At 45.9% G+C, this 140,001-nt stretch overlaps 10 protein-coding genes across 23 annotated transcripts in view; 4 read left to right on the top strand and 6 right to left on the bottom strand.

Annotated features, from left to right (window-relative positions):
* Positions 1-11,549, bottom strand: part of dab2ipa (DAB2 interacting protein a) — a 42,633-nt gene extending 31,084 nt beyond the window's left edge. For both annotated transcript variants that reach the window (XM_063489079.1, XM_063489087.1), the window contains exons 1-3: positions 11,427-11,549; positions 811-894; positions 390-508 (exon numbers count right to left, since the gene is read on the bottom strand). In XM_063489079.1, the coding sequence (XP_063345149.1) occupies positions 390-508; positions 811-871 (180 nt within the window). In that variant the 5' untranslated portion in view covers positions 872-894; positions 11,427-11,549. The remainder of the gene's footprint in view (positions 1-389; positions 509-810; positions 895-11,426) is intronic.
* A 298-nt stretch (positions 11,550-11,847) lies between these two features.
* phf19 (PHD finger protein 19) lies at positions 11,848-17,544 on the bottom strand. Its single transcript, XM_063483746.1, has 14 exons — positions 17,355-17,544; positions 16,754-16,934; positions 16,586-16,667; positions 16,388-16,492; positions 14,981-15,075; positions 14,592-14,740; positions 14,419-14,514; positions 14,151-14,340; positions 14,004-14,071; positions 13,769-13,909; positions 13,630-13,690; positions 13,469-13,554; positions 13,282-13,362; positions 11,848-13,211 (listed from the first exon to the last, which is right to left on the bottom strand). Exons 1-14 carry the CDS (start codon positions 17,405-17,407, stop codon positions 12,866-12,868), a joined length of 1,734 nt encoding a protein of 577 aa, XP_063339816.1. The 5' UTR covers positions 17,408-17,544; the 3' UTR covers positions 11,848-12,865.
* A 13,638-nt stretch (positions 17,545-31,182) lies between these two features.
* On the bottom strand, positions 31,183-40,170 carry LOC134638440 (fibrinogen C domain-containing protein 1-like). The gene is made up of 9 exons (XM_063489067.1): positions 39,990-40,170; positions 39,002-39,080; positions 37,621-37,736; positions 35,846-36,206; positions 34,491-34,623; positions 33,212-33,348; positions 32,888-32,984; positions 31,694-31,873; positions 31,183-31,620 (listed from the first exon to the last, which is right to left on the bottom strand). Exons 2-9 carry the CDS (start codon positions 39,077-39,079, stop codon positions 31,364-31,366), a joined length of 1,359 nt encoding a protein of 452 aa, XP_063345137.1. The 5' UTR covers position 39,080; positions 39,990-40,170; the 3' UTR covers positions 31,183-31,363.
* A 1,417-nt stretch (positions 40,171-41,587) lies between these two features.
* Positions 41,588-71,979, top strand: LOC134638417 (regulator of G-protein signaling 3-like). 3 transcript variants are annotated; one of them, XM_063489036.1, is made up of 27 exons: positions 41,588-41,739; positions 44,771-44,923; positions 45,049-45,205; positions 45,682-45,772; positions 45,844-45,894; positions 46,296-46,354; positions 46,437-46,531; positions 48,240-48,308; positions 49,141-49,201; positions 49,290-49,410; positions 51,511-51,770; positions 57,414-57,495; positions 57,579-57,684; positions 57,772-57,868; positions 58,537-58,794; positions 59,494-59,533; positions 59,616-59,866; positions 61,378-61,461; positions 64,049-64,160; positions 65,015-65,181; positions 65,319-65,826; positions 65,979-66,202; positions 66,566-66,606; positions 66,683-66,781; positions 70,406-70,467; positions 70,958-71,124; positions 71,365-71,979. In XM_063489036.1, exons 1-27 carry the CDS (start codon positions 41,708-41,710, stop codon positions 71,575-71,577), a joined length of 3,660 nt encoding a protein of 1,219 aa, XP_063345106.1. In that variant the 5' UTR covers positions 41,588-41,707; the 3' UTR covers positions 71,578-71,979. The 3 variants fall into 3 exon arrangements, with proteins under 3 accessions (XP_063345106.1, XP_063345097.1, XP_063345087.1); XM_063489027.1 differs by having other exon boundaries at positions 44,998-45,205; positions 51,514-51,770; XM_063489017.1 differs by having other exon boundaries at positions 44,998-45,205.
* Positions 71,980-73,552: 1,573 nt separating this feature from the next.
* LOC134634488 (myosin light chain 1, cardiac muscle-like) lies at positions 73,553-74,146 on the bottom strand. 2 transcript variants are annotated; one of them, XM_063483734.1, is made up of 2 exons: positions 74,132-74,146; positions 73,553-74,089 (listed from the first exon to the last, which is right to left on the bottom strand). In XM_063483734.1, exons 1-2 carry the CDS (start codon positions 74,144-74,146, stop codon positions 73,553-73,555), a joined length of 552 nt encoding a protein of 183 aa, XP_063339804.1. The 2 variants fall into 2 exon arrangements, with proteins under 2 accessions (XP_063339804.1, XP_063339794.1); XM_063483724.1 differs by having other exon boundaries at positions 73,553-74,146.
* A 13,147-nt stretch (positions 74,147-87,293) lies between these two features.
* On the top strand, positions 87,294-92,912 carry gpsm1a (G protein signaling modulator 1a). The gene is made up of 4 exons (XM_063489004.1): positions 87,294-87,458; positions 88,849-89,231; positions 89,825-90,022; positions 91,523-92,912. Exons 2-4 carry the CDS (start codon positions 88,905-88,907, stop codon positions 91,739-91,741), a joined length of 744 nt encoding a protein of 247 aa, XP_063345074.1. The 5' UTR covers positions 87,294-87,458; positions 88,849-88,904; the 3' UTR covers positions 91,742-92,912.
* Positions 92,913-97,155: 4,243 nt separating this feature from the next.
* LOC134638393 (transcription termination factor 1-like) lies at positions 97,156-104,010 on the top strand. Its single transcript, XM_063488956.1, has 11 exons — positions 97,156-97,292; positions 98,760-99,806; positions 100,011-100,135; positions 100,214-100,399; positions 101,906-101,984; positions 102,072-102,196; positions 102,483-102,672; positions 102,764-102,856; positions 102,958-103,023; positions 103,111-103,196; positions 103,703-104,010. Exons 2-11 carry the CDS (start codon positions 98,821-98,823, stop codon positions 103,867-103,869), a joined length of 2,103 nt encoding a protein of 700 aa, XP_063345026.1. The 5' UTR covers positions 97,156-97,292; positions 98,760-98,820; the 3' UTR covers positions 103,870-104,010.
* Positions 104,011-104,123: 113 nt separating this feature from the next.
* endog (endonuclease G) lies at positions 104,124-108,166 on the bottom strand. 3 transcript variants are annotated; one of them, XM_063488967.1, is made up of 6 exons: positions 107,974-108,166; positions 105,263-105,456; positions 104,821-104,962; positions 104,581-104,690; positions 104,424-104,505; positions 104,124-104,344 (listed from the first exon to the last, which is right to left on the bottom strand). In XM_063488967.1, exons 1-6 carry the CDS (start codon positions 108,142-108,144, stop codon positions 104,144-104,146), a joined length of 900 nt encoding a protein of 299 aa, XP_063345037.1. In that variant the 5' UTR covers positions 108,145-108,166; the 3' UTR covers positions 104,124-104,143. The 3 variants fall into 3 exon arrangements, with proteins under 3 accessions (XP_063345037.1, XP_063345049.1, XP_065325671.1); XM_063488979.1 differs by having other exon boundaries at positions 104,124-104,329; XM_065469599.1 differs by lacking the exon at positions 107,974-108,166 and adding an exon at positions 105,577-106,027.
* Positions 108,167-108,385: 219 nt separating this feature from the next.
* On the bottom strand, positions 108,386-127,136 carry ntng2a (netrin g2a). Of its 8 annotated transcripts, none has more exons than XM_063488914.1 (15): positions 126,811-127,015; positions 126,386-126,455; positions 125,107-125,468; positions 120,273-120,531; positions 119,850-119,995; positions 119,510-119,748; positions 118,563-118,735; positions 118,455-118,478; positions 114,833-117,085; positions 114,201-114,287; positions 113,935-114,009; positions 113,405-113,572; positions 111,855-111,998; positions 111,688-111,777; positions 108,386-111,603 (listed from the first exon to the last, which is right to left on the bottom strand). In XM_063488914.1, exons 3-15 carry the CDS (start codon positions 125,317-125,319, stop codon positions 111,473-111,475), a joined length of 4,002 nt encoding a protein of 1,333 aa, XP_063344984.1. In that variant the 5' UTR covers positions 125,320-125,468; positions 126,386-126,455; positions 126,811-127,015; the 3' UTR covers positions 108,386-111,472. The 8 variants fall into 8 exon arrangements, 6 of the variants coding, with proteins under 6 accessions (XP_063344984.1, XP_063344956.1, XP_063344974.1 ...); XM_063488886.1 differs by having other exon boundaries at positions 114,833-117,088; positions 126,811-127,014; XM_063488904.1 differs by having other exon boundaries at positions 114,201-114,284; positions 114,833-117,088; positions 126,811-127,008.
* Positions 127,137-128,738: 1,602 nt separating this feature from the next.
* Positions 128,739-133,622, top strand: med27 (mediator complex subunit 27). Its single transcript, XM_063483712.1, has 8 exons — positions 128,739-128,954; positions 129,896-130,040; positions 132,517-132,647; positions 132,766-132,859; positions 132,949-133,056; positions 133,135-133,176; positions 133,252-133,329; positions 133,414-133,622. The coding sequence occupies exons 1-8, from the start codon at positions 128,752-128,754 to the stop codon at positions 133,546-133,548; spliced, it is 936 nt and encodes a 311-aa protein (XP_063339782.1). The 5' UTR covers positions 128,739-128,751; the 3' UTR covers positions 133,549-133,622.
* The last annotated feature ends 6,379 nt before the right edge of the window (positions 133,623-140,001 follow it).

The following is a 140,001-nucleotide window of genomic DNA, read 5'->3' as shown; positions in this document are numbered from 1 at the left end:
TCTGTGTGTGTCTCTGTGTCTGTGTGTGTCTCTGTGTGTGTGTCTGTGTGTCTCTGTGTGTGTGTGTCTCTGTGTGTGTGTGCGTGTGTGTCTGTGTGTGTGTCTGCGTGTGTGTCTGTGTGTGTGTGTCTGCGTGTGTGTGTCTGTGTGTGTCTGTGTGTCTCTGTCTGTGTGTGTCTCTGTGTCTGTGTGTGTGTCTGTGTGTGTGTCTGTGTGTCTCTGTGTGTGTGTGTCTCTGTGTGTGTGTGCGTGTGTCTGTCTGTGTATGTGTCTGCGTGTGTGTCTGCGTGTGTGTCAGTGTGTGTCTGTGTGTGTGTGTCTGCGTCTGTGTCTGCGTGTGTCTGTGTGTGTGTGTCTGTGTGTGTGTCTGTGTGTTTCTGTGTGTGTACCTCCAGGTCGTCCAGCATTAGTAAGCGTGATTCTGATAGGATACAGAACATTTTACTCCAGATGTCAGGCTCCGCCCTCCGGCCACAGGACAGCCAATGAATGGAGGCGCTCTTCAGTTCTGTGAAATCATCACAGCAGCATTAAGATATGTTTATGCACTTCCTGCTTTCTTCAGACTGGACAGATGTCTAAGGAAGCGTGTTATTGGCCCTCGTTAACACTGTGGGACACAGACCACGCTCACACCTTCCACACAGGTGACCCTTTAGGGTGAACCTGATGGTAAATACATCACATGACCTGGTGGCTGTTCAGAGGTTAAATATTCACTCGGTCACTCTCTGACCTCACAGACAGACGGGCACCTAGGTAACGTGCATGTGACCTCAGCTGCGTGAAACTCTCCCTGTTTCTACTCACCAATCACGTTCATCCACCCCAGGTGCTGACACCTGGACAGGTGTTTCACCAGCTGCTCCATAGCAGGGAGACAGGGAGACACACCTGAGACAGACAGGTAGGAACAGAAGAGTCAGTTTGTACCTGACAGCTGTGGACAGGAGTCATGAAGTATCAATGGTACACAGCTTCCTGCAAAGCTTTGGCTCCGTCCTCAAACTGTTCGTTGGTCAACGCTGAGCGTTCAGGGAAGAAGCCATGCACACGTACATGCATGTGTCACGGTAACCGTGGTGATCTGACTGTAAATAATGTTTGAGTCCATCTCAACCTGAGCTCACACTGGAATACGGAGCCGCTAAATCTCTCTGCTGGTTTTCACTGAACTGAACCTGCTGCTGTATGCCAATAACAGCACATCCTCCTGTGACTGTGATGTCACAATCAGCGTCACTCTGAGACAGGATATTTCTAACTTTAGAGATGTTGCACAAATGGAAGAAAGCAGTCTTACATATTTGTTTAATATGTGCGTTGAAGGACATGTCCTGGTCAAAAATGACTCCAAGGTTCCTCACAGTGTTACTGGAGGCCAAGGTAATGAACAGAAGTGGTCCTAGCACTGAACCCTGTGGAACTCCATAATAACCTTAGTGTGAGACGAGGACTCTCCAGTTACAAGAACAGACATTCACAAATATCCCACAGCTCCGGTGGAAATTAAATACAGGAGCAAAACACATAGACTGATGTGATACGGATTCGGGGTGTGTGCGTCAGTGGTGTGCATGCTGGTGTGCTGACACCATGTGGCGTGCACAGTGTCAGCTGGTGGTCGGCCGGTCATTCCGAAAGCATCTTTGCGCTCACCAAGTCCTGTTTGAGCACATTGGCACATCCCAAGACCAAAAACAGAGGTGAGGCGGTTCTGGAGGCTGGCTGCTACTGGCAGGTCGTCCCGAACTTTGCAGAGCTGACCAGCCCCTTAACTTAACTCACCCAAAAGCTTTTGTCCCAGCAGGTAGGGGGGAACCTGCTACTGCACAAGGAAAACAAAGTGCTGGGCAATCCAGAGGGCGGTGGGTCACTGTTAGGATCACGGTGCAGTGACCTGACTGATACTATACGGCTGTGCTGTTGGGATAGTAATGTGTTCTTTGCTGTTCATTTTAAGGCAAAATTCGTTCGTTGCTTGCTTGGGCCTTGTTTTCCTTCTCTTTTCTTTGTTTTGTTTCTCTTCTTCATCCCCTTTAAATGTGGGCCCTGCTTTAAGTTTAGGGGTTAACGTTAACGGTGCAGGTACGAAGCTGGTGGTACGAGGAGTACTTAGCTAGTACGGGACGAGAGCAGGGGGCTTAGGGGTGCTGTTCAACCTGCTGGGGTGGTATTGGTGGTTGGTATTGTGTTAGTTTTCTTTACATCGTGGCATGTTATTGTATTTTATTCCTTGGGTGGGGTTGGTTTTTATGTTTTGTTGTTGTTGTTGTTTTTGTCCCCTTCCTTCCACTTTCCCTCAAACCACCTATTTGTTCCTTCAATGACAGATAGTGTTTTTCATGTCTGGCACAGAAAGGGTCTAAAATCTTTTGCAGATGATTTTAGGCCCTTGCAAATTGTCCTTCTTATATGTAGAACGACAATTTGCAAGTTTTTCTCAATTATCCACCAAATTTGTCATTGCTGCTGCTCCGTTTCTTCATTGTTTACATGTCAGACACTATGTGCAGACTATGTCAGCACAATTCCCCCAAAAACCTCCAGACAATCCAGTAGATCACATGTGTCAAAGTCAAGGCCCGCGGGCCACATCTGGCCCGGCGTACGTTTATATCTGGCCCGCGAGATCATTTTATATAGATGTACTATTATTGTTATGCATGGCCCGGCGATGTGAGGCGCTAATAACACACAAACTACAGATCCCATAATGCAGCGCTGCAGCCTCCTTGCTGAACGCGAGGCTAACTGGGAACATTCCCGCATCAATCAAGTCAAACTTCTGTTATTGCGAAGCTAGCCGCTCACAATGGTGGAGAGAAAAGTTGATTCTGAAAGCAGAGCCTTTCAGCGCCAGTGGGTGACTGAACATATGTTTACAGACATTGCTGGTAAACCCGTGTGTCTTATTAGTGGAGCTAATGTGGCTGTAATTAAGGAATTTAATTCAAGACGGCACTACGAGACAAAACGTCAGGATAAGCTGAAAAACCTAAATGCAGAGCAGAAACTACAGAAAGTAGAAGTCTAAAGAAGAATCTGACATTTCAGCAGACGTGTTTCACCAGAGCAAAAATCACAAAGTGAAGCTGTCGAAAGCAAATTTTATTGTAGCAGAGGAGCCAAATCAGCCCGGTACCACTCTGAAGAGCTGCATGATGAAGCTGTGCGACTCTTGTGTCCAGACAAAACGCAGATTTTGGCAAATGTGAGCCTGAGGAGAAATACGATTGCTGATCGGGTTTGTGAGATGGCCACTGATTTAAGAACACAGTTGTGTGAAAGAAGCAAAAACTTTATTGCATACTCTCTTGCTGTGGATGAAAGTACAGACATGATGGATATTGCACAGCTGGCCATCTTCATCCGTGGAGAGGAAATATTGAATATTAAATCGATGCACAGGACAACGACAGGAAAAGACATTTTTGAAAACGTATGTCAAAGTGTAACCGACATGAAACTGCCCTGGGACAAACTTGTTGGACTTACAACAGATGGAGCGCCGGTGTTGTGCGGTGAAAAAAGCAGACTAGTCAGCAGGATGCGAGTAAAGATGCAGGAGAACTGTACCGGTGAGTTATCAGCATATCACTGCATCATACACCAGGAAAGGCTGTGTGGTAAAGTCCTAAAAATGGAGCATGTAATGATCACCATGACGCAAACCGTAAATTTGATCTGAATTAAAGGTTTGAATCACCGTCAATTTCAGTCTTTTATGTGGGAAATAGATTCAGAGTTTGCCGACATTCCACATCATACAGAGGTCCGTTGGCTGAGTTGGGGAAAAATTCTCAATAGAGTTTTTGAGCTCAGCAAGGAAACCTGTCAGTTCATGGACATGACATGTATGATGCGGTGAAGGCATTTCAAGTGAAGCTGTCACAAATGCACCAGTGCAACCTGCCTCACTTTCCCTGTTGCCAAGTAATGTTGGACCAAGTCAGCGCAACAATGTTCCCAAATGCGCACTTTGCTGATAAACTGAGCGCACTGAGTTTGGCGCTTTGGTGACTTTGAAGCACAAAATGAGAATTTCGAGCTGCTTCACAACCCAACGTGGAAACTGCACCTGTGCAGATTCAGATGGAGCTGCAGTGTAATGATACACTCAAGGGAAAGTACGACACTGAATGGCCCGCACAGTTTATTAGTCCATTTCCTGAAGCAATGCCCAGCTTTTCTCCGCCCCCTTTTGTGAGTGTGGACGCTTCCTCTCTTTGCTCTTCAAATGCTTTGCTTCTTTTATTGATTTTTATGCTGATTTTTCCCCTTTTTTCTATGAGCTTACCTGCGAGAGCTTCTGGACACTTATAGATCATTAGGACTAAAGTGTTCTTAACAGAAATTTTTAGTTACCTTATCCTCAGCGCTCCGTGTGTCTGTGGCCTAGACACAGCTGAAGCCTGATTACAGTGTCTGGACACCGAACAGCCTCAATAGCCTGGAAAGGTGCTAACTGCTAGGCTAACTAGCAACAAGATGCCTCCCCTCTCCACAGATGACTACCACAAACTCCTGCAGAAGACTGCAGTACTGGAGACAAAAATTCATCGCTTAGAAGTAAATGTGGAGGTAAATGGACTGTGTGGAAATGAAACAACCTTGCCTTTGATTCAAAGCAATGGCGATGAGCAAGCTAGTACACAGCTAAGGAGCACAGATAACATGACCAAGAAAGTAGACTCTGTGCATCATTATTATAAATCATCAAGCGATAATCCCCCCTTGGACTGTCCTGGTGCAAAACCAAGACATAAATCATGTCTCCTGGAAGGGGGAGGACGTATCACAGGCAGAGCACAGCGAGCTGAAATCTCTGAAACCGACTGGCCTTCACTTCCTACGAGACAGAGAAGCTCTTCTACCCCTGTGTACGGGAGGAAACAGGACTGGACAACCGTGAAAAGGAAGGTTAACAACAAACCTCCAAAACAACTGAATGTGAAACTGCAGAACAGATTTGCTCCACTATCAAAGGACCCTGGATCTATATCGGACAACCATCCATCTAAAAGTAGCGAAGTAAGGTCTGAAAATCTGTTGAAAAGTAAAAGGCCACAGGGAAAGCTACAGGCTAGGCCTGAAACTCTGATTGTGGGTGACTCTGCCGTAAAGGATGTACAAAGGATGTGCGGTAAGAACACTAAAGTCCTCTGCTTTCCTAAGGATATGGTCAACAACCTGAAGGAGAGAATTCTTCAGATTGCAGATGAATATCCAACTGTGACAAATATTGTTCTGCATACAGGGTCAAACGATGTGTCCAAACAACAATCGGAGGTTCTGAAACGGGACTTTACTGGATTATTAAATACTGTAAACTCTCTGAATGCAGCTGTATTCATCAGGGGGCCTGTACCGCCCGTCAGAGGAGGAGACGAGAGATTCAGCAGGTTGTTTGCACTGAATAAATGGCTCATATCAGCATGTACTGACCACTCAGTGCATTTTATCAACAACTTTAATATTTTCTGGGAACGCAGGCATCTGTTTAAAGCAAATGGATTTAATTTTAACAAGTCAGGGGTGAAACTGTTCACCTCCAACTTGTTTTATTCCATACGTCATCCATCTGTGCTTGGTGCCAAGGCTGAGATAAACGAGGAGTTATCTCATAAAGAGGAACAAACAATACTCCAAGAACAGACAAAGCCCAGCAGAAACCTTGAGGAGGAGCTCCATCTGCCCCCACCCGGGAAGAGCCTCAGAAAGGAGAGACATCTGAGGCAAGAAGAGGGGTCCCTATTTGCCTCCAACTCTCTCAACAACACCAACGACCAGGACCAGGGACCACGACCTTCCCCAGTCCCCCAAACCCCTGACAGGCCATCACCCTCCTCCCCCTCCCTTTCTCCCTCCTCTCCACACCTGAAATTCACTGAGGAGATGATGGAGCGGGTCAATGCTGGGCTCAGATCTACCCCCCGGCCCAATCCCTTTTTGTCAATCCCAATCCCCCCCACCAGAGCGGCCAAAGGTTCGCCATCGAGCCCCACCCTCAACAGAGCAATCAAAGTTACACTGCGCAGCCTCGCCCCCCTTAGTTCCTCCTTACCACCTTCATGCTCTGTCTCCGCAGTCTGATGTGTGATGTGTGGAGGGTCCGGGCTGCGAGGATTATGGCAGTGGTGACTTTTCCCAGGAGAAGCTGGGACCCTGTTTATTAGAAGGTTTTAAAATTTCTGTACTTTTAGGTGACAGAAGGAGACGTGTGGCCTGGTCAAAACACAGAGAGCTGCACTCTATAAGATCTTTAAATATAGTAAACATAGCTTGTGTGCCACAGACTGCTCCCAAACACGAGGGGGCAAATAATACCTCTAAAACACTTAAGTTGGCTTTATTAAACGTTAGATCTTTAGCTGGGAAAACATTTTTAATTAATGATTTAATCACTGAGCACAGCCTTGATTTTATGTTTTTAACCGAAACTTGGTTGGACCAAAGTAACAGTGGAGCTGTTCTCATCGAGACGACCCCTCCTAACTACAGTTTTATCAGTGAGGCCAGGGTGAGCAGGAGAGGACGAGGGGTTGCTGTCTTATTTAATGAATCATTTCAATGTAAGCAGCTATCTCCTGGAAGTTTTCAGTCTTTTGAATGTGTGGCTTTACAGCTGAAGGCCCCATCCAAAGTTGTGTTTCTTAATGTTTACAGGCCTCCCAAATACTGCACAGACTTTTTTAACGACCTCAGTGAACTGCTGTCTGTGATCTGTGTTGATTTCGACTGTGTAATTATTGTTGGGGATTTTAACATCCATGTGGACAACCCTCAGGACAAAGGGACTAAAGACCTGAGTAACACTCTGGGCAACTTTGGGCTGACTCAGCATGTAACAGAGGCCACACATAATAGAGGACACACTCTTGACCTACTGATCTCCAAGGGCCTGAGCATTTCAAAGGTTACTGTGTCTGATGTGGGCCTGTCTGATCATTACTGTGTTTTCTTTGAAAGTAAAATCTCAGCCCACACAAATATATCAACAGCAGTGATCACAAAACGGTGTATAACTGAACACAGTAGTGAGATCTTTAACCAGGTCTTCCCATTAACACCTGACCTGTCCAGAGGTTCAGTCAATGAGCTCGTCACTAGCTTCAATGCTAAAATGTTAAATGTAATGGACACTATTGCTCCCATTAAGGTGAAGGTTATCTCTGGAAGGAAAAAGTCTCCATGGAGAAACTCCGCACTGGTGAAAAATGAAAAAAGAGAGTGTAGGAAAGCTGAGCGCAGATGGAGAAAAACAAACCTCCAGGTTCATTATGACATCTATAAAGAGAAACTTCACAATTATAATTTACAACTGAGGAGTGCAAGGAGGTCCTACTTCTCTGACATCATCACCAAAAACAGTCATAACGCTCGGGTCTTATTTTCTACAGTTGACAGGCTAACAAACCCTCCTGTGTCAGTGGCAGCTGAACTTCATTCGACCATGGCCTGCAATCACTTTGCCAAATTCTTCACAGAAAAAATCCAAAAGATTAGACAAGCAATTGGTACATCAACAGCAGATCCAGGACATGTACTGTGTCCACCCAAAAACTGTTTAAACACCATCAAACAGTTTCACCCTATTAACAGCAAAGACCTGGAGGACATCTTAGGCCAACTGAACTCCTCCTCCTGCTGTTTAGATGTCCTGCCAACAAGTTTTTTCAAAAAGGTCTCAAAGACTTTGGAGTCAGACCTGTTACAGATCATAAACTTTTCTTTAATGTCAGGTGTGTTTCCAGAATCACTAAAAACTGCTGTAATTAAACCTATACTGAAAAAGGACAATCTTGACAAGACACAAATGAATAACTACAGGCCGATCTCAAACCTCCCATTTTTAAGTAAGATCATTGAAAAAGCAGTTTCTCAACAGCTCAATTACTTCTTAACACAGAATAACTGCTATGATGCCTTCCAGTCAGGTTTTAGACAGAACCACAGCACTGAAACCGCTCTGACCAAAGTGTTTAATGACATATGTCTGAATACAGACAGTGGAAAAATGTCAGTCTTAGTTTTACTGGATCTCAGTGCAGCATTTGATACAGTTGACCACAACATATTACTCAAACGACTGGAGAACTGGGCAGGTCTTTCAGGAACTGTACTAAACTGGTTCAAAACATACTTAGAAAACAGGAAATACTTTGTATCAATAGGTAACTTCACATCTGAGCAGACAAGTATCACATGTGGAGTTCCCCAAGGTTCCATCTTGGGACCCCTTCTGTTTAACATTTACATGCTCCCACTGGCACAGATTATAAAGAACAACAAAATAAACTATCATAGCTATGCAGATGACACACAAATATATATCACAATGTCACCAGGAGACCGAGGCCCTGTACAGGCTCTTGGTAAATGCATTGAGGAAATTAATGACTGGTTGTGCCACAATTTTCTCCAGCTAAACAAAAACAAAACTGAAGTAATAGTCTTTGGAGCCAAAGAAAAACGATTACAGGTCACCAGAGAACTTCAATCTATACACCTAAAAACCACCAACCAGGCGAGAAATTTGGGTGTAGTGATGGATGCAGACCTAAACTTAGAAAAAACACATTAAGACAATAACAAAGTCAGCTTACTATCACCTCAAGAATATTTCAAGGATAAAAGATCTGATGTCTCAACAGGACCTGGAAAAACTAGTCCATGCATTCATCTTTAGCAGGCTTGATTACTGTAACAGCATCTTTACAGGTCTACCTAAAAAATCAGTCAGACAACTACAGCTCATTCAGAACTCTGCTGCTCGAGTCCTCACTAAGACCAAAAAAGTGGACCACATCAGTCCAGCTCTGAGATCTTTACACTGGCTGCCTGTCCGTCAGAGGACAGACTTTAAAGTTCTGATGCTGGTCTATAAAGCTCTGAATGGTTTAGGACCAAAATACATCAGTGACCTCCTGACCCAGTATGAACCTTCCAGATCCCTCAGGTCATCTGGATCCGGTTTTTTATCAGTTCCCAGAGTCAGAACCAGACACGGAGAAGCTGCATTCAGCTTTTATGCTCCATATATCTGGAACAAACTCCCAGAAAGCCTCAGATCAGCTGAAACACTCAGTTTATTTAAATCCAGGTTGAAGACTCACCTGTTCTCAGCTGCATTTGAATAAAACACCAAATCCACACTTTTAAGCTTAAATTTCAAAACTTACATTTTAACTACTGACTTTATCTACTGTTCTGATTTTATCTACTGTTCTGATTTTATCTACTGTTTTTTTGTTTTAATCAATTTTAAATCATGCTTTTTATTTGTTTTTGTTTGTAATGTCTCTGTAAAGCACTTTGAATCACCTTGTTGTTGAATTGTGCTATATAAATAAACTTGCCTTGCCTTGCCTTGCCAGCTCCGTCTACATGCAGCTCCAACCTTGTGTATGTTTTCATTTATATTTTCTGGGGTTTTTGGCAGCATGTTCATATTTCTAACTTGCATAATTTTGACAGGATATAATTTTATGGAGAGCAAAATATTTAAAGTTAAAGTTTTTTTTTTTTTAAGTTTATTTATTCTGGAATAATATTCCTGTCTGTTTTTATTCATATTTATGTTTACAAAACACTGATTTAGTGCAGGGGTGTCAAACTCAATTGCACAGGGGGCCAAAACTCAAGGCACACTTTAGGTCGCGGGCCAAACAAGATAAACATTTATTGAACACACTAAAACAATGCAATGTCCATCATGTCTACACTTTCATCCACAGCAAGAGAGTATGCAATAAAGTTTTTGCTTCTTTCACACAACTGTGTTCTTAAATCAGTGGCCATCTCACAAACCCGATCAGCAATCGTATTTCTCCTCAGGCTCACATTTGCCAAAATCTGCGTTTTGTCTGGACACAAGAGTCGCACAGCTTCATCATGCAGCTCTTCAGAGTGGTACCGGGCTGATTTGGCTATCTCCTCTGCTACAATAAAATTTGCTTTCGACAGCTTCACTTTGTGATTTTTGCTCTGGTGAAAAAGGTCTGCTGAAATGTCAGATTCTTCTTTAGACTTCTACTTTCTGTAGTTTCTGCTCTGCATTTAGGTTTTTCAGCTTATCCTGACGTTTTGTCTCGTAGTGCCGTCTTAAATTAAGTTCCTTAATTACAGCCACATTAGCTCCACTAATAAGACACACGGGTTTACCAGCAATGTCTGTAAACATATATTCAGTCACCCACTGGCGCTGAAAGGCTCTGCTTTCAGAATCAACTTTTCTCTCCACCATTGTGAGCGGCTAGCTTCGCAATAACAGAAGTTTGACTTGATTGATGCGGGAATGTTCCCAGTTAGCCTAGCGTTCAGCAAGGAGGCTGCAGCGCTGCATTATGGGATCTGTAGTTTGTATATTATTAGCGCCTCACATCGCCGGGCCATGCATAACAATAATAATACATCTATATAAAATGATCTCGCGGGCCAGATATAAACGTACGCCGGGCCAGATGTGGCCCGCGGGCCTTGACTTTGACACATGTGATCTACTGGATTGTCTGGAGGTTTGTGGGGGAATTGTGCTGACATGTTTTAATGGTCAGTCCAACCTCCAGGAGCATAATATCGTCCTTGTACAATCTAATCTCCCACTTAATGTTTTTCAGTAGCTGCCATCGAATCTAAATTTGAACAAGACATAACTTTCATATCACAGATGACCTGTGGGACTCTGTCCTCAGCCAAGTTCACAATATATCGATGTGTGCTCGACACACTCATTTAAGATCATCGGGGGCATTGGTCCAGGGTTAGGCTGCAGCGTATACACCCTGAGGTGGACCCAGCCTGTAGGGGGTGCTCCTGGTACATTACTTCATATGTACTGGTCCTATCCTTCATTGGCCAACGTTTGGAACTCTGTTTACCAAACGATGTCTGAAGTCCTCAAATTAAACCAGAGCCACTCTGTGCTACGTTTGATGCGCCCAGGACCTGAAGCTGCCTGACTCAGAGTGTTAAACTTTTCATTACTGCTGACCAGGCGAGCTACCTGACTCCCCTCCCGCATGTGCAATGAGTAAAAGATACAATGTCCTGCTTTGTTTATTGTTTTCATGAATGGTCAGATGGGCCGCTGCTATGAATTATGGGACGGAATTTTCTTCTCTCCGTTCATAAAGGATGCTCTGCTAAGGGAAGCATTGAAGTTCCTTTGCGTAGTGTTTGGAGAACTGGAACAGCTCTGGTTATGGCCACCATGCAGATACATCTCTCAGTGAGGAACCTTCCTGAGCAAAAAGGGTCGTTTGGAACGCACCCCGGATCTCCCTTAGACTGTGCTGCTTTAAATCAGGTCACTGATTTAGGAGAAAACATGAGCTGGACCTCATGTCTGACCTCAGGCAGGCGTAAAGAAACACAGAGAGCAGGTACACAAACACAAAGTATGGACAGGTGAAGAAGCTTACAGGTAGATGCAGGTGGTCTCCTCTGCTGTGAATCTGTCACATCGCCACGTTACCCGTCTGTCTGAATACCTGTGTGAGTGCTGGGACCCTCAGGACAACGACACAGATGCACCTGAACACTCATGCAGGTTTCTCTGCCTTTTAACACCTTAACTGGATTATCAGATTACCTGCGCTAGTCACACACACACACACCTGTATGCCTGCCTTTGTGAGGACTCTCAGTAACATGAAAGCTTCCCAGGACCCTGTAAATCTGGACCCATAAAGTTAGACCTAGAGCCAGGTGTGGACTGACTGTAACACTCACAGGTTTTCACAAACCCAGGTTTCCACGCATCTCTGCTTCTCAGACACACACAGAAACACAGAAAGGTCAAAGGTCAGAAAACATTTGTTTTTAATCCAGAGAAAGCTGGCAGCTGATTGGTCAGCTGGAGAGGAAAACAGCAAACAAACAGTCACATGATCAAAACAAGCATTTAACAGGCCAATAGGAGCAGAGCATATCTTAAAGTGACAGTGCCAGTTTAACGTCTCAGAGACTGTTAGCACTATTAGCATCCCTCATTCACAAATATGGGCTGCGTTAGCTTCAAGCTAGGAGAAACACTGATCGGTGGCTCAGATTGATCACCAGCAGGCGCACTTTGGTGTTTGCATAGACGTCAAATGGGATGCTCCGCAGGTGAGATCATGTGATAGAGTGAGAACACTGCACAGGTGAGGAAGGGGCAGGTAAACATGTGACTAAGTGCTTCTGTTCAGGTACACAACATGAAAACTACAGGGGAGGGAGGGGGCAAGAGAGGCAGGGTGCTGTTTGACAGCCAGGGGGCGCTGCATGGGGGACTCTGAGTGTTTTACAAATCAGAGCAAAAGAAGAACTCCACCAGTGTGACATCATTACAACCAGGAAAACAACTAATCAGTGTGTGAGGCTGCAAACATGGTGGAGGTGGGAGGAGTCAGACGGGAGCTCTGTGTGTCTCTTTGGCTGCATTTAAACACTTTTTAAACTAAAAACTATTTTTTCCAGGATCGAGTTCAGCTTTGATTCCTGATTCCTCAAAACTCACCGGCCAGCTGGGGATATACAGCCCAAATGTTTAACGGGGACATGGGGAGCCCAGGTGGTTTAATGAGGACACAGAGAGCCTGGTGGTTTAATGGGGATCCAAATGTTTAACAGGGACACGGAGAGCCCTCATGTTTAACGGGGACACGGAGAGACCAGGTGGTTTAATGAGGACATGGAGAGACCAGGTGGTTTAACGAGGACATGGAGAGACCAGGTGGTTTAACGGGGACACAGAGAGACCAGGTGGTTGCGGGGCCACAGTGTCAGTTCAGGTTTCAACCAATAAGCAGCTCACCAGCAGCAAGTGCAGAGGAAAAGGAATCAAAGCTTCTAACACCACCTGGACCTTGATAACGTCCTAATAAGGGGTCGTCCCCTCCCACTCCAGCAAGTACTGGACCGTCCCCTGAGGGGTGATGCGGCGAGCCAACACCTGGTAGCGTTCGCCATTGGTTAGCCTACCCGCTACTCCAAAGTAAGAGGAGATGGAGGAGTGGAGGTGGGAGTTGTCAGACGGCAGCGGTGAGTGGTCTGACAAGAAGTGGGAGGAGTCTGTGGTCAGGTGGGTGTGGTTTGTAGCGTCCTGGGCCCCAATGATGCCAGAAGGCTCTTCCCCTCCAAGCTCCTCCCCTGCCTCACTGCGATTGGCCCACTGGCTGTAGCTGTTCCGGGGTAACTTCCTCTTTCTGCTGCCCATCCTTCTCCTGAAGACAGAGGTCAAAGGTCAGATATCAAAAGCCTAGGGTTGGTGAGTCAGGTGTTCACTCAGCTCACCTGAAGTGGTAGGAGGAGGCGGAGCCAGAGGTGGAGGCATCGGTGGAGTCCTGATCGATGCTGACGGCTCTGCTGGAGCTGCTGAGGAAGAACAGCAACGTCACAGGTGCGCCACCGTATGACGTGAACGGGAAAGCACAGGTAAGCAAAGCATCAATCAGAGCGCCGAGTCCAGCGCTGATCTCACCTCTTCAGGCTCTGCAGCTCATCCAGCGTGAAGTCAAAAATGTTGGCCATGTGGTGGTTGGCGGTCCAGCTGCAGGTCAGCTCGTTCTACGGGCAGAAGGTCACAGTCAGCGTGATGCGTTAACAGCTTTAGAAACCACAGAAGAAGAAAATGAGCCTCACATTAGGAATGGCATCCTCGAGAAGCCACTTGGACTTCCTCTTTCTCCTCTCAGCTGAGCCGCTGAAGAAACAGAAATAAACACCATGGTTACGCTTCGTCCAATCACAGGCGGCGACGGCTGGCAGCAAGAGATCATACCTGCTCGCCGTCTTCTTCCTTGCCCCGCCCCCATCATTCTGAGCACGCTCAGGAAAGAGCTTGGAGGGGGGGTTAGGAGGGACCCTGGTCCTCAGACGAAAGATGCACTTCCTCTTTTTGATTTCCTTCCCGCACAGAAACCTGAACACACACACACACACACGTTAAGCACACACATCCTGTGCTCATGTTACACACGTGTCATTGTGACGGCCTCGCTCTGATTGGTCCTTACTTGCTCTTGTACTTGTTGAGTGCGTCGAGCAGGTGCTGCCCCCTCTCTGCTGGGGGGGTGTTGGACAGCTGAACAAACACACAGAGGGTTAAATGAACACAGGAACACCACCTGATCTCAGCGTACCTGGCTCAGGTGTGCTATTACCTTCCCAAGCTGCAAGTGGTCCCAGTGGGTGGAGACGAAGGTGAGGATCTCGTCCAGTTCAAAATACTTCTTCTTGCTGCAGATGGACAGGTTGTAGAGCACCAGGTGGACCAGGTCCACCCACCTGAGGGACAGGCGCCGCACGCACTCTGAGCCCTTATTACACACCGCGCACACAAACAAGTAGAACCTGCGGGAGGACAGGAAGTCAGAGCCATACCGGGGAAAGGTAGCAGGGGGAGGGGCGGAGCAGGGGGTGGAGCCTCACCTGTCTCCAAACATCATTGCTTCCTGCAGGCACTGAGTGCACGCCTCATGGAACCACTGTTGACACCTGAAGCACTGCAGCATCTTCAGGTACCACCTGCACACAAAGGTAATGCACACAGGTGAATCAAGTAACGGCCAACCACACCTGCAGCTCTCATCAGGCCAACTTACTCTCCAGGGCCGCCGCAGTAACAGTAACACTGCTGCTGATTGGTCCGGTGCTGCGAGTCCCAGTCCAGGGCCTCCAGCTCGTACGGAAGCACCTGTTTCATCACACTCAGGGCTTTGGCTATCACACCTTTCCTCAGAGCCCCGCCCTTCTGTGGGACACACAGGTGCAGAGACACGAGTCAGAGGCAGGCAACACACACACACAAATGAGAGTGAGAGAGACAGAGACACACACACACACACACACACACACAGGTGAGAGAGAGAGACACACGCACACACACAGGTGAGAGAGAGAGAGAGACACACACACACACACACACAGGTGAGAGAGAGAGAGAGACACACACACACACACACACACACACACACACAGGTGAGAAGCGTACCCGGACCGCCAGAGCAAAGACGCAGCGTCTGCAGAACCACGGAGTCAGGGCGCCGCTGCCCTCTACTGGAGGAATGTGACACTGCTGGTGGAAACCTGACAGACAGGTGATGGTCAGAGCCCAGGATTCACCATGGCAACAGATAAGCAAAGAGCACTCAGTCATCATCACGGGCGTTCGATTCATTTAGGTCTTCATTCAGATCACGTGAAGGTGAATCCTGATGTGACCTTTGACCTTAAATCTGATCATCAGAAAGCATTTCTACTGCAAACGGAGTCTGCTCTAATGTTTCTACTATTAGCTTCACTCTGAGCTTCTGTTAAAGGTCAGAGGTCATTCATCCGTGAGCTAACACATTAGAAGTATCAGCAGTTATGGAGGAGCTCCACCTCCTGAGAAAACGCTGATGTCACAGCAAGCCCGTCCAATAAACCCCACCCCCAAACACCATGCAGTAGGGCTGGGCGATATATCGAGTTTTTAAATATATCGATATATTTTTTTATACGAGATATGAGATGTGACAATATGTTACTACGTTACGTTACAATTATACTTTTGGAGCCGCAAGTTTCCCTCTCTTTCTTCCACTGTTGTCTCTACGCAACGTTACTCTGCCTTGCCTCTCCTTCACTGAACACAACTCCCCCATCGCTTCACCTGCAGGCAACGACAAGATGCACACAGCAGCTATCAAAGAGGAGCTGATCGGTAAAAAGAAAACATTTGGAGATTACTATTTTAGTGCTGTCAGCGTTAATCTCGTTAAAATGACGTTAACGGCATAAATGCGGCAAATATCCGTTAACAAGTTACCGCGGATCGCCCCGTGCGTGGGGTTGGACGGCATCAACGTGAAGCGTTAACGACCTTACCGCGCTAACGCGTTGACGCCGTGCAGTTCACACAACTCCAGGCTGTCAGTCACGCAGTAGAACGTGGGATTAGAGCAGCTGTGAAATCTGTCTTTGTTATTATGCTCAGAGTCTTAGTTTACATTTTGACTGCACAATTGTGAGCTTTTCGTTATGCACAAAAACAACGTTGTTTTATTTATGGAGCATTATTATTTAATAAATGTTGATAATTTATTTCTAAGTAATTCTTTCATGTACATCTGTGCTACATGTTAATAAAAGTGCCTGTGTGAGACCTGGGACACAGTGTGACTAAGAACTCTCTTTTTGTTCTTACTTTATAACTTTAAAAAAATATCGAGATATATATCGTATATCGCCATCTAGCTAAAGAATATCGAGATATGAATTTTGGGCCATATCGCCCAGTCCTACCATGCAGTCAGTTTTAGCTTCGCAGGTGTGACCCTCAGTCTGACCTGCAGAAAGCCCACAGGCAGGTGTTCCTAATAAACTGCTCCTGTGTGTGTGTGTGTGTTAGACTCACCGATCCCACACTTCCCACAGATCAGGATCTGGTTTGATTGGGTGTTGGAGTTTGGGTCCACCTCCTGGCACATAGAGCAGCGAGGCTCCTCCCCCGGTACTCCAGCTGCATTAGGATTGGACAAAAGAAGCAGATCACAGACATGAAGCACCTGTCTTGCCCTCTCTAGCTTTCTCTCACACCACCCGTCTGTCTCACCGTGCTGGATGTCCTTCCAGAGGACCCAGAACTTGGAGTTGTCCTCAAAAGTGACAAAGCAGCTCTGCCTAGGGGGACTCACCTATCCACCAATCAGAACACAGAAACTCAGCCAATCACGATGAGCATGATGATGCTGCAGTGGGTGTCAGGTGAGCACACGCTTACCCGTTGGATCTTTCCCAGGTAGTACAGTCCATCTGACCAACGACAGAGCACGAACTGACCCACGCTCAGACTGGACTCCACCATGTCAGGTTCGGGGACACGCCCCCCTTCACACCCTCCGCCCCCTGGAGACACCTGATGCTCCAGACCGCAGAAGTCTTCGATCAGGTCCTCATACATCCTGCAGAGAGACAGACAGACGGTCTGTGATTCATTCCTGAACTACGCGGTGGATTGGAGGAGGGCTGACATGCGCAGTGCGTCCTCCCATCACATACCGTTAACAGAGCTCTAACCATCCAGTAACTACCCACCACACCCTAACGGGTTAACTAACGGAAAAGAGCTGATGAAGCGCGATAACCGACCGGAATAATGAGTAAACCGGGCCATGAAATCCTGAACGATAACCCGGTAACAGCCCGTAATAATTCACGTTAAGAGGGCCAGCTCACAGTTAAACACTTGCACACAGTGATGAACTGACACGGGTTAAATTCAAGGGTTCCAACAGCTCAGTGCCCCGGGCCGAACTAACGGGCCACACTAAATCTCAGGGCTAAATCAGAGCGGGTCAGCGCAGAGAGGCAAGCCGTGATACCTGCACTGATCCGGGCTGTGCCTCCTTTCTGCCGGTCCTCCCGCTGCTGGCATCCCAGGACAGAAGGTCGTTGAGTCGATGCTTCTTCAGGCTGTCTGTCTCTGTCCGTCCCCCTCACGTCTGCCTGTCCGCCTCCCTTACGTCTGTCTGTCTGTCTGCTGCTGCTGCTCTCCGCGGCGCTAAACTTCAAACTTACTCCGGCGCCATTTTTCACTTTTCCCGCGAATCACAGCACGGCTTTTTTCCTTATCGTTCCGTCATCACGCCGCAGCGCCTACCCTAACTGTGATTGGCTGTTGCATTGAAGCCTGCGGGACCCTGCGCTGTGATTGGCTGTGAGAGGAAAAAAATAGTTTTACCGCGAGATTTTTTCTGAGCGAGATTTCTTGTGTAGCGGCCCCGCAGCTGTTCTTCCTACACGCTGCTGATCTACACCCTATGACTCCACCTCTCTGCGAGCTGAACTCCACCTGTGACCGCCTTCCTCCACTCTCACACACCACCCTCGGCTCCTCTCTCCCGCAAGTACACAGTACAAGGGCGTAGATCTGGTTTTGGCGTTGGTGGGGACGGATGATTCAACCACCGAACCCTGCCCGCTTTCTTTCTTTTTTCCTTTTTGTCTTTGCTTCTTGATAAAAGGAGAAATATACTTGCCTACATATGCTATTCTACATGCTTTTAAACCATTTAAAATTACAATTCATAGTTTTATATGTGAATTATATAATGTTAAATTACTATTAAACAAATGACGAAGTATTTTAGACTTTAGTTTACTTCAGCCATATTCCATATAAATCAGGTATCATACAAAAATAAAAATAGCTTCAAATACAGTCATGACAATAAAAGAATATGACTTTAAGAACTTAACAACATTACTCCAGTTATAGTACACCAACATCTCTGATACATTAGCACTAAGGGAACACTGAATGACCTGGTTGTTTTTTGTCCATAAAACTACTCATCTAAGATTACCACAAAGTAAAAGATCTCTCAGCAAAATGATGCAACATTTTAGGCACTGTTGCCCCGATCAAATCAGTGAGCTGGGATTTTTTATTCTAAACATGAACTACTGTTACAGCAACAGACATACACTACTGGTCAATGTCCACTATGTGAAGGAGCCAAACACATACCTTCTCCTCTCGTTAATCTATAGCACCAAATCATCAGTCAGTCACCTGTGACCTCGCCTCTTCACCTCTGTCCGAGCTACAACATGGCAGAGCTGCCTCTGTCACCTGATAAATAACAGTGAGACAATCCAAATACATACAGTCACACATGTGCTTCAAATACAGTCATGAACCATCAAGTCATTATCCAATTTCACCTGTGATCTTGTGTCACCATCACTCTCTGAGCTTTGTGTTGGTTCTTCTGTCACCTGACAAATAGGACATACATGACAATAAGAATAAAATGTGGAGCTGCTTCAGTGTTTCTGTCACTTTGTGCAGATCTTGACTCATCAGTAATGTTTGTAGGGTGAGTGCATTTTTAAAACAATTTGTGCAAACTGCACTACAAGGTGGAATATTTGCAAAATCATGACTACCTCATGATATATTGTCTCAAATATGAATATGTCAGTGCCATTAAGATGAAATTATTGTGTCACCAACATTTTAATGTTAGACATATAATTTTAACAGCCTCTGTAAACTAATATCCTGGCTTGCTCGAGGCTCTGTTTTCTCTGACAGTTTCAATCAAAATTAGAAATGCTGCTCTGAGACTGAGAGAACTAACAGTGCTGCCTGTTGTGCAGTTAGTTTCCAAAACACGTTATTCATGGTTACATACAATTTTAGACTGATGTGTGCCAAAGCCTAGCATAGCCTGTAACGTTATTATGACGGGCACATTTTATGAGTGAACTTGACTTTAAGTGACTTACAGGTTTCTTTGAAAAATACTTTCTTATATCCAGGTTCTTTCTTTTTGCTGCCATCCTCCTCTCCTCCTTGCAGGTCCTCGCAGCGCAGGCTTGCCGCTGCTAAAACTAAACAGAGCTCCCTGAAAGGCACAGCCAATCACATTGGCCATATTTGTCACATGAGGTAGGACTAGGGATGGGTACCGGTATCCAGCACCGGTTCTGACATAAACGGTAGTAACCAGACCGAAAAGCAGCGCACATTTCGGTGCTTTATTTCGGTGCTTTATTTCGGTTCTTTTTTTCTTGAGATGTCATACACTTCAGATTCTAGCCAATCATTTTACCTTTCCAAGGATAGTAGGCGGGCCCAGGTACGTACGCTCTTTTAGAGCAGAGCTACAGATTAAAAATGCCCAAGGCGAAGCGGTCAAAGTCTGGCTGTACTTCACAGCAAAAGATGCAAACTCAGCAGCCTGCAACAAGTGCTTCAAGGTGATACTGTGCAAAGGAGGTAACACCTCGAATCTGATGAAACACCTGGCGACGCATAGCGTTTTTTTAAAAGCCGAGAAATGCACCGTATTTGATAGCTTGCTGCGAGACCTCACACCGTGCACATCTACTGCGGGTGTGGTGCCTGTTATTTGACCCGGAGTTAGCAACATCCCCCAAAAACTCGAAGAGTAGAGTCCTGGCCCCTAGCCCTGCCAGTGTAGCAGAAATGATGACGGATGATGATGGCAGCAGCAGCCGTTCTTCTCTGCGTGAGTAGCTTAATGTTGTTCGTGTGTAATTTACGTTGAGTAGGCTAACCACGTTATTAAATTAATGCATGTAAGGTGAACTAGCAAACACCGTCGTAGTTACATGCGGCTGTCTTCTTGTTTGACGGCAGATACTCCCTTCACCCTGGCCAAAAAGGCTAAAATCACCAAAGAAAAAGTGGAAAACAGTTAAACATGAGAGGTTTTTGGACAAAGTTTGTGTTTTTTCCATTGTTTAAGCACTGCTTCCAGCCAAGAGTGATACCATATATGCCCTATAGCTGCAGAAGGCTAACATTGTTATCTTTTTACAAAAAAAAAAGGCTAAACATGAGAGGTTTCAGGACAATGTTTGCCTTTTTTTATTCTTTAAGCACCGGTTCGAGCACCGTTTAAGCACCGGCACCATTTCAAAAGTACCGGTTTGACACCGGTATCGGATAAAACCTAAACGATACCCATCCCTAGGTAGGACTCCAGTAGAGAGCGTAATTTAACTCTTTCTGCACCGCTGGGTGAATGAGTCGTTGACAGATCGTTTTTTTCTTTCTATCGGGTTTGTTTTTTTTTACTCAAAGAGATCAAATTATTGGTGGGGACATGTCCCTTCTGTCCATGCCAAATCTACGCCCCTGACACAGTACTACGAATAACTCGATGTTTCTGAGTGTGCAGTTCTGACTTTTATTCTCTGACAAACGTTTCAGGTTCTACTAAATTAATAAAGCTAATATATAAATAAAAATAATTTTGTTACACACAGATTAAATGCAACTAAATCACATGATGTTTAATCCTATTGAACTAAAGAGATTTCTACTACAAGAGTTAGCATAAAGCAATCATTAACAGCACTTCCTGTAATGCAGTTAAAATCAGCCAAACTTTTATTTTCAAACATCAAAACAGTGAATCAGCCAACATCCTTGTTTTGTTATTTAATTAGATTTTTAAAATATGATCATATTTAAATTGTATATTTATTTGTTGGATAATTTAAACCTTTAATAATCTTAATAAAGTCTCAGATTTAAACCTTCTGAAACCAACTTCCTGTCACTGTCATGGTCCCAGGACTTCTGACCTGATGTTTTGAGCTGTGACATTCTGCATTAAGTTCTTTTGTATTCTTAAGATTCCTCGGTTCCTTCGGTTCCTCTTTGGGGGGATACTCCCACTGGGTTTAAATCTGGGACTCTCGGCCATTTGACCTTAGAACTGAAGAAGCTTCTCGGATGAGAGGTGAAACGTCTTCAAGCAACTTTAAGAAGTCCAGACGCTTTTCTTTGCAAACTCCTTTGACTACGATGACCTGGATGACTGAGAACCTTCACAGACATATTCCTCGGTTGTGTTTTCCTCTGTGTGACTGTGTATATAGTGATTTGAGTTATTGTGCTTTGCTTCCACTCCTTGTGTCCCGTGTTTTCCTCTTCCCGTCGTGTTCTCTCTGTCTGCCTGTCTCAGCTCTCTCTGTGTACCTTCTGTGTGATGTTTAAGGTCCGCGTCTTGGCATCAGCACTTTCAGTTTCGTGTCCTCCCCGCTCTGTCGTGTGTAATTGTCCTCAGCTGTGTTTCCCGTGTGCTTCCACTTCCCTCGTTACCTTCTGTGTATTTATGTCAGCGTCCCCTCTGTTCCATGTCGCGTCGTCCCTTAGCTTTTAGGTTCTCCCAGTATAGTGTTGTATCGCTCCATGTGTTCCTGTTAATAAAGCCGTGCCTTTTGAGTTTATCCCCGTGTGCCTCGAGTTGTGCGTTTGGGTCCTCTCCTGCTTACACACAACCGAAACCTGACAGTCTCTTTGTATCGCAGTTCCATTTATAATCAATATGAATGTATCTATAGTTCAGCCACAGGTGCAGTCTCTCACTCAAGCAACATGTTTCTTTTGCATTCAGACACAGAAGCTGGTGTGTTGCAGTATTTTATCGATGGTTTGTTTCCATGACTGCCTGAAGAAAGTCTTTAACGTCCCTTCAGTACAGTGGCAGTGGATGTGGGTTGGAAATGCAATGAGGCTGAACCTGCAGGTGACCATCTTCACTGACCACCTGTGACAAAGGACTCGTCTCTCCTGGTGAAGAGAAGAAACTATAAAGCCAAACTACACTTCAACCATTTCACAGGCCAGCAGATGAGATTTTGTCTCATCTGCTTTATGGACTTTCACAACAAAACTTGTGTCTAATCACATTTTTAACAATACACATACTACTGTTATTACTATTATTTAAATGTAATTAAACAGAAATGTTGGTTTAATGTAAAACCAGTTGTTGCTAAAGATTTGAGATTAACAGATGTTTGACTGTGTGGACTGATCTGTGCGAGGGAGGAGGAACACATGACATCGTTGTCACCGAGGTCCAGGAAGCATCATCGTGGGAATGATCCCAAACCTGGGTTGAATAAACTGCCCTCGGGGGGATTTTACACTTTGTCCTTCCTGCTACACTCGCGCTGCAGTTTCTTTTCCTTTACTGATTTTATGGACTGCTTCCTGTGAGGTGCAGGACCAGTCTGCAGAGCAGGATAAAGCATGTTTCCTCGTCCTGTCAAAGGGCACAAAGTGATTTATGTATTCCATATGACTGCATCATTTCCATCTGCCTATTGCCTTCATATTAAATCATATTTTGAATAATAATTAAAAAAACAAATATTTCTTCACATCATTATGCGGCTGAAGTAGAGGTGACATGGGTCGTTAGATTGAGACACAGACATCAGAGCCTCTTCATGCGTTTTGTTTGGGTTTCCACTAGAGATGGACCGATCCGATATTACGTATCGGTCCGATACTGACGTAAATTACTGGATCGGATGTCGGTGAGAAATAAAAAATGTAATCCGATCCATTAAATATCAAAAAAGCACCTCACAAAACTTGCGACATGGCGTAACTCGACTCATAACCGTAGCACGTCGGAGCAGTGTGGTCACGTGATCGAGCGGCTGTGAGTATTTGTAGCCTCGCTACCAAACCAGCATTTCATCTCCGAGGAAGTTATCCCAGAGAGAAGTAAAGCAAGTGTGTAAGTTCATCTCTGAATGTTTGTAAAGCGTTCCCATGTTAAGCTTAACAACCCATATATGGAGCGACTGCCTCTCTCTCTCTCTCTCCCTCTCCTGCTGCTACTTCAATCGTGAAACTGATCAATGATCAGCTGATTGGCTTTTCTGTCGCGAGTCCGTTTCTCTTCTTTGTTTTTGGCCCACTTTGCACCAGAAAGAGGAAACCAGCGGCTGAACAACAGCAGCACGTTTAAGCCTGATAAGCTGTTGTTAGAATTTATTTAATATTACTTTCTACACCAGGATCCTTTGCTAACTGTGCAGGGGCGGATCTAGCAAAGTTTAGCCAGGGGGGCCGATAGGGCATTAACAGGGAAAAGGGGGCACAAAGACATACTTTTCTTTCTTATTCTCATTTAAAATGTCTAGCTTTTAATAAATAATTATCTGAATCTTACACCCAAAGTTTTAATCTGATGTAAAAAGTATAGAAGTCCATTACTGTATATAGTAACTGTTAAATGTCTAATATACCCTAGTAAGCTATACTACTTTTCCTTTGGGAAGATACCATCTGTGCAGTCTGCAATTCTGTTGAAGAAAGATGTTGAATCTATTTAATTATTCTTGAAAAATAATTTATTTCTGTGCATTTTTTTCACACTGCATCAAATAAAAGTTGATTACGTCGATTAAGCATCATGAGGTGGAGGGTGGGGGGTGGTTCCCTATTTTCTTTTGCTGGGAGTTTGCAACCCTATTAGGTTGCTTAATATTTCTGCTAAGTACTCTTTAAAATACCAGAATAGGGAGGATGGAGTAGGTTTAAGTTTATTAGATTGATCAGTTTTGCTGAACTATGAAATATTTTGGGTGCAGTGTATTTTTTACATACAGGTATAACAGAATAGCTTTAGTGTTGTTGTTTATTTAAACTTGAGTATGAACTTATACAAAATGCAGCAAGATATTAAAAAACAGTTTTATTGATTAAAAAACACACTATATCGGATTCATATCGGTATCGGCAGATATCCAAATTTATGATATCGGTATCGGTATCGGACATAAAAAAGTGGTATCGTGCCATCTCTAGTTTCCACCAGCGTGGAATTACCAAAAAAAGAGGTAATTTTCATATTACCTCTATTTCATATGTTCAGCCGAACATATGAAACAGGAAAAGACCGCCGTGTAATCCATTTATTTCAACAAAGTAACTGTATTCTGAATACCACCTTTTTAAACGGTAACTGTAACAGAATACAGTTACTCATATTTTGTATTTTAAATACATAATGCGGGTACATGTATTCTGTTACTCCCCAACACTGTGTAAGGCTGTGATCATATCGTACTTGTCAGCGAGAACACTGTGTGTCCACGCTGCTGGGTCTTCTTCCTCTCGTCTCCCAGTATCCAATGGAGTTCCTCTGGGCTTCATATTAGGACCATTGCTCTTTTTCTCTTTACAAACAACTTTTGTGATAATTTATCAAACGCTGCATTCCATCTTGATACAATTATCTACTGTTCATCTCCTTCAGTAGCATAAACCCTGCAGTTTCTGCTGCCTTTGATGTTGTTCAGTTAAAATGGTGTTAAATCCAGAGTAATCCAAGTTCATGTTATTCTCAAATGGCAAAGAGTTGTTAGTTATGTCTCCTAAGATTAAAACCATTCAAGGAACTGAAACTGATATTTTCTTAAAAGTATCAGGGATCATTATAGATCAGAATTTGTCATTTAAAACTCACATTCAAAGGCTTGTGTCAAGGCTGAAACTAAAACTTGAAAACACTTGATTCATGCAACTTTTTCACTTTTATTGGATCACGGTGACCTGCTTTTATGAATGCACCTGCCCACTACCTAAAGAGGTGGGATACTGTCTACCATTGCGCTTTATGTTTTATTACTGGCTGTTGAAATCGTGTACATCATTGTTCTTTGTACGCTGCTGTTGCTAACTGTCCATCTCTGCATATTCACAGACAAAGTGGAGGCTCGAGACCAAAAGCAGACTCAAAAAGCGCATAAACTATTTACAAGGTTTATTCACAAAAGGAGCAAGACTCAGACTAGAACATGGATTTAAATCAAGAAACTAGACAGGAGCAGTAATGGGTCAAACGGGACAACGCTCGGGCACAGGGAGCACCACGAGGACATGGGATGGGAAACTCTGTAACAGAGGGAGGAGTTACTAAATAAAGTGAATTAGCATTGGAGAGGGAGGCGTACTTATGTGCAAGTGAAAACCAGTTGATACAGGAGGGGGTAGCCCTGAGAGTGTCCTCGTGAGAGCTGGAGGTCCAGGAGATCCAGAGGGAGGCAGGGGGCAGGCCAGGGAACGAGTACGAAACCTTTGGTGAGCTGACTGTTTGGTGTCGTTGCTCAAATTCAGACCAGCGCTGCTGAGTAGCACAACAGGACATGGATATGGAGAAAACTGGGAACAACAGGACAAACTCACGAGACAGACGAGGGGATAGAAACCTGGAACTCCTCTCACGAACAGGAAGACCACCCAGACATGCTCACAGCATGGGACACAGACTTTCCCACTGGCTGGTCTTCATCATCAAATCATTTCTATAAACGATCTCTTTATTAAAGAGTCTCCAGATTCTATGTTTCAGACTGAGATGTGCAGCAAAATCAGGATTCAGGAGTGCAGGACTCATGTGCAGACTGATGACCTCGGACTCTTCTTCTTCATTTGAGTCACAGATGATGAAGGTCGGTTCTCTGAAAACCTTTTATTTTAATCTTCTGACCTCCTGGACCTGCCGGGGTCTTTCTAACTGGATTTAACGACCTTCTGACATCCATCATTAAACTGGAGAAGGTTGTAATATTGGCAGACTTAAACCCTCATATTGACGATGCACCCTGTAACACTGCTGCTGAGCTCGTCGCTATCGCTGAGTCTTTAGGCAGCATGTTTGTATCCCCACACATACAAAGGGCTGGATCTTGTTTTCTCCCTGGGTTTAAATATACATGATGTCCATGTGAGTGACCATAACTGCATATTTTTTAATTTGTCATTTTACTTGGATCCTTCGCTGCCTAAACTGATGATCCTGTTATAAACCAGGATGCTGCTGGAAGGTTCTCTGAGTGTTTGGCCCTGGCATGGCTCATAGTGACGTCGACCTACTTATTTTGTCATTTAACAATCAATGTCAATCTATTTTAGATACAGCGGCACCTCTGAGGGTCGTCCATTCTTCAAATTTCTGTCCCTGAATAAACGAAGATATTCAAAATTTTAGGAGATTTTGTCTCAGCGTTTATGGAAGGCTTCAAGCTTGAGGTTCATCTCAAGGAATCAATTTTCTTACTTTTTTTCTCACTTAACGACAACATCAGAAATGCCAGAACTGAAATTTTGCTAATCTAATTGCTTCAAAAAAGAACAATCCCAAAGTGTTGTTTGATACAATTGTGTCGTCTGTCCTGATATTCGTCGTGTACCAGTCTATACTAAATCTGATTGTAATGAATTTTTGATCTGTTTTGTTAATAAGGTCGCTGCCGTCATCCTCTCAGTATCACACGGACACTCTGGTACCTGGTCCTCTTTAGCTCCTGTTACCTTACAGCACAGGTGTCAAACTCCAGGCCTCGAGGGCCGGTGTCCTGCAGGTTTTAGACGTGTCCTTGATCCATCACAGCTGATTTAAATGGCTAAATAACCTCCTCAACATGTCTTGAAGTTCCAAATCCTTTGATTCAGGTGTGTTGACCCAGGGTGAGATCTAAAACCTGCAGGACACCGGCCCTTGAGGCCTGGAGTTCGACACCCCTGCCTTACAGGATATCAGTGCTCATATTGGTCATATGAACTCTGATGTACTTCCTCCTTCCTGGATGTTTGACTCTGTTGGCCCCTCTGTTGTGGAAATAATGAATACTTCTCTTTATACTGGCTCAGTTCTCAGTTTTTTAAACAAGCTGTTGTTGAGCCGATATTAAAGACACCAAATTTGGACCCATCTCTTCCAGACAGTCACAGCCAATATCAAAATCACAGTTTGTGTCAAAGATGTGAGAAAAAACAGTCGCAGAACAACTGAACGACTTCATGGAGAAAAACAGTGTTTTGGACATTTTCCAGTCTGGTTTCCACAAACTGCTGTGAAACTGTGTGGTGACATGTTGATGGCAGCAGACTCTGGTACACCGTACTGGTTATACTGGATCTCTCCTCTGCCTTTGATGCTGTTGATCACAGTATGATGGTAAACAGGCTCAAAGACTTGTTGGGATTACTGGTGTTGTTTAACTCCCATTCTCTTTTTCCTTATATACTCCCTCTAATCCAAGTTATCAGACAGTAGTATTTCTTATCATCTCCATGTTGATGACATTCAGTTATTCTGTTCTTTCAAAGCTTCTGACTTTTAGAAATTGTCTTCTTTAAATAATTGTGTCAGAAATCAAACAATGGTTAAATGATAACATTGTCCAGTTAAAACAGAAACTATTGCTGGCGATCACATGATCTGTTTTTTAGGCTCCTGCGTCAGAAATGTGGGCGTCATCTCTGAGAGCTGAGTCTGTGGCTGTATCCCAATTCAGGGTCTGCAGCCTCAACGATCCTCAAGGGCCGCGTACTCAAAGACCGCTAAGGCCGGAAGTGCGAGGCTTGTGAAATGGGACGGTCTAGCCTCCGTCGCGCTGCCCAGGTTGCCTAGCAACCATAACACCAACCGCTGGAAACGTTTCATACAGCTTTGTTTGACAGAAGTGAAGGAGAACATATTTTGTTTGTGTGTTTGTTTCTACACGAGCTTTGTGTGATTTAATAAGTATCTGAGGCTGAGACCACAGGACTGTAAAACATGATTGTTGGGCTTCATTTATGTACTGAACAGTCATTTAAGATTAGCTAGTAAATAACAATTAGCTAATGTTGTTCATGAGACTAAAGTCAGTGTAAATATGATATGGCCAATATTATAGTTACTATATTAATCATTATTAGTTATTACAGCAGTGAGTTTGAACTCTCAAATCAAATCACTTCTATTGTCACATCACATGTGCAGGTACACTGGTACAGCACATGTGAGTGAAATTCATGTGAGTGAACTCTGTGTCAAATACTGAGCTTCAGTAAAGTTCAAGTTGCAGTTATTTATATTCCCTATCACCTTAAATCTTCACTCAAAGACAAGTATCTTTGACAGTGTATATATAGATGTATTATACATAAGAGACAAATATTGTTCGTTTAATATGTTGGCATTACTAAATTTGGCTCAATGCTTACATATATGTGTAAAAAGAAAATGTACGCGCTGTGATAACTGTTTCTGATAGAATGAAGAGTAGACTGATATATTAAATATTCCTTTATTGGGTGAGAAAATCAGACCATGTCATAACTGCTTTAAGTCATACAGAATAGATATCAGAGCCTTAAACAGGCTGACTTCTGCTAAATGGGTCAAACTGGGCAGAAAGTATACAAACACATAACATCCTTATAGAATATGATGTAACACTATAGATCAACTTAGCTCAGAATATATAAAGCATATAAACAATTACAGCAATATGATGCAACAAACACAGCAGTGCTACTAATCCAAAATACTCAAAGCTTCATAGAACTGAAACAAACATTTATTTTTAGCTCCATTCTGCTGCTGATACATACTTTAGGTTTCTGAATATTAAACTTGTTGCTGCCTTTCATAGTGTGTAACTTGAAGGCCCTGAGTGCTTTCTCCCACACTGAAAACACTGGAATGATAACATTATTTGAACATTACCTAATAAGACTGATTCAGGACAGACAATTAGTTATTTTAAACTTTTCTAGCAGTCCTTCACAAACAGGGAACAGTCTGTCTATTCTCTCCATCTGTCAGCTGCTGCTGGCTCTTCCTCCTCCTCTTCCTCACACACTGCTGAGTTTGTCCTGGTGGATCATCAGGGGTGCAAAGCCTCACAGATGATGTGCAGCAGTGGGTCCCTCAGTCTGTCCTCACTCTGGACACTTGCAGTTGTCACACATGGAAATCAAATGTGTGATAAGCTGCAGGATTCAAACACAAGTGTAACTTATAAATACATGTTCATACTTTTATTCCACAATCAGAGAGAAAGAAACAGAGAGAGAGTGCAGGACAGACAGACAGGTGACAGTCTCAGGTGTATACACTGCTACAAAACAGCACAAGAGAAGGAGGATTTAGTGTTTGTGTTATTACGAGTGCTAAACAAGAAGAGTTCCAGATGGTCCAGTGGACACATGTGTGACTCCTGTGATTAAAGCATCTTTCTTTCAGCTTAACGAGTGAACCGTCAGCTCGTTCAAACACACGTTAAAGTCCGTTTGGCTCGACACCACCGAACAGAGGCAGCAATATAACATAGCTAGCATTAACAGTGCAGTGAATCCTGCTTGTGCCGTGATATTCAGGACTGCAAACCGAGCAGCATCACTGACTTTCAGCTTGTTGTGTTTGTGGATATATGACTGCCTTTAATTATCCATAAAATCATCACATTCTCTGTAAGATTAAGGTCAACTATTTTATTATTATATTTTAAAGGCTTTAAAACCAAGTAAACGCTGAAAGTACAAACATCGCTAATGGCAAATAACTTTGCCGACATGTGGCCAACAGTAATGTTTTAATGTTCCTCATTATTAAACATTTGCACATAAATAAGTGACATCGTATTCAGTACTTACATTTAACAGTTTACTCTTCGGCCGCTACGCTTCTGCCGTCTGCGGCAAAATTATCCACAGTGACTGCCGCGCTATGAATTGTGGGATATGTTGGGCCACGAAGTCTACATCGCCACAGCCTTAAAATTCAGGGAAATGAAGGACGCATTTCAGGGCCGCATTTCGAGCAGCCTTTGAATTGGGACAGCCTTCGGCGCGCCGCTGTGATGTAATCAGCCTTAAAATGCAGCCTTTAAGGCTGCAGACCCTGAATTGGGATACAGCCTGTGTTCAAACATCTGTAACCTGTGCTGGTGTCAGAGGCGGAGCCTGAGGTGATTCTTCATGCTTTGACTTCTTCTGTAACGGTCTTTTTACTGGTTTCAACTAATCAGCGTTGGATCGCCTTCAGACTGCACGCGACGCTGCGGCACTAACAGGAGGTCACATGTTACTCCAGATTCGGCTTCTCCTCATCGGTCGCTGGTAAATTTGAGGTTTTGTGTAAAATGTTAGTTTGAGCTTTTCGAGCTCTGCGTGGTGAAGCTCCCCAGCGTATCTCTGACCCGCTGAGGCCTCCTGCTTCTTCCCGAGCACTCGGGTCCTCAGGTCAGAGGTCACCGTCGGTCCCACGTACTGGGTTCAAACCCCGCGTGGGTCGTCAGGCGCCGAGGCTGTCGTCTTTACGCTGTGCACGCTCCACTGACTCGTTTACAAAGCAGCTGAACACATTTCTATACAAACAAGCTTCGAATGAATTTCCTCATGTTTTCTATTATTTTAGTTATTTTTGTGGTTTTATTGTGAAGCACTTTGTGATTTCTGTCTATGACAGTGATGTATACATACATTTGACTTACTTTGACCTCCTCGATCAAACCAGAATATCCTCCCTGCTGCTGCTTTCTCCTGAAAACTGGATGAACCCACATCCAGTTTTTTTTTACAGTGCATTTTTTGAGGATGAATTTTCTGCAAAAACCCAAAACGCATTCGGTGTGTAACAACCTTTAAAGTTAGGCCGAAAATACGCCGCGCCGTGTCAGGTAACGTGGCATCTGAAAGCGTGGCAGGAAGATGCTGACCCACCTGAGTCGCTCAGACAAACCACCACAGTGAATGCGGATTGTTGGTAACTCCAGGCTCCCGTTGCCTAGGTAACAGTGTGACACAGCTCCCACTCGTGACTTTACCTGAGGATTCACCTGCTGCCGGTCACTTCCTGCGAGGACGACTCCCAAAGACCGGTCGCAGCAGATGGCCGAGCCCGACCGACTGGTAACCTGAAAGCTTCGCCTTCACGTTGCTCTACAACACTCGCATCAATGCATGCTGCGCCCCATCACTGCCACAGACACAGGAAGTACCTCCACCCGGTGCTAACCCACCCGCTTCCATCAGAGGAGCGTGACCTCTAACACCACGTCGTGAAGATCGATAAGAGTGATTATGGATCGTCTTATCAAATGAGTTTATTGATGAAACAAAAAAGGTAAGTAACACGTCAACGCTCTGTCTACCGTCATTTACAATTGTACTTATGGAGGCGGAGTTTCATACAGAGTCTAATCATCTACAGTCAGTCATCAGTACAAAACCTCATTGATCAGTAACCAATCACGAGCTCTCGGTCCAGGTTCAGGACTCCGGTCTGGGTCGGATCTTCATCTCCGTGAAGCGAAGCGAGTACTGCCAACCAGTCCAGCTGGACCACTCCACACCGTCAGCGTAGGAGGCGTGGCCTCCTCTCAGGTACTGCCCATTCAAGTTGGAGGTGTGGCAGTTCCGGTACCACCACGCCCCCTGGTAGTACGCCGCACAGTTGTTCTCTGATTGGTCCTGGTCGCGGTCTTTGGTGGTAAACCGCATCCCCGAGTGCTTCAGGAGGGAGTCACCTGAAGAAATAAAAGAAATACGGCTGTGTACTGTGCAGTACTGGGCATGGTACTGTGTGGTAATCTGTGGTACCTGCAGTCCCGGAGTACCCGTCCACAGTCAGCGGGTATCCGTCCTCCTCGGGGTTCACGGAGTCTCGACCAACGGAGAATTCAGAGTACTGAGCGAACGCTGTGGCGTTATCGAAGTCTGCCATGTCGATTCGCAGCTCGGACCCACCTGACCTGGTGAGCGAGTAGATCCTCTGCAGACCTGAGAGAGACAGCCAGGTGTCACGGTGCTGGTTTTTAAACTGTGTGCTGGACACTGTCTTTGTGAGGACCAGTTTCACCGCTTTAGCACGGGACCCATCAACATTTTCATACCTGAAGTTCTACTCGGTTACATGACAAAACACAAAAACACCTTTGAACACGTTACTCTCACCTGAAATTAGAAAAATAAAGAATAATAACAAAACTTTCCCACCTGACTGTGGGAAAAACCAAGGTTAAAGATTTACTGTGAAAATCCTTGAAGTAGAAGATTAAAGGTGTCATTTCATGAAGCTGCTGCTGATGTTGCCCAATCAGTTTTATTAGAAACCCAAACTGATGACAGCAGGTCCTGAAGTTTTGCACAGCTCCTATTACGACGTTTGTTTTTGCCCCGGGCCAGTCAGAGGCGGTTGGGTTAAACCCTTCTTTAATTATTTGGATGTGAAATGACCCGACAAACAACTCAGGACTCAGAAATGTACATAAATACAAAGAATAAAGAGTTAAACATAAAGAACACCATACTGGGTGAATATACAGGCTGAAGCTTTAATGCATCCAGTTTGATGTACTTTATTGAAGTACCGCTAAGTTTTGTATCGAGTATTTCTGTGGTTAGTGTTTTTTATTTAAATATTTTTCTTTCTCTCCTAAATCATCCATTTAAAAACTTGATTTAAAACATTAATCCAGCTTTCTGAAGTTCTTCTTGGACATTGTTACTTTTTTATTCAGTTCCAGTCCAGTCCTTGTGCCTGACCATATTTACAGGAATGTTTTCTTTGTTAAGCATCTAAAAAGTATTTCAGGGTGATTCTCAAAGAGCTGTGAGCTGACAGCTTGAAATATCTCAGCATGGTGTGCAATGTGTGCTCAAAGAAATCTGAGGAAACTGGATAACAGTGTCCCGTTGTTTCAGCTAAGAAGGATAAAGTTCAGGTTCCTGTGTGTGCACTCAGTGAGTAATGGCCCCCACAAACACAGGAAAACCAACGTGTGTGTATCAGACCAAGCCAGTGCTCTCCGGTCGTTGTCCCAAATCCGTCCCTGTAAGCCTCCCATCCTCTGAAGAAGTTCACCGAGCCGTCCTCCCTCCTCTGAATCACCTGTACGCACACACACACAGGTGTGAAGCCTCTGACAGGTACATTTTCGGTCTTAATTAAAGAAACAGTCGTGCTGATAAAATTAATCGGTGTGATTGACGAGGTGTGACAGGATCTCCTGCAGGTCTCCTGTATGCTAAGCTAGTCAAACTGAAGCAGGTGTCTAACAAGCTCAGGCTGACAAACGAATTAGCACCTAGGGTGTGTGTGTGTGTGTGTGTGTGTACCGTCCAGCCTCCTCCATCTGTGCTCATGTCGCAGTAAACCATGAAGCCGTTGGGGTCGTGGGTTGGAAACACGGAGTAAACGCCATCCTGAGAGACACCAGATTTCAGGATGTCGCTGCAGTCCCTGGGTCTGACAGCTGAGGGGCAGGGGAAATGACATCATCAGCAACACAGGTGTGTCTGTGGAGGTCACTCTGTCCACCTGTCAGACACACCTGGACTCAGGTGACAGCTACTTGTCTTCTTTATTTGTGTGTCATTCATCTGAAATCAACAGGTGTGCACATACAGTCAGTGATGACTGCTTCACAGGTCAGTTAGTGTGTTAGATATCTGTTATTATACAAAGGCTCGTCGACAACATGAAGGCTGTGCCACAAACACACAAACACGAGGAGGCAGTCTGAGCCAAAAACACACAATCCTGGAGTTTGGGGCTTTTTTGCCTCTTCTGTCTGACACTGTACCGTCCAGAACTAGTCCCAATGGATTTGTTTTCCCACGTGGACCATTTTGGCTTTTCGTGTACTCGTCCACGTGATTTTCATAGTTTATTCAATCTTTATTATTTATTTTACTTTTTAAGTAATTATGGTGAGAACGGACATGACCGAGGGACGGGGAGGAGAAAAGCGAAGACAAAAGGCTCATTATAACTGAGGACATCACTCAGTTAAATATGTGCATTTGTGCTATCACTCTGAAGTGACCCTTTGAGAATTCAGGTTAAAATGTTTTGTGTTCAAAATGTTGCTGTACTGTGAAACTGAACTATATATCATTCAGAAATGGTTCCTAGTTACACTACAAGCTGTTCACCCTGCCTCCCTTTTACAATTCATGCACTTCTCATGAGTGCACGGGGATCTGCCACCGTCGGGCCCCTCTGAAACCGTCCCCAAACCAAGGCCTCCATTCAGGCTCACGCCATCTGCCATGATCTATTAGAAATGCTGTCAAAGTAAAAATGAGGACGTGGTACGAGCTGGTGATTTGGGACTTTTCTGGAATGTTGGACTTTTGCTGTATCTGTTCAGGTACAGATTCTGATTCACTTTGAAGGTAAAAATGCTGAAACTTATTTGTAATATGAAGCTAAAATTTAACATCATAAATGTTCAAACCAAAACTTTGTAACAAAAATGGGAGACAATCGAGCAGGAAACGTGTAAAAAAAAAAGCAGATTTCAAATGAGCCAGCTGGGAAAATGATTGAAATTATTCTGAAATGTAGAACATCTACCTGTGATTCACCTGTGTGCGTGTGTGTGTGTGTTACCTGTGAGAGTGCTGTCTTTGCTCAGCTCACTCTTCAGGCTCCTCAGACTATCTGTCTCCCTCTGCAGGCTGAGCAGAGAATCACTGAAACCTGCCACCAACTTCAACACACCTGAGTGATTATCAGACATCACCTGTACAGGTACACAAAGGGGGAGGGACTGTTTAGTAATATAAGACCAGTAACAACAACCTAGCTTTGCCTTGCTGCCAAAGGAAAGGAGATGACAGTGGACTTCAGGTTGATGCCAGCCCCCCCCCGCTGTTTTCTATAGTATCCTATGGCCCAAACTACTCTGACTTTATTAAGGCTGTTGTCTTTTTAACATGTTGTAATGCTTTGTATCTTGTTCTTTTCAATCTGAAACACTCAGTAATCACTGTTGACCTCACTAGGTTTTTATTACCACTGTTCATTTTAAAGCTCAGTTTTAAAACCTTACGATATAACTCCAGCCCAGGACCTGGAGCAGTATATTAATGACTAACCTCGTATTGTGGATGGATTATCTCAGTTGTTCTCCTGACTGAAGTTTGGTCCGTTTACAGCCTCCTGACATGCGACTGCATTTGTCTCTAACCATCAGGAGCCCTCACGTTAACTTTTATCCAGTGGAAAAAGTTAGCGTTCATCCTCCAGCTTCACTGTTTATGCTATGCTAACATAGCTGTGTCGCTAGCGATCACGTAGCACATCATTATATACCAGCTAGCCCAACTTCAGTAACCCTACAAACGTCACTGCTGTTTAGTTTTCTGTCTTCATTTATGTTGGAAGTGATAGCAGAGCTGTACGTTTGAATGTTTCAGAAATCTCTCAGTCAGAACATGCTAAACATGTTGGCTGCTGTTCCACCTAAATATGATGTTTAGGTGGAAGCTAGCGAGCTAACTTCCTGCTAACTTCTAACTCTGTTAAATGTAATAAATTCTGTTTTCATGGATGCCTGAATGTTAGACTTAATTGTTACACCTGGTAAAGCAGCAACGCTGATCATTTTATTAAAGATGAAAGAATTTAGACAGTTTTTAACTCTCAGTGATGCCGCAGTGTTCGTTTGACTTTGGGACCTGAAGCAGAGTTTGGACCCGGAAACGGCTAATGTCGTCAGACTTAAAGACCGGATTATGTATTCTTTTGTAATCCATATGTATCTATATCACCATGACAGATGCCTCATTTGTGTACAAACTTGATATTTTGATATTGTATCAGTTTCATGTCTTATTTAATGTTGCCTAGGGGATGTCGGTCTTCTCTTTCATTTAACTTAAATTAAATTACATTTCACTCTCTTCCAGCAGTGCGTTCCTATTTCATTCATTTAATTACATTTTAATTACTTTGATTCATACCTTGACGATTTGGCTCTGTTCACTCTGCAGTCTGTCCAGTCGTTGGTCCAGAACACCTTGGCCTCTTTTTAGCGAATCAGCTTCCAGTCTCAGGTTGTGGGTGTGGCCTAATAACACCTTTAGCTCCTCCTCCAGCTTCTGGACAAATCCGTGGTCCTGCCAATCATCTGCATTGTAATTGGTCAGCGCCCGCAGCAGCGAGCTCTGCAGCACCTCCCATCGGAGGAAGTGCTCACTAAAGTCCGGACAGTTTGGGTCCAGGAAGATGTTGATTGGCTCTCCGTCTGCAACACGTGACACTGTCACCAGGGGCCCAGACTCTTTGGGATTGGTTGAAACTACAGATGAGGACACTTCCCCCCTGTAACCATGACAATCCCAGATTTATATTTAGACAGGCAGAAGGAAGGAAAGAGAGACATGTATAGGTGTCTTGATGCATTCTCAATCATCCAGGAAAGTAAATCTCCAAAAAGTTGATTCTGTTCATCTGGACGTAGCGTTTTGTGGGAGAAACGTTTCACCACTCTCAGCATCCACCAAGTGTGTTTGAACTGTGTCTTCATTCCACCTACTTCACATACAAAGGTCAGTTCTACAGGCAGAAACATGGGTGTGCCATGGGCTCCCCAGTTTCACCCATCGTGGCCAATTTGTACATGGAAGAAGTGGAAAAGAGGGCTTTGCTATCCTACCCTGGAACACCACCAAGCCATTGGTTCAGATATGTGGATGACACCTGGGTGAAAATCAAATCTCAGGACGTACTACATTTCACGGATCACATTAACTCGGTGGACCGACACATCAAATTCACCAGGGAGGATATGAAAAGTGGCAGGTTAGCCTTCTTAGACTGTGAGATTTCCATCAGTAATGGGGGACATCTAAAAGCTGACGTGTACCGTAAACCTACACATACGGATCAGTATCTAAGGTTTGACTCTCATCATCCACTGGAGCACAAACTGGGTGTCATCAGGACGCTACAACACAGAGCGAACACCATCCCCACTGACACAGCGGCCAGAGAGGCCGCTGTTTTCTAAACACCAGGTCTCTGTGGCTTTTAAACCCCAAAACACGCTGCGCCAAAAACTGGTCCACCCCAAGGATCGGGTCCCCCGACACAAACAGAGTAACATAGTGTACGCTGTTAAGTGCAGGAGGATTGCCAGGATTTATACATCGGGGAAACCAAACAACCTCTGGCTAAGAGGATGGCACAACACAGAAGAGCTACCTCGTGAGGCCAGGACTCTGCAGTCTATTTACACCTACAGGCCAGTGGACACTCTTTCAATGATGAGGATGTACACATCCTGGACAGGGAGGAACGCTGGTTTGAGGGCGGAGTCAAGGAGGCCATTTACATGAAAAGGGAAAGACCATCTCTGAATGGAGGAGGGGGCCTAAGGGTACATCTGTCACCATCTTACAATGCTGTGATTGCAGCCATTCCCCAACTCTCTGTGAATGGGACTCATGGCCATTGATCAGTGGTCTTTGATCAGTGGTCTTTGATCAGTGGGTTTTGGTCAGTGATTGTTGATCAATGGTCATGGGAATTTGCATAATTATGATTAAGGAACTGACCTCCCAGCCCATTGTTCCTTCAGTGGGCTGGTTTCAGTCATTATGCAAATGTACTGTTTATAAACCTGCAGTCAGCTGAGACTGAAGAAGTCACCTGGATGATGACGAAACGTTTCTCCCACAAAACGCTACGTCCAGATGAACAGAATCAACTTTTTGGAGATGTATAGGTGTGTTACCTGCTGATGAAGGGTAGAGGATAGTGGTTCAGGTACAAGATGGCAACTGTTGCTGCAACAATGACTGCGATGATGACCAACGTGCCACCGGACCATAACAGGAAGCTGCACACCTTCTACGAACACACACAGACAAACGCTAAGTTACAGGTAGCTGTTGATAGATAGCTTGTATCATTGTACATTACCTGATAACGTAATTTGGATCAGCACTGAGAGTTTGTAAGAGTGTACCAACCTCACCCTCTAAGGAGGGTCCATATTAGCAGACAAGCTAGCATTAGCAACATTAGCCAGAAGACGACAGCTCAGGGTCATGTGATGCTAAAAACCGAACCATCTCACCGGGAACTGAATCTCCTGTTGCTGGATTGTGATTGGATGTTACTAATTAGCAGGTATCTGTGGGTTTGTGTGATGAAGTCTGACAACCAGGCTAGTTAGCATTAGCTGGTAGGCAGAGGTGGGTAGTAACTAATTACATTTACTTGAGTAACTTTTTAGAAAAAATTACTTTTAGGAGTAGTTTTACTAGACTGTACTCTTTACTTTTACTTGAGTAATATTATTATGAAGTATCACTACTCTTATTCTGGCTACTCAGTGTGAGTAACGTCAGTGAATGAGTAATAAACACGTTTTAACCAAAAATGCAGGCGACAGACACAAACCTGCAGGTTATAAGTCAGACTTGTTGTGTTAATGTTACTCTGTCTGCTGTGACATTTGCAGAAGTAATATATAAATACTGGGGTACATGATGTCTACCTACCCTAATATTTCTTTTTTCTGCTTAGATTTATTATTTTTTTGTTGCTTTTCAGTCTTTAAAATGTGTCTGTCTGATTATCTCATTGTTAAACATTAAATCAGATGTTATGATCAGTTACTGAGTACTCAAGTAGCCTTTTTTACTAAATACTTTTTCACTCTTACTCGAGTAATTTCTTGGACGGCTACTTTTTACTTTTACTTGAGTAAAACCATGTTGTGGTAGCGCTACAGTTACTTGAGTACAATGTTTTGGCTACTCTGCCCGCCTCTGCTGGTAGTTTATTACTCTCTCATCCAAATGTTGGTCACTTCCTGAAATCAAAACCAACATGGTGGCGGCAGTCATGACGCTCCGGGTTAGGGCAGTGCGTTTTGTGTGCAGCTTCCTGTCAGAGCGTGTGTGAGGGTTAGAAGTGGCGTGAAGATCGCCTCAGAGTAAATCCTGCATGCTCCTGCAGGGTGTAATCTGCAGTAAAGCCGACATATGCTGAAGATTACTCCTGCGCTGATCTGACAGTTTAACTCCAGATTAACACGACTTAACTCTGCGCGGCTCTCTCCTGTCTGAGCCAACGCAGCTAGCTGCTAACGGCTAACGTGGCGATACCTTGTGCTTGTTTGGCCGCTTGCTGTCGAGCTCTGAGCTGCTGTTGTTCATGATGGTCCACCGATCATTCAGCATCATCCTAAAACACAAACACAGTCTGAGGTTATTCCTCCGCTTACTTCCTCAGTGACCCCTTCCTGACCCCTGACCCCTGTCCAGCTCCTTTACGGTGTCCCCAGACACCGTAACTGAACTCTAAACCTCAAACCTTTCCTGAGACACCTGCCCATTACCGGATATAACCTTAGCAGTGACAGACCCCTAACACTTGACCTCTGTAGTGACGTGTCAGACCTGACCTCTGACCCTTTTAGGGTGTTTACGATGGCACCATAACTGGTTCATTAGCAGCAGATCCTCCTCAGTGACGTCCTGAACCTGTGCTAGGAAACCAGCTGCTCACTTGGCGGGTTGTCCTTGTTTTCCACTGACGTGTTGTCAGTGCCCAACCTCAAACCTGTGCAGGTGTTTCCACTAAAGAAAGCCTGCTGGTTGTGTTGGTGTGTTGACACAGCACCACACATTTTGACAGATTTTACTGTCAGTGAGGAGCTAATAGAGGAAACAGATTCGTTCCAAACACTGAGCTGGTCTTTAAAGGCACCACGTTGGAGAAGTTCAGAGTTCAGAGGTCATCTTTGCTTTAATCCAGCAGATCAACACCAACTTTGAACATGTCACTGTGACAGCACAGCCTCACGTCTGAGCTCTGAAGCCTGAAACGTCGTGAATATGCGTCAAAAACCAGATGATGCTATTTGTTCAAACAGAAAACAGGACAATAAAATCTAATTAACATCATTCATCCCCAAAGTTGGTAAAATCACGAGTTCTAGCAGCAAAACATGAAACAACCAGAACATGAAGAAACATAACAGCTCCATGAAGAAGCATGACTATAAATGCTCTGATGTGAATCCACAGTCTGAGTGTTTAACCCAACGCTGACCATGTGATCGCACGCTGATATCAGTAATCAATAACTCACCTGTCGGCCGCCAAAATTCAAAAATTCAAAATTCAAATCACTGTAAACTTTATTGCCTCTCTGCTCGACGACGCCTGGCACGTTCTGTCATCCTCAGAGAGAGAGAGAGACCATCTGCCAGTGGGCGAGCAAGAGGGCGAGCGAGGGCAAGAGAGAGAGACCATCTGCTGCCGAGAGGAGCGAGAGACCCTGGCTCAGAGAGAGAGAGCGCTGATCTGATCGGCTTTACCGGCTGGAGTCGGTCACAGCGCCACCTCAGGACTGAAGTGTGATTGCAGCTCACGCTCTGAGCATGCTCAGTCTGAACCAACACATGACACACAGTTCCTTTATTTCCATTCTTACTTTTGGACTCTGAGAGCAGCTTAGCATGAGTCACAGTTCAAAATAATGCTTCTTTCTGTGACACCGAGCCCTGCTGCAGATGTAATATGTGAACCAGACGGCATGAACTCTGACTGATGCTGGTTCACAGATAAGCACGGCCTCGGTCTTACTGGGACTTAAAGTGCCGGACAGTCGCTCTGTAAACCGGGTTAAACAGACACGGAGTGGAGTGCTCATCCAGCCGTCCAACTGTGATCAGCACAGGACAGAGACTGAATGATGCTAAAGGAAGGACGAGAGCCAGGCCAGAGCCATGCTCGTTCTAACACAGGACACTGATCTGACACAGAGATGCCAGCCAAAGCCTGAAGACAGTCAGCTGAGGGGCGGAGCTTCTGTGCCTGAGACGACCATATAAGGCTGAGACTGGCGGAACATGTCTTAAGGTCGCTTCTTTGGTTAAATGTGCGAACACGTTAGCGTGTCTGCTCACTGTACCAAACTGAACGTCGCATCAGGGGACCCGCTCTCTGTGACATCATCCAGACCCTACACTGTGACAACTGGGACAAACTGAGCGTCCAGAGGCGCCGTGTGCGGCTGAGATGTGGGGTGATCCTCCGGTGGACACCGAGCTCCTCATTATGTTTGAAATGAACCGCAGACGCGTTTGTTTCCTCCTGCTGCAGCCATCTGAGTGTGCTGACCTCTGACCTCTGAGCTCCACATTCTTCTTAGAAAGTTCAGCACTGGGAACTCATTGAACCCATTGGCGTGTCCACAGATTTCAGGTCATGTGGTTAATTTCCTCCCTCTGACATACGTGTGATTACCGTGTTAATCACATGCTACGCTCTGATTGGAGGAGCTGCTTCCACATGTTGACCCCCACCCCCACTCGTTAATGACTAACGTGTGTGTGTGTGTACAGCAGGCAGTAATGTGACATTGAATGTGAATTTCACCTCAACCACACAGGAAATCAGGCAGGGCCCTCCAAAGTAAAACTCTGTGCCTGTGACTCAGGCTCTGAAGCCACTGCTGCACATTATAAACTCTTGACACTGAGCTGCTCTGATTGGACAGACTCGTGCTCTTCTACATGTTTGAAAAGGAGGAGACGGATGTTTCCAGTACAACAGGTTGAGCAGGAGCTTTCATTCTGAAAGAACAGACAGGAAGCAGGTGGGTATGCTTGCTGGAAGCTGACAAGGTTAAAATTCTAAGCTGTTTGAATTTTTTTCCTTCAGAGAAGCTGAAGAAACAAACAGAGACAAAGAGGAGAGACGTTGGACTGCTGCTGGCTCTGGAGGTCCGTGGTTAGGGTTAGTTAGCTGGTTACACAGTTGGATAGTCAGGTCGGTTAGCTGTAGAGTTTGTATGTTGGACGGATGGACTCGGCTTCTCTCTGCAGCAGAAAAAGGTGAGACTGAACCTCAACATTAGGAATATTGTAACTTGAAAGGGCTCCAGGAAAAAAACGTCAAAAGAAATGAAAAATCTAAAGTTTGAAAAAGAAAGACAAAAATTCAGATTTGGTGAGCGAAGAATCCAAACTGCTCTGAAGTTACCTGGACGAGACGTGAACAGAAAATGCAGGCTGAACCCTGGAGTTACTTTCTCAGTCCACCTTAGATGAAATGTATCTTTCCAATCAGTTTCCTGCAGGAGTACGATATCCTGCCGATGTTTTATATCTGACCTATCCACCATTTAACAATGAAGCAATTAGTTTGCCCAGACTTGTAGTATAACGGTTCCAGGTTCCCATCTGTTGTCCTCTGTGCATAAAACGTGTTTAACAAAAAAACAGAAATCCAGACTCTGAGAAACATCCCCCCCCAGCACAGGGCACATGAACATCTGTGAACATCTGGCCTGAATTAGAGATGATGGCGTGCAGCTCTACACGCATCCTGTGAAAAGAACATGACCGACCGTAGTAAAGCTCAGGAACTAATTCAGAGTACAAACAATGTAAAGTACACCCGTGTACATGTACACACACACAGCTCATTCTTATGCAAACCTCCATATATGCCTGGATACACGAGACTTCTGCTCATTATGGGCTGTGAATGTTAACGAGATCCATTTAAAAACACAGCTTGCTTGCAGCTATACCGGCCTGAGATATTAAATTCACCTACATCTGATGAGCTCTCAGCTGACCGTGAAGAAGCTGAGCCACCGCTGTCTCTCCTCTTTCATTCTGCCGGCCGCCCTAAGCTCCGTCTGTTTGAAAACTTTGTGATAACGGTCCAGAGCCGAGTAGACCGAGTCGGCTCAGCCGATCCTGTGAGCTGCTCGATGACACGGGTCGTGGTCAACTGGTCACTTCAGAAGCCTAACCCTAACCTAGGAAATGGCAGAATAGCTTGTGACAAAAGACCGAAACACACGCACACACACACACACGCACGCACGCACACACACTCACACCTGAGCTGTCACCAAGCTTCATGCGTCTGAGGCAGCTGCTGTTTGTCCACCTTGCTTCGTTCCACTCAGTCTGCACAAACAGCTGAAATCATGTCAATCTGTAACTTTTCTACTGCTTTTATTCTGAGTGCAGTTAATCATTAGAACTGGTTCCAGTGCCCAGAGCTTTCCCCAGCACAGGTTTCCACGTCCCCACACAGATAGTTGGAGCTGGGTGGGCTCTGGTTCATGCCAGATAGCAAATGAGACCTTCATTCTGATTGGCTTCTTCACCTCTCTGTGTCTGGATTTTCTTCTGGTGACAGAACTTACGCCCGTTTTCTGACCTTGTCCCTCCAGACTGTCACTACCTCAGCTCAGACAGCCAGTCAGGGTGGAGCTTAGCCACGATCTCCACCATCAGCAGCTAACAGCTGATGTTTACTCCAGCTTTGAACTGCAGTTGTTTAAAATCAGCTGGTTACCGCTGTGCTGTGTGCCAACCACCGAAACATCCAAGACTTCCTGTCAGGAGCTATGTGGAGATACGACAGTGTTTTAATTGTGGGAGATTGTAATATTCAGCTTCAGCTCAAACACGCTCCTGACTAAAGACCTTTCATAGCTTTTTCACTCTACATGTGCTTGGCATCGCTCGTAAAAGGCTGTTTTAATCTTGTTCAGTCAGACCCAACATATGAACGTGGACACACTTGGGATCTGGTGCTGTCCAGTGGTGTGATGTTGACACACACGTGTAATATTTGAGCTTCCTCTGTCACACCTGCGTTACACAGTCCACATTTCACTGTTTTACTGTTTGTTCTTACAAACTGTAACCACGCCTTACTTTTCGATGGGTCCATCCACTTTAACACTGACGACTTATTAAATGTTTGATCCAACCTGCTTGGAAATCCTTGATGCACTTGCTCCTCGAACAAACCTAAAGCCTGGCTGAATAACACCAGCAGAGAGCTCAGGTGTGCAGAAGAGCAGAGAGGAAATGGGAAAAGCACAGAGTCCAGGTGCTGTTTGATGGAGGATCTTTGTTAAATTATCAGAAGGCTGTAACAGTAAAGTATTTCTGAAATATCAGGCACAGACCTCATATTTGATTTAACTCTGTTCTAGATCCTCCTCCTGCTGCTCCTCGTGAAGCATCGAAAGCAATGAGTGAAAACGTATTCAGATGTTTTATTAATGGCAGATATCAGGGTTCGTGTTATCCCTGTTGTTACCGACCGTTCCTCTACCATCGCTGCGTGGCAGGAGGACAATGCTACTGTCCTCTCCTCCAAGATGATGTCAACTCGAGGATTTTTGGCACAGGACTAACCAGAGGTGTGAACGGGTTCATGCACGGGGAGAGACGGCAGGATGGAGTGAGGATAAATCACAACGGCCCGATGCAGTCCAGCAGCTTCTTTGGTGATCAACGACCAAGTCTTACATTTATTTATCCTTATAGTCTATATATATATATATATATATATACTATAGTCTTATCTATTTATTTTTTCCACGAAGCTGTGGGACCGCTGCAAAGGGTGAAAACACAAGTCAGACCCCAAATACAGGAAAAGCCAGTGTGTGTGTGTGTGCGTGTGTGTGAATCCTCCTCGTTAGTCTTAATCAGCGTCACGTCAGCCTGAGCTCATCTGTTCTGGGTTGAGCTCAGTTTAATGATGGGTGGAGTTTCTTTAAATACTCTGGGTGTAGTAGTAGTAGTTTTTACACCTACTAGTAGTTTTCCCTCGAGCCACGCCGAGTGTTTCTAGGGAAATGATCTTCACCTCGTTACTTCAGGCCGACCATCACTTATTTCTTTTTTTCTTTGAACAATTTTCGTTGTTGGACTCTCTGTAAAATCTTGCTTTTCTGTCCTCGAGCACATTTGCTTCACTTCCTTCACCGTTTCCTCCATGCTACGGTCAACATGTTTCCTTATACGGAGCAATGGGACCCTGAGAATGATTGTGATTGGCCAACAGGTGGATGGTGGTTTGAATCGTCTCTGCTGTCTCCTGTAGGCCCTGTGATGGAGCTGTCCTCCACCCGCACCGGGAGGCCCAGCAGCCATTCAGGAAGAGGGGGGAGGGAATGAAGAGGCGAAGGAGAGGAGACTGTAAGGAGAACAGAGACCCTCGGGATAATCTGCAGAGGAAGAGTAGGGACCGGAGAGGGTGAGGAGGTCACAAAGAATCACCGATCAGTCATCGATTGATCGCTGCAGACTCTAACAGCCTGACTCTTACAGGGCTCAGACCAGAAACCAGTTCACACCTACTTCTGTTTTTCGGTGTGGTAGTGAGATCCAGTCCTGCAGAGCCGAAATCCGAGTGGCTCTAATCAGGAAGACCCGGATCCAAACTGGGGCGAGCGGATTGGACCTGGTTCAGGGTCTGACTGAGCCACAGCGGGACCAGCAACCAGCCCAGAGCACATGGGTCAGAACCCTGTCCGAGGTGGGTCTGTGAGGGTTCAGGCTCTGTCCAGGACTTCCTCTCACTACGGTACCCAGAGTTCATAGCACCGCAACATTAAACACAAGGTTACCATGGAAACGTAAACTCGAACTTAGCAGAAACAACAAACTGAAGGTTTACAGGAAACTTTAGAGTTCATGTTTGTTCTGATTACTTCTTAAAAATGAAAGCAAGTAAAAGTAAATGGAAGCAGTCGCCATGACAGCGCAGTAATTATATATATCTGTCTGGTCCTTCGCGGTGGCGTCATCACCTCTCCTGTCATCACAGTTTGTATCTTTGATTTTATTCTTACTGTGCTGCACGGTTCAGCATCTGCTCTGCTAAAGGTGGCAGTCAGGAAGCACAGGGCTTCCTCGTTGGTTTCTGGGAAATTTGTAGAGCTCTGATTGGCCGCAAAGGATCAGTAAGAATAAAGCAAGACCAGCTCAGAATGATCCATGTTCTGATCCCAGGTTAGACCCAGGTCCGGGTCCATGGGAAGCATTCCTGAGACCAGGACCAGAAGGAGGAAGAAGGTCCAGCCGTCTGCGTTCAGAGGCAGAGGTGCGATCAATCGATCAATGATCGATCGATTTAAGTCTGCAACTGACTCCGGCTGTCTCCTTTCTCTGTAGGTCAGCTGCGACTGTCAGTCACCAGAGAGCTGCAACAGCTGATCATTCACAGTAAGTGCTGCAGCAGCCAATCAGAGGAGACCTTCTAACAGTTAGGATAGAATAGAATCATCGTTAAAACACAGGTAGAACCTCAGAGTAGCCCAGTAAAAAGTCAGAGTCGGCCCTGTGGACGATGGTGGATAAGCAGAGACTCAGACTTACAGAAGAGTTCAAAGTGTTTGATCAGCTAAAAACAAAGATGGCTGCCTCTCCTACTCTTTGAGGTTCTCTGACAGATTCACATGTAGAGTTTGTGTTTATGGAAATAAATATTATCCCGTAATAAATCAGGCGTTCTGCTGTCGGCACGTTGTGGAAGTGACTCTGCTTCCTGTCCTGGAGCTCAGTCTTCCAATGATCAATCGGTTCATCCATCTTCGTTTGGTCAGCCTGTTCTCTTCTGTCTGCAGTCCATGAGGCCAGAGGGCTGATGGGAAAATCCCAGAGATCATGTGACTCCTATGTGAAGGTGAGGATGTGATGTCAGTAAGTTGATCAGCTGCTGCTAAGACAGTCAAATATCAAAGACCTGTTTGTGCATGTGTTCACAGCTGGCCGTGACCTCTGACCTGCACCGCAGCATCAGGATTAAAACTGACACGGTCTACAACAACAAGAACCCGAAATATGAGCGCCGCTTTAAGCTGTGAGTCACACAAAGGTTTCTGATCGCACACTTATAGAGACAGCGTTGGGACTCAGGACGCCTTCGACTGTGCTGTGAGAGTTCCAGTCCGGGGTCAGACTGGAAATGATCCTGGATCACATCATTTCCTGTCCTAAGTTCTTACCTACAGTCTGATCCAGTGTGGAGGTTTCAAAGAAGGCTTCCCACAGCCAGCAGCTTCAGCTGTACGAACATCGCTGTTACCTGCACCAGAGGATGAACTGTCAGGCAGGCTGGCTCACAGCTCGCGAGCCTCGCCACTGTACAGTCAGCGCTCTAATATAATAGTTTTAGCTCTTCACAGCTGCAACCATCCAATGAAATTCTTAATAAAAAAAGAGTAAAATCAATGAATACAGATATTAAAAATACTGTAGCGACTGTAGTGCAGAGGTAGTGGTACATACATGTACAGTGTGTGATATAAACTGTCCCTGAATCTGCTGCTGTGGGTGTGGATGCTCCTCATGAAGAGCGTGAGGCTGTGGTGCTGGGACCAGAGAAGATCCTCTGGGCCGTCCTCCTGTAGATGTCCTGGATGGCTGGCAGCTCAGACCTGGTGATGTGCTGTGCTGGTCACAGAGTGTCATAGATGTGATGCCCAGGAGCCTGAAGCATCCGACTCTCTCCACTTTTATTCCCCTCGATGTAAATGCCTCCGCCCGACGAGCTCCTTGGTGTTGCTGATGTTGAGCAGCAGGTTGTTGTCCTGACAACTGATGATGATGCTGTTGGAGCTGGGTGTGGCTGCACAGCTGTGGCCAGCGCACGCATCCCTGGGGGGCACCGGTGCTGAGCGTCGGTGCAGATGATGTGACACTGCCGATCCTAGTTTACACAACATACTCCTCATGGTGGCCGCACAGGTGTCAGTACCTAACAATCATGTACAGCGCTGTGCTCATCACCTGAGGCTCATCTCCCAACATGTCAGCACTACCAGATGCATTTACGTGTTGCGTCTGAGAGGGGGCGACATTGAGCCTGGTTCACATGTGCATCGTCTGGACATGCATGGATACTACATTGTGGTTATCATGGATTAAGTGGAATCACATACAGCATCAACACCTGTCTGCACTCCTGAATGAAGGAAAATATAACTACTAACCAAGCAGTCAGTTCTAAAACACCCTCCACCCACCTCCATCAGCACCACCATGGAGACAGCAGAATGTGGCTGTGCTCCTGAGCTCCTCATGGAGCTCCTCAAACCCTCGACAGCTGTGGCAGTCGAGGGTTTGTACATGGCAGTTTTAGCTCGAGCTCAGTTTTTCTGACAGGGATGAGGAGACGGTCAGACGTGCTTTCATCTCCTCGCGTTTGGATGTTTGCGTCCGTGAGTGAGCAGAGTTCAAAGTGCAGCCAGACGGACAGAGAGTATGTCCTCCGGCTGCGGCTGCTCTTCATCGCTAACCTGTTCTTTTGTTGCTTAAAGTCGATTCAAACACTTCGGACTGAAGTCTGGACTCACACTGAAGTGTATCGCTGACCTCTGACCCCAAGCTGCATGGGCACTGTAGCGTGTATCAGAATTGCACACCCTGTTTCTTCTTCCTGTGGAGGGCCGGCTTAAATGAGTGATGGACCTGATTCAAGCCTGAGGTTGGACACATGTGGTTTACACTGTTTGCATTTCCATTGTGTTTACAGTGTGTGTGTGTGTGTGTGTGTGTGTGTGTCTCAGGTGGATCAGAGAAGAGCTCATCCCGAGCAGGTTGCTGGTTTCAGTGTTCAGACGACCTGCTGACAACAGGTGAGTGATGACATCACTGTGACTCTCACCTGTTGAGCTGCTGCTGATTGCAGCTCTCTTCAGGCTGGATATCCACACATGCTGCAGTTCACACTCTGGCCTGATGGTGGCAGTGGGGCTCACGTGGTACACTTTTTTAAACACTTTGAGGTCACATGATGAAAAGTTCAGACTCAGCTTGAATTTGAGGTTTCAACATCCAGACTGGAGGAAGAGTTCAGCTACAAGGCTGCAGGTACCTGCACAGGTGTGGGTCATTCCTTTCCATGGTCACAACATCCAGCCAGAGAAGAAGAATCTCCAGGAGGAAGACACCTCATTACCTGAGCATGAAGAGAAGAACCACAAATGCAGGAGGTTCAGAAAGCTTACAGAAACAGGCCGAGCTGCTCCGTCCTCTGATCCAGAACTTTATTAAGGACATGATGCGGTCGCTCTAAGACGATAAGAACAAGAACCGACTGAACTTAAATAATACAAAATATTCTGAACGTTACAAAATATAAGAAATAGCTCTAATGGGCACGCTCAGTGTGTTTGGCGAGAACATGCCGAGGAGACGCACGGGCAGCCGACCATCCTGAGCTCGGTTATTCAGCGTCACAGGGTTTCAAACCAGCAGCTTCACCTGAACCTGGACAGCGAGGACACAAACCAGCCAAAGGATCCTGTCCCTGTGACCTTCTTCTGCCGCTCTTGAAAACAGGAAATCAAATGTTTTACTTTAAACCTTCAAATTAAAGTTCACGGCCTGAATTATCTAAGGTTGTACAGACTCTCTGGCCTGAAGGTGGTGCTTTGTCTTACTCATCAGGTGTGTCCGTCTCCTCAGGCGCAGTCAGCTGATTGGCTGTATGAGCTTCGGGATCGGCTCTCTCGTCTCGTCCTGTGAGGTGAGTTAAAGTAATCGCAGCAGAGAATCTCACACTGATTGTTTATACACTTTGTAACCTGCTGGCTCCGCCTCCTCTGGAATGACAGCCCCTCAATGGTTGGTTCTACCTCTTGGCGGAGGAGTATGGGTGGAGCAAACACCTGAGAGTGACATCACACAGAAGCAAACCAACAAGAAGCTCTGAAGAGGCGGGAGTGGACATCAGAGGTAAGGATTGGCTCCTCCGTGGTCATGTGACCCCGGTGATTGTGAAGCAAGAATCACTTCCCGAAAGTCAGGGGGAGGAGCTTCACAGTGACCTGTCTGATGATGTCATTCTGTTACAGGTGAGTCAGCTGACAGGTGTTGTGAATCTCATAATTTATTTATATAGCACTAAAAAAACAACATGGCCGACCAAAGTGCTGTACAGGACAAATATTAGAAAATACAAAAGAATAATAAATACAATAAATAAACAACAATAAAATAACAGTTACCACTGAGTCAAAGGCCAGCAAGTTTTTACTCTGGATTTAAAAGCCAGCACCGATGTAGACGGCCTAACGTTAAGGCGAAGATCGCTCCAAGCTTCGGGGCCACAACAGAGAGCGCTCCGTCTCTAAGGCTACGTTCACTCTGCAGGTCTTAATGCTCAATTACCATTTTTGGATCAAATCCGATTTTTTCTTCTGCTTGTTCACACTACAAATAAAATGTGACAGCAAACGCGCTCTAGTGTGAACCCTCAAAGCGGCCCGCATGCACAAAAGAAGCCGTCACACACAACGCGCTCTGTTTGGACCCAGAACAGGATTGTTTGACTGCTTCGGACTTTACGTTTCCCAATCTTGCTTTAAGTTATAAAGTTATTTTGTTATTTACATTTGGCCTAATAATGATCCTTATTGCTGTTTTAGAGGAGCGGTGCTTCAAAGGATGCAGATTTCTGTCAGAATCTGCAGATTATACAGTACAAATAAAATGTTCACGTTGTCTTCCCAACAGTTTCACTGACATCTACACTGGACGGACAGGAAGCGTTCGCGATGTCTTCTCCGGAGCTGATAATTGGCGTCTGTCTTGTGTCAGTGACGTAAAAGACGTGTTTAATGCGACATGACCGTTCAAACAGCAGTTGCTTTCTAAAACATCAGATATGTATCGGATTCAGGACCACATGCGAAAGTGACCCAGGTCGGATTTGTGCCGTTCACACTGTCGTACCATGATCGGATACGGGTCACATAGGGTCAAAAAAGTCGGATTTGATGCGCTTTCGCCTGCAGTGTGAACGTAGCCTTAGTTTCAGTCGAGATTTGGAGACTGAGTGATCCATGAAGCACCTGGAGAGGAAATAATACTCCAACAGGAAAGGTGTGATGGCCTGCCTGATTGGAGAGGTCAAAGGTCAGCTCAACTGTGACCGGTCTGCTGTTAAAGTCTGATCTGCGTGTTTGATGTTTGGCGACTGTGGCAACGTGAAGTCTTCATCTAACGTTATGCTTCAGTTTTATTTATGCAGCAGCCATCGCCTCAGGGCACTTCATGCTGTACGGTAGATCCAACAATGATACAGAGTCAGTGAAGACTGTCAGCTACGCTCCAACAGGCGTAGCTAAAGGAGGGTGCAGGGTCACCTGATCCAGCACCAACTGCTTTATCAAGAAGGAACGCTTGAACCCTAAAAGTCGAGCCGGTGTCTGTCTGCTGAGTCCAGACTGGGTCTGCAGCAGAGCGCCGTGAACGCTGAGGGCTTCGTGGTGACGGCGCCGTAAGCAGCTGCTCGCCCGTGTGTGGATCCATACATTCGTCTATTTATAGAGGCTGGGGGGGTGGGGGGCTGATATAGATTAAAAGTGACTCCTGCTCTCTCACTCATCCCCAGGGGTCCACATGGTTACCATGGTAATGACAAGCAGCCCACTAACCATGTGACCCTCACAATACCTCTGTGCTCATGTCCCTCAGCCCTCTCTCTCTCTGACATCATACTGAGGGCTGACTGTGGTTCGCCAGGCTGCACAGAGCGAGCGCGGGACCACAGAAGAAGCCGCTTCAGTCTGCCTGCAGCAGCTGTTTGTTGTTCAGCCCCGTTCTGTGTCACATGATACGTTTTGTTGGTCTGGAGGTCAAATCCTGCAGTGTGGCAGCAGCTTGGTGAGCCTGGGCATACCCGTTTACCTGGAGTGTACCTGGTTCTCTGCTGGTCTCCTGGGCGCGCTCAGTCTGCTCCGAGGACAGCCGAGATGTTCTGGAAGAATGCGGCGTGGTCGTGGGATGATGCAGCAGGTGATGATGATGATGATGGTGGTTATCTGCTTGCAGCAGACCTTCGGAGGACTCCGGACTCCACCCCTGATTCTGACCTGAACCACATCGTTGATGCGGCTGCCTCCACCAGTGCGTCCACGGCCAGCCTGACAAAGTCCACCTTCACCAGTGCCACCAGCACTAGCGGGCCAAAAGACCTGATCTCCAGCCTCCACTCCGAGGTCACCAGCTACAGCAGCCACGCCTCCACACTGTACACCAACACCAACCAGCAGTACGCTGGCCGAGACGGCAGCGCTATGCAGCGAATGGAGGTGAGTCAGCGTACACGCACACACGCCGCTAAACATGCGCCAGGAGGAGGTGGAGGTGCGATGTTCACAGCGACCATAGTATAGTACATAGTTACTTTTCAAAAACATGATACACAACCTGAATACGTAATAAAGCAACAGACCTTTCAGCCCAATTCTACTTTTTCTCCATAATCATCATATAAAACTGAATCAAATGAAAAACTTTTTATTAGTTTTATTAGTTTTAATCTTTTAACTTTATGCATCGCGCAAAAATTAAACTCTATGTAACACAGAAATGTGTTTAACATTTAGATTTGAAGTTTAATTTTTCGCTGTAGAAAGAAGTTTTCTTCCCATGCAGAGTGAACAGCGGACGCTAATGTTTGTGTCACTTTTTACAGAATGAAACTCAAAGTAATGTGATTACTTCCAAGCTTTAAACGCTGCATGGTTGTACTCTCTCCATCACTCCATGTTGTCCGTTGTTGATCTGCACACGCCTGTTACCGTGGACGCCGCACGCTCGGATGTCGTCGTCATGAGACACTCAAACAACATCACGGTTTAGTAACGCAGCGTGCTTACAGGAAAGTAACAGTAATCTAATTACTTTTTTGCAATGGTAATCCCTTTACTTGTTCCTTTAATAAGTAATCGGATTACAGTAACGTGTTAGTTGCAATGTGTTATTGCCGTTCTGGTCCCAGTAGACTGGTGTGATACAAAAACTGGTTTGGTCTCTATCGGTAACCTCCTCCTTCATTACAACTGTACGGGTGGAGAATGTGTTCAAAGTTTGCATTATTAGGGGCGTGGCCTCTTAAACTGACAGGTGGATGGTGACACAGGCAGCTGTAGCTGCTAGCTGTCTGCTAGCTGCACCTGACCTCCACCTCTGGACCGTGTTTGTGCTGTTGGAGCCTTTTGGAGCTTTTTAATGACATCATGTGACCAATAATATGGCTGCTGTGAGGTCACTGTACTAACAGAGCGCCCCAAGAAGGCGGAGCTTCAGTTTTGGTGAGTGAAATTCAAGGATTTCGATACTAATTAACAGTAAGATGCTCTCCACAGTCTAGTACAGTTAGGGTTAGCTGATAACAAAGCACTCTGCCCTCTCGTCCAAATATGGTCACTTCCTGAAAGAAGACCCGACATGTCTCTGTTGGGTCTTCAGATGTGACTTCACTAACCGGTGGGTGAAGCATTACTTACAGTGTAACCAGCTGCTGATGGAGCGTGTCCTGCTCAGAGAGGATGAATAACGCTGAGGTTATTCTGAGCATCGTGGTCCTGTTTGCTCCGACTGCTCGCAGGCTCCTCGTGTTTTACTGTTTTTCTGAGAGGCTCATCAAACATTCACGTGTGATGAATTATGGAGTGAAGCTGCTTCTGTAACCGTCACAACCTGCTCTCTGACCCCAGCCTCAGAAACATCAGAAACATGAGGTCCAGCACAGCGTGTCCTCTGTTCCTGTGCAGAGCAACCAGGAGAGCCGTGCTGCAGCTCTCAGGTGTTTGTAGGTGTTTGTACACGTTTGCTGGTGTTTACAGGTGTTTATGGGTGTTTCAGGCATTCAGATTCAGCAGCCTGGGAAAACATTAATGAGTCAAAGCCCTCACAAACACACGTCAGCCCGAGTGTGTGTGCTCAGGAAGTGTGTGCGTGTTATCACAGGGACACATCCACTGTTTTTGTGTGCCTGAGTGTGTGAGTTTCCTGCTATTATTCTGTGTGCTGGTTCCCACACACACACATCCAGTTCACCTCTGAGCCTCTGCTACGCGCTCACACGGGTTTACCTGGATCGGCACGCTGGACTCGGACTCCGTGAAACCTGGTCCGGATCTTCATCCTGGTTTGGTTCAGCTCTGCTGAGGACCACTTGGTGGATCCACAGGATTCGAACTCTGACCTGCTGCCATGCACACCATCCACCGTCTGTGTCGCGTCTGCATCGGACAGAACCTGCCTCAGGTCTAAAGCTATGATTATTGATTCCATCGATCAGTCTTGACCTCTGTGCTTATTGATGATGTTGACTGGGACGTTTCGTGCATCACAGCAGCTCTGAGACTAAAAACTGTTTCAGGTTCTTGGATCCAGGTCAGCACAGTTTTCTTTGTTTCTGTCCGTTTAAAAGACCGTGACAGATAATCGGTATTCAATACCGCCAATAGCAGAAAGCTCAGTTCGCCACAAAAACGGCAGAAAGCAAACTGCTTTGCTGATTGGCTGTGCAGTTTGATGTCACGCCTGGATGTGTGTCATGTTCCTGGGAAAAGCTCCACAGTGTCCTGTGTTGTGTGTGTGCTGTTTAACCTGAGCGTCTCACATGCTGGTTTCGGGTCTTACTGAGTGAAACAGGAAGTTCGTTCTGTTAGAGCAGGGCGGAGGGCGGAGCTACCAGTGATGGAGAGCTGGACCTGTAAGAGTCTCAGCCGGTTTGGTCCAAAAACATCAGATGACATCAGAGAACAAGAGAAGTAGAACCAGTAAAATATAAACTGAAACGATGAGTCCAGACTCAAATTCTTTGTGCTAGTTACTAACTTTACTAGCAATTAGGGCTGCCACGATTAGTCGACTAGTCACGATTACGTCGACTATCAAAATCGTCGACGACTGATTTAATAGTCGACGCGTCGTTTGAAGTTTTGTAAGATCACAAAAGACGCAGGAATAAGTAGTAGGATTTAAGAGTGTAATAACGGACTGAAACAGAAGATGGCAGCACTGCGTGTACAAGGATGCCAGCTGCCATTAAACCCCGAAGAAGAAGAAGTAGCTGTGTCCCAGAATTCATAGCGCAGCCCAGCTCAGTTGTCAACAATGGCGGCAGCTAGTTAGTTTTAATATTACTCTTATTATTCTTTCTGGGTCACAAAATAAACGTTTAACATATTTTCAGGCGAGAATGTAGCTGTGTAAACCTCAAATATCTGCTCAGTTTATCAAGACACCACATATTTTCAAAAGCGCTCCGACGTTTTCGGAGACGTCTGTTACCCACTAGCTCGATAGCTAGCCGGGGGAAAGGCTCACTAGAGCCCGTGAGAACACCGGACTCCCGGCAAATCGTTTTCAAACCCACCGCCGTCTTTCGCTATTCAGGTTAAACATATATAAGTCACTTAGATAACTTAAAAATGTTATTGTTTGGCTTTTTTTAGTATTTTAATTGTTCCTGAGTAAATCGGTTTGGCTGAGATTAAAGTTACAGTTTTTACACAGCTGAATAAACGTCAAGCAGACAGCTGGTTATCAGAAGTGTGAGATGCTCGAGAATATACTCCGGTGTCCCGTTACATTTTAGATAGCAAGGAGTTTATTAAACTTCACCGAAACAATCTGCAAATTTCATTAAAATTTAATAAACTATCATCTTGTCTTTATTTTTAGTTAGCACATACCTTAAACACTTAAAGCTGTAAGTTAATGATAGTTATATAAGAGCAGATGCGTGCTGGTGCAATAAGCTGTACGTTTTACGTCCAATGGATGCATGATCTGATTAGTCGACTAATCGCAAAAATAATCGGTGACTAGTCGACTATCAAAATAATCGTTTGTGGCAGCCCTACTAGCAATTCCTTTATTTTTTCAAAAGTGCAAATACGACCTCTGACCCCAGAGAATAACATAAACAAAACAGAGTTTTATCTCGGTTCAGTTTCAGCTCGTTGAGAGCAGAATAAATCAGTCGGCTAACACGGAGCAGAGCCGTTACTATAATGTTGGAGACAAAGTGTGATGGGAGGGTGTGGTTTGGGAGCTGCAGGGGAGGGGTGGAGCAGAGGGTTCAGGGGCGCATGGCTGGCATGGCAGCTCCCCCGTGACTGGGAGCAGGAGTTCTGTGTGACGTGTGCAAAGTCGTGGTGGGTCTCCCCGTAAATGCTGGCTTTCCCTGCACCTAAAAAGTGAAGACTGTGAACAAACGGACAAAGAGACAATCCCCAGACTGACTCTTTTACTGTTTGCCTGTCCTCGGCCCAAATATGGAAAATATCATTGAGAACCAGAGCCACACAAATCAGGTGAGACAGTTGACCTTTGACACCGTCCTCATCCTGGTCCTGAGTTGTAATTCAAGAAATGGTCTGATTGGCTCCAGTTTACAAATCCTTCAGTGGACAGGTAAAGGAGCGGTCCAACGTGTTGGGGTTTAACTCCGTCCCACGATTTGTCAGGACAGCTCTGAGCACCAGCCCTGCATCCTCAGCCAATTAGAAAACAATCCCTCTCCTGAGGTCCACCTTTCACAGTTTGAAGGTTTCTCGGTTCTTTGTCACGAGTTCAAACCAGATTGACGTGTGCTTCTGTTGATTCGAGAGCGTCACAGCAGTGGGACGTCTAAAAATGCCGCTTCACTGCCTCAGAGCATGAATCGAAATGATTATTTGGGATTTAAATGTTCAAACAGCTTCTCTAACCTCCTCTAATCTCCTTTTCCCACTTAGCTCAGCCTGAGGAGGCCGGGGGAAATTGTTGGTTTAGACAAATGCAAAGCTGTGTTAAAGGCACGCTCGGCTTCCTATTCCTGGTCATTCCACTTCCTGTTTGGCCTGAAAGCTCTGCAGAGGCAGGAAGATGGCGCAGGAGCGGGATCGTGAGAGCAGGACTGAATCTGCAGACAAATGCTGTTTGCATACCTTCACCCCGGCGCTGTTCTTGGTTCCCCTGCAGCAGTTTTAATATGAGCCTGTCAGTCTGAACTCGGGGACATTAAACTTCTATTGTGGCGAGGAAACTCTCAGGACGGGGCGACCTTTCCTTGCGCCGTCTCTGTTTACACAGCCATGGAAACCACTTGGAGACCCCCACCAAACATGGCCCAATGGGCCTCGGTCAACAGGGCCGTGGAGTAACACACGGTGCGCCCTGCAGGCTGAAAGCATCACAGCAGGAAAACCTTATTTTTATTCCAAGTCAGGAACAAACCTGACCTGACAGCAGCCTTCTGCTTTTCAGTCATCCTGAGAAGAAACTTTAAGGTGATGAGTCATCAATAACAGAGTGACCATTAAACACGCCGGTAACTCAGCACAGGACAGAGTCACACGAACAGGTTCACTGCAGGCTCAGTTACCCTCACAGTTTATGTTTACATGACACGACCGAACAACTACGTTTCAAACGATTTTAGAACAGCAAAGTGATCATTTGATCAAAAACACTGAAACAAACAGGAGGCTCCATAAACGACTCCTCAGCGGCTCTCTGAGAATAAACGTGTCATTTTAAGAAATCAGCCCTCAAAGAGGCGGCCTGTAAGATTTCAAATGCTTTTATTGGAAGAGAGTAATCCTAACTCTGCGTATGGATATCGTCACGAAAGCTCCCTGCTGATCCCTCATAAAGAGAAAAATCCTTCGATGGTCGGCTTTCTGAAAAAAATGTAAACCTCTTTTTTTTTTTTTAAAAAGGAAAACTCTCAAAAACCCCCAAATGACCCCAAATCTCTAAACTGACCAGTGCACCAAAGTGTTGTCACCTGTAGGGTCTCACCTTCAGGTGAGTTTGCTCAGATATGTGGAGAACAAAAGCAGTTCCTCCAGACTTCATCTGGGCTCCGTGACAGGAAAGCAGACCTGCTACACCTCGCTGAGAAGGTGGAGTTTTAAACTGACTTCAGGTGTGTTCTGACTGTCCTGCAGGTGAGCATCGCTCGAGGAAAAGATGGATTCGGTTTCACCATCTGCTCTGACTGCCCGGTCAGAGTGCAGGCGGTAGATCCAGGTGAGAAAGACAATTCCACGACGCTGTACGACATCCCGTTCACTCACAGGTAATAAACACCTGGCTGTCCTCACTGCTCGTAGGCGGTCCGGCTCATCAATCTGGACTCCGTCAGGGAGACTCGGTCCTGCAGCTCAATGGGCTTCCTGTAGAGACCTGGAAGTGCGTCGACCTTGCCCACGCCATCAGGTAACCCTGCCCCCTGTGAGAGTGACCCCACCTGTTCAGGTAAATCACTGGCCTTTTGTGAATACTAACAGTGGCGCGTCTCCTCAGGAGCTGTCAGTCTCAGATCGTGTTGGTGGTGTGGAGAAGTTTACCTGAGGTCCAGTCAGCATGTGATGCTATGCTCCGCCCACACGCACACAGCGCGGTGAGTTTCATGTGTGAGGACCATTTGAACTGCACCTGTGGTCATAATCACAGCTGCAGATAATCAAAGGAGCGCTCATTCAGCTCATTTTAGTTTTACTTATACAACACCAAATCAGCCCACAGCGCTTTATACCGTAAGACCTACGATTACACCCCGACAGTCAGACGACCTGCTGTAAGCTAGCACTTGGTAACAGGAAGGAAAAACTCCCTGCTGACAGGAAGAAACCTCTAGCACAACCACCAGTTGGGAGTGAGGGCTGGAAGACACCGTGTGGAAGCTCCAGTGCTTCCTTTGTTCCTTCCTTTAGCCAAGGAGACACTGTAGCATCATTTGTGAAAGAAGAGGCGATGATGCCATCCCACAATTCATAGCAACACATCACCTGAACATCCAAGAAAACAAGTGCTGAACATCACATGTTAGTTAAGCTCACAGCTGATCCCTGAACATCAGAAGAAGGCGGGTTGATATAAACTCTGTATTCAGATTGTGAAATGTTTGAACTGATCAGTGTGTTTCAGTTTGTGTCACTAACGTCTGCTCTCATCTTTACTTCACTGTGCTTCTCCTTTTCTGTGTCCTCGACCTCACCACAGCTCGCCAGAACAAATGAGCGCTTATTAACTGATCTTACGCTAAGCTAATGTTCCTCTGTCTCCTAGACGACAGGCAGGAAGTTGCTGTCTCACCCCACCCACAGCAAACAAGACCGCAAATGGGGTCAGGGGTCAGGGGTCCGGGCCAGTTTGGGAGCTCTAGGTTCTCTATGGAGGGATAGAAAGGAGGACCGGGAGGAAGAGGAAGAGGAGGAAGACCAGGAGATGTACACGCCTCACACCACCACCCTGAAGGGCACACGTGTGACATCATCAAATGGAGACAATTACATCATCCTGTCACCTGTCAACCCAGAAGGGCAGGTGAGTGTCAGGAGGCGGGGCCTATATTCAGAACGAGTAGAAGACAGTTTGTCAGTGTTTGGTTCCAGCACTGAGGGTCCTGGCTCTGTGCAGAGAGAATAATCAGAAGTTTAGAACATCGACTTCCTTCAGCCGTCGAATCTGTGACCAACAGCCCCGTGACAACCTGACAGGCCAACGTAAAACGGTCTGAGTGTGCAGTACGAAGAAGACGATGTCTAAAAATGTCCGATGGTTTGAACACGCAGTGAGTTTAATCAATTCACCAAAGAAAGAAAAACCCCAAATATAAACTGACTCAAAATGAAGAAAAAACAAGTCGTAATCTGAAAAACGTTTCATGAAAAACATTGTAAATACAGTAAGTTGCTGTTTTTATGGGAAATACCATGACGCTGTACGGTCATCATTCCAGTTATAGATTTATTTTTCTCACACGTTTTGCTCCAGAGTCTCGCTAAACTCAGATATTTGTGTTGAAAGAGAATATTTTAGTCAGTTTCAGGTGAAACACTTTGACCTCTGGAACTCTGTAAACGCCACATCGAAACCATCATTATTCTGTAAAGCTCTGTTTATGTCTTTGCATTCATATATTTACCTGCACATTATTTTGTAGTTTGGTTTGCTGATGTTCGTGCACCTTCAGAACGACGCTGAAATCAACAGTTTCCAAATAAATGTTCTCTTCCTTTCCAGCTCCTGCAACCAGTTTATCACGACAGGACTGGGACGATCGGTACGACTTCCACTCTGAATATTATTCATTCATGCAAAGTAAATATTCTGATTATTTAATCGTGTCATTTGTGGTTATCCAGGACATCTGTACCAGACTCGCCCCAGAGGTCCGAACGTCCTCCACGACTCATGTTTGGGGTCGTTACAGAGACCTTTTACCAGGCAAATCTCCACCCTGCCTCCACCTCTTTCCTCCACATCTTCGGCCCCGCCCAGAAACTCTGGCAACTACCAGAACTGCACCATCGTTCAGTCACATGTGCCCTGCTCAGGATATGGAACCTACGTCACCATGGCGCCCAAAACCGTCATCTTCCCTATTTTCGTCCAGGTCAGAACCAATCCAGGTCCGGAGTCTTTAAACTGAACCAAAACAAATCCAGAACCCAGAGCTCCAGGGTCCTGAACAAATCCAGGACCCAGAGGTCAAGGGTCCTGAACAAATCCAGCACCCAGAGCTCCAGGGTCCTGAACAAATCCAGGACCCAGAGGTCAAGGGTCCTGAACAAATCCAGGACCCAGAGGTCAAGGGTCCTGAACAAATCCAGCACCCAGAGCTCCAGGGTCCTGAACAAATCCAGAACCCAGAGCTCCAGGGTCCTGAACAAATCCAGGACCCAGAGCTCCAGGGTCCTGAACAAATCCAGAACCCAGAGGTCAAGGGTCCTGAACAAATCCAGCACCCAGAGCTCCAGGGTCCTGAACAAATCCAGCACCCAGAGCTCCAGGGTCCTGAACAAATCCAGGACCCAGAGGTCAAGGGTCCTGAACAAATCCAGCACCCAGAGCTCCAGGGTCCTGAACAAATCCAGAACCCAGAGGTCAAAGGTCCTGAACAAATCCAGGACCCAGAGCTCCAGGGTCCTGAACAAATCCAGGACCCAGAGGTCAAGGGTCCTGAACAAATCCAGCACCCAGAGCTCCAGGGTCCTGAACAAATCCAGGACCCAGAGCTCCAGGGTCCTGAACAAATCCAGAACCCAGAGGTCAAGGGTCCTGAACAAATCCAGCACCCAGAGCTCCAGGGTCCTGAACAAATCCAGGACCCAGAGGTCAAGGGTCCTGAACAAATCCAGCACCCAGAGGTCAAGGGTCCTGAACAAATCCAGGACCCAGAGGTCAAGGGTCCTGAACAAATCCAGGACCCAGAGGTCAAGGGTCCTGAACAAATCCAGCACCCAGAGCTCCAGGGTCCTGAACAAATCCAGCACCCAGAGCTCCAGGGTCCTGAACAAATCCAGCACCCAGAGCTCCAGGGTCCTGAACAAATCCAGGACCCAGAGGTCAAGGGTCCTGAACAAATCCAGCACCCAGAGCTCCAGGGTCCTGAACAAATCCAGAAACTCTTAGAGCATCTTTATCCGCCCCATTAAGCTCTACAGCCTTTTTTATTTTTATTTTGTTCAATATAACAGTCATTACAGATCTGTTTATGGAGACTCTACAATGATGAAGAGAAAACCTCTCTCACGCAGCAGGGCCCAGATGGACCCAAAGACTCTCCTCCCGTGCGTACAGGAGCCCCTTACTTGATCCAAGCTGATCCAACCTGAATTCAGGAATGTTTAGAAACAGGAGGAGATGCAGTGACAAGAGTATGAAAGGCAGAATAAAGTGTGGCAGAGAGGGCCGGGGAACTTCATTTAAATGGTCTGAAATAAGGAGAACAGGTCTGTCCTGTAAACGGGACATTGAGTCTCCATGGGGATTACTTGCATAAACAAAGGTAAATAACAATAATGACGAGGGCGACTGACAGTGGGCAACCGTCAGCTACAGAGGAGCAAAACGGTGTTTGTGTGGTTTGCTTTTGTTTACATGTGTGTGTTGTTGTTGTTTCAGCCTCTCGATCTCTGCAGTCCAGACAGAACCCTGCTGATGTCTGAAGAGATGATCCTACACCAAGCCGACCTGCTGCCTGCAAAGGTAACACCCCTGTAAATATACTGCGCGTACGCAGCACTGAGTACCACCAACAGTCCTGGAACTCTAACTAAACAGACCCCTTTAGAGGCGGTCCTGGGGCGACTGACCCACTATTGATCGAGTAGCCTGTGTAACCCCACTCAGTCTCTATGTCCGGTGCTGTATGAGTAAAACTCTCTGGACTCGAGATGGGTAGAGCTCAGGCGTGGTTTATTCCCCTTTTGTGGGTCTCTGCAATAACATGGGACATGAATAACCATGGGTTTCCAGCAACAGGATTCTGCCCAAACACGGCAAAAGCTTCATTGCTACTCACGGGATAAGCTAATGATCGTATAGTGGAACTCTTAGTTTTCTTAAAATAAATAAAAACCAAATATTGATTGAAAAATAAAATGGCAACAAAACTTATTACGGAAAATAAAATAAAAATATTACTGCATTGTGGTTTAGGTAAAAAAGAGAAATTAATTCACTTAAATGCACATTCATGTGAAAATAAAACTTCCAGACCAAAGCCAAAATTTCCTTTCATGTACAATAGTAAATGGAACAATGCTGCCATCTACTGGGCAAAACTTAATAAGCAGTATTTCTTAAACAGAGTTAGTCTGCAGCTCAACCAAATACATGTTTCAAAATACACATACCTGCAATAACATGGGACATGAATAACCATGGGTTTCCAACAACAGGATTCCGCCCAAACTATCAAGAGAAGTTTCAAATTATTAGACACGACAGTCTCCTCTAGCTGTTAGCCGCTAGCTCAGCGTGTCCATTTTTCCTACCGTCTAACCCATTAATTGCAAAACAAGATCATAAAACTGAAATCTACTCAGATGCTACTGTGTGGCAGTTCATGCTGTTAATGCACTGTCATGTTAACCTCAATGAGGATCTTCAAATATGTTTTAAACTCATGTTCAGTCAGGGCGGACTGAGCAAGAACTTACCACAGCAAAAGCTTCTTTGCTACTAAGGGGATAAGCTTGGGCAAAACCAGTTTACCAGTAGCAGACTTCCGCTGCGGATTTTCAAAATAAAAGTTTTAAAATCAACTCTTCCAAAATAAACCCATGGTTGCGATCCCAAGTTTAACAGGAATTTAACCACAACAAAACCATATTCATTCTTTTACATCGTTACACCTGCACACCTACCCACTCGAACTCTGCGTTCCTCCAGTAAGATGCTTTTACTGGTCCCACACTCCCAGTTAAAATCCATAGGTGATGAAGGCTTTCTCCATCGCTGCTCCGAGACTCTGCAACAGTCTTCCCTCCCTCTTATATATATGTATAGACAAGTGTGTATGTATGTGGATGTTTTATAATCACGAGGTAATCACGAGATAAATAATTACCTCATTTATCTTCATTCTTTCTTGTATTTGATTAGATTGTCCCTCTGTTCAGCACTTTGGCCGACACTTGATGTTTTTAAACATGCTATACAATTGAAGCTGACTTGACTGTGGACATGGTTAGTTTGTGTTTGGGAGGTTTTGTCTGAGGCTGAGTCTGAAGTGCACTGGGATGTCGTGCTTGGAGTTTCAGTCCTCAGGTCTCCAAAGGGTTAAACCAGTTACCCACAGCCTGTCACACAATCACCCTGTTTCCATTTATTTAGCTGAAATGATGAAAAATGCAAAGATAACACAGTTTGACATAAAATAGTATTTTTACTCCAACAAGGCATTTCCCAAAGAGCTGTTAGCAGTAAACTCTCTGAGCTGTGTGTCTTTGCTGAAGACTGATGAGTTTGCTGATGGGAATTGATAAGGATTTAGCGATTAAGATTCCATTATGGATATCACTTATCGATCCTCACTGGCTGCACTTCCAGAGCCATTCTAACCTTACGGCTGATACTGCAGTGCTGGTCGTTGTGTTCCCATCGATGTTTCTGAGAAACGTCTGGTTCTGCAGACTGAACCTGATCCTGAAGGACACAACGACCTCAGAGCTGAACCAGGATCAGTTTCACCCTCCTCCTCCCGTCCATTTACACACATCTGGGAATTTGCTGTGTTTTAGTTTCATACTTTCAGTAAAGGTGGAGGTCAGACGTCGCTCTGCCTCCGACTCTCAGTTACATGTGTTAGTGCAGGAAGAGCGTGGCAGAAGCCGGCGGTCCATAAACACGAGCTGATGATGAGGAAAAGGAAGATGGTTTCTAAGCATTTAAACATTGTTACTGAGCAGAATGAACACGACGCTCTTTTACATTTTTGACGCTGTAATTTGAGCGACAGGCCTGTAGCTCAGGTCGGAGAGCAGGTCGTTTCTTCTGGTTTGTCAAGAAAGGGGAACAAACCAGCGTCACATTGATAAAAAAGTTTAATGGGAGAGATTTTAAGCTCAGGAACATTTATTCGGTTTGATGGTCTGTGAACTCTCAGAGGACATACCTCAGGGTCAAAGGTCGCAGTGTTGTGTGCAAATGAAGAAACAGGTCGATGAGAAGAAGAACTACAAGTACACATTTTATTGTGCTGACAGTGGTGTGTGTGTGTGTGTGTGTGTGTGTGTGTGTGTGTGTGTGTGTGTGTGTGTGTGTGTGTGTGTGTGTGTGTGTGTTTCAGGTGACCGTGTTGATCTACACTGACCTGCTGCTACTTACCAGAGAGGATGAAGCTGGACGCTGTAACGTCCTGCAGAGTCCGGTGTTCCTGAACACATTGAAGCTCAGAGAGGGTAATGCTGCGTTCACTGTCATCTCTGAGCATTGGTGTTTCTCTGTAACCTGCAGCTGGCAGGTTTCTGTTTAATGTCACAACACATTGTTGTAATCCACATTTGTCACAGTTGTCAGCTGATTGACCAAGTAAAGTATCCACAGCACTATAACCTGTTCAATTTAACTTTATTTATACAGCACCAAATCACAATAAACAGTCGCCTCAAGGTGCTTTATATTGTAAGGTAGACCCTACAATAATACATACAGAGAGAAACCCAACAATCATGAGCAAGCACTGTGGCAACAGTGGGAAGGAAAAACTCCCTTTTAACAGGAAGAAACCTCAGGGAGGGGCGGGGCCATCTGCTGCGACCGGTTGGGGTGAGAGAAGGAAGACAGGATAAAGACATGCTGTGGAAGAGAGACAGAGATTAATAACAGATATGATTCAGTGCAGAGGACTCTCCATTTACATGCACAAATTGGAGTCTATTAGATAGATATGATACAAACCACTGCAGTGCAGTACCTGTAATACCTACAGCGTGCTCTAATCGCTCTAATAGGATATTATGGTCGACAGTATGGAACGCAGCACTGAGGTCTAGCAGGACAAGCACAGAGATGAGTCCACTGTCAGAGGCCATAAGAAGATCATTTGTAACCTTCACTAAAGCTGTTTCTGTGCTGTGGTGAGCTCTCAGGTGCTGCAAGTATTTTTTAAGGTGGACTTTAAGGTGGCTTGTTGTTTCCACTCACACTGCTGACCCGGTCCCCTTTCAGCTCGCTCTTTACCTGTTTCCATATCTCAGAGTGTAGCAGCCAATCAGAGCACAGGATTTGACGTTTCTGTGTGTGTGTGTGGCAGCTCTGTCGGAGCCGCTCCACCTGTACTTCCTGCAGAGCGCTCCGAGCCGCCGCCGCCTCTTCAGCCTGGAGGCATTCAGCATCGAGCAGAAGGTCCGAGTCAGCCTCTGTCTCCACGATAACATCCAGCTGCAGCTCATCACCACGGAGACCACACACACCCAGCAGGTACACACCTGTGCAGGTAGTCACAGAAAGCAGGAAGAGGGCCATTTCACACATGTGGTCGCCAAACACACGAAATAACCCAAAGCTTTTCCCACACAATTTAAGTCCTCTCCTCCTCCTCCTCCTCCTCCTCCCAGCTGTCAGACCTCCCCTCAGACTTTGGCTTCCTCTCTCTCGGGCAGTCTGACCCCCTCTATTGTCCTTCATCTCCTTACTCTTCGCTCTGTGACTCCCTTAGACCTCCCTCCCCATCTTCTTACTCCCCCAGTGCTCCCTTCTCCTCCTCCACTCTTCCTCCTGCTCCCGTCTCCCTTCTCTCTCCCTACTCCTCCTCACCACCTTCCAGGAACATCATCTCCTCAGCTCAGCTCCTCCCTCCACCTCACCGTCCCTCCTCCACTCTGAGGAGTCCTATCTGGAAGGAGAGAGCAGGAGCAGAAGAGGAAGAGGAGAGGAGGAAGAGGAGACGGGAGGAAGAGGAGGTGGAGGAGCGGCAACAGGGGGAGGGGGAGAGTGCCTCAGAGACTTCAGAGAACGCGGGTGGTGTCGGGGGGCGGGGCTTCCTGCTCAGCCCTCACCACTTCAACATGAACCAGGAGAGTGACCGTGAAGAGGAGGAAGAGAAGTTTATCTTCAGACCACCAAGTGAGTTCAAGTGCTCTGAAAGAAAGTCAGAAAGTCTTGAGTTGGGGGGGATAGAAGGTCCGCGTGAGGATGTGAGGTAAGCAGGATGAAGCTGGTTTAGAGCTGCTGCAGGTGGAAACGTTCCCAGTTTGATGGATTTTCTCCTATTTCAGTCCTACGTCGCTCGCTCTCCGAGGGTTCTCTGCTGCAAGAACCTCGATCGCCCCACTTCCTGTCTGACAGCACCATCCACCGCCTCACCCGTCCTGTGAACTTTGACCTCAGCCCCAACTCGAGCCCCGCCTCCCGAGCCCCCTCCCCACACACTCTGAGGAAGCAGCTGACCGGAGAGGGGGGGTCTCTGCACCAAATGCTGATGCTGCTCAACAGGACCAAGGTAGGGACCAGAACCGGCTTTGACCACAGAACCACGAACCAGCGTCATGTGACCACACAACGCATAGCAGCAGGTTGATCATTGTGCTGCATGTCAGAGTTAGCCCCAGGTAAATGGGACGACTGCACCAGGAAGGCATCTGGTGTCAAATCAGACGTGCAAATCGTCAATAAGACAATCTACAAGCTGATTGGTTGAGGCTCAGGTTAATGACGACGACTAAGAGAGGGGACTGTGAGTGTAAATGGAGATTTACTGTGGGTGTGGTTTGCCCACGTGCAGAGGAAGATCCTGGGGTTAGAGTAGAGAGCGGTGCAGCTCGGGTTCTTCGGTTCTAACAAAGTGTTTTTGTTTGTTTTTCAGGCTGGAGAACCCAGAAACCCACAGCTGAAGAAGAAAACTCTGTACGTAAACAAACACACTGTTGTTTTGTTTGGCGTTGTTTCCTCTCGCTCTGATTGGTCCTCGTTGTCTCCTCAGAGCAGCTGATGTTCGGAGCCGCCTGGCGTTTCTACGAATGTGGAAAAATGGCGCCGGTGTCCATGGAAGCAGTTTGGAGAAAGCGCTGAAAAATAACAGGTAGCAAAAACATCGGACCTGAACCCAAACTAGACTCACCTGCAGGTCAGGAAAGGCAGCAGATTATCACAGGTCATAATCAGAGTAAAGTCTCCAGGTGATCACGACAAAGCATGTCAGGTGTTTCTTCCTTAACAGCAGTGGTGTGGAGGTGACATCATAGCCTGAATGAAGCTTCAGAGCCTCTGGTGGATGTTAGAGGAAATGCAGGTTTTCCTGAGACGCCTTTGGCTGTATCCCAATTCAGGGTCTGCAGCCTCAACGATCCTCAAGGGCCGCGTACTCAAAGACCGCTAAGGCCGGAAGTGCGAGGCTTGTGAAATGGGACGGTCTAGCCTCCGTCGCGCTGCCCAGGTTGCCTAGCAACCATAACACCAACCGCTGGAAACGTTTCATACAGCTTTGTTTGACAGAAGTGAAGGAGAACATATTTTGTTTGTGTGTTTGTTTCTACACGAGCTTTGTGTGATTTAATAAGTATCTGAGGCTGAGACCGCAGGACTGTAAAACATGATTGTTGGGCTTCATTTCTGTACTGAACAGTCATTTAAGATTAGCTAGTAAATAACAATTAGCTAATGTTGTTCATGAGACTAAAGTCAGTGTAAATATGATATGGCCAATATTATAGTTATTATATTAATCATTATTAGTTATTACAGCAGTGAGTTTGAACTCTCAAATCAAATCACTTCTATTGTCACATCACATGTGCAGGTACACTGGTACAGCACATGTGAGTGAAATTCATGTGAGTGAACTCTGTGTCAAATACTGAGCTTCAGTAAAGTTCAAGTTGCAGTTATTTATATTTCCTATCACCTTAAATCTTCACTCAAAGACAAGTATCTTTGACAGTGTATATATAGATGTATTATATATAAGCAGTGTTGGGGAGTAACGGAATACATGTACCGCCGTTACGCATTTAGAATACAAAATATGAGTAACTGTATTCCGTTACAGTTACCGTTTAAAAAGGTGGTATTTAGAATACAGTTACTTTGCTGAAATAAATGGATTACACTGCGTTACTTTCCTGTTTCATATTGTCGCGGGTCAGGACTGTTTGGGTTTGTTTGACAGCTACGCTCTGTTGTTCCAGGCGGCAGCATTAGGGTTGCCATGGTTACAGGGTGACGCTCTCTCGCTGCGTGTTTCCTGGGTGAGAGAGCGCCTTTTTGTTGTTGTTGTTGTTGTGCTAAGCTAACAGGCAGAATGCTACAGGCATGGCCCTAAAGAATGTAGCCTCCTGGGCAGTGTAGTCCGTGCTGCAGGGAGAATGGACTGCCATACACGTTATGTGTCTGTGAGTGAGGGAGGGAGAGAAAGGAAAAGTACGAGCTGTCACCGAGCAGAAACGGGAGCTGGAAGCATGTAAATATAATAATAACCACTGCAGCCGAGAAGAGTGCCTGACGAGCCCAGCTGTAAGTAAGCTATTAAGACTCGACTGTACACTGTGTTCGTGTTTTCCTCCGGAAAAAATAAGTTCCGTTGGAGCAGCCTTTCAACGCCTCTCTCTGTCTCTCGCTAGCAAAGTTGACCCAGACAACAAAGTAAAGCTAGTTTTCAGCTACGAGCCCGACACGAACCCGACGTAGTAGCCAGAGGTCCCTTTACTACGGTTCGGAGCCGCGGACCTTCAGTAACTGTAATAAATCACAGCAATAGTACATTCATGTAGTTGTAAACAGCATGATAATATATTAAGTAATCCAAAGTATTCAGAATACGTTACTCTCATTGAGTAACGTAACGGAATACGTTACAGAATACATTTTGGGGCATGTAATCTGTATTCTGTAATGGAATACATTTTAAAAGTAACCTTCCCAACACTGTATATAAGAGACAAATATTGTTCGTCTAATATGTTGGCATTACTAAATTTGGCTCAATGCTTACATATATGTGTAAAAAGAAAATGTACGAGCTGTGATAACTGTTTCTGATAAACAAAGAGTAGACTGATATATGAAATATTCCTTTATTGGGTGAGAAAATCAGACCATGTCATAACTGCTTTAAGTCACACAGAATAGATATCAGAGCCTTAAACAGGCTGACTTCTGCTAAATGGGTCAAACTGGGCAGAAAGTATACAAACACATAACATCCTTATAGAATATGATGTAACACTATAGATCAACTTACCTCAGAATATATAAAGCATATAAACAATTACAGCAATATGATGCAACAAACACAGCAGTGCTACTAATCCAAAATACTCAAAGCTTCATAGAACTGAAACAAACATTTATTTTTAGCTCCATTCTGCTGCTGATACATACTTTAGGTTTCTGAATATTAAACTTGTTGCTGCCTTTCATAGTGTGTAACTTGAAGGCCCTGAGTACTTTCTCCCACACTGAAAACACTGGAATGATAACATTATTTGAACATTACCTAATAAGACTGATTCAGGACAGACAATTAGTTATTTTAAACTTTCCTAGCAGTCCTTCACAAACAGGGAACAGTCTGTCTATTCTCTCCATCTGTCAGCTGCTGCTGGCTCTTCCTCCTCCTCTTCCTCACACACTGCTGAGTTTGTCCTGGTGGATCATCAGGGGTGCAAAGCCTCACAGATGATGTGCAGCAGTGGGTCCCTCAGTCTGTCCTCACTCTGGACACTTGCAGTTGTCACACATGGAAATCAAATGTGTGATAAGCTGCAGGATTCAAACAGAAGTGTAACTTATAAATACATGTTCATACTTTTATTCCACAATCAGAGAGAAAGAAACAGAGAGAGAGTGCAGGACAGACAGACAGGTGACAGTCTCAGGTGTATACACTGCTACAAAACAGCACAAGAGAAGGAGGATTTAGTGTTTGTGTTATTACGAGTGCTAAACAAGAAGAGTTCCCAGATGGTCCAGTGGACACATGTGTGACTCCTGTGATTAAAGCATCTTTCTTTCAGCTTAACGAGTGAACCGTCAGCTCGTTCAAACACACGTTAAAGTCCGTTTGGCTCGACACCACCGAACAGAGGCAGCAATATAACATAGCTAACATTAACAGTGCAGTGAATCCTGCTTCTGCCGTGATATTCAGGACTGCAAACCGAGCAGCATCACTGACTTTCAGCTTGTTGTGTTTGTGGATATATGACTGACTTTAATTAGCCATGAAATCATCACATTCTCTGTAAGATTAAGGTCAGCTATTGTATTATTATATTTTAAAGGCTTTAAAACAAAGTAAACGCTGAAAGTACAAACATCGCTAATGGCAAATAACTTTGCCGACATGTGGCCAACAGTAATGTTTTAATGTTCCTCATTATTACACATTTGCACATAAATAAGTGACATCGTATTCAGTACTTACGTTTAACAGTTTACTCTTCGGCCGCTACGCTTCTGCCGTCTGCGGCAAAATTATCCACAGTGACTGCCGCGCTATGAATTGTGGGATATGTTGGGCCACGAAGTCTATATCGCCACAGCCTTAAAATTCAGGGAAATGAAGGACGCATTTCAGGGCCGCATTTCGAGCAGCCTTTGAATTGGGACAGCCTTCGGCGCGCCGCTGTGATGTAATCGGCCTTAAAATGCAGCCTTTAAGGCTGCAGACCCTGAATTGGGATACAGCCTTTGTTTTGTTTTCCAGACCGTCTGCAAAGGAGGTGCTGAGGTGGGCGGAGAGTCTGGAGTCCCTGCTGTCCAATCAGTGTAAGACTTCCTGTTTGTGTTTAACCAATTTAACCAATAAGGGGAGGAGCCAGCATGAGAAATGCCTCTCCACTAGATTAATGTCTTGATGCATGCTCAATCATCCAGGTAAGTAAATTGAGGTTGATTGTGTTCACCTGGACGTTTCAGTGGGAGAAACGTTTCGTCGCTCATCAAGTGACGAACCAACAACTATTGATCAAAGACCACTGATCAGTGATTGATCAGTGGTCTTTGATCAATAGTCATGACTCTTTGCATGTTAATGATCATAAGCTGACCTCCCAGCCCATCGTTCATTCAGTGCTGCTGGTTTCAGTCATTGTGCAAATGTCCTGTTTATAAGGTTGAAACCTGCAGTCAGCTGAGACTGAAGACGTCACCTGATGATGATGATGATGAAACGTTTCTCCCACTGAAACGTCCAGATGGACAGGATCAACCTTTTGGCACCAGATTAATGGCGTGCTTCTCTTTTCTAATTGGTCAGATGGTCTGACGGTGTTCCGTCACTTCCTGAGGTCAGAGTTCAGCGAAGAGAACCTGGACTTCTGGTTGGCTGTGGAGAGGTTTAAAAAGACACGCCCCTCCAATAAGATGGCTGCCAGAGCTGCAAAAATCTACGACCACTTTATTTCTACGACTGCAGCAAGACAGGTACCGTGTGTCTGCGCTCCAATTGGCCGGATGATCTGTTTTTTGGTTGTTTTTTTTCTAAGATGGTGATGAAACATTCCTCCAACAATGATGTCGTTACGGTCCAGAGGCGTCGGTTAAATTCAGATACCTGAAACAATTGGGATTGTTTACTTTATTGATCATTGTATTAAAGTAAAGACTTGTAATCAAACATGTTGGTCCACCTGCTTATTTGACACAGCTGCTTTTTTTCTCAAGGTCAATGTGGACTCGGCCATCAGAGAGGCAACCAATCAGAGCCTGCGCCTTGGCGTTAGCTCCGCCTCCTTCCAGCTGGCGCAGGAGCAGATTTTCAACCTGATGGAGACGGACAGTTACCCACGATTCCTCAAGTCCCGCCTCTACACCCAGCTGGCCAGTCACAACACAGAGCAGCGGATCAGACCAACCAGAGACGAGGGGCTGATCTGAGTTTCTGACTGGCTGAACAAATCTATCAGTAGCATTCTGGGAGATGTAGTATTGAGTGTTTTGGGACATTTACCCTTTTCATGAACACGTTAAACAACGTGATTCTTACGCTAATCTTCTTTTCTCGCTGATCTCTGTTTATTTAGAAACATTTAACCCGTCCGTGTGAGTAAAACATGGCCTCTGACCTTGAACCTGAAATGAGATGCCATCTTTAGACTGTTAGGCGTTCTCATGACCCAGGTGACGCCTTGCTCACAGGTTAAAAGGCTGTGAAGAAACACCGGCAGGACTTTCCCATCAGCCTCGGCTGCATGTCGTTGATTCCAGAGCAGACTCTGATTCATGTTTTTAGCTAACGGCTAACTGATGTATCTCTGATTAAAGCTGACTGATGTCACATCAGGTGTCAGACCTCGTGTTTCTTCTTCTGTGACTCACCTCCATCCAGCAGGAAGTCTGACGGCGGCAGGCTGCACAGGTGAAGCAGGTTGAGTGAAGGATTCACCTGCTGCTGTTGTTTGATTATCACACTGAACAGTTTTAACTGATTCAATAATAACCTGAAAATCCAATAAAACAGACCGAATGACCTCGAAGTTCATTATTTAGTCTGTAAGTCTTGATAACAGAGCGCAGACTGCAGCTGGTGCTTCCTACGGTTCAGGTTCTCAGTGATGGAGACCAGGTATGTGCAGGTGGAGCAGCACCTGCTGGCATCTGGCTGTCAGAGGTGTTTGAAATCACTTTTTTGTAATGAGTGCTGAGAGTACTGAAGATAATTTCACCAATCGAGGTGTTGAATCTTCTAAATGAGCCCTCACAGTCCACAGGAAATGAAATGAAGGTGGTGTCTTTACAAACGTGAACTCCACCTTTAACGGATGCAAAGAGTCTGAAAGTCAGAGATGCAGCAAACATCCCAAACCATAATTCATGTATATAGCACTTTAAAAACAACACATGGCCGGCCAAAGTGCTGTACAGCAGAAATATAAAAAGTACAGTAAATACATAACAGTAAAATAACAGTGTTAGTTACACACTGAGCCAAAGGCCAGCCAATAAAAAGGCCTGAAGAGGAAGATCATCCCAGAGCTTCAGGGCCACAGTAGAGGACGCTCGGTCTCTAAGTTTCAGCCACGATTTAGTGACTGAGAGCAACAGCTGCTCAGCTGAGTGACTGAGGGGGACGTGGGGCTAATATACAGGCGCCAGACCATTTCAGGATTTAAAAACCAGTAAAAGCATTTAAAATGGATCCTAAATTCAATTGGAGGCCAGTGTGGGGGAGGCCAGAACCTTTGTCACGATACACCGACACAGATCATCGTAACTACACCTCGTGAACAAACTTGTGAGTCGGTTACTTGTAGTTTTACGTCTTCATTTCTTCCCTTTGTTTGATTTCCTTTTTTGTTTTTTCGTGAAATATTTTAAATGCCCATTTTTGTGTTTCTGTGTGTGCGTGGTTGGGTACCTCCTGGTCCAGGTGTTGGTGGCATCCTTCCTCGCTGCTCACTAAGAGAGGAGCTCTGAGGAGGTGATGAAAGGGTCACATCCAGCTGCAACAGGAACACAATCATTGGCGTTTCTGTTGAAGCACCTGTGTGGACACGCCCATCAAGTTTGTGTTTTTATCATTCCCAATAATCAGACGCAGAGCATCATAAAGAGGAGGCCTGAGCAAAGTGAATCATAATAACACTGATGACTCAATAAACACATGAATGCAGGACATGCAGAAATGAATGCAGGCAGTGATTTATTCATTTATTGATGATCGTTCCTCCATCGATCCAGAACCTCTCCATTTACATTATTTATTCACATTGATTCTTACTCTGCTGATCACATCAGTAATGCTCCAAACAGAGACACACTGAGAAGACGTTTTATTAGAGACAACAAACTCGGATACATCAGACGCTCCGTCCACCACAGAAGAAGAGGAAGACAAAGTCGCTGTCTGTTTCTATCCGGCCAGAATGTGTTTGACAAACTCGGTGTAGTTGATGTGCCCGTTGGCGTCCTCCTGTCCCGCCATCAGACGATCCACCTCGTCCTCAGTCATCCTCTCTCCCAGCGTGGCGAGGACGTGGCGGAGCTCCGCCCCCATCACCGTGCCGTTTCCCTCCTTGTCAAAGACCCTCAGCCCCTCCACAAAGTCCTCAAAGTTGCCCTGCTCTTTGGAGCGGGCCACATGCTGCAGCATGGGCAGGAAGCTGTCAAAGTCCAGCAGCTTGACGTTCAGCTCCTCCGCCTTCGGCCTCCCCAGCAGCTTCAGCACTTCCTCGTTGGTGGGGTTGTGTCCCAGCGCCCGCATAACATCGCCGCACTGAGCGTAGGTGATCTTCATCTCGCCAGCTGGCGTCTCGTCGAACAGAGTGAAGGCGTCTTTGAACTCCTCGATCTGGTCGGGGGTGAACTCCACCACGATGCTCTTCAGGTCCACCTCGGGGGGTTTGGGCTCCGGCTCCACGGGCTTTGCTGGAGGAGGAGGCTCCTCCTTCTTTGCCTCCACCTTCTTCACCTCTGTCTTTTTCGGTTCCACTTTCTTTGGCGGCATGTTGCTGCAGAGCACTGGCGGTGGAGATGGAGGAAAGTGACTGTCTGCTGTTTTATAGGAGCCAGCGATGGGCCGAGCGAGGCAGGAGCAAATGGCAGGGAGGAGAGAGGAGGCGACCAAAGATGGAAGAAACCTGGAATGGAAACACTGAGAGGAGATAAGAGGCTGCAGATAAGAAGCTTCCAGAAGCAGCAGAGCCGGTCTGAACCGGAGCCTCTGACCTCCCCTCAGGCCTCCATCAGTGAAAACCGCCTCCTCCTTCACATACTCTGGGATCTTTTGTTTCCTGCTAATCAATAGTTTTTAGCTCAGTTTCACAGATCAGCGCAGCTATCCTCTGCATCGATCTGTGAAGTAATCTCTGCATACCAGGCCCCTCATTTCAAATTAAATTCTGGATTTAACCGCAAAGAGAAGCCAATCTAGGAGAAATCTGCTCTCTCTGTTTTTTTAAATTTCAAATCTTGTATAAGACGACTGTGCCTGTATAACTTAACTACCTCCATCATTAACCTTAGTGTGCAGTACCTGTATCACCTACAGCGTGCTCTAATCGCTCTAATAAGATTTTATGGTCAACAGTATCGAACGCTGCACTGAGGTCTAGCAGGATGACCTGTGACATGTATAATTTCAGGTGAATCAGCTACACAAACATCACTGTGCTTCATAACAGGAGCAGGAAGTGCGGCAATACTGAGTGAGAGCCATCACCGCGTGAGAGCGCCACCTAGACAGACACTGAGGAGGAAGCAGTTCTCTACATCAGGTTAAACACAGGCCCCGTTTCTCAATATGCGTACTTGTGCGTACTTGCGTTCTCGTGTACTCGTGATACGTCATCAGTCGGAGACCAAGTACTGTTCCAATTCGAAGTACGCATCAAGCTGAGAACGTGAAAAAGTCCCGGATGTGTTCTCGCTCCGCCCGTTTTATCGAGCATGCATCGGCGGTGACTTGTGTGGACTTGGTACAGCTAAATATCCCAGAATGCATTTCGTCCAAAACTCAACAGCGGACTCCCGGCACATCGTTTTCAACCCCCCCCCACCGCTCGCGGTCTTCTCACTACTCAGGTTAAAGAAACTCCAGCAGCTGTCTATAGTATTGAGTGTCCACTAGAATAGAAATAAAAGCGTTCTAACATCTCACCTGCTTGTTTTTATTAAGGTATGTACACGTATGTACATGTACACTATTTTTATTAATAGAGGTTTCACTACTGAGGTTAACAATGATATATAAGTCACTTAGATCACTTCTAAATGTTAATGTTTGGTTTATTTCAGTGTTTTATTTGTTCCTGAGTAAACCGGTTTGGCTGTGATTAAAGTTGAGCTTCATAACATGTTACTCACAGTTAAATTAAGAGGGGACGGCAGTAGAAACTCCGGACCTGTGACATCATCACGTACGCTGGTGTTCCAATTGTACAAATCGCGAGTCCGTGCTCGCGTACTCGCCGAGAACGCGAGCACGGACTCGCGTACTTGCGAATTGAGAAACGGCTAGGCTGTAACGTCTGTGCTTTCACACCACCTCCCCTCCGTTTTTATCTGCGGCCCGTTCAGTTCAGTTTATTTGTGTCTCGTTATCTCCGAGGCGATGTGGCCTCATGTGTCATTAACATTCCAGCTGTGATAAGAGAGGCGATGTCCCATGATGCTCTCTGTGTCCTTCAGTCTGGAAATAACTGTGCAGCTGCAGCTCGGCTTCATCTTTCACGCTAAGATGATCACAGAGGTTTAAAAATCAATGACTGAAGCAGATCTTTGATCACAGCAGCACAAACAACGTTGTGTTTTCAAAATATAACTTTAATCTCCAAACACTTTAATGAAACATCCACCAATGAGACATTTGGGATACAGTCATGTGACACACAGCAGGAACCCAGCAGTTCAATGTGATTCACGATTCATGAACATATTGATTCACAGATGAGACATTAAAGAGGGTGGAGTCAGCGCTGCTTCAGTCTGCGACACCATCAGCATCTGACACAGATATCAATTAATCACTGATCAATACCGTCCTCACAGAGGAGTTTATTATCAATAAGTATCATTAACCACCTGGTGGATCTTTGAGAAGCATCTCTCTCTGATGGCTGAGCTCAGATCTGCAGAAACCGCTTCCTCGTCTCGCTCTGCATCCACCTGTTCATGCTGCGCGTCCACCTGACTGAGCAGAGCAGGTGGGACAGGTGTGTCCTCAGGTGTGATACTCCTCGGGCTTTAATTTAAAACACATTAATATGAATGCAAACATGAAAGAAGAGTTGGTGTATTCGGAGGGGGCTGGGTCTTTCGCTCCAGGCGGTCGCCCGACCTCGTGACGTAACAATCCAAGATGGCAGCGCTGAACGTAAACGTTAGCAAAACTGTGACTTGTGCTCTGGACTGTCGCTGTTGTGCACTCGGTAAATGAGTCATTCACTGACTGGACGGAGCACAAAGAGCAAGCGCTGCGCTGCTGGGGATGCATGAACGGATCTGCAAAACAAAACCTGTTTTTCTTTCCGTTTCCAGCTTTACTGCTGGATTGAGAATCCCGTCACTCAGCTCCGACGTGAGCCAAACACAGGAGCATCGTTCCTGCTAGAAATTTGTCACCGATTCTCTCCATAAATGTTCTGACATCATTTATGGACAGGATTTCTATGTTGGACAAATCTGGCATGCCTGTGGTAAGGGTGTGTCGGACGTATGTGGCAGAGGCCTGGGTACACCTGGTCTTCACTCTCACCTCTGGCAGAACAGCAGCAGTCTGATCGAGGCTGGGGCACGCTGCTGAAGCTGCTGTATGGAGCTGCGGCCAACCCCCAGGGTAACCCCTGAACCAGATGTTGGGCACCAGAGGCCAGAGGACTTATGAAGGGGCTTATTTACCCTGTGGGACTCTGAAGGTGGCTGCAGATACTGACAGGCCAAGCAGAGTTTGGTGAGACTATACAACAAGACTCTGGTCGGCCTCAAGGCAATCTTGGAAAACCATCAGCTACCTGTTCACTCTGTTTACAAGATGGGTTCTCTTGACCTCACCTGAGGATAATCTGACAATAGAAAGAACACCTCGATCCCACTGACACGCCTTCTGTGGGGCGACGACAGAGGGGGTAATTAATCCCCTCAACGACTGTAACATCAGAAACAGGAAATGAGGTGTGAAAGTGAGGAAAAATCAATAAACTCAGAATCAGTCTGACCTTTTTATCTCAGAGTGCCCCCAACGCCCTGCAGGTGTACCTGAGTGAGCAGGTGTATCTGCTGATGGAGACGATGTCTTTCTCAAACCTGTCCAGGCGTCTCTGGAGGGCGTATCTACTGTCTCCTAGGAGACCAAGCTGAGTGGCTTGACGCTCCAGGCGGCAGCGGAGCTTCTCATTGGAGCAAGGCAGCAGCATCACCAGGTCAGGTGAGCAGACCTGTCAGGACGAGAGGGCAGTCTTAACCTTTATTTCTTCAGGTTTGTTCACATTTTTCTGTGAGCTCACCTGAAGATAGAATCACTAAAATGAAACTTTAATGATTTTACTTTAAAGTTTTGGTCGAGTCCAGTCGAGGAAGATGGCTCCGGTTCAGTAAGAACACCAGTTTCTCTGGCAGCCATCTTCACTGTTGTCCTGCTTTCTGATTGGTCTGTACCTGCTTCTGGAAGCTCAGAGCCTGATGGACATCTCGGGGGAATCCATCCACAACAAAGCCTCGGACATCCTGCTGACCAATCAGCTGCTGCCTCAGCTCAGTGACGGTGTCCTCCTGCAAGCAGAGACACAGGTGACTTACCTGAAGTAGGTTCAGGGATCAGTGTGATGTATGCTGGCTCTGACCTGTGGTCCTAACTCTCCGTGACTCATCACTTAGGAAATGCCCTCCCACCTCCTGCTGGGGGAGGCATTGCATCGCAGCTGCTGCTTGAGCAGCTCATCCAATGAGATACCTTGGAATCCAAAGTGGTCGGTTAGCCTCGCCGTCTGACTTCCTTTCCCACTCGCGGTCCACCTGGTCAGAGTTTTATGTTGACAGTGTGAGCCAGGTGAAACTGAAGGCCTCTCAGGAGTTTTTCACTTACCAATGATGAAGACAATGATGGGCCGTGGCTTCTGGATAGTCACTTCCTGGAGGAGCCCAGAACTCTCCATCATGCCAGAGTCCGAATCTATGGAGAGCTGGGAACAGACCGCAGGAGGTGCTGGGGGGGGGGGAGCAAGCCAGGAAGTGGAGCAGCATATTAATGACTGAGGCAGAATGACGATGATGAAGATAAGCTGAGGCTAAAGCTCACGAGGTCACGTACCATCTCTGCTGGGACACTCCAGCAGGTCTGGGTGGAGGTGCTGAAACCAGTTTATGGGGTTTAGAGGGTGTTTCATGGGCAGAAGTGGAGGGAAGGAGGGGCTTCTGAGGTGTTCTGAGCTTGACTGGAGGTAACTGAAGTGGTATTGCTGGGAGCACTGGGGGGGCATGTTGGAGGTGTAATTGGGGGTGGTGTCAGGGGTTTTATGCTGCACCTGTTTCCCAGGGGTCCATGGTCCAGGTGACCTCCCCCTGGGTGGATCCCAGGTGATCTCTTTGGGACCCCCCAGCCGTCTGGTTGCGATTAGGCAGACGAGCAGGAAGCTAACGGGGTCATCGGGGCGGTGATAGAGGAGACCCGTCACCAGACTCTGAAACACGACATAGTCAGCACTGCTTCACCGTGCCCGACAACATCAATCAATCAATCAATCAATCAATCAATCAATCAATCAGCCATTGAGCGGCAACACATTTTAAAAATGCAACTTCATATTGTTGTTAATTAAAGTAGTCATTAAAAATGTGACCATCGGCCTCGATGCCTGAGGAGCTGCAGCCTCGGGGTGCAGCTGGGTGCTCATCCACTGATTTATTGATTAATACTTCATGAAAATCATTTTTTCTTCTGTTTCTCTGTGAAATCTGAAATGTTAGTAGGGCTGGCATCGTCACTGATTTCTAGAATCGATTCGATTCCGATTCACAAGGTCCCGAATCGATTTGAATCGATTCAAATCAATTTGAATCGATTTGAATCGATTCAAATCAATTTGAATCGATTTGAATCGGGGAAATTTTGCCTCTATCAAAAATATAATTCTGATCACGTATCAGTACATTTCCATATTTTTATATACATAAAAAGAAAGCTGACACTTGCGAGACTTTATAAAAAGTGTAAGCATCACAGCAGATGCCTTTGTGTCAAAGTAACTGAGGATAAAACACAGAAAAACATGAAGGCGACTTTCCTGGCCTGGGATTTTATAGCAGATGACCTTAAAATATTCTGCAGTAGAACAAAAACAGAAGAAAACCATGAATCAACACATGAACATTACCTGATGCTGCTGAAGTGAAGCAGAGCAAAGTTACAGAGGTTTGATTAGAGACACAGCTCAGCATTTTGCAATTTTGCATAATTCTAAAAAGTTTAAATTTGTTCAGTATTGAACAGCAGAAATGAGGCTTTGTTTTCGGAAGTAAGTAAAAGGAAAAAAAAAACAGCGTCCGACAGCGCTGTAAACAACTTGTGCGAAACAAGCAAGCGAATAATGCAGAAAACAGATTTTTAGACAGAGAGAGAGAGAGAGAGAGAGAGCTGTGCATGAAGTGTGATCGTGGTGGAAGCAAAACAGTAAAAGTCAGAGTGAATTCATGACGATGTTTATGTGAAGCGTAGTTTGGATCTTCTTTTGCTGCTGGTTCAGTCAGTATTGTTTGCAGAGAGATAAAACCTGCAGCTTCAGAATCAGCGCAAAAAGGGCGTAAACACAAAGCTCGGACCCTCCGACGCATCAGAATCAGCGAGCCGTCGGCTTTCAGCCCCGACCGTGTCCGTGCCGTCGGGTGAGAAAGCCACATCTGCATCTGTTTGAGCTGTTTGGTGGTTGTTGAAATTTTGTGAGGTTTAACCTGAGATTCTGACTTTTTGGGCAAAATAAATTTATATTAAAAAATCGATTCAGGATGTTAATGAATCGATATCATGTTATCCAAGCCAGAATCGATTTTAATCAATAAATCGATAATCAAAACCCACCCCTAAATGTTAGCTGCAGCTCTCAAACACAAACTCTCAGAAAAGTAAAAGTACTTTGATTACTTTGATTAGCTGTACTCTGCAGGTCCCGTTTCAGTAAGATGAATATGAAAGTGTCTCACCTCCAGCAGCCTGCTGACGTGATGCTCAGACAGCTACTCCTTCACCTCTCCTCCACTCATCTTCTTTTCTTGTCCTCGCCTTCAGCTTGCTCCTGTATCTGTCTGTCGTTGCAGCAGGGATGATGCTGTGGACAAAACAGCAGCATCAGGTGGCTGCGTCGGTTACCATGGTAACAACCTGCTGAGCAATGACAGACTGAGGACAGTGACATCACAGTGACACCTGATGGCAAAGCAGAGAATTACACACCTCTCACTGTCTCCAAAAGTATGTCAAATCAAATCAAATCAAATCACTTTTATTGTCACATCACATGTGCAGGTACACTGGTACAGTACATGTGAGTGAAATTCTTGTGTGCGAGCTTCACAAGCAACAGAGTTGTGCAAAATACAATAACGTAAAACAAGCAAAATATAAAAATGGCTAATCTAAAAAGTAATAAATATATGTACAATATGTAAAGGTATATACATTACTGAATGTGTATACTAAATATGTTTTTCTACGTGTGTGTGTTTGAGTGTGTATATAGTATGTATATACATGTTTTACAAATTAAATAAAGTAAACAATAAAATAAGATATATAAAATATACAGAGGTTGGTATGTGCAAAACAGTGGCATTAATGTACAGTATGGAGTGCATAATGTTGAAGTTCCAGTAGTGAGGGTGAGGTGTCTATGACGTGTTCAGCAGTCTGATGGCCTGGTGGAAAAAGCTGTCTCTCAGTCTGCTGGTACGGGACCGGATGCTGCAGAACCTCCTTCCTGATGGAAGTAGTCTGAACAGTTTATGGCTGGGGTGACTGGAGTCCTTGATGATCCTCTCCGCTTTCCTCAGGCACCGCTTCCTGTAGATGTCTTGGAGGGAGGGAAGCTCACCTCCAATTATCCGTTCAGAGCACCGCACTACTCTCTGGAGAGCTTTGCGGTTGTGAGCGGTGCTGTTGCCGTACCAGGTGGTGATGCATCCAGTGAGGATGCTCTCAATGGCACAGCGATAGAAGGTCCTGAGGATGCGGGGGCTCATGCCGAATCTCTTCAGTCTCCTGAGAAAGAAGAGGCGCTGCTGCGCCTTCTTCACTGTTTTGTTTATGTGTACTGACCACGTAAGATCCTCAGCCAGATGTACACCAAGGAAGCGGAAGCTGCTCACTCTCTCCACAGCGGCGCCGTTGATGGTGATGGGGGTGTGTACTCCTCTGCACCTCCGGAAGTCCACTATCAACTCCTTTGTCTTTGCGACGTTGAGGGTGAGATGGTTGTCTTGACACCAGTGGGTCAGGGCGCTGACCTCCTCCCTGTAGGCCGTCTCATCACCGTTGGTAATAAGACCCACCACTGTAGTGTCGTCCGCAAACTTCACAATGATGTTGGAGTTTCTAGTGGCCGTGCAGTCGTAGGTGTAGAGTGAGTACAGGAGAGGGCTCAGTACACACCCCTGTGGAGCACCAGTGTTCAGTGTGATGGGGGATGAGGTGGTGCTGCCCAGTCTGACCACTTGGCGTCTGTCAGACAGGAAGTTAAGGATCCAGCTGCAGAGGGAGCTGCTCAGTCCTAGATCCTGCAGTTTCCTGTCCAGCTTCGAGGGAACGATGGTGTTGAATGCTGAGCTGTAATCTACAAACAGCATTCTCACATACGTGTCTCTCTTCTCCAGGTGTGACAGGGCAGCATGGAGTGTCAGGGCTATGGCATCATCAGTGGACCTGTTGTGGCGGTATGCGAACTGTAGAGGGTCCAGTGAGTCGGGTAGTGCAGAGCAGATGAAGTCCCTGACCAGCTTCTCGAAGCATTTGCTCACGATGGGGGTCAGGGCTACGGGTCGCCAGTCGTTCAATGAGGAGATGGTGGAGGATTTGGGTACAGGGACGACGGTGGCCATTTTGAAGCAGGCTGGGACTACAGACAGAGAGAGGGAAAGGTTGAAGATGTGTGTAAACACTCCAGCCAGCTGAGCCGCGCATGACTTGAGGACGCGGCCGGGAATCCCGTCCGGACCAGTAGCTTTGCGTGCGTTCACCCTCCTGAAGCACTTCCGCACATCCTCCTCAGACACAGTGTGCGCACTGACGTCATCCGCGGTGCGCACACTGTCCGGTCTCGTGGTGTTCGCTGTGTCGAATCTAGCGTAGAATACGTTTAGATCCTCACACAGAGAGGCCGTGGTCTGCGGTGTGCTGGTTTTCCCTCTAAAGTCTGTGATCGTGTTTAGTCCCTGCCACATACTCCGAGGGTTGTCAAACTGTTGCTCCACCTTGTCCCTGTACTCACGTTTGGCTGCTTTGATCGTCTTCCGGAGTTGGTAATGTGCGTGTTTGTAGTCCGATGTGTTCGCGGAGGCAAAAGAGACCAAGATGGCGCCGAGTATGGCAGCCTCGTCGCGAGCTCCCCCAAGCAACAGCTGTTTTTTGTGTTTAATTTTACTTTTTCTTTATTTTTTCACGAGTAGCACATGTCTCCTTGTGTACGACCGACAAACCTTACTGGACATAAAAGATGGACTTTCTCATCACTTTCCGGAGTTCAAGTTTTGCAACACGGACCCTCCGTTTGCAGACCCCCCATTCATCTCACCTGAGACGCCTTTGTTCTGGGCCCGTGGAGGCCGCAAACGCCGACGCAGAGGGAGAAGATCTGGCGTTCTGGTTCGACTGAGACGGCGCACTAACAGACCACCGTTACCCAGTTTATTACTGGCTAATGTGCAGTCTCTGGAGAACAAGCTGTGCGAGCTTCGGGCACGGATCTCATTCCAGCGAGAGATGCGGGACTGCTGCGTGATCTGCCTCACAGAAACCTGGCTATCGGACAAGGTACCGGACTCCGCAATACAACTACCGGGGTTCTCTGTGCACCGCGCGGACAGGTCACAGGAGCTTACTGGGAAAAGCAGAGGCGGTGGTGTATGTTTCATGATCAACAACAGCTGGTGTGATTATGCGAACGTGCACCCGGTCAAATCTTTCTGCTCACCGGACCTGGAGTACCTGATGATTAAGTGCCGGCCATTCTGGCTACCGAGGGAATTCACAGCAGTGATTATTACGGCGGTTTACATTCCCCCACAAGCCGACACTGACCGAGCACTCAGGGAACTGTACAGCGCGATCAGCAGTGAGGAAACCGCACACCCAGAGGCGGCGTTTATCACGACCGGGGACTTTAATAAGGGTAACCTGAAGAAAGTCTCACAAAAACTCCACCAACACATCCATTTCAGCACTCGTGGAGACCGGCTTCTTGACCACTGCTACACCTCTTTCCGGGATGCATACAAAGCCCTCCCCCGCGCCCCATTCGGCCAATCAGATCACCGCTCCATCCTGCTCCTGCCCGCCTACAGGCAGAAGCTGAAACAGGAAGCTCCAACCCTGAGGGCGGTGCACCGGTGGTCGGACCAATCGGAGCCTACGCTGCGGGACTGTTTTGATCACGCGGACTGGGAAATGTTTCACGTGGCTGCTAAAGACATTGATGAGTACACAGACTCAGTCTGCGGATTCATCAGAAAATGCGTGGAAGATGTCGTCCCATCCAGAACAGTTAAATCCTTCCCAAATCAAAAACCCTGGATTAACAGAGATGTGGACACCTCTCAGACATACACACATCCTCATTTTAGTTCAGTAGAGAAAAAATCTCTAAAGCTGATTTTTCCTGATGTTCCACACATTTTATGAAACATCCTGAAGTTCTCAAATTTTCATACCTGCCAAAATCAAAACAATGAAAAAGTCGTGAATTGCAAATGAAAAGTTTGTCGAGGTGAGAGTGGACTCCTTCAACCTTCTAAATGATAATAAACAGTTAAATCTTCATCAGATGATAGTTGATGGTTTCCAGGTTTAAGGAAAGGTTGAACACGTGCAGCGATGTGGGTCCGTGTTCTTACCCCGGCTACAGGAAGAGACGAGCTGAGACTAGGGGAGCAGGACATGTGGGGGTGGAGACTCACTTTTAACCCTTTCTGAACTTTGAGATCAGTGATTGTATTGCCTTCCAACAGGAGTCAGTTATACTGCTGATACTGTGTACTAAGTTCTGCGCAAAAGTCTTAAGCTTAAACTCATTTCTTTATATTTTGCCAGACTTCCTGTATTTTTTGAAGTGCTCTTGAGCAGTCGTTTTCTACATAAAAGAAAAACAAAATTTCTAACAGATAAACAGTATCTGAAAATCTGTTCCTTTACAGACAGGAACAAATCCTCAAAGACGCAACACATGGATTTTTATTAGAGCGATTAGAGCACGCTGTAGGTATTACAGGTACTGCACTGCAGTGGTTTGTATCATATCTATCTAATAGACTCCAATTTGTGCATGTAAATGGAGAGTCCTCTTCACACACTGAGGTTAATTATGGTGTTCCACAGTGTTCAGTGCTAGGACCAGTTCTGTTTACATTATACATGCTTCCCTTAGGCAGCATCATTAGAAGACATAGCATACATTTACACTGCTATGCTGATGACACCCAGCTCTATCTGTCCATGAAGCCAGATAACACACACCAATTAGTTAAACTGCAGGAATGTCTTAAAGACATAAAGACCTGGATGGCCGCTAACTTCCATCCATCCCTTCTCTTCCTCTTATCCAGTTCAGGGTTTCTGTGGGGCTGGGGCTTATCCCAGCTGCCATAGGGTGACAGCGATACCATGGACAGGTTGGGACCGCTAATTTCCTGCTTCTAATTTCTAATTTAATGGCCACCCCTTCCTGATCCTCTGCCAGAGGTTTTTTTCCTGGGAAGTTTTGAATTGAACTGAAGTAAACTCAGTTGAATGGATGGATTTTGGCAAAGGTATCCTCTTTTGATCTTCACAGGAGCTCACTGAGATGTTTTTGATGCGCGGTTGCCCACCTTCACTGTCTGCTTTTTAGGAAGCCAGTTGCAGGTTGCAGTGTCCACACCTAGAAACATCAGCTTTTCCACACTCTGCTATGAGATGATTGTGTTAAAAGCTCAGCTCAAGTCGATGAAAAGGACTCGGACGTAGGTGTTCTTCGTCTCCAGGTGTGGCAGCGTAAAGTGGAGTGTAGTGGAAATGGGATCCTCTGTGGATCAGTTGAAATTGAAAACTGTAGGGGATCCAGGTTACAGGGGGACTGTTCTTGGTGTGCTTCAAAATCAGCCTCTCAAAACCTTTACTCACAACTGGTGTGATGGTCGTGGGCCTAAAGTCATGTAAGCAGGCTGGGTTTGTATTCTTTGGGACGTGAGTTATGATGGCGCTCTAGAGGCAAACTGGCACGACTGCCTGCCCGAGTGATGTGTGAAGGATGTCTGCAAAAACATATTTCTTTGCTTTCTTTGCTCTGCGCAGTTTTATAAAACATGCCCACCAATGTTGTCTGGCCCTGCTGCCTTGCGTGGGTTGACCCTGGCCTTTCTCACCTCAGCTGTTGACAGCTGGAGAACCCCGCCCGGTGACAGTGGAACTGTTTGTGCCTGGGTGGTGCTGTTAACCTCAAACCGTAGAAAGGAGTTGTTCAGTTCATCTGGTAGAGAGCTGTTGTCCCGGCTCATCATCGGGGGAGGGGGCTTGTAGTCAGCGATGTGTTGAAAGCCCTGCCACAGACACCGTGGATCCTTGTTACACATGAAGTGAGTGTTCAGTTTCAGCCTCTTCGCTTCTCTGATCCCCTGTGATGGGTTCTTCCTTCCTATAAGCTGCAGGATCCACAGATTTAATAGCTTTGCTCCGAGCTCTCAGAAACACTCGCTGGAGTCTGTCCCAGCCACCATCAGACAAGAGGGGGGCCCGGGAGGAGCTGGGGGACATCCTGGACAGGTCCGGTCTGGACAGGCTAACACACAGAGACCGACAACCATTCGCACTCACACCGTTCATTAACCTAACCCCACTACTTCCATTTGAGAGGAAGCCAAAGTACCTGGAGAGAACCCACACATGAGCAAGCAGGTGACAGTGGGAAGGAAAAACCTTCTGCTGTCTGCTGCCTCAGCTCGCAGCTGCTGCCTGGTGGGGTTCAGGGGAGGAAGACGGGACAAAGACACACTGTGGAAGAGAGACAGATAATGATTCAGTGCAGAGAGGTGCATAAACACATAGTGAGTGAAGAAGAAACACCTAGTGCATCATGGGAATCCCCCAGCAGCCTAGGATCAGGATTCTGATCTCCTGAGATGAGGAATCACAGACTTTTGTTTTTAACAGGACATGATGACTGACTGAAGAATGCTGCACACTGATTGGCTAAAGCTGTGTCAGTCACATGATGACATCAGTGTCTTTGGGTTCTTTTTACAATTATACTCGTGCATTTTTAATGATGTTTGAGTCTGGGCACAGGTACAGAAGCTTTATCCTGAAACTGTTGGTTCAACTGTGCAAAAGTCTATGCCCACAGTGTTAGACTGTGTGTGTGTGTGTGTGTGTATGTGTGTGTGTGTGTGTGTGTGTACGGGTTCGTACTATCCTGGTGGGGACCAAAATCTGACTTTTACTATCCTGGTGGGGACTTTCTGCACCGTGGGGACCAAAATCCAGGTCCCCTCGGGGTTGAAAGCAATTTTCACACTCAAAATGCGGTTTTACTGTCAGGGTTACAATTAGGTTATGGTTAGGTTTAGGGTAAGGGTTAGGGTTAGGCATCCATTTTTAATGGTTAGGGTTAGGGTAAGGGGCTAGGGAAAGCATTATGTCAATGGGATGTCCCCACGAGGATAGCAAACCAGACTGTGTGTGTGTGTGTGTGTGTGTGTGTGTGTGTGTGTGTGTGTGTGTGTGTGTGTGTGTGTGTGTGTGTGTGTGTGTGTGTGAGGCCCACTGATGAAGAGCGTCCTCTGGGTTCAGCTGAATGGAGTTTAACAATGCAGGAATGTGTGTGTGTGTGTGAGGCGGGGGATTTGGACGACTCTCTTTGGTGTCCATAGAAACATGATGTAAGGGTGAGGGGGCGGGGTTTTTCTCCTTTCATTGTGTGAGTATGTGTATGTCCTTTTGTGCTTGCTTTAAAGTTTGTGTGGACTGGCTGGTAGAGAGACCTCACTCGATGGAGGAGTAAGACGAAGAACCCAGCAGCAGAGCGGCGTGACGACTGACAGGGTCGAAGACAGGAAGCTGGAAGTTGGAGGAAGTCTGTAATGTAGAGGTGAGGGAACAGGAGCTTTTGTTCTTCGGGGAGTGTGTGTGTGTGTGTGTGTGTGGCCCCTTCGTGACGTTTTCAGAGTCCAGATTGAACCACCTCTGACTTCTCTGGTTTTCTCTATCGCTTTATTGTGGGCTGCTGCAGTTCCCCCGACAGCCTCTGGGTGGAGCTGCAGCCTGGGGCAGATGAACGCAGTGACACTGCTCATTAATGCATTCGTGTGTGTGGCTGTCTTTGTGTTGTAAATGCGATTAGACACTGGCAGCTCTGCTCCTGTTGTTGTTGACCTACTTCTGAAGCTTCACTTTAACCTGAAATCGTCTCCGAGGGCGCACTCGGCTAACTTTACTGCTTCATGTGGAGCGCACACAACCCAACTGCTCAGCTTCATTCTCATTTGCAGGCAACATTTTAAAGATAAATCAGAGTTTAAACACTGCTGCAACACACACACACACAAACCTTCATATACACAAATCTACATGTACATAATTTCCTTAAACTATTCTGATTCTGATCTCACGAAGGGGGCCGGTTTTAAACCAAGACATACTATTGCTGAAAGCTGGGGTATAAAAATCCCACAGGAACTGGACTGAAGATCAGAGGAACTATCCACGTCATGGTCAGCATGTACGAGGAGGTCAGAAGAGGTGCAACAGTGAGAGTCTGCAGCCCTGTGTGAAACATGGCAGAGTCTCCATCGTGGTTCCAGATGCATGTCAGCCAGAGGTGATGGAGATCTTCAAACACACTGCCAGTGCAGTGAAAGCATCCTGAATAGAAACATACGGTGGATCAGCCTCCACAGAGCCCGGACCTCAACATTGCTGAAGCATCGATTCATTTCTGCCAAGAGGAGTGGTCAAACATCCAAAGCATCGGGTCAGGGTGAAGCTTGCTGAGGGACGTTGAACCAAACGTTAGTGGGGTGTGTTCTTCACTCTGTGTGGACTGCAGAGAAAGTACAATTTAAAAAAAGTTGTTTGTTTTAAAGACAGTATTTCTGTACGATCACTCCACCCTGCTAAAAACAAACATTTCAAAGGAGTGATTAAAAGCCCCAAATCACCCTGACGGTGGTGCTGATAATGAGTGGATGGAAACGTCTCAGCATCACCTTCATGTCATTAGAGAACCTGTGCTGCCTTCCAGGTTTTGGGATGTTAGCTGTTAGTGTCCGAAAACATGAGGGTGATGGTATATGTTTCACGCTGTTTGATGCGAGGGGTGGAGGGATGGGTGGAGATTAATTCACACATAGTAAAAAAGGCTGCAGGCCAACTCTGACCTCGTGGGGCTCAAACGGACGTTTTAGCCTTTAAGTCTGAAAAAATGAAATGCAGTATACAGAATACTACAGAGTACTATCTGTCACTTCCTCTGTGTCCAGGTTCACCGCGACAGCCTGAGGAGAACTCCTCCCTCAGCACCTCCCACACCTCCATCATGACGGACAGCCAACACCCAGGCGTGCCTTCCCCCTCGCTCTCTTCAAATGCTCACCACAACGGCAGGATTGGGGGGGCGGTGTCCAAAAGTCCCATGACCCCTGATCAAAATGGTAGTCTGGATCCAGGACCAGGATCCCACAATCCCAGTAAAGTCAGCAGCAGGACGCTGACCTCCACCTCACCCCTGAGGACCCTCAGGACTCTCGGAGGCCTTGTGAGTCCAGCAGGTCCCAGTCCTGAAGGCGGCACCGTCAGACCTCGGGGACAGAGCCTTAGCTCTGCACTCAGCTCCAGAATGAGAATCACGACCCCCAGAAGCAAGGTAACTCTCACCTGCAGTGAAAGACACACCTGAGCTGGTCCCACAAGTCCAGGAGAGACAGGAGCTCCCAGGTGGAGCCAAATCTGAAGGGAGGTGTTGATCAGTCTTTGGGTAGCTTTGATCAGACAGAGGTCTGATGAGACGAGTTAGAACCTAAACATCTGGATGGACCACCTGTGTGATCAGAGTTACCTCATGTGATTTTTAATAACAGCCTGAATAATTAAAGAGAGGTCACAGATTCAGGGGAGACCCCGATGAATGGATCAAACAGCCTTTTAGCTGTAGCTTATAAAGAATCATCACCTGTCTGAGGTGAAGTTCTGCACCTGTGATGAACTCCAATCAAAGACTCTGGTCTCAGTGTGGTGCAGTCTCTTCTGGTCTGTAGTATTTGACAAACATTGGTGTGAAACTGCAGATCAAAGTGAAAACTCAACATGCAGTAAAGAGTTTTGGTGATTTTGGAAAGAGCGGTGAGGACAGATGGTGACATCGTGGTGTTCAGATGCTGTCACATTAAGTGTGTTGGAACTCGAACCTTTAACTCAGACTCCTGTTAACCTCTTGTAACACCTGTGTTGTTGGTGCAGCGTAGGAGCAGCCAGCAGGGGGAGCCAGAGGCCCTGTTGGACCTGATCCTGGAGTCTCAGTGTCAGAGGCTGGACGACCAGAGAGCCAGCGTCAGCCTGCTGCCCGATCCGGGACCAGCTGCTCTTTGTGGGGCCTGCAGTCCAGATCAGCCCCCTGTGCCCAGCCTGGACTTTTACTACATGCTCATACACTACCAGGTCTGTATCTTTACTGGGTTAACTGTTAGCTAAAGATTGGACACACTGGTGTGGTTGGTTGGTGTGGTTTCTACAAAACCAGGAGTATCAATGCTCCTGACCAATCAGATTCTTGTGATGTCACAGCGTTGCAAAGACAGAAATATTAGAAATGCTTTTCTTACCTCTAATTTTGAAAACAGAGACCTCCCCAAGTTAGTATTGTTCTTGACTAAAGCAAAGAGAAAAAGTAAATAATAAAGCCTTTGGGTTACTTTTGGTTTAGGGTAAGCAGCAACATGTTAGCAACAGATCCTTTGAGTCCTGTAAGCTGCGAGCTGAGGCTTCCTAGACTGGATTTGTTTAGTCTGGGAGATCACACAGATCCCTGATTGAAGGCCAAGTCCGCACCTCAAAGCAGACTTGATGTGCTCTTTAAAACATTTCTGAACCTGTTTAGCAGCGTGCCTTATCCTGTTGAAGGGCCACAATCATCAGGGAGCACCATTTCTCTGAAAGGGTGGACACGGCCTGTAACAATGCTTAGGTAGGCCTGTCACAGCAACATCCACATGGATGCAGGACACAACTTTTCCCAGCTGAACATCACCCAAAACATCGTGCCGCCTCCTCGGCTCATCTTCTTCCAATCTGGCCTTCTGCTTCCAGGTGTTCCCCAGGTAAGCAGTACACATGCACCTGGGCATCCACATGATGTGTATGCTGACACCTTTCTATCAGAATGGGCCGCCCGGGCCAGCCTTCAGTGAACCTGGTTCTTTGATAGGTTACTGAGCCCTGCAGACCAAGAACAACCAAAGGGCTGCAGCTTTGGAGACACTCTGACCCAAACTGTCAAACACATTTTTCCTGCTTTTAACATCACGTCTGAGGACAAAATGTACACCTGCTCCCTGATATATCCCACCCACTAACAGGTGGTATGACTGTATTCACTTCACCTGTCAGTGGTCAGAATGTCAGCCCTGTTTGATGTATCCGACCAGTTTCACTCTAGTTCACTCTGATCTATGAGCAATATGATAGTGCAGCTCAAATTGCACCTGCATGTGTACGAATGAACAACAAGACAAATTCGTTTGTACCTCACTATCTGTACACCTTGTTTTAACATTAATCAGTAAAGGTGATGTGGGCAGGACTTGATTTTAGCATTTTCAGTCAAATCTACACTTGTTCTGTCTCAGCTTTACCTGAAGGATGAAAGAGAAGCTCATCAGAACAGATGATGATGCTATGGGGATAAAAAGATTTATTTGTGTTGTGTTACATTAGCTACCAGACGGGTTATGACCCATGTGAGCTTCTGTCTGTGTCTGCATTTGGGTCCTGACCTCCAGACCCCCATGACAAGATGGCTCTCTGTAAGGTGCAAACAAGTACTTTCTGTCAATATGTCACAACAGTGCATCCAGTCAGGGATGTTCCTGGATCAACACTGATCTCATCATCAGGAACAGGATAGTGTAGAACAGCCCTCACCTGTCTCTCTGTCTGCAGTCTGACAGGATGGAGGACCAGAGGTGTTCCCTCCCAGACCTGGATGACGTGCTCACTCCGGTTCCTGACGGTCAGGAGGACTTCTTCTCTTTGGTCCAGAGAGTCCAGTCCAGGAGGATGAATGAGCAGCGAGCTTCACTGCTGCTGAGGAACAGTGAGGAGGACCCGGACGCACAATCTGCTAGCTCCTCCCTCCATCATCATCATCATCAGCACTGATGAAGCCCCAAGTCTGATCGAGTGGAGCGACTGAATTCTAGTTCCCTTTAAGGAGTAGCATTTGTTGTTGAGTGTGGCTCTGGCTCCTCAGACTGAAACCAGGACCGCAGTGATCCTGGACTTGGGGCCATGAGGGTTTTAGTCTGCGTGTAGGACAAACTGCTGTCAGAAATAATCTTAATTTTTACTAACACACCTGTAACACATGTCACATGACCAGGAATCACAGGTTGGTTTCTGTACGAGAGAAGAAAAAAAATGCTTGGATTGGACTCTGAGGTTTGATTTAATGTTTGGAAGTTTGTTTCAATCAAACTTAGGGCTGCAAGCACTTCTGTGTGGATGACCCTGGGTAAGTGGGGCTGTGTGGGTGGGGCAAACCCATATTTATCTCACACAGCACCCGCAGCATATTTGCCCTTCAAGGCTAGTGGGGATGCCGGTGTGGGCTTTCCCACAGGAAACCCACGTTAGTGGCCAAGAGAGGCACGTTTGGTGGGGCAAGCTGAGGTTTGACTGCATTAGAAGGTGAACATGGGCATCCCTGTGATGCTGTAGTAGGGAGGGTGTAGGGCGTGATGCGTGGGTGTGAGGTCTGAGGCGTGGGTGTGAGGTCTGAGGCGTGAGGCGTGGGTGTGGGTGTAAGGTCCTTGGTGTGAGGTGTGAGGGGTGAGGCATGAGGCGTGGGTGTGGGTCTGAGGTGTGAAGCACGCGTGTCGGTGTGAGGGGCAAATGTAGTGATGGTTAACAAGTTAACGAGAAGTGGTCGAAGTTGGAGAGACTGCTGAAACCCTTGGGGGCGCAGGACACGACTCATTAAGTCACATGACTGGGGGGGGATGCAAAGCATTCTGGTAGATGTAGTGAAGTTTAGTAACCCATACTTTCAGCTTTAAAAGGACACAGCCTTAATGAGGTCATCATATCCATCAGCTGTTGCTCCTCCCACCACAATGCCGTACAGGAAACAGCTGTTTACTTCCTGTTTGTTCTGTGGTCCCTAACCCAAACTAACGAGGTGACTGAATGCAGACCAGCTGACGACGCACTCACTGACCGCATGATAAACACTCTGTATGTAAACGTCACCCTGGACCTGTGAACCTGTGACCTGATCTGTGTCCTGTTTCACCTGTACTCACCTGAGTCTGTAGTAACTGCAGAAATGTGACCTTTAACCTCGTGGTGCTGATTTAAATAATCTCTCTAACAAACATCTCAGCTTGTATTTCACTGTCAAACTTTATTCAAACATGCAGCTCACAGACGTGATGTCAGGCTCTCCCACCTGTAAACACCTGACATGTTTACCAATCACAGGCGTCCGTCTGGAGCTGAAGCCTCTCTGTGACCTCTGACCTCTGTAAGCTGGAAAAGTCTGATCGTAAAGAGAAATGTCACTTCCTGTGTTGGAGGCTTGAATAAAGTTTCATCAGGTGTGATCCTATTTGTCCTCCTCCTTGTTGCCTGGTAACAGCTTTCTCACCCTCCCAGTCGCTCATAAAAGCGACGATGGTTCAAATCTGACCAGAGATTTCACATTTCAGTCAGCTGACTGCAGACAAACGAAGCCGCTTCCTGTTGCTGTCTGCAGGCGACCTTTGATCAGGACCACACACGTCCCAATCCAGAATAATTGGATTTGTTCGGAGTGGTGCGACAGCGACGTAGATTTCAATTCAATTCAATTCAATTTTATTTACACAGCGCCAAATCCCCTTAAGGTGCTTTATATTGCACAGTAGATCGTACAATAATACATACAGAGAAAAACCCAACAATCACATGACCCCCTATGAGCAAGCACTTTGGCGACAGTGGGAAGGAAAAACTCCCTTTTAACAGGAAGAAACCTCCAGCAGAACCAGGCTCAGGGAGGGGCGGGGCCATCTGCTGTGATTGGTTGGGGTGAGAGAAGGAAGACAGGATAAAGACATGCTGTGGAAGAGAGACAGTGGCCGTTTCTCAATTCTCAAGTATGCGAGTACGTGCTCGCTTTCTCGGCGAGTACGTACTGGCCGAGAACGCGAGCACGGACTCGCGATTTGTACAATTGGAACACCAGCGTACTTGATGATGTCACAGGTCCGGAGTTTTCACTGCCGTCCCCTCCTAATTTAACTGTGAGTAACATGTTATGAAGCTCAACTTTAATCACAGCCAAACCGGTTTACTCAGGAACAAATAAAACACTGAAATAAACCAAACATTAACATTTAGAAGTGATCTAAGTGACTTATATATCATTGTTAACCTCAGTAGTGAAACCTCTAATAATAAAAATAGTGTACATGTACATACGTGTACATACCTTAATAAAAACAAGCAGGTGAGATGTTAGAACGCTTTTATTTTTATTCTAGTGGACACTCAATACTATAGACAGCTGCTGGGGTTTCTTTAACCTGAGTAGTGAGAAGACCGGGGGGGGGGTGTTGAAAATGATGTGCCAGGGAGTCCGCTGTTGAGTTTTGGACGAAATGCATTCTGGGATATTTAGCTGTACCAAGTCCACACAAGTCACCACCAATGCATGCTCGATAAAACGGGTGGAGCGAGAACACATCCGGGACTTTTTCGCGTTCTCGGCTTGATGCGTACTTCGAATTGGAACAGTACTTGGTCTCCGACTGATGACGTATCACGAGTACACGAGAACGCAAGTACGCACAAGTACGCATATTGAGAAAGGCCCAAAGATTAATAACAGGTATGATTCATTGCAGAGAGGTCTATTAACACATAGTGAGTGAAGAAGAAACACCCAGTGCATCATGGGAATCCCCGGCAGCCTACGTCTATTGCAGCATAACTAAGGGAGGATTCAGGGTCACCTGGTCCAGCCCTAACTATATGCTTTAGCAAAAAGGAAAGTTTGAAGCCTAATCTTGAAAGTAGAGATAGTGTCTGTCTCCTGAATCCAAACTGGAAGCTGGTTCCACAGAAGAGGGGCCTGAAAACTGAAGGCTCTGCCTCCCATTCTACTTTTAAATACTCTAGGAACAACAAGTAAGCCTGCAGTGTGAGAGCGAAGTGCTCTAATAGGGTGATATGGTACTACAAGGTCATTAAGATAAGATGGGGCCTGATTATTTAGCATTATTTAGGCCTTAGTTTTCACCGGAGCTACAGTGTCCAGAGTCGTACGTAGTGAGGAGGTAAAATTATTAACAAGATGTAGATCTGGACATCGTGATCATGAAACACACGCAGCTGCTGACAGGCTGAGACAGCCGACGCTATCGTCAAAGACTAATAATATAAAAATAATAATAATAAAACAAACAACAACAAACTGTTGTGTCCTTTGAGTTTTTTAAAAGACGTTTTGATAAATGCGTTGTTTTAGTAACTCTGAAATAAACTGGTTGTTCCAGCACAGCTTCATCACAACATAAATGCATTGGTTATTTTTTTTTCTCTGCAGCTTATTTTAAGACTCTGATCAGCTCCAAGTGTTGAAACAACAAATGTGTTTCATGCTGAAATAAACTTACTCAAAGCCTGCTACAAACTCATTATCCCAGCCTGTTTGCATCCTTCGCTCCGCCTCTAAAATCCTGTCTATTCATTTTAAATCATAAAGTCACTCTGACCTAAACTCATCAGCATCTCAGCCGAGCTGACCAAAGATGAGGGTGTTTAGTTATACTGAGCAGGTAACGTAGTCATTTTTCTGAACCAGCAGCAGGTGTTAAACAACTGACAGGTGAACAGGTGTGTGCAGGTAAAAAGAGCTGTGTTCCAAAAGTCCTTTCTGCTCAGGAAGGTTCCTCGCTGAGAGACATGAGCTGAGAAGAACGGAAGAAAGCTAAGAAAAGGAGCTTCAATACTTGCTTTATTGCTCCCTTCCCTTAGCAAAGGAGAAACTGGAGCGTCCTTCATGAAAGGGGGAGCAGAAAACGCTGTCCCATAATTCATAACGACCGACCAGCGACATAGTGAACAAAGTCGAGCAGATCGTGTAAATGTTCCTGTTTCCATTTCATCCTAATCTGCTGTTTTACGAGCAGCTGTTAAAGTCACAGCTGGACGCTAAGCGAGTAAAAGCTACTTCCTGTTGAAATATGTCTGTGAAGGTTCTCAGTCATCCAGGTCATCGTAGTCTAAGGAGCCTGGAAAGAAAAGCGTCTGGACCTCTTTAAGTTGCTTGAAGATGTTTCACCTCTCATCCAAGAAGCTTCTTCAGTTCTAGGGTCACATGGTGGAGAGTCCCAGATTTAAGCCCTGTGGAAATGTCCCCCCCCCCCCCCCCCCCCCCCCCCCCCGAGAGGCACAATGGACCCCCTGATGATCCTCTAACTAATCACATGAGCCAAGGTGTGAAAACGGGTGTGGGTCACAATCAGCCAGGGTTTCAGGTGAGCTCATTGTGAAACCTGGCCCCACCCTATCATGTGATTTCCTGAGGTCAGATGGCCCAGGGTGTGAGTGGGCGTTAAGGCGTCTGGGAAGGATCTCAAAACTGGATTATAGATGGCAGACAGTTGGTGTCATAAGCCCCGCCTCTGTTCAAAGATGGTCGCTCACAGTGGACATAAACGCTTCTTTCACTCCTCTTTCAAACCATCTGTCCTCTCTGTCCAAAATGTGAACATTGGCATCCTTGAAAGAGTGACCTTTGACCTTTAGATGGAGGTGGCTCTTCTATGTTGTGCCATGAGTTTATGAAGTGGCTATTATTATTATTATTATTATTATTATTATTATTATAACAAACAGTATGTTTGGTCTCTCCAATGTAGAGGTCTGGGCACGACCTCATTGGAGAGACCAAACATACTGTTTGTTATAAGTTTTCGGAAAGTGACAGTGAGACGGGTTAGAGGCAATTCTACTAAAGAAGTTTGGGAATCATATTTCCCGAGTACTGTTTGAGAAGTTAGGCGTGTAGTGTTTTTTCTTAGATGCGATTCTAGTTTTACAAACATCCCAATTAAGCTATCCACTTTTTCTTTGGCAGGTCCTCATACATTGGAAACTGCTGTGTAATCATAATTTTACTCACTGTATCACAGTATAACAAGGAGTGGATGGACAGAGGTCAGTGTTACTCCTAGGGGATATTAATGGCTGTATTTCATCAGATGAAAAATTCACATTTGGCGCTTTTGACACTTTTAATCTCTGACTAAATCAGTCTCCAGCTCTGTTTCACATGTATTCAAAGGAACTTGATCACACCCACACTGCTAAACCACTGGTTTAGTTAGTAAACTCTGATGTGCCCTTTGCTTTTGTTTGATTTTAGCTTTTATATATTTATATTTTTATGGAAGCGCACATGTTGGAAGGCCTGCTCCCATCAGCTCTTCTTCGAGCACCAATAGAAAAAATAAACCCTCAAACGAATCCGGAAACTCAGTCAGAGGGACCGCTTCACTTCCGCCACTGAGCATGTCCATCACTGCGCATGCGCGGCTGCAACACAGGACGTAAACAAGTAGCGCGAGTTCCGCTGTCCGCGTGCATCCGCCAAAGAGCGCGAGTCGGCGAGAATCAAAGTTTAACGGCTGGAAGAGCGCGAGAAAGATCGATCACACCTGATCAGGTAGGAGCACTTCCGGTTTTTTAAGGTTAGCGTTAAATTGAACTCGCGCTGACCCCTGACCCTCAGTGTGACCGGTTCGGTTTTTACAGAAGGCGTTCGGTTAGAGCTCTTTAGTGACGTCACAGAGGAGCGACTTCGCGATGTCGCTCGAGCTCCTCTTTTGTCTGAGGCGGGTTGACCCCTGACCCCGCTGCCGTAGTCTCCTCTCAGGTAGACGGCAGCTGATCAGCTGATCGTGTTCCACGCGCTGCTGGGATCGTCACACCTGAGCCGACCCCGGACACGGAGTTTAGGAAGAACGCTAGCTACCGGCCGTTACCGTGGTTACCGTGACACGCGCATGTATGCGCCGTGGCTTCTTAGCTGTAACAGAGTTTGACCCGTGAGCCGATTACACGCAACCACGACAGCCACAGCGCAGCAGTTTGTGTGACTGTTGTAAACATGCACATGTACACGGGTGTCACAGCTGTGAGCACAGGCCCACTATGAGCGTCTGCAGTGACAGATCACGTGTTTGTGCTCTGTGACGTCATCTGACCCTACCTGCTCCTCCTCCTTTGAACAGAAGGCCACTCTTCTCTTTTTCTCACTGGGCTCGAGGAAAAGAGGTTAGGGGGGAGGAGATGGTTTTGGAAGATGCCCGAGGAGGAATGCTGAGGGGCTCCTGGTTGTGGGAGGAGTTACCTACAGGTTGGGTGCTGAGGGAACCAGCTGAGAAGTTGTTTCCTCTGGACAGTGGACAGGAGACAAGGAGGCTTGATGGAGAAATGAGGAAGTATAGGAAAGCATTCAAAGGAAGAATAGAGGGAGTTGCAGAGGTGAAGGAGTACAGTGAGGAGTATAGAGAGCTGTGTGGTTAATCTCAGAGGAAGTGATGTCACAGCTGAATAAAAGCACCCTGAATCCTCCCAGTGAGCCGTGGTTGTGAATCGACGACACACGTCACAGATGGAACCGTTCACACTGAGCCGTCCTCGGGGGCTCCGTGGTGGTGATACGTGAAGCTCTGACTCGTTATCGGGTTTTCTGCTGATCAATAATGTTTCTGATCGCTGTTACGGCCTGACGACGTGCGCGCACCCTCTCTAATGAAGTCACGTGATCTCAAGTCAGACAGACGAGCTTCTCTTCCTGGGGTGAGGAGATCATATCACAGGTGAAGCACACCTGGTCGCTGTCACACGTGAGCATGGACACTTCATAATGAATGATGGCCGGGGCGCTCCGAGACACACAGGTGATGTTGGAGCCGTTTCAAAATGTGTTGTCTGAGCGGCAATACCTGTTGTTCAGGAGAATCCTGCAGCTGCTTCCTGCGCCCTGGCAGCGGGCGTAAAGCGGAGTGAGCGGGTACACCGCCCCCACTGAAGCCTCGCCTGTGCCAGGCGGTCAGCTCACACCTGTGTCCTGTTTATTTGTCCTGATTGGCCACACCTGACCTGACCTGACCTTCTTCTTCTGCAGCTTCTGTCACAAACTGACCTGCAGCATCGAGCCATTGCCTCCTCCTGCTGCTCCTCCCATCATGACACCTCCATCATCCCGTGAGAAGAAGAGGAGGCGCGCAGAGGGCGAGGAGTCTCCTGCTCCCATCGACATCGACACTCCTGAGAGAGGAGAGAAGGAGGAGGAGGAACTGTTCAGTCCTCCCGCTGAAGAGGAACGGGTGAGCAGGAAGGAGAAGAAGAAAAAGAAGAGACGAGAGGAGGAGGAGGTGTTCAGCTCGCCTGCTGAAGATGGACAGGTGAATGGGGAGGAGGAGGAAACCAGCGAGGGGAAGAAGAAGAAGAAGAAAAAGAAAAATAAGAGAAGAGCGGAGGAAGAGGAGGTGTTCAGTTCTGCTTTTTCTTCTGCTGAAGATGCACATGTGAATGGGGAGAAGGAGGAGAAAGAGCAGAGGGGGGACAAACAGGAGGAAACCAGCGAGGCAGAGAAGAAGAAAGAGGAGGAACTGGGTGAACAGCTGAGCAGGAAGGAGAAGAAGAAAAAGAGAAAAAAGAGGAGAGAAGAGGAGGAGGAAGAACTGTTGGCTCCTCCCTCGCCTCCTACTGGGGATGAAAAGGTGAGCAGGGAGAAGAAAAGGAAGAAAAAACAGGAGGACGAAGAGCCAGAGAAGAGAGAGGAGGAGAAGGAGGTGTTCTGTTCTCCTGCTGAAGATGGACAGGTGAGCAGAAAAGAGGAGAAGAGCAGCAAGGGAGGAAAGAAGAAAAAGAAAGAGGAAGTGACATCACAGGAAAGGGAGCCTTACAGCGAGACTAAACAAAAGAAGAAGAAGGTGCGCATGGCGAGCGTAACCACAGCAACAGCAAATGCACATGTGTCGGTTCAAACAGTCAAGAACAGGTTGAAGGAGGAGAGGAAAAGTGAAAGTGTGCAGGAAGTGACATCATGTAATGGAGAGAAGGCAACGAAGAATGTAAATCCTGCGAAGAGGCAGAGAGGCGCAGCGGGGGGTCGCGGGGAGGAGGAGAAGAAGAAGAGGAGAACGGAGGCGGCAGCTGATCCTGAAGAGTGAGTTCATAAAGTTCATGTTAACGAGATGTCAGTGAACACAACACAGAAACATCAGAGACTGAACAAAGCTGCGGAAGCCGTGACACGCACGCTCAGACAGGAAGCAGCGTGGACGCAAAGCTCCTCATGCGGCGTCCATCTTTGTTGTCTCTGCTTTTATGATGAAATGATGATGTCAGCTGATGATGTCATGTGCTTCAGGTTTGACCACAAGTTGTTGGAGGACCTTCAGGAATTTGTTCCTCATGTGAAGAAGAAATCTGCCGATCAGATCAACAAGCTGCTGCGGTACGACTTGGCACGCTTTAAGGCCTTCAAAAAGAAAGGTAACGCCGCTGCAGACGCCCCCAGCAGGAAGGTACGAGCACTGCGCACTAACCCTGTGAACGCCTGTCTTCCTCCAGGTGTGTCTCTGCGGTGGGGGCGGTACTCTCAGCACGAGAACCAGCAAATCGAACAGAACGTGGCCGACTTCTTGGCTCTGACAGGAATCAGCTCAGCGGAGCAGCTTCTGTTTCCTCACAGGTTCAAAGAGCAGGAGCTGGAGATCAGGAGGCTGAAAGCACAGCATCACTTCCTGGAGAACATCGGTACGTAACCAATGCAGAACGACATCGGGTACACGGGGAGGGTAATTCACTTTTATTTATACAGTGCCTAATTGCAACAACAGTCGCCTCAGGGCGCGTTTCATATATATATATATATATATATATATATATATATATATATACACACACGTGTGTGTGTGTGTATATAAGAAAAACCCAACAATCATATGACCCCCTATGAGCAAGCACTTTGGCGACAGTGGGAAGGAAAAACTCCCTTTTAACAGGAAGAAACCTCCAGCAGAACCAGGCTCAGGGAGGGGCGGGGCCATCTGCTGTGATTGGTTGGGGTGAGAGAAGGAAGACAGGATAAAGACATGCTGTGGAAGAGAGACAGAGATTAATAACAGATATGATTCAATGCAGAGAGGTCTATTAACACATAGTGAGTGAAGAAGAAACACCCAGTGCATCATGGGAATTCCCCAGCAGCCTACGTCTATTGCAGCATAACTAAGGGAGGATTCAGGGTCACCTGGTCCAGCCCTAACTATATGCTTTAGCAAAAAGGAAAGTTTTAAGCCTAATCTTAAAAGTAGAGATAGTGTCTGTCTCCTGAATCCAAACTGGAAGCTGGTTCCACAGAAGAGGGGCCTGAAAACTGAAGGCTCTGCCTCCCATTCTACTTTTAAATACTCTAGGAACAACAAGTAAGCCTGCAGTGTGAGAGCGAAGTGCTCTAATAGGGTGATATGGTACTACAAGGTCATTAAGATAAGATGGGGCCTGATTATTTAAGACCTTGTATTTTGAATTCAATTCTGGATTTAACAGGAAGCCAATGAAGGGAAGCCAATACAGGAGAAATCTGCTCTCTCTTTCTAGTCCCTGTCAGGACTCTTGCTGCAGCATTTTGGATTAGCTGAAGGCTTTTCAGGGAGTTTTTAGGACTTCCTGATAATAATGAATTACAGTAGTCCAGCCTGGAAGTAATAAATGCATGAACTAGTTTTTCAGCGTCACTCTGAGACAGGATATTTCTAACTTTAGAGATGTTGCACAAATGGAAGAAAGCAGTCTTACATATTTGTTTAATATGTGCGTTAAAGGACATGTCCTGGTCAAAAATGACTCCAAGGTTCCTCACAGTGTTACTGGAGGCCAAGGTAATGCCATCCAGAGGAAGAATCTGGTTAGATACCATATTTCTAAGATTTTCAGGGCCGAGTACAATAACCTCAGTTTGATCTGAATTAAGAAGCAGAAAGTTAGCGGCCATCCAGGTCTTTATGTCTTTAAGACATTCCTGCAGTTTAACTAATTGGTGTGTGTTACCTGGCTTCATGGACAGATAGAGCTGGGTGTCATCAGCATAGCAGTGAAAATGTATGCTATGTCTTCTAATGATGCTGCCTAAGGGAAGCATGTATAATGTAAACAGGATTGGTCCTAGCACTGAACCCTGTGGAACACCATAATTAAGTCTTGCTGTGATTTAAAATCAGTGATCCCAGTGTGACCTTTGATCTTCTTGTCTGTCTGCAGCTGAGGGGATTCCTCGGACATGTGATCAGGTTTACGTCAGAGCCAAGAAGATTTTTGATGAAAGGAATAACATGGGAAGGTCAGAGGTCACGTTGCATGTTCATGGGTTTATGTTTGACTCGTTAACCTGACGGTCACCTGACCCAATTTGGGCGTGTTCATTCAGGTTTTCTGAGGATGAGCTATGCTCTCTCACAAAGTTGCAGAAGCTCCACGGCAACGACTGGAAGAGAATCTCAGAGAAGATGGACCGCAGCATCTACTCGCTGGAGAAACGCTTTAACACCATCGGTGAGCTTCCCTGTGACCCCTAACCTCTGAACTCCACTGTGGTCAATCACAGACTGTACTTAGACGACTTGGTCAGATATCTTTAGTGACTTGTTTTAATTTTTTTAAGTAAGGGGACAAACGACCCCCATGGTCTTATTTTGAAAGTCCATTTGTTGGGCTGATCTGGTTGCTGTTGCTGGTTGTGACCTGACACAGAGCAGGTTATTGATCGGTTATTGATCTGTAGAACAGATTTCTCTGCTCAGCCGTGAAAATGCTCACCTGTCTGTGCGCTCACGCCCAGCTCAGGGTCGCGGTACCTGGACTGCAGAGGAAGAGTTCCGCCTTTGGCAGGCTGTCAGGGCTCACCTGGAGACGCTGGTCCAGCAGAGCCCTGCAGGTCTGAGTAGAAACCAGCTGTGCAACAACCTGCCCTGGAAGAGGATCAGCGAGCAGGTGGAGACCCGGTCCTGGATCCAGTGTCGTCTCAAGTGGTCGGTGCTCCGCTGCTCACGTGAACCAGACCGGTACATTCCACGCCAGCAGCAGTTCCTCAGGTATAACTCAGGTGTTGGTGTTTTCCAGGTTCTCCCTGCTGAAGTCTAAGCTGTCCTCAAAGGGAAGAGTGTTCAACCGAGGCGCCGAGGGGTACGCCGCAAAAATCCAGCTCATCAACACGTGAGTGACGCGAACCCATCAGAGCATTCACTGAGCAGCCAATGAGAATGCAGGACAAACCTCCAGTCATGATGGACATAACTGTGTGTGTGTGTGTTCAGGCTCTATAACATGCATGTGGACGACGCAGCGGACATCGACTGGGACGAGGTGGCTGGAATCATCGGGTGAGGTCAAACTAGTATTAAGTACACAATAGACTGTACTACAGGCAGTATTGTGGTGTCACACCTGTGTGTGTGTGTGTGTTTCAGGACTGCGACGCCGATGTGTGTTCAGAAGATGTTTTACAGGTTGAAGGTTTCCAGAGTTCCAAACTGGACGAGTTTATCGTACGCAGGTGAGCAGTTCGAGCTTGGTTTGTGTTCCACTTCCTGTTTGTGTCGCACTGTCAGATTAAACCCGAGTGTAGTTTCGATCATGTGACCCGAGTGTCAGGTCACATGACCTCACCTGTTTGTGTGCAGCGTGTTTCCGTCCACACAAACACGAGCGCACGCCGAATCTGTTCTCCAAAACCAAACCACACAAACGAGTCATGTCGTGTCGAGCATCGAAGAAACCTCCAACCGGAGCACACCTGAGACAACCCGACCCCTTTGAAGTCTTCTTACCTGTTCGATCACCGTGGTAACTAAACTGCTCACCTGGTCAGGAGCAGCTGAGCCAAACAAAGCCTGGGTGTGTGGTCCTTGCATTTAGTACACCCCTCAGATTTCCCAGTTTTCTTTGAGCACCTGAATGCAGCATGCAAGCTCTCAGGTTCAGTTGTTCAAACAGAATAATTCAGGTTTAAGTGTCGTGTTCAGGTGAGCCTGCAGTAATCTGTAATCGTCTGTCTCTCAGAGATCATCGACTTCCTGCAGAGCAGAGCCGTCCCTGTCCTGGAGGAGAGACTGAAGAAGTGTGAGCCCAAGGAGGAGCAGGAGGAGGAGGAGGAGAAGGAGAGACTTTATCAGCTCTCTGACATCTTCTCAGAGCTCAGTGACGACGTGGAGCTGGACAACAGCTGACCTGCAGCCAATCAACATGCGGTGTCCCCGTGGACAGACTTTATAAAAACACTTTGAAATCGGGACAGGGAGTGGGTTAAAAAAAGACTTTTATTTTGAAGGTGCCGATGCTTCGTAACATTAAATAAAATTGTTTTGGTATGTTGTGTGTTTGTTCGATCAGAAGCAATGCTCACACCGATAGTTCACAAATAATTAAGTTCGTAAACACGTTCGAACGTTATTGATCTGCGATTAGAGGAAGTCTGAAGCAGAGGATTGTGGGTAATGCAGCTCATCTGTCAGTGATGGCCCGTACGCCGCCGCCGGTCCTCTTCATGATGTTTGGCACAAACAGGAGTCCTGACGTGCGCTCGATGGTTTCTATGGGAACCAGGAAACGCTCCAGAGGAACCTGCTCGCTGATAGGTTCGTTTGGTAACACGTATGAACGGAGCTCCACCCCCTTCCCATCTGCTTGCTCCAGGATCAGCACCTGAGGGCACATGGGACAGGTGTACTTATTGTCAGCTGACGGGCAAGAGTGCTGACATCAACCAGCGGGTGAGCCTCACCTTAAAGAAGTGTGTGGGCACGGCAACGTGGTTTCCTCCTATCACTTGATATCGAACGTAGAGTTTCCCGTCAGCCTCTTGCCTGAAACACGCACCTGACAATGTCATTCCCAAGCCCCTCCCCTCAGTCACCACAGAAGAATGGGCAGCAGGTTACCTGGGCAGGTAGAGCGGGCCAGTGCAGACGTAGACGTTGAGGTAGCGTTTGGTGAGGGAGCGGCAGAGTTTCTCCAGGTTGTTCCAGGTATTCTGGTTCAGGTGAGGGTTCTGCTCACAAACACCAGAGATCCATAGAATCAATCAGGTAATCAATACTCTGGATGAGCCTGTGCAGTAATACCTGCAGTCTGAACGCTTAAAACCAAGCCTGAGGATGCATCCAGGTAAAAAGTCTCACCTGTGGAGCCACGTTGCTCAGGTAGAACGTGTCGTCCATGGCTTTCTGGCTCCACTTGTGGTTGGCTGCTGCGGCCAGGTGGCCCCTGTCGAACCCGCTCCCCTTGTAGTCGGCATTGGTCGCTCGGTGGAAAACATGAACGCTGCCAATGAATGAAAACAGACGTTACACGTTAAGAATTCAAACAACTTCACAGGTAGAGAAGAACGGACCACAATTTTCAAGTGACGCCGTCTCCGCAAGGAAAGTTGAGGTCACGGTGTTTAACTGCAGCTCTGCTCGCACAGTTTGATTTTTACAGCATCTCAATAGGAGCTGGAGAAAGGCGAGTCCAGCTCGCACCTCATGAGGGCCGGTTCTGGCCCACGTGCCCTGTGTTTGACAGCCCGGTGGGAGAACACTGACGTGAACATGAACTTTACCTGCCCTGTTCCTGTCGCACCTGTCATCCTCTTTGAACTCGCAGTACTTCCTGTCTGACAGGCCGCTCAGGGAGGCGGGATTTAGCCGCTCTATTACCCAGGATGCAGTGCGCGTGCGGGGGTCGTAGGAGGTGACGTAGGATTCTCTGGTCTTGATGTTGCCCAGTGAGGGGAAGCCATACTTCATCACAGCTCCTGAGCTACCTGGACTCACCTAGACACAGAGACACACTCAATCAGCCAATCGGGAACACAGAGACTCCTCCCACTAATTGATCAATAATCCAGAGTATATGAAAGTCTTCTTCCTCAGTGTTTTTATAGACTCACACACCTGAAGGAGCTGCTGCAGCATCGACATGCAGCAGATGGTGTAAATGTTCCTTCTGACTGCATTTTAATATATTTATAGTTTTATGAGCAGCTGTTAAAGTCACAGCTGGAGCCTGAGTGAGTAAAAACTACTTCCTGTTGAGTTGCTGCTGCATGAAGCATGCCGTATGAGCCCAGTGATCATTAGTGATGTCCTTTGTTATGTTACAGGCTTCATGTTTGCTTCAGGTCAGCTAGGATCAGTGATGATGGAGGAAATGCAGTCGCAGGGCGGATGAAACGAGTTCCACAGCAGCCAGATAGAAGAACATACCATAGACTTCATTTTATTTACCCAGTGAGCCAAATGATTGTGACATGACAGTCAGGATGTGCTGTTAGCAGTAGCGGTTTTTGATACGGGCGACATGGGCGGTTGCCCGGTGCGGCATCACGGGCATCGGCAAAAAAAAAAAAAAAAATTGCTCGTACTCATGCTGCCCCGACATCATGCCCGCACATACTGGGGATGGCACAGGCACCGATCGGTTTTCTATCGCCCATTTGCTGGGAGTAAGGGCGCCCTCCGTTTGCGAGGTCTGCTTGCGGCACAGGGAGGAGAGGGCGGGGCGGCGGGGGATTCTCTGGTGGCTGCAGCAGCGTCTAATAACCAACTCGCAAAATAAAACAAAATAAAAACAAACCAACAAACACGAAAACAGCAGACATTATGATACAGACTTATAATTTGCACCGATGTTTTTTTCGAAATTCTATACGCGAAAGGTGAGCGCGAGAGCCCTCGGTGCGCCTGCGCGCTGCTGAAGTCAAAGTAAACTTTATTGTCATCTCCGCTACATACAGTCCAGTATATAGAGAGACGAGACGACGAGGCTCCAGTTACAGCAGTTAAGTAAACAAACAACAAATATAAGAAGAGTAAGAAAATAAATATACACTTTAGGCCCAGGGGTAAAGGGATCAATAACAATTTAAAGTTTATAATTTACAGTTTGATGATTTAAAGTCTCACACACAGCCTGTCGAAAGGGGAGGGAGACCGGCTGCTTCCAAATAGAGCACATTTCCTTCATAATGTTGTAAATCCAAGCCCATTATGTATTCATGATTTGAATCCTGGGTTGTGTGAAATCCCAGAAATAAACCTTAGACAAAGTGAATCTGTGAACTAAGGTGTAGGTCTGTTAGGTTATGTTGTGGTGATCCTCGGGTTGGGGGATTTGTGTTCATACTGGAGTGCAAAATTAAAACCAAGATGGACAAGAAAAGTTCGAAGCCATCAGGTGCTCAGTTTAGAAAAAAAGAGAAAAGAGGAGGAGGAGAAACGAAAGATACAGGTAAGCAGATGTGTTATTGGATAATGGCAGGTCATCCTGAAACAATCAGAATCAGAATACTTTATTAATCCCTAAGGAAATAATGTGAGTTACAGTTGCTCCAAGAAGAAATGGTAAAAATAGTAACAGTAACAGACTAAACTCCAAACAATACATTATATTACAGATTTTACACATTTAAGAAATAGCACTAATATATACAGATCACTCAGTTATAAATATCAAGAATTAACAGAGGTGATTATAAATAAATATCAAGAAAATTGACAAGAATATTCCAGAGTAGAAAAGAGCATGTGTAAAAAGGGTGAAACTACTGCAGTGTTTACAGTGTGTTAGAGTTGTACAGGGAGATGGCCACAGGCAGGAATCATTCCTGTGTCGTTCAGTGGTGCATTGTGGGTAATCTCAGTCTCTCACTGAGCGTGTTCCTGTCACTAGCCAGCATGTCATGGAGTGGGTGGGAGGTATTATCCATGATTGTCCTTATCTTGGACAACATCTGCCTCTCAGACACCACCCTAACGGAGTTCAGCTCCATCCTCCTCACAACATTACTGGCCTTGTGGTTCAGTGGTTCACTCAACCTGCTGCCTCTGCATACAACAGCATAGAGGATAGCACTGACCAAAACAGAGATACCAGAGGGAGCGTTCGCCCAGGGCGCCATACAGGCTAGAACCGCCACTGGCTGTTACTGCCATACAGCAGCAGGTCTGTTCAGAGAGAATCAGCGGCTCCAGTGTGAGCTCAGAGTGTTCTCTGTGAAAACAGCAGCTCAGATAAATGAGAGGAGGCTGAAGGAGAACCGGTCTGCTGTGGGTCTCACAAACAGCTAAAGTGAGATGCGCGCTTTGTAGTCCGTCTCCTGCAAGTTGTAGTTTTTAACACTTCGGAGATCCGGCGTCACGTCGTTAAGCAGAGACGTTAAGCGTCTCCTAACTTGTTTTCCTCATCGGGTCAAGGAAACGATGTTAGGAAAAGCAGATAGAAGACACTTTTGGAGCACACACACACACACAAACAAATGGCCGGAAGTCTATGACCTCACGCACACTCACCTGCAGCTCTGATGCCTGCACCGTCGGGACTCCCGGTACCGGGATGACCGGGACCCGGCTCATCAGGCCGGCTCCCCCCTCCTCCTCACGCCGGCCTCCGGCGCTCAACAGACGGCTCGCCGCCGCTCCGAGTCCCGCTCCGAACACCAAGGTCGCCCCGGTCCGCCACATGCTGCCGGATCAGCTGCTGGTGACGCGCTGTGATGACGTCACAGGAATGTATTTAATAAGCAATAACTGTGGCCAGTGTGGCGTAACACGGCGCACGCGCGTCTACCTGTCTGTGTGTGTGTGCAGCAACATTTCGTGTCCACATATTTCACTTACCCTGATTTTTTCTAAAATGTGCCAAATATGTACAACAAAGTCATAAATTATGTGATTGTTTGCCATTATTTAAACATAAATCAAATGCATTTCAAATATTATTTATTACACATCTTTTTGTTGACACACCCTCAATTTCATTGTGTCCCACAGTCAGTGTTGGGGAGTAACAGAATACATGTACCGCCGTTACCTATTTAAAATACCAAATATGAGTAACTGTATTCTGTTACAGTTACCGTTTAAAAAGGTGGTATTCAGAATACAGTTACTTTGTTGAAATAAATGGATTACACGGCGGTCTTTTCCTATTTCATATGTTAGGCTATGCCCTCTCTATTTTTGGTAATTCCACGCCGGTGGAAACCCAAACAAAACATGCATTAAGAGGCTCCAATGGCTGTCTCAATCTCGCGGCCCATGTCACCCCTACTTGCGGCTCGCATACTGACATGAAGAAATATTTTTAAAAATTATTGTTCAAAAATGACTTAATAAGAAGGCAATAGGCAGAGTGTTACAGGCATCGACCTAAAGAATGTAGCCTCGTGGGCAGTGTAGTCCAGTTGTAAGTAAGCTATTAAGACTCGACTGTAAACTGTGTTCGTGTTTTCCTCCCAAACAATAAGTTCCGTTGGAGCAGCCTTTCAACGCCTCTCTCGGTCTCTTGCTAGCAAAGTTGTAAAATTTATTTACTTCTTTCTTCATACTGTACTTGTCCCAGTAGTAATTTTACACCCTGTTAGAATGTGCTTTATTGCCTTAAAAAAACTACAGCCTCTGTGGGAGAACACAGGAAGTGACATCATTTGTTTCTGGAGGGAATTCAACTGTGGAAAACGAGGTAAGATTCAACTGTCACTCTCACTTTACTTTTTTTTTTCAGGATATTTTTGGTTCACTTTTGCAAACAACTTGCTAACTGCGCTAAGCTAATGGCATGGACCTATTCCTAAGTGGTTTGTTCCACTTGTTCAACTTGTGCTTTCATAAAAAGGTGGCGTATTCCTTGAATTATGTTACTGGTCCTTGTTCATGTTTGATGTTGTGTGTTACATTCTGGTATTTTACAGCTGCTTGCATGTTTTATTTTTTTTGTTAATGATTTTTTGTTTCTTGTTTCTGACGTACTTTTTAATGAACAAATATATAAGAAGCAAAGATGAACCGTAGATGTTTACTCAGATGTTAAAATTGAAAACACTGATGTTCCATCCTGTTATAGTCTGTTCCATCCTGTTTGGAAAAATGTTTTTGAAAGATTACTGAACAGTACCAATAAGTGTTGTGAAAATTTTTGTGCCAAGTTGAGAAGTCAGGAACATTAAATGCACAAATATGTATATGTTTTTAAAACTGCAAGTATTTTCCATGCTGTCGGAAAACATGGGTTGAAATAAATTGGTTTTTGTATAATACAGACCTGTGGTATATGTTATTAAATAACTTGTTACAGTTTCAAGAATAAAACATTATATTACCAAAAGGGACATACTTTGTCTAAAGTCACTATTGATCAATATTTACATGTTTAACTATTTCTGGTCTATATGTAAAAGTCCCTAACAGGGTGGAACACAATCAGAGGCCATGTTTAAGAAAACTACCTGTAATTACTATCTTATCTATCCCTGAGCTTCACCATAATGGATTTCATATAGTTAAACATGTCAGTATTAAAACAAATAATAAAATATAACACAATATAAAACATATTAATGCATGCTCAATCATCCAGGTAGTAAATCCCAAAGGTTGATTCTGTTCATTTGGACGTTTTCAGTGGGAGAAAGGTTTCGTCATCATCAGGTGACTTCTTCAGTCTCAGCTGACTGCAGGTTTCCAGTCTTATAAACAGGACATTTGCATAATGACTGAAACTAGCAGCACTGACAACAATGGGCTGTGAGGTCAGTTTCTTCATCATAATAATGCAAATTCTCATGACCACTGATCAAAGACCACTGATCAATAACCATGAGTACCATTCACAGAGAGTTGGGGAATGGCTGCAATCACAGCATTGTAAGATGGTGACAGATGGACCCTTAGGCCCCCTCCTCCATTCAGAGATGGTCTTTCCCTTTTCACGTAAATGGCCTTCTTGACTCCGCCCTCAAACCAGCGTTCCTCCCTGTCCAGGATGTGTACATCCTCATCATTGAAAGAGTGTCCACTGGCCTGTAGGTGTAAATAGACTGCAGAGTCCTGGCCTGACGAGGTAGCTCTTCTGTGTTGTGCCATCCTCTTAGCCAGAGGTTGTTTGGTTTCCCCGATGTATAAATCCTGGCAATCCTCCTGCACTTAACAGCGTACATTATGTTACTCTGTTTGTGTCGGGGGACCCGATCCTTGGGGTGGACCAGTTTTTGGTATTAGTTTAGTTTTTTAGTTTCAGTCATTATGCAAATATACTGTTTATAAGATTGGGGAAAACTGCAGTCAGCTGAGACTGAAGAAGTCACCTGGATGAGTGACGAAACGTTTCTCCCACTGATGAACAGATGAACAGAATCAACCTTTGGGAATATAAAAAATAAATATACATTTTTTAAAAAGGTATGAAGCTAAAATGTTGCCGCAAAAAGAGAATCACCATTTATCAATGCTGCAGCTGGGCGAGCGATCAGCAGCTTTGTCAATAATCTTCATCACATTTCTGCATGAAATAGAGAGGACACGTGATTGATCAGCTGATTTCACCCGGTTTGATCTTCAGACGTATGCACCAGTCAGAGCTCCAAGTGCAGTATGGGTGACGATGTTTTTGTAGAGCTTCATCCGTACAAATTAAAGAGTCCTTGAACCGCACAGGAGGAGGGGGAGAAGGAGATAAGATAAACCTTTATTATTCAGAGGACGAGGTGGAGAGGACAGGGTGGAGAGGACGGGGTGGAGAAGACAGGCTGGAGGGAGAGTAGGGTTGAGGCAGCTTTGTCCTGCAGAGTTCGGCTGTCTCTGATTTGTCAGGTTAAAGTGACCTGTTGTTGATCTCCTAAAATTATAATGTGATGATCGTCTTAGTGGTCGGGGCCTTATGTGATGTCATAAGATTGTGATGTAATATCCTGTACGACAACGTAACAAAACATGAAGTTCAGTGAAAAACATTTGGTTGCAATCGCATCGTCCCAGGTGATGTCATTATGGGACATTGTGCCTGGGGGTGGGGTCAGCAGAAAGTGGCGGTGATCAGACCGAAGGTCAGCAGGTAAAGGTGTGATGCCAGAGAGGAGGCGGAGTCCTCAGCGTTCTCCAGGCAGCCGTTCTTCTTCAGACACACCCTCTGCTCGCAGAATAAACCTGAAGGCGCACGTGACATCATCAAGTTGTTCTGTGACATCATCGCATCTCCCACCCCTCCTACACCACCTGAGCTGTGTTTACCTGTAAAGTTTTCAGGACAGATGCAGCGCAAGAAGTCGACGCAGGTTCCTCCATTCCGACAGACCAAACGCTCGCTGTCGCACACGTTTGCTGATGGTGAAAGATCATCGATCACCAATTAGCTCATCGATAACATGAGGCGCATCATATTCAGCCCCTCTGTGTACCTGTGCAGCCGGCCCCGCCTCCTCTCCAGGTGTATCCAGGTAAACAGGAGTCACAGCGCCTCCCCGTGGCTCCGTCTTTACACTGACAAAGACCCGAGTCCAAGCATCGAGGAGACACGCTGCCGTCTGCGTGGCACTCGCACTCTGAGGACACAGCATCCCAAACACGTCTGTGTTACACCTTACATGTACAGTGTAAACAGGACTTATTCATGCAGTTTGCACAACGTCAGTCTGACTCTTACTGTTTCTGACTTCATTCTTACTTTTGTTTGTGTCGCTGTTGTAAATATAAAAATATATAAATTCCTGCGCTCTGTCACAGTATAAGGCCCTCACCTGTGGCACTCCAACTGTGTTATTTGTTGTTTATTGTGGAGGGAACCATTTTCACTCTTTGTCATGCTGCTGTAACACAACAATTTCCCCTGTGGGATCAATAGAGTATCTATCTATTCACTAGCTGGTTGGACAGTGTTACGGCCCCGCCCATATTTTGGATCATGGTGTTTGGATTTTGTTCCGTGTGTCCTGTGCCGCAGTCCATCCTTGGCTTCCAAACCATCTGTGATAAACGTTCGTGTGTGACTTTAGAGAATCATTAAGTTTTGTATGTAGGTTGTAGATACTGCACTGAAGCTGCCTTATTATTTTCTGTACTTTTTGCTCTTGTTTATTAAATCAGGGAGTTGGTATTTGGTTTTTGTTTCTCCCAGGGTTTAGGTAGCACCTCCCTTTTTGGAATAGCTTGTTTTGTTTGTTATTTTGGCCTGTGTTCACCCCAGAGTTAAAGTTCTCAGTTTTTCGTAGCAATGAAAGCGCCTTAACCTGTAAACTGGCTTCTGGATATGGCTCTGGGGAGTGGGGCGGGGTCACTTTCCTTTTAACCCTCATGTTGCGCTCCTGTATTCCTAGACCGGGATGTAACAGATAGTGTTTTTAGTAGATAACAGTGGATGGCGTGAGCATGAATTGAGCAGTGGTTTGGGAACTGGCAGCGGCTCCTGGGCAGATCCCCACATACTAACAAAAATGCGTATGAATAGCTTGTAGTGCCGCGGTGTGGCAGCGGGGTTGGTCATTTATAGACAGAGAACTGGACGGGGCGTGTACGGAGGTCCTGCTCCTGAAAGATAAATGATCTCCATTCTACCTTTAGGTCTGGCTCAGATGGGTTACTCACTGTGAGATATCAACATAAACTAATGTGATAAGACAACTTCTGACCTGTGGAACATTGTGCTGCTGTTTGATGAGAATACACTTTGGTATCTTATAAAGTCAGAGCTGTGTGAAGACATCTGAGGAGAGTTTTCAGTTTTACCCTAACCACAAAACCTTTTCTATCCTGCAGATCCCCCGTGTTCCAGAGGAGGCGCTCTCTGGCTCATCCAGAATGAATGGAGCTCTTTGGAGAATAAAACCAGTGGACGTGTTCGTCCTGGTTGTCATAGAAGAGCTCAAGACCAGAGCTACGGTTCAACCTTTAGATGTTTTACAGGTTTCTAACTTCACATTGAGCTCTGTGCATTTGTGTGCGTGTTACAGACCAACACAGACGTTCTCGTCGGTCAGCGGCAGCGAGGCGTTTCGGTAGTAACCAAGGCGACAGTACTGACAATTCTGCCCCCGCGTGTTGTGTTTACAGCTCACACATGTGACCACGTTGATGAAGTCGATGTAGCTGCAGCGGTTGGAGTGACCATTACACTCACAGTCTGAAGGAAACACACACACACACACACACACACACACCTGTGTTCAAAGAAGGACCACCCACAGCCCCACCCCCACCCCCCGGACATCAAACATAGATTGATGACACAACATGAACTTTGATGGGGAGACATTGTTTTATTAGTGCTCATCATGGCACGTAGTGAAATAAAGGGGGAGGAGTTAGAGCAATGAGGGGCGGGACCAGTGCTGATAGGAAGGAGTCAGTGTCTACTTAAGTTTGTGAAAAAAAATTTCTGGACACCATCGGTGTATCTGGAGGTGGTTAGGGGAGGAGTCTATTTCAGTGCGAGGTCTGTTTGGTGGGTGGGGTCAGGTATAGGGTGGGACACAGAGGTCTTACCCTGGAAGTTCACATAGGCAATTTTGGACAGCTGACTGAACTTTGGTCCTCCTGGAATCAGGATCTTCTGGGTTGCTTCAGACACAAAACCAGGTGCGTAACCAGTAAGCATGGCAATATGAAGTCAGGGTCACCACTGCATGATCTACCAATCAGGGATCAGCACAATGTTTACTGGATCTATTCATGCTGTTAGGATTTTTACCATGAGGGTTACATTACTACTACCTGCCAGTAGGTGGCAGTACAGTGACTGCATTCTGTACCTTTCTTCTCATAGCCTTTGTCCTCTTTATCCTTCTCTCCTTCGGCTTTAGATTTTTCTTTAGTTTCCTCTTTGGCTTCAGGCACTGCTTGGTTCAAAAAGGAAATGAAATACTTAATTCGTATGAGAATGTTGATGTTTTCTGTTTACATTTCTTCTAAAACACACTAAAAACCTGCCATTAATGCTTCAATAGAAAATGGTTTCAAAATTTGCATAAACCTACAATCCGCCCAGTGTCAGTAATCTGACCAATCATGCCATGATGGAGAAATCTCCAAAGGTTCCACTTAATCACTGAAACTTTCAGCCATGGAAACAGTACCTTCCCCTTGGGCAAGATACTAACCCCAAGTTGCTCTCCGGTGCATCCATCGGAGTATGAATTTGTGTGCATGTACTTAGAAAGCACTAAGTTTAGAGTCAGTGCTTGTGAGAATGGGTGTGATTGGGTGAATGTGACATGTTGTATAGAGCACTTTGAGTACTCCGGGAAAGTAGAAAAGTGCTATATAAGAATCAGTCCATTTACCATGGATGGATGGGTTGATGGATGGAGTAATCTATTAACAACAAGGATACTTTCTACACTAATATCTGTTGACTGTGAATCCTAATCTGTTGTTTTTGTACCTTTTTCCTTTGTTGCCTCTCTTGTCATTTCTTGTTTCGAGTCTTTCTTTTCCTCAAACTTCAACCCTCCTGATGGTTCAACAGATTCCTCTCCAGAAGACGTTCTTTCCTTTTTGTTTGCTGTAGAATCTACTGCAGGATTCTCACTGCCTGGATCCAGTCTTGGATCCACATTAGGAATGTTTCTGTATGGCACAGAAGAATCTGGACCACTTGATTCAGATTTTTCATTTCCTTTCTCTCCTCTGCCTTGCTTTACTGGAAAAGATTCCTGTCCAGCATTGATAGAATTAGATCCAGGCGTTTCAATATTGTCACTTGAAACATTGCCAGGTTCAACCACAGGCATGGGCTGAGAATCGGATCCTGAATCTTGTCCAGGGCCAACTGACTTTGGGTTTTCTGGAACTGGGAAGGTAAAGTCAACAGGTGCTAAATCACCAGCAGGGTCAGACTGATCTATAGTAGCGGACTTTGTGTCTGATACAGGACCACCTCCATAGGGAGGCAACACGGAGTCCACAGGAATATCTGGAGCTGGAGGGGTAGCATCAGGAGGACGTATTTCTGGAGATGCCCCATCAGGAGAAGGTACATCAGGAGGAGGAAAATCTACTGAAGTATCTGGAGTCTTAGTGGATGGCCCATCTGGAAGTACATCTGGAGAAGGTGGATCAGGAAAAGGTAGGTCAGGAGGAGGTGTATCGGGAGGAAATACATTACGAGAAGGCGGGTCGGGACGAGGTACATCAGGAGCAGGTATGTCAGGAGGTGGTCCTTCCAGAGGGAGATCAGGACGAGGAAGTTCTTGAGTAGGTACCTCAAGGAAAGATATATCAGTAGGAGCTCCATCAGGAGCTGGAACATTGAGGGAAGATAAAGCAGGAGGAGATGGTGCATCTGGAAACAGTACATTGGGGGTTGGAACAAAAGGAACTATTTCATCAGGAGCGAGTGTATCTGGAGATGATAGATCAAGAGGGGGCATTTCTGGTAGCTGTACATTATTAGTAAGTGTAACCGGAGATGATGCATCAGGAGATAGTGTATCCGGAGATAGTACATCCAGTAAAACATCAGGAGAAATTACATCAGGAAGGGCTTCATTAAGAGCAGAAGGTATATCCACAGAGGGAGCTTCCAGTGGTAGATCTGGAGGAGGTACGGCCAGAGGAGGTATATCAGGACGAAGAGAAATTCCATCACGTTTTGTTGTAAAGAGAGTATCTCCAGCCTGACTGATACGGACAGATCCAGTGGGGAGAAAGTCTTCAGATTGAGACCCGTCACCTGGGGAAAACGTTTCTGGGATGGTTGTTAGAGGCAGAATTCCAGCTGATGGTGCTGCGACAGTAGGTGACACAGCACTGGTCACCACTTTCGATATATCAGTCCCAGGCACACCAAAGTCTGAAGTGGAGTTATAGGGTGGACCCAGTGGGTCAGAGATAGACCCTCCAGTGTCAGTACTGCTGCCTTGGACAGTGGGGGTGGTACTGGTAGGACGGCTGGTGGTACTGTCTAGTACTCTGGGAGGTGGTTTTTCTCCAGTCTTCAGACGTGGAGTGTTGGGTGGAGCTGTGTCTGTGGTAGGTCCAGCTGTACTGAATGAGTCTGTAAAGGCAACAGAACCTGTAGCACTAATAGTACTACGGACAGCAGTAAAAACTACTGTACCAGTTGTGAGTGTTGAGGTAGAGTCAATAGCAGTTACAGGAAGGTCAGCTGAATCATTACTACTAGTAACGTAAGTCACAGTACTAGAGTCAGTCATGTATGTACTGGTACTTGAATTGCCTCCAGTATTAGTAGAAATATCAGCTGAAACCATAAGAGGACCCTCTGTGCTGTTATCAGACATTAATGTGTACATGAATGTAGTCAAAGGAATGTCTTTAGGAGAAGTTCGGTCATTTAAAGTCTTATCAGTCATGCGGTTAGTAGTACTCAAAGCTGTATTAGTATCAGTTTTAGTAGTACTGTCAGTTACAGTATAAGTGGCTGTAGTACTGTCACTGATAGTTGTAGTAGTAGGAGTAGTAGTACTGTCAGCTAGGGTACCAAAGTCAGTTTTAGTAGGAACAGTAGCTGTACTAGTTCTGTCAGTTGTGGCTGTAGTAATGCCAACAGCAGTATTTGTGTCAGTTGGCGTCCTGCTCTCAGGTACAGTAGTAATAGTAGCAGTAGTAGTACTGTCAGTCACTCCATCTGATGTGGCAGGTCTATCAGATGCTTCAGAGTTAGAGTCACCACCTGCTGTCAGAGAAGAAGAGTTACGTCTCTTTAGTAATCTTTTCTCTACAGTCTGCAGAACAGTACTGGGGCTTTCCAGTCTAATTCTCTGGCTGTAAAAATAAACTGGTGAGCTGGGTGTGTCCCACCATGAAGCCAGACCAGAAAAAAGAATGAAAACAAGATCTTTTTACAGCTAAGAGACTCCAGGGAGGTTTTAATGAAAGGGAGTGCAATAAATGAACATTCTCATAACAGCCATGCAGATGGTCAGGCTGACAGACTCCAGAGTAAACCACCTGCTCTCAAAGGCCTCCCTGGACACCAAAACCTGGTCTTAGTGGAACTGCAATCAACCCCCATCCCTCACTCAATCCCTAATCGACAACAGAAACCATTTGAGTCATTAATCTTCTAGTCTTGATGCTTATTTTCTTCAAGTCCTGTCTTTAAATCTGAGACTAAACCTCCTTCTCAGCACCCCAAATCTCAACATGTTTATACCTGTCCCCTAACAGTCCGAACAGCAGCGCTATTTTAGAATTTATACAGATGTACTCACACCATCAACAGGTCAACATTGTGCAATGAGCCACAGCTCAGAGGCTCCTTTTGCAACTGAACCTGGATCTCAAGGTTCGTACAGTTTGGGTTTCTTTTATGCATCTAGCTCATCCTCAGCCACCTGATCTCTGCCATGGCTCATCAGCCTCTGCTCTGCTTGGATGGGGTTATTATCTCTGGTCCTGCCTGCATAGGGTGCTGAGGCCATAACATTGGGTTTAGTTTGGAGTCTGTTGCAGCCCATCCAGCCACATCTCATCTCCTGTGATTGTAAGAAACACCCGGTCTGTGTCCTGCAGAGGCTTTATGGACACTAACAATTTCTAATGCAGCTAAATCCACAGACTGCTGGACAAATCCTCTCTTAGCCCAGACTGTTTCCACCCTGTGCTTTAGTCTCAGAAACTTTGAATCACATTTGTCCAGAAGTTTGAGAATTCAGCTGCCCACTCCTCGGATCTAAAAAAGTCAGTCACTAGCTGATCTACTGATCTATATAGCTGATCTGTTGATCTTCTGTTCAGTCAGGGTTGCATCTCCTAGGATGAGTGTGTGTGTGTGACAACTAGCAACTTAAAACAACTAACACAGACTAAGAGCTGTTCATCTGTTAACTACATAATTAACATCCAGATTTTCCTTGTAGACTGCTATCGTGTGACTGACGGGGATGATGTAATGTGAAGTGAATTCAGCTGCTAAAAGCTCACCTTAGACAAGCTGCACAGAAACACACGGATGCTTACAAGTGTAAAGTGCCATGATGCAACACAGACAGGTGAGCAGACAGACAGTTAAGACAGCTAATCAGCTGAGCTGTACTTACTGGCTGCAGGTTCTGTTGCTTCACCTGAGAAGGACATGAATGGAAACAGGTATAGAGTTTATATTGCTGTTTGCAGGTGCGTGTCTGTGTGCATGTGTAGCTACATACAGGCATTGGCAGTGCCTCTGGGCAGGGGCAGGTATGATCCCGGTCTCCAGGTGCGAGATGTGAACTCTCGGCTGCAGCTCTGACAGTCCTCTCCAGCCGTATTGTGGTCACATTCACACTGCAGTGTCGCATCGCGCAGCGCACACTGAGATGCATGCAGGTTGCACTTACACCTGAGAAACACACACAAAGAAGGGCTTAGCTTCACCTGAACTTTCACCAACTCATATGAAACTTCCTCCTGAAACAAACCACTAACATGGAAGCTGCTCCTTAAACCTGCATTCTTTCTAATGTCCAGCAGGGAGTGACTCCTCTTGGCTGTGAAGGAGTCTGACTGGACAGAAGTGTACGAGCCTTCAGATCGCCTGATCTCTGAGCTCAGCAGTGAGTACTTTCAGGTCTGACTGAATACAACAGTTTGTCCTGCTCGAAGCAGGCCAGGATTTAGGGCAGGGCTACAGTGGGACTGGTTGAGTTGCTTGTCAGATGGTGACAGTGTTCAGCTTGACCAATGGATCATCTATCCTCTGTGTATGTCTAAACTTGCTAAAAAAAACCCTGATGTCACTGAAGCTTTAAAAGAAAATTCTTCTGAATGTAGTCCAATTTCTTTCCAAAATCTCAAATCCTAATCCTCTTAAACTGGCCTCCCTGCTCTGTTCTGCCCCCCTACATGACTTTTTGTGATTGGCTGGAATGTTGGGGAACGCCTGATGATGATGGCTGGCTTTTGGCTCGTCTTGGTTGTGATATAGAGGTTGGTACATTGCTTGTTAACTGGTTTTAGCATTGAAATGGTACGTTAGTGTTTGTTTGTGGTTGTTTAGTTTGTTACCCAGTAGGGATGTTGGTCTTTGCAGGGCAAGGACGTGTTTGTCTCATTTGTGAATGTAGTCAGTTGTTGCTGAGTTATAGTTAGATTATGGTAGGTCTTTGTTGGTTACCTGGCAAAAACATCAATGTTGGAAATAGCATAGAAGTATTTCAGCAGGTTGTCTCTCTGGACGTAGGTTCCTCCCAGTGCCGGGCGGAGGAGCCTCAGTCGGAGGTTGGTGAAAGTGAAGAAATCTCTGAGTCCCTTTGTGGTCTCCATCCGAGTGTACAGAGCGTCCATGTTGATCAGCTTTGGACCAGCAAACACCCCGAACCGAGCTCGCACCTCAAACACCACAGATTTCTCTTCCTGTTGGTGAGGAGAAGTTTCAGATAACCACAAATAAATATAAGCTGTACAAATGTGTTCTGCACACTGTGCGGGACCAGCATCAGGGTCCAGTTACAGACCTTAGCGCCGACCCAGCGGGAGTACTGCTCGGTGCAGATGACCCGGGTAATGTTACTTGGTGCTAAATCAGAGACTCGTTTGGGCGACATGCCGAACGCCTCGAGACAGTCGTCGGCATAATACTGATACGGCTGCCAAGTGACACCTGAAACACAAACGCTGATTATTTGACAGTTCACGGTGTTTGTGACTTCCTGTTTCCTGTTTTCAGAATCATCTCCAGACAAAATCCATCTGTAAAAGCTTCATAAATGACTTTGTTTCACCCACATCCATGGATCACAGGAGACAAGGGTTTCTGAATGATACCCCTCAGACTCTGCACTCAGCTAATTACTCTTCAGTGAAGTTGATCAGCAGAACGTTTCAGGGAAATCTCGCAAACATTAGTCAGAACAGGTGTTTAACAGGTTTCCAGTCACCTTTGTCGATGGATTTCTCCAGCACCATGCTGGTTGGACGGCCATATTCGAAGGTAACAACAATGTCATCGACCACCTCCAGACTCTTGTTCCAGGTAAGGGTGATGTTGGCCAATAGGGGCTCAGGAAACCTGGACCATGTGATTGTTTGCCAGTAAGTGATGAGCCCACCCCTCTCCCTGTCTCCCATGAGCTGAGGAGGGTGAGACAGGTCTGGGCTGGAGGCGTCGCACTCATCGCTGCACAGGTACGGGTTCTCCTGAGGAAAGACCACATTGAGCACCAATATTTGGTAAAACACAAACACAGGCTGTAAGTTTATAAACAATCAAGAATGTCATTGTCACATTAACATCTGTAGCTCCCGTAACTCCTGAGCAATTTGCAAAATTGAAAGAATTCCAACGCCTCTTCAAAGCAGCGACTCTGCACATTTCAGTGATATTACAGTCATTATAATCCCAGGCATGGTGTTGCAGAAGCCCCTCGAAGACAAAGGTTGATTGAGAGAAAAGAGGGCGAGTGTGATGGAAGTCCACAGAAAACAGACATTTTATCAGGAATTTGTGTTCTTTTTACTTTTACCTCATACATTATACATGCTTCCCTTAGGCAGTATCATTTGAAGACATAGCATACATTTACACTGCTATGCAGATGACACCCAGCTCTATCTGTCCATGAAGCCAGGTAACACACACCAATGAGTTAAACTGCAGGAATGTCTTAAAGACATAAAGACCTGGATGACTGCTAACTTTCTGCTCCTTAATTCAGATCAAACTGAGGTTATTGTACTCGGCCCTGAAAATCTTAGAAATATGGTATCTAACCAGATTCTTACTCTGGATGGCATTACCTTGGCCTCCAGTAACACTGTGAGGAACCTTGGAGTCATTTTTGACCAGGACATGTCCTTCAATGCACATATTAAACAAATATGTAAGACTGCTTTCTTCCATTTGTGCAACATCTCTAAAGTTAGAAATATCCTGTCTCAGAGTGACGCTGAAAAACTAGTTCATGCATTTATTACTTCCAGGCTGGACGACTGTAATTCATTATTATCAGGATGTCCTAAAAACTCCCTGAAAAGCCTTCAGTTAATCCAAAATGCTGCAGCAAGAGTCCTGACAGGGACTAGAAAGAGAGAGCAGATTTCTCCTGTATTGGCTTCCCTTCATTGGCTTCCTGTTAAATCCAGAATTCAAAATCCTGCTCCTCACATACAAGGTCTTAAATAATCAGGCCCCATCTTATCCTAATGACCTCATCATGCCTTCCTACTGTACTTTTAAGATTAGGCTTCAAACTCAAGCATATAGTTGGGCTGGATCAGCTGACCCTGAATCTTCCTTTGGTTATGCTGTAATAGGCCTAGGCTGTTAGGGCCTTCCCATGATGCATTGGTGTTTCTTCTTCATTTACCTTTTTCACTCTGTCTTTATACACCATCCATCCATTTTCATCTGCTTTTTCGGGGCCGGGTTGCAGCAGCAGCTTAAGCAGAGAAGCCCAGACCTTCCTCTTTCCTTCAGTTTGTCCAGGGGAACACCAAGACATTCCCAGGTGAGTTGGGAGATATAATATCTCCAGTGTGTCCTGGGTCTCCCCCAGTGGGAGATACTCAGAACACTGCACCCACCCAGGAGGCATGCTTGCCAGATGCGCGATCCAGGTCAGCTGGCTCCTTTCGATGTGGAGCAGCAGCTCTGCTCTGAGTCCCTCCTGGATGGCTGAACTCCTCACCCTATCTGTAAGGGAGAGGCCAGCCCCCCTGAAAGCTCATTTCTGCTTCTTTATTCGAAATCTTGTTCTTTCAGTCACTACCCATAGCCCATGAACATAGGTGAGGGTAGGGAAATCGAGAGCTTTGCTTTTACGCACAGACGTAAATATGCCTAAAAGCCTGAAACACTCCAAACCATCAGCTCAGCTGAACAACAAACTTTGTTGCTTGTAGTAAGACACATCTTTGCGTGAGGCTTGCAGTTTAAAACTCCAGCATTATTATTACCGAGTTGGAGAAATGTGGAAATCTCCCCTTCTCGTTCCAAATAATCGAACACTCCTAAGACCGATTGTCACAAACGCATCATAAAATAAGACGTGTATTTTCCATTAAACTGGCTGCTGCAACCTTCGTGTTTGTGCAATCATTATTCCCACAGGTTGCTCTGTCACCAGTCACACCATTTAGTCTAAGAGCTGACACTGTGCCTCTTTAGTAAATACAGACAGCAGCTGTTTAATAAAAGATGTGCTGTTACAGACCATAGATGAACTGAGATTAAAAAATGTGCTGTTCGAGGTAGTCAGAGTGGACTGAGATGAAGAAAGACCCTAACTTCAGCGCAGAAGTGCTAGTATTAATGGTGAACATGGACCAGCACCGGTGTGGCTTTTCATGGCCAGTGTTTGTAGTTTTATTGTTGTGGGTGCTTCCTGATTTGGTCTGACGTGCTGTTTGTAGTCGGTTAACACCGATGACGTTTGCAAACACAAACTGTGCGGTGTTCTCACAGCTTCTGTTTGCCTGTGTTTAATTAATGTTGACCTTTAACCTAGGCCTCCGTTATACTTACACATACTTTGTGTAGTCATTAAAGGTCAGTATGCTGTACCTTTACAGAGACTCTAACATGTGCAGAGAGGGATTAACACTGATGCTAATCTGATTAGGGTTTGAGGTTTATCCTTTACCTTCAGCTGCCGTGTGCAGGAGAAGTGGCTTTAACTAACCAGCACTAACTAATCACACGAAGAGGGCCGAAAACCTGAAATACATGCTGAAGGAGACGTGTTAGACTCATTCCTGTCAGATGATCATGAAAGTTTTTAAATTTTCATGTAGTTTCCACCAAAATATCCAAACTCAAAGTCCAACATCAGATAACTAGGAAACATTCGGAAGGACCCTGGTCTTGTTAGAAGAGACGGCATCCATCCTGCTTTGGATGGAGCAGCTCCCGCCAAATTTATTAAACCCCCCAAAACGTGACTATCCCGAGTTGGGACCAGGAAGCAGAGGTGCAGTGTTACAGTTTTAAGGAATTGGGTAAACTCATGAAATAAACTCTTGAAATCTGTTCGATCTGTCGCTAACCTTCTTGGTCACCTGACTAGATGTAGTTTCGACATCAGCACCAGTGACAACGACAGAAGTAAACTCACTACTACGTCTCAGTAATATCACCTAATTTGTTCCAAATAAAAAGGTTTTTAAAAATGAATCCTTGTGTATTTAGTTGTCAGCGTGACCAAAATGTAACATAAGCCAATTAGACTCCAAAGTTAACTGACTGTTATTCCAAATGTAATAAATAACTTTAACGAAGTTACAAACAATACTGAGTTCAACTAAGAATGTCAAAAACATCAAATCTACAGTCAAATTGACCAGTTTATAGAAAACCCTGACGAGGCCAGAGCTCCTCGGGCCGCTCGCTCCAGAGCTGAGTGTGACAAACAGCCAACACTCGATCACCTTTAGCATGAGGTGGGAACAGGAAACAGGTTTGTGCTGAGGATCTGAGGGTTCGCAGCGGTTGGTACAGGAACAGCAGGACGAGCAGATACTCTGAGACGGGATTTAACTTTACTGAGTCAAATCTGAAGAGCAGCAAGCTGAAGTAACATGTTCAGGGTTCCTGGAAAGTTTGGATAGCAAAGCTTATTAACCCTTTATTGACCGGCCCTTCAAATTTACCTGTAAAATGGGCCCGCCGGTGGGCCCATGGCCAATAAAGGGTTAACTCCCGTTAAAAGACTGTTACAGTAGTCTGACTCAAAGCACGCGTGGTGGTCTGAACGTAAACTCATTATTGATCCTGTGTGATAAGAAATGTCATCGAATGTTGGGGGGGTGTAGATACCTGCACAGACAGCAGGTATCTACACCCCACGCTTCACTTTAAAAACTGTAAACAGCTCCGTCGACACTTTGAACCGTGAGCATGTCAACTAAACGCTAACGTGAGTTGTTCCCACACTTCATAGCTGATTTCAGATCAGTTAGTCAAGCAAGTCTTAGGAGGAAGCTGGCGAAAAGCCATGCAGGTACAGCCGGGATTCAAACCAGGAACCTTCTTGCTTGGAGGCATAACCACTGTTCCACCCAATGTGATTACAGCTGAGTCTATTTTTCAGTGGCTCCAGCGTCCATCTGCTGCACAGTCTGAACGTCCTTGTTCATGTTCTGATCACGTTACTGCACCTGGGTAACCCACTGAACTTTAGCGTGTTTCACGTATGTTGTGAGACGCTTCCTGTCCGACTCTCGGGGTCTTTTCACTGACACAAATGAAATCAATTAGCATTTACTCTTTGCTTCATTACAACTGTTACATTTATCAATAATTCAGGCAGGACTTCAGCTTCCCAAAGGAACAATTAGAGAGCCAGCGGGATCACCGTGTCCTCTGTGTGTTTGCAGAGGGGTCCAAACTGTGGCTCAGGGCGCCTGCAGGAGGTCATACAATGACTGACAGGTGATCGTCTACTCTTCCTTGTTTTGGTGAAAGATAACGAGCTGCTCACGTTTAAAATGAGTGAAACACCAACAATTTAAATGCAGTCGGAGAACTTTAAAATAGTTTCATCAGCAAACAATTCAGATGCTGCAGCACCAAACAAGCTCTGTGTGAAGTGAAACCCTCACCTGTGGACAGAGTTCATCTGACAGACTGAAGTTTGTGGAGTGAAAATGGTGAAGAGAGCAGAGTAACGAGCTACAATGTCTGTCTGTGACACAGGCAACAGGAAGTCGGCTCAGAGGTCACCTGTGTGTTCAGGTTTGTGATCAGGTGTGTGTGTTCAGGTGCGTCAGACTGACCAGTGTACAGAATCTCTCAGGTGGGTTTCCGCAGGTGATCCCAGGGGGGTCAACTCTGATCTGCATCACCTCCTTCATGTTGGTTGGGGGCGGCTGACAGGCGTTAAACTCAGGCCCCGCCTTCGAGCCGCGCAGAGATCGACAGACATCAAACTGACACCGTCCCCACGGCAGCAGGAGGGCGAGGAGGGCGAGGGCGTGTGAGAGGGACATGATGAACAGGCAAACAGGAAGTTAGCTGAAGGTCATGCCATAGTTACAGCTTTGCCAGGCCTACTTCAAACAGGTGGCTACCATGGCAACCATCTGCTTTCTGTGTGGCTGTCATGGTGTGCTAAAGGTTTTGCTCGCCGCCCACAGGCCTGCAGTGGAAGAACAGAAACAGAGCGTCAAACATTGAGTACGACGTGAACTTGAATCAAACATGTTCACAGACAGGAAACAATCTGCTCTAAATGACCTCACTTCCTGTTTGCAGCTGTTACTGCCACCTTTGGGCACAGGCTTGTGTTGTCTCTGGAAGCTCGCCTGTGCATACAAACCAATTATTCATAAATATTTTCTATCCTGTAACAACATGTCTACGTTGTTGCCTTCAGCCGAGAGCTTTCACGTGTTTTACTCCTTTAATAAAGGAGGCGCTGCTTTTGTTCAGTCTGGAAACGTAAGGAGCAACGCACAGTACAGGAAGCTGCTCAGTCTGCTCGAACCGGTCACTAAGCTGAGCTGGAACCAGGCGCCCCTTCATTATCGACAAACTGTGAAGAAGTCCGGGCAGGCCATTTCTCCCAGTCACATCTCACTGTTACTGGTCATGTGACCATTGAAGACTCCCAGCAGGACAACCGAACCCTACTCTGAGGGGTCTCTGAGCTGTGATTGGACAAGTCCGCACAAACCTCAGTCGAGACCTGTTATCCCACCCAAACACGCAGGGAAGCAAGGCTCACATCCACCAGAGAAACGCCGTGAACCTTGGGGATAGAAGAAGACCCGCCGCCCCTCGCCCACCACCTGTCACTGCGGACAGCTGCAAACTGGGGCAGTATCCAGCCTCCCCTTCCTGGAGTCCAGTTCCACAGCTGGAGCCGAGCATCGTGCCATCTCTCAGCCTCAGGCAGGGAAGTACCACAACCCACGGACAACGACCCCCCCCCCCCAAAGTGACGATCTTTGTAGCCAAGTTTTTCCTACCAGTATAAACACCCTAACCAGCGGCGACCCTGAAGCACTGACCAGCTACTGAAAGCATCCAGATGTTTGTGACCTGCCGGTTTACCTGAAGTCTTTTAATCAGCCGTCATCATGCAGGAGCAGGTGTGTAGATGTTGCTCAGCGTCCTGCAGCCTCTGGAGAAATAAAGTGAGACGGTCCGAGCTCGGATCAGAGTCTGTGTTTGTTTGTGAGATGGCAGAGATGATTAAACTGAGACGCTCGGTCCTCCGACTCTTCCTCTTTATTAAAATCTTCCTGCTGATGAAACCGGAGCGGGATCAGTACCATGCCTGACACACACTCAGCGTCCACTTCATTAGGAACACCTCCTCACTAATGTCTCGTTTACTTTCAGAAAATCATCATTTTATCACCTGAAGCTTTCAGATCAGTTTTCACCTGAGACACCTTCGTACACACCTGCTCAGGTTATTTCATCCGTGTGTCTGTCTGTCTGCAAGCACACCTGTCTGTGTGACAGTCACTCACCTGTCTGTCTTCAAGTTGATTCTTGATGAGCTGATTAAACGGGCGATCAAACATTCCTCCTCCTCAGCTCCTCTCTTCTTACTGTATTTCCTTTTGTTCTCTTCCTCTTCTCGTTAATCCTCCTCTTCCTCAGCGAGCCTCCTTCTGTTTCTCCTCTAATCCCTCTCCTCGTCTCCTCCTCTTTTCTCTCTCAGAGATCTGTCGCTCTGATGGCTCAGCCCTCCCTCTCGCTCTCTCTCTCTGGATCAGGTGGTAAAACGGTTCATCTGACGGTTGATAGCGAGGGGTGAGTAACCCCGCTAGTCACATGACCGGCATCTGATCCTGACAGGAAACAAACTTTTTTCCTCTGAGAGTTAAATGATATTCTGCACCTGCTCAGGTAAACAAAGGTGTCAGTCACAAATAAATGAAATGGCCAGGAATGGGTCGATGGGCGGAGACCACGCCCCCCGGTCTGACAGGAGGTGGAGTCTTTGAGCTATGAGCTGATGATGTGGTGGTTCTGGTTCAGGTCCACCTGCAGCTCTGTGAGAGCCTTTTAGCCAAACGTTACATCGCTGCTCAGTAAAAAGATCCCTGATGATTAAATTATAAAATATATACAACAAATTTATGAAATCATTGGAGCAATACAGCAAAAACGACCATGAGGGTCAGATTCTGATGGAGACTTCCTATAACCTCAGGAATCTTTCGGCTTTTATTGGCTAGTTTGAAGAGAATTTTTAGAGCTACGCTTCCTTTGCATCACTGCTGTGCTGTCGGCTCCTTAGGACTGCCACATGTTTTAGTTTATGGCAAATATCTGAGACCTCTGAGGCTTCGCCCCAGCAGGAACGCATCCCAAGCCCATCCCGTGCTTCCAGGACACCTGGATCAAGGCCACTGTCCTGCAGCGAGGCTCCACCTATGAGCACACGGCCTCTTGCACCACCTCGGCTCCATCCAGTCCATCCTGACTCCATACCTGAACCCACCCTGCTCCTCACACAGCTGTTGGGGGCTCCACAGAAGTCCCAGAGATCCCAGATTGTAGTCAATGTGGGAACACCTGGGAGTCCAGTTCCTGCTCTCAGCCACGGGTTGTTTCACTCACCTGCTGAGCTCGCACACGTGGCTGCCATCACTGTGCAGCAACTGATGGCACCTTTCTCGGCTGCTAACCCAAAGCACATTGTGCGCTGTCGGCCCTGCGTGCTGCACAATAACATTCAATATTTAGTATTTACTGTTATTTACACTTAGCTAGATTATTGCAATGGTGTTGTGTTTATTATGTTGCTCTCTTTTTTGCTTGTTTTCTCTTTTTTTCCTCTCAACAGGTGATCCAGGTGATTTTTTTCTCTTCCCCTCTGTTTTTCTTTCCTTCTCTCTCTTTCTTTCTTTCTCCCTTTCCCCAGTCATGTCTGTCCCGTCTCTAACTACTGAAAATAAAATAAAATAAATAACAAAGGTCAATCCAATGGACCAATATGGCAAGGCCGTGATGATGCACTTGGTAAAGTAAATCCGTTGGGCATCTTGGCCTTCTGACAATAATTCTGATGGCTAAAGAACCAAATCAGACAGGCAAAAGAAAACAAACAAACTGATGGCAGAAGATTGGTTAGGCCTACCCCTCTGCCACTCCCTCAGCCTGGGCCTGTTGGAGGCGTCTTCCTGTTAAAAGGGGGTTCCCCGACCTTCAGTGCTGGTTAAGATTCTCAGAGGTCAGGTGATTTTTGTCTCTGGGGAAGCAGAATGAACAAAGGTCACGGTTACATGTAAACACCTGTGACCTTTAACCTTCTATCTTTACATTTATTTACATCATCATCTAATGACTGTAAGATTGCCTTTCCAAACACAGTCACGTTAAAGTCACGTTTTTTGTTTTTTTTTAACTACTTCCTAAACGTCATCAACGCGCGCCAGCAGCTGGGGAAAAAAGCAGAGAAGATGGCGGACGTGGTGAATGTCGGAGTGAACCTGGATGCGTTTTCTCACGCCATCAGCGGCATCCAGGCGCTGCGCTCCAGCGTGAGCCGCGTGTTCGAGTTCCTGAAGGACGGCATGAAGAACCGCGAGACGCTGGAGGGCCGCGAGAAGCAGTTTATATCCGAATTCCAGGAAAACCTAGAGGCGGTCAACAGAGACCTCAAGTAAGTCCAAACACTGTCCGTCACGATCCAGCCTACAGAAAAACACGCTAACCCCCAGACCAGGGTCCATTCATATTTCTGCTGATTTAAGAGCTGATATACTGAGAGAGACTGACGGACAAGGGTCCATTCGCATTTCTGCTGATTTAAGAGTCAATACATAGAATAACACTGACGGACCAGGGTCCATTCATATTTCTGCTGATTTAAGAGTTAATACATAGAATAACACTGACGGACCAGGGTCCATTCATATTTCTGCTGATTTAAGAGTTAATACATAGAATAACACTGACGGACCAGGGTCCATTCACATTTCTGCTGATTTAAGAGCCAATACACAAAGACATGCTGACAGACCAGGGTCCATTCATATTTCTGCTGATTTAAGAGTTAATACATAGAATAACACTGACGGACCAGGGTCCATTCATATTTCTGCTGATTTAAGAGCTAATACACAAAGACATGCTGACAGACCAGGGTCCATTCAGATACATAATTTTCTTAGGGATTGATAAAGCATTCTGATTCCTGATTCTAACAGCTGCCAAGCACCTGCTGTCTGTGTGTCGTTGGTGTGGAAACTTGAAATACTGTCCAAAGGGAATTTTGGATCTTCAGAGCAGAAATGCATCTTCCTCACGGGAATTATTAAAATATAAAGTTCATTTTCTGAATACATCCTAAACTGAAGACAAGTTCCCATGCCACAGAGCAACACTCGGAGTGTATTTTGAGACAAGACAGCAGCTGATGGTCAGGATGATTTTAGGTCCATGTTTACTGAGAGTCTAAGTGTAATCAGCCATGCTCGAGCAGGCTGAAGTGAGCCTGACCTCTGACTGTTATTTTATGACTTTTTAATCCTAAACACTAAACGTTTTTACGGTTTGACTTTCTCTGGTGACTGAAAATCCGTCTCTCTGTCTATCTGTCAGTGAGCTGGAGCGTCTCAGCGGATTGGTTGGTCGCCCCTCAGAGTCCCACCCCCTCCATAACAGCGGTCTGCTGAGTCTGGACCCGGTGCAGGATAAAACTCCTCTGTACTCTCAGCTGCTGCAGGCATACAAGTGGTCCAACAAGGTAACCGCTAACGTGCACTTCCTGTTCACTGATAATCAATGTTCCCTCTAATGTTTCATGTGTCTGAGCGAACACACTGAGCGTCCCTTGGACCACTGTGAGCAACAGCAGACGTGTGCACTGTGGTCACGCCAGCATCCAATCCATCCAAGTTACATGGTTTATTAAAGTAATCAAATTACAGCATTTACATTTATGTTAGACTACTTTTAATTAACTGCTTTAGCCCACTTACAATGAAAATGTAAAAACATCTTGTTCATGACCTGTGTAGTATGTTAACACTATTGGAAGGAAAAATAACTTGAACTCCAATTTTGAAAACACAACTTTCTTTTTTTTAATAAAGCTCTGACTTGTATTATGAGTGTGAGTCTGTGGTCTGGGAGAGAGTCCTGTAACTCTCTGTCTGCAAAATACAGTATATAATGACCAATGTTGGGCAATTAATTATATAGTTACTTCTTCAAAAAAGTAACTGAGTTATGCAAACAACAAAGTTTATTGCAGCTGTTTACCTAAAAATGCAGCCAAGGCGTTTTTTAAAATAAACATTTCAAACTATTTACAGAACAATCAGCTGTTCTGCATCAAATCTGATGCCACACAAACTATTTGTGCCACTCCAAAAATTAATTTCTGTCCAGTATGAGATAAAGGAGAACAACAGCCTGATACCTGCAGGCCTGACAACAGGAGATGTATCACTCCTGTAACACCTGTAACACTCAGCAGTCGCCTCATTGTTCTGACACACACAACAAAACTACTGACTACACTACACACTAACTACACACTAACTACACAAGACAACACACTCACTTTAGACCCCAAACACGCTACACATCGCAAATCTCTCACATCTCAAAACACCACCGTCACTCCTAAAACTTCCCCCTTCCTAAACAACTAAATGCCATGTTGCCATATCATTTTTTGATTGGTCCACATGGTACATTTTTCAACCAATAGGAAAGGGTGGAGTTTTTTTTGGTGTTGTTTTTGCTCACAGATGGAGAGTGCTTTCGAGCGTTTTCCTTATAAAATGCTGTTTTTACCGTTTCTTCCTGCAGTAAATATAAACAACGATAGTATTCAGGAAGAAAACCAAACATTGCAGATATTTTTATCATAACTCTGGTTTTACGTGGCCGATCAACACAATTTAAAAACTGGTATAAAGTCCAAACTTTTTCCGTCAGTCGTTCCGTCTGTCCTGCTCACATCTCCAATGGTTGTACACGTTGTCATTAACGTGGCTTCACTCCACATCAGCCACGCCGCTTTGCTAGCTAAAACACCGGTGTCGGCGCATAAGGACGCTGTCATAGCCTGTCGACCACGTTGATTAGCTGCGTATATACGAATGTGAATCGCATCATTGGCTGGACTATGGGATAAGGTGGCATCGTTCTAATCCCATACGGGAGCAGCCAGTCACTTACTGACTAACACTGCAGAACAGAATAGTTAAAGTTTTAATTTTAATTTCATTTCAGGTTAGATTTTTTTTTTCTGTGCACAGAGAGCGTGCCAGCTCTAAAAATTCTCTTCAAACTAGCCAATAAAAGCCGAAAGATTCCTGAGGTTATAGGAAGTCTCCATCAGAATCTGACCCTCATGGTCGTTTTTGCTGTCATACCAGACAGGGAAATATGGCGACGGTGGGAGTTTGAGACTCGCTGTCGATTGGATTTCCCAACGAAGGCGGCAGCACCACGAACCAGCTGAAAAATCACCCACTGCAAAATGACGAGTGTTTTAAACTCAGCGTGTGATCGTCTCCACACGCCACGGGACACAAACCTGCTGTGTCGGTTTTATCGTCGCTGTTTGGACTTTAGCTTCTGTCGTGTGAGGTTTTTTATTTGACTGTTTCACATGTTATAAGCACAAAGGACGACCTTTGTAACCTCAGTTGTTGGTTTTGTTTCGGTTTGTTTGTTAAAGTCGAGTGTTGACCGCAGACAGACGTGCTTGTGACAAGCCTCTGTGTGCAGCTGATGGTTCGTAGCGTTTTCAGACGAACGCCTCTGATACCCATCGACTCTTCATCTGTGTCTCATTAATCAGCGAGTTCTTGATGGCGACTCTTCAGCTGCTCTGAGCGTGTCAGGTGCTTTGATGTTGGTCCACAGCTGGAGCTCATGGAGCTGCCTCCACAGAACAAGCCAGCGGCGGCCCTCGTTTATGAAGGCTGAAGATGAGTCCTTCCACTGTCGCCGTCGTGTTTGCAAAAACATGGACGTGATAAAACCACTCCCTGTAAACTGGTCAGGGACTGCCCACCTGAACGCTGCCTCCATGTTTTTACTGTCTGACAGTCAGACAGACAGAGAACGCTGGGATTGTCCTCGTGTGGACACTTGTGAGGTCGGACGCAGGCTGAGCGTCTGAGTGTGAGGAAAACGTTTATCCATGTTTAGAGGCCCCGCCTACCGTCAAATCCTCACGGTGTGTTTGTGTGTATGTGTAGTTGCAGTATCACGCTAGCTTGGCCTCCAGTTTGTTGAACCAGCAGTCGCTGAAGCGATCAGCCAATCAGATGGGAGCATCAGCCAAGAGACGGCCCAAAGTCCAACCCAGTACTCTGGTACTGCCTCCACAGTGAGTACTATTGCACAAAATACTACAACAGTGCTACTGTAAACAATTTCACACCTTTATGGTTCCCCTGGTTTATCCTTTCACGCTAACACACGGGCACCTGTCACACCTGTCACAGGTATGTGGATGATGTCATCTCTCGCATCGGCAGGCTGTTTCCTGATATGACCATTGAGCTGTTCAGACCCAACGGGACGTCGGCTGTGCTGCTGGTAGTAGAATACACATTTAAACACACTTTGTGCCCACAGGTGTTTTCAGATCAGGTAACAGGTGTCTGTCTCACCTGTCTCCGTCCCAGGTGACTCTGGGGAAGGTGCTGAAGGCCATCGTTGTGATGCGGTCGCTGTTTATCGACAGAACCATCGTTCGAGGATTCAACGAAAACGTTTACAACGAGGATGGAAAGGTGAGTGTTCGCCTGACAGGTAACAGCTGATTATGTGTCCCAGGTAACCACGGTAACCTGTTCTTTTGTCCTCGTCAGCTGGATATCTGGACCAAGTCCCAGTACCAGGTGTTTCAGAAGGTAAGAGTTCTCAGATGCATAGAAGTTGATATGTGGACCTAGCATGCAGAGCCCTGATCAGCCAGGTGCTTGCAGGTAACAGACCACGCCACCACCGCCCTGCTGCACTACCAGCTGCCTCAGATGCCAGACGTCGTTGTGCGGTCTTTCATGGTGAGAGTAATCGGGCACCAGAGTAATCTGATTACCCTCTGTCGTTGCCTGTCTGTCTCTGACCCCTTTCTGTCGCCCTCTCAGACCTGGCTGCGGAGCTACATAAAGCTCTTCCAGTCGTCATGTCAGCGTTGTGGCCGTTTCCTGCAGGATGGACTTCCTCCCACGTGGAGGGACTTTAGGACCCTGGAGGCGTTTCATGACACCTGTCGCATGTAACAGGACACTTCCTGTTTATCTGTAAAGTTTTTCTTTGTTATGTAAAGGTGTTTCAATAAAGTTTGTTTTGTACAGATGTGTGATTGAAGCTGTTATTGCTGAGCCGTGAGCCTGTTCATGGCTTAAATTTATTTATTTATATATTTTTACAAAGTTTGCTTTCTGCATGCAAAAACCCCAAAGTTGAGTCAAATTCCTTATTTCTGTGCACAAACTTGGCCAAATAAAGGTGATTCTGATAATATTGCCCAGGGAAACCTGACTGCCAATATGGGCAAGACCCCAGGTGCAGGCTGTGTAAAGATGCTCCTGAGACAATCCAGCACATAACAGCAGGGTGCAAGATGCTAGCAGGCAGGGCATACATGGAACGCCATAACCAAGTGGCCGGCATAGTGTACAGGAACATCTGTGCTGAGTATAACCTGGAAGTCCTGAGGTCAAAATGGGAGATGCCCCCAAGGGTGGTGGAGAATGACCGAGCTAAGATCCTGTGGGACTTCCAGATACAGACGGACAAAATGGTGGTGGCTAACCAACCGGACATAGTGGTGGTGGACAAACAGGAGAAGACGGCCGTAGTGACAGATGTAGTGATACTAAATGACAGCAACATCAGGAAGAAGGAACATGTGAACCTGGATAAGTACTAAGGGCTCAGAGAAGAGCTCGAGAAGATATGGAGGGTGAAGGTAACTGGTCCCCGTGGTAATCGGAGCACTAGGTGCGGTGACTCCCAAACTAGGCGAGTGGCTCCAGCAGATCCCGGGAACAACATCGGAGATCTCTGTCCAGAAGAGCGCAGTCCTAGGAACAGCTAAGATACTGCGCAGGACCCTCAAGCTCCCAGGCCTCTGGTAGAGGACCCGAGCTTGAAGGATAAACCGCCTGCAGGGGCGAGAGGAGAATAATTATGTATATACATAAATACAAATGGTAGACTGCGTGTGACGACAAACAGGGACTGTTTAAAACTGGCTTTATTTTCTAAAAGACAAACAGCAGCAGCTAAATCAGCACACACACAGCAGCAGGCCTCGCTTAATCCTGTTTAGCACAAGTGAAAAACATGAATTGGTGGTATGATGGATAAAAGGCAGTGTCTTTTTCTCATTAAAAGTAATCAAAAGTACTTTGGGGACCTTCAGCCCTCAGAACTAATACTTAGTAAAGCAACATCCACCAAATTTAAATGTATAGTTGAGCACAGGGAGAGGAACTACAGTCCATGCAACTCTGGCTGGGAACCACCACACATGCAACATATTTACTAGTGGTGTCCCACTGATTAATGTCCCAATATAACAGTGACACGTGGAACCTTCGTATTACAAAAATTCTCTTTAAACAATAAAAACTAAAATCTATACAATGCTCAGTACATTATATCTGAACAGCCGTCACTAAAGCTGCCCCACTGTGTTTGTGTCCATGACAGCAGGGCCGGGGGGATTGTTACTGGGCCAGCCTCCTGAGGAAGTGCGTCCTCAACTGAGCCTTCTTCACCAGGTGTGTGACGTTGGCATTCCAGGACAGATCCTGGACTTCCGTTCAATTCATCCGTTTTCTTCTGGTTATCGACTTCGGTGACCCAGGGGGCTAGGCTGGTGACCTAGACATGTCACCAGTCTGTCACAGGGAGACCGACAACTACTCCCGCTCACATCCACACCTACAGAATCCACAGTTAAGCTAACCCCACGCATGGCGTGTTTCTGGCCTTTAAGAGGAAGCCGGAGAGACCCCACACTGTGGATTTGAGCCCAGGACCTTCTTGCAGTGGGGCGTGACACCGTGCTGCCCAGTTCAGTAATGTCGCGTCCCATAAATGTCATGCTGCTGACACTGACACTGATGTAAGTATTTAATACATTCTGACCTTTGCCCTTTAACAGGTGACCTGCTGATATGTGATTGAACAGCCGAGCATTTTCAATACAACTTTCAAATTTTTTCCATGTTTAATTCCTACAGACTGGAAATCAGCAGATCAATACTTGATATTTGATGGATTCTCCTCATTGATCTAAGGCTTGTTTCCATTTACTTCATATTAATCGCAGCTGTATTACCGATCACTCACTCAATCGATCAATAATCAGATCCAGTTTATTTATACAGCACATTTAAAAACAAAGTACAAAAACAAAACAAAAATTTAAACAAAAGACAAAACCACTCACGTTAAAACAAAGCACATCAACTCACACCGATCAAACGCTACTGGAAAAAAAAGTGTTCTCAAAAGAGACTGGAAAACAGCGACGATGCCTGTCTATCATTCAAAGGCAACGCACTCCAAAGTTTGGGAGCCACAGCTGAAAAAGCTCATCCTCCTCTAAGTTTCAGACAGTTTTTGGGACAATCAAAAGCAGCTGGTCAGCTGATCCAAGGGGCCGCGAGGGAGCATGAGGCTGAAGTAGATCAGAAAGGCTGTTCATGAGCCAACATTAGGACTGCTGTGATAAACAGGAAGCCGAGGAAGAGAGGACAGGATCGGTGAGATATGTTCATGCCTGTGTGTGAGAGACGAGCAGCAGCATTTTGAACAAGCTGAAAACGTGAGAGGGACGCTTAGCAGACTCCAGCATTCAGTGCGTTACGAGCCGAGGTGAGATAAAGGCATGTTTTATTTATATCAGTCACGCCTCGACAAACCTGACTTCAGCTGTGCTGTTTGCCTTAACGGGAAAAAGCTTTTCTTGGAACACAGAACTGATTGTTTATTAAATCTAAAATCTGAGTCCATGACTCCCAGATCTGACGTGCTGTTTGATAAATGACCCAAGCCAACCATAATTAATAAGTGGGTTGTGTGAGGTATTATTAAGCCTGAATATAATTACCTGTGTTTTGCTTTCATTGAAGCTCAAACGTTCAGAGCCATCCAAGCCTCGACATCTTTGAGGCAGTTTGAGGTGGATGGAGCCTTTAATCAATCAATGAATTATCCGCTCAATCAGTCAGGAGCTTTGATGAAGGTGAATTACGGGTATTTCTGTAGATCTTTAATGGCCTCTAAAGCTCACACCTTTTATTTTGAAGGACTTGGTGTGGCTGTCAGCTGATATAAGGTGACTGCAGCACACCTGGACTCTACTGACATTAGAGTCAAACGTTCTTAAACTTCTTTTGATTTTAATGTGAGTTTAAAATAAAATAATGCTGGTTTCAGTCTGAAGGCTTTTATTTTGAACTATCGTCACTGCGGGCAGGAAAGGGTTAAAGTGGTTCACCTGGAGAACAGGTGTGGCTCGTTACCAGACTCGTGTCTGTCATTGATTCAGGGCGTTTATCAATATGCGTACTTGTGCGTACTTGCGTTCTCGTGTACTCGTGATACGTCATCAGTCGGAGACCAAGTACTGTTCCAATTCGAAGTACGCATCAAGCCGAGAACGCGAAAAAGTCCCGGATGTGTTCTCGCTCCGCCCGTTTTATCGAGCATGCATCGGTGTGGACCTGGTACAGCTAAATATCCCAGAATGCATTTCGTCCAGAACAGCGGACTCCCGGCACATCGTTTTCAAACCCCCCCCCCGCCCGCCCGCAGTCTTTTCGCTACTCAGGTTAAAGAAACTCCAGCAGCTGTCTATAGTATTGAGTGTCCACTAGAATAGAAATAAAAGCGTTCTAACATCTCACCTGCTTGTTTTTATTAAGGTATGTACACGTATGTACATGTACACTATTTTTATTAATAGAGGTTTCACTACTGAGGTTAACAATGATATATAAGTCACTTAGATCACTTCTAAATGTTAATGTTTGGTTTATTTTGGTTTTATTTGTTCCTGAGTAAACCGGTTTGGCTGTGATTAAAGTTGAGCTTCATAACATGTTACTCACAGTTAAATTAAGAGGGGACGGCAGTAAAAACTCCGGACCTGTGACATCATCACGTACGCTGGTGTTCCAATTGTACAAATCACGAGTCCGTGCTCGCGTTCTCGGCGAGTCCGTACTCCCGTGCGTTCTCGGCCAGTACGTACTCGCCGAGAACGCGAGTACGTACTCGTGTACTTGAGAATTGAGAAACGGCCTCAGTTTCTTCTGTAGCTCACCTTAATCATACACCCAAACAGGTGAGTCACCCCGAGGGTGTTTTTTGTTATCCAGCTTCACTGAACCAGCCAGCATGCTGAGGTCATAGGACAGCGGTCATCGGCTCTGTAAGGCTACGTTCACTCTTGTCAGAAGAAAATTATGTTTTGATCAGTTACATGAAATGTATTCTTTTTATAATTAAGCACATGTCTATGTGACTTTTCACCTAGTAACTTGTGTGATGAACCTATGCAGCTACTAACCGCTTCCTGTCTTCAGAGAACATTTAGATGTAGAGAAGAGAAAGCTCAGCTCTTTTACGAGAACATACAGATGTAAAAAGGGAAAGTCCCGCTACTGGAGTGACGTTGTTATATTTGTAACACACACACATACACACACACACACACACACACACACACACAGAATAATCTTGTATAAATAAAGAACGCAGACGGTGACAAAGCGCGAGTCCATGAGTGTCTCCTGTGCGAGCGCTCTGTGACCGTCCTCGCGAGTAAAGAACTGCAGTGTGTTAGTGTTTTCTAACTCAGACGTCTCAGCTGAAGAACGGCAGGGTGATTTAAAGAAATCCCCTGTCATTTAAATCGGTCCTTCGAACCTAGCGATGGAAAAAGCAGACACGTTTCTGTGACTCCAATGTAAGGTCTGACTTCTGCATTCTGACGCCGTAGGTAAACAAGCACCGAAGTCTGTCGACAGCCCTCTCCAGGTAGAGGTGAAAGACCTGGGACGTAAGACAAATTCGGGTCCAGGCCGGTGTAATAGTTCTGGTCCACGACGTTGGGATCCAGCCAGATGACCTGAACAACCAGCAAAAGACGACTGAGGGTGAGAAAACACTGTTTGGTCTAACCCGCCGGAAGGGTTTGAAGAAATAAACGCGTGAAATAGGGTTTACGTTCGCCACAAGGAACTGTGTTTAGACTGGTTTCAGAAGTAGCCGTCAAATACTTCGTGACAAATAAGGTTTAAGTTCGCCACAAGGAACTGTGTTTAGAGTGGTTTTAGAAGTGGCCGTGAAATACTTCGTGACAAATTAGCGCGCAAATGTCTATCTGTGTGTATGTATATGTGTTTTGTGTATGTGTTTTGGAAGTAAGTTGATTTTGCAGCACAATACGGTGCTGAACTACTTCCATTGTTTTTTCTTTTATTGTTTTCTTTGTGTATCCTGCAAAAGCTCAAGTACTGGTGATTAAGGGGAAAGGTTGAGAAGGGCAAGTCAGCACCCACCGCCGAGTTTAGTACCAGAGAAAGCTTTGCAGTTCTGTGATAATGGGGAATCAGCCCACAAAACTCACTGCTGACGAGCAGTGGCTAGAAAAGAAATGTCCAGGCGCCGGACAAATCAGTGGTTGTAGATGAAGAAATCCTACGAAAAAAAAAATGTCCCACTATACATTCACCCATATCAGGAGGAACATAATAATCCCTTATCAAGTGAAAAATTAGAGATGAAAGTAGAAGTTTAAAAAGAGTTGGATACAGACCCAACTGAATATATATAAATACTCTTAGGAATAAAGTGGAATAAACAAAAGGTTAAATCAAATTAGAGCTTATCTCTACTATATTCAAACTAATAATAGGGAGCATAGCAACCTGTAAATTGGCATTACCAAATGAAACAAAATTGGTTAAATAACCATGCCCAGAATGAATAGAATGAATGAAAGTAGATAATTCACACAAAAACATCTTAAAATAAAATAGAGAGATGCATAAGGTATATTAAGGCTGCGTCATTGTTCAGCCAAGGAAAGTGTGTGAAAAGGTAGATGTCTCCAGCTTGGGAGGGGGTGAAACTGCAGATCACCCCCAAGCCCTGGATGGATACATAATAAAATATAAAATAATAAACTATTGTATATTAGTAGTATAGTAGTATATTCTGTAGTATATAATGTACTATTGCTGTTATAAAAAAACAAAAACAAAAACAAAATAATAACATTAATAATATTAATATTAAATAATAAGAGGCTCCTCAGTCAGTTATGATGTGAGGTGGATAATTGTTAAAAGTAGTCTGATTCAAGCTTAAGGTTTGCTCAAATTCAGTATAATGATATGAGATGAAGAAAATAAGGAAAATACCTAATCTAATCAAGTGCATAGAGACACTTGACCTGCTTGTAAACCTGTCATCCTAGATGAGACTTTGTTGTGATGAAGAGCAAACCTGTACTAACAACTAATAAGCCAAACCCGGTATACAACAGCTAAAGCTACAGGTTTGAGAAGCTGAAATAAATATGTGGACACTACTAAGCTAATGAGCAAGTTACACACTTTTTATTTTTTTATTTTATTTGTCTTTTAGAGCAGAAGCTGCATGATATTAAAAGCTCACACATGCAGCTGTGAGCTCAGTTTTTTTCC

This window comes from Pelmatolapia mariae, linkage group LG2 (genome assembly GCF_036321145.2).
Source record: "Pelmatolapia mariae isolate MD_Pm_ZW linkage group LG2, Pm_UMD_F_2, whole genome shotgun sequence".
NCBI classification, from domain to species: Eukaryota; Metazoa; Chordata; class Actinopteri; order Cichliformes; family Cichlidae; genus Pelmatolapia; species Pelmatolapia mariae.
The sequence above is the reverse complement of the archived record's forward strand: the minus strand, read 5'-3'. Positions and strand labels throughout refer to the sequence as shown.

Coding starts and splice junctions, on each gene's coding strand:
- phf19 (XM_063483746.1), bottom strand. CDS start 17,407: ATGCCAGCAGCGGGAGGACCGGCAGAAAGGAGGCACAGCCCGGATCAG. Junction 16,668..16,753: donor ACCTGGGAAAGATCCAACGG/GTAAGCGTGTGC, acceptor ATTGGTGGATAG/GTGAGTCCCCCTAGGCAGAG. Junction 13,212..13,281: donor GCCTCCTCCTACCACTTCAG/GTGAGCTGAGTG, acceptor CTCTGTCTTCAG/GAGAAGGATGGGCAGCAGAA.
- LOC134638440 (XM_063489067.1), bottom strand. CDS start 39,079: ATGATGCTGAATGATCGGTGGACCATCATGAACAACAGCAGCTCAGAG. Junction 34,624..35,845: donor AACAGAGCCAAATCGTCAAG/GTATGAATCAAA, acceptor GTACCTGTACAG/GTGATGTCTGATAATCACTC. Junction 32,985..33,211: donor CAGATGGAGGAGGCTGGACG/GTACACACACAC, acceptor GTGTGCGTACAG/GTGATTCAGAGGAGGGAGGA.
- LOC134638417 (XM_063489017.1), top strand. CDS start 41,708: ATGGACTCGGCTTCTCTCTGCAGCAGAAAAAG. Junction 51,771..57,413: donor GCGCTATGCAGCGAATGGAG/GTGAGTCAGCGT, acceptor ACTGTCCTGCAG/GTGAGCATCGCTCGAGGAAA. Junction 65,827..65,978: donor GTTTATCTTCAGACCACCAA/GTGAGTTCAAGT, acceptor CTCCTATTTCAG/TCCTACGTCGCTCGCTCTCC.
- LOC134634488 (XM_063483724.1), bottom strand. CDS start 74,146: ATGCCGCCAAAGAAAGTGGAACCGAAAAAGACAGAGGTGAAGAAGGTG.
- gpsm1a (XM_063489004.1), top strand. CDS start 88,905: ATGACGGACAGCCAACACCCAGGCGTGCCTTCCCCCTCGCTCTCTTCA. Junction 89,232..89,824: donor TCACGACCCCCAGAAGCAAG/GTAACTCTCACC, acceptor TTGTTGGTGCAG/CGTAGGAGCAGCCAGCAGGG. Junction 90,023..91,522: donor ACATGCTCATACACTACCAG/GTCTGTATCTTT, acceptor CTCTGTCTGCAG/TCTGACAGGATGGAGGACCA.
- LOC134638393 (XM_063488956.1), top strand. CDS start 98,821: ATGACACCTCCATCATCCCGTGAGAAGAAGAGGAGGCGCGCAGAGGGC. Junction 99,807..100,010: donor GCGGCAGCTGATCCTGAAGA/GTGAGTTCATAA, acceptor CATGTGCTTCAG/GTTTGACCACAAGTTGTTGG. Junction 101,985..102,071: donor GAAAGGAATAACATGGGAAG/GTCAGAGGTCAC, acceptor GTGTTCATTCAG/GTTTTCTGAGGATGAGCTAT.
- endog (XM_063488967.1), bottom strand. CDS start 108,144: ATGTGGCGGACCGGGGCGACCTTGGTGTTCGGAGCGGGACTCGGAGCG. Junction 105,457..107,973: donor TGCAGGCATCAGAGCTGCAG/GTGAGTGTGCGT, acceptor CTCTGTGTCTAG/GTGAGTCCAGGTAGCTCAGG. Junction 104,506..104,580: donor GGCCCGCTCTACCTGCCCAG/GTAACCTGCTGC, acceptor TGCGTGTTTCAG/GCAAGAGGCTGACGGGAAAC.
- ntng2a (XM_063488886.1), bottom strand. CDS start 125,319: ATGTCCCTCTCACACGCCCTCGCCCTCCTCGCCCTCCTGCTGCCGTGG. Junction 119,996..120,272: donor GGAGAAATCCATCGACAAAG/GTGACTGGAAAC, acceptor TTTGTGTTTCAG/GTGTCACTTGGCAGCCGTAT. Junction 111,999..113,404: donor CGACGAGAACGTCTGTGTTG/GTCTGTAACACG, acceptor CTGTGTCCTCAG/AGTGCGAGTGCCACGCAGAC.
- med27 (XM_063483712.1), top strand. CDS start 128,752: ATGGCGGACGTGGTGAATGTCGGAGTGAACCTGGATGCGTTTTCTCAC. Junction 128,955..129,895: donor GCGGTCAACAGAGACCTCAA/GTAAGTCCAAAC, acceptor TCTATCTGTCAG/TGAGCTGGAGCGTCTCAGCG. Junction 132,860..132,948: donor GGACGTCGGCTGTGCTGCTG/GTAGTAGAATAC, acceptor TCTCCGTCCCAG/GTGACTCTGGGGAAGGTGCT.